This window comes from Xenopus laevis, chromosome 6L (assembly GCF_017654675.1).
Source record: "Xenopus laevis strain J_2021 chromosome 6L, Xenopus_laevis_v10.1, whole genome shotgun sequence".
Classification (NCBI taxonomy): Eukaryota; Metazoa; Chordata; class Amphibia; order Anura; family Pipidae; genus Xenopus; species Xenopus laevis.
This window is the reverse complement of record NC_054381.1, coordinates 161,356,457-161,478,081: the sequence shown is the minus strand read 5'-3', so window position 1 is coordinate 161,478,081 and position 121,625 is coordinate 161,356,457. Positions and strand designations below refer to the sequence as shown.

At 42.7% G+C, this 121,625-nt stretch overlaps 1 protein-coding gene across 2 annotated transcripts; it reads left to right on the top strand.

The window, feature by feature from the left end:
• Positions 1-22,983: 22,983 nt before the first annotated feature.
• Positions 22,984-104,972, top strand: zc3h3.L (zinc finger CCCH-type containing 3 L homeolog). Of its 2 annotated transcripts, XR_001936229.2 has the most exons (10): positions 22,984-23,221; positions 54,442-54,620; positions 57,840-57,918; positions 58,305-58,460; positions 59,705-59,774; positions 68,810-68,941; positions 84,345-84,520; positions 85,196-85,368; positions 104,090-104,341; positions 104,467-104,972. XR_001936229.2 is itself a non-coding variant. In XM_018268317.2 (9 exons), exons 1-9 carry the CDS (start codon positions 23,034-23,036, stop codon positions 104,119-104,121), a joined length of 1,185 nt encoding a protein of 394 aa, XP_018123806.1. In that variant the 5' UTR covers positions 22,984-23,033; the 3' UTR covers positions 104,122-104,972. The 2 variants fall into 2 exon arrangements, 1 of the variants encoding a protein (XP_018123806.1); XM_018268317.2 differs by having other exon boundaries at positions 104,090-104,972.
• Positions 104,973-121,625: the final 16,653 nt, after the last annotated feature.

Sequence of the window (121,625 nt, the reverse complement as noted above, 5' to 3'; positions counted from 1 at the left end):
AAAGTAATGAAAATATCATTTAATATTGTCCTGCACTAGTAAATTGATGCGTTTGCTTCAGAAACACTACTATAGTTTATATAAACAAGCTGCTGTGTAGCCATGGGGGCAGCCATTCAAGCACAGGATACACAGTAGATACACAGCAGCTTGTTTATATAAACTATAGTAGTACTTATCTGTTATCTACTGTGTATCCTGTGCTTGAATGGCTGCCCCCATGGCTACACAGCAGCTTGTTTATATAAACTATAGTAGTCCTTATCTGTTATCTACTGTGTATCCTGTGCTTGAATGGCTGCCCCCATGGCTACACAGCAGCTTGTTTACATAAACTATAGTAGTACTTATCTGTTATCTACTGTGTATCCTGTGCTTGAATGGCTGCCCCCATGGCTACACAGCAGCTTATTTATATAAACTATAGTAGTACTTATCTGTTATCTACTGTGTATCCTGTGCTTGAATGGCTGCCCCATGGCTACATAGCAGCTTGTTTATATAAACTATAGTAGTACTTATCTGTTATCTACTGTGTATCCTGTGCTTGAATGGCTGCCCCCATGGCTACACATCAGCTTATTTATATAAACTATAGTAGTACTTATCTGTTATCTACTGTGTATCCTGTGCTTGAATGGCTGCCCCATGGCTACACAGCAGCTTGTTTATATAAACTATAGTAGTACTTATCTGTTATCTACTGTGTATCCTGTGCTTGAATGGCTGCCCCCGTGGCTACACAGCAGCTTGTTTATATAAACTATAGTAGTACTTATATGTTATCTACTGTGTATCCTGTGCTTGAATGGCTGCCCCCATGGCTACACAGCAGCTTGTTTATATAAACTATAGTAGTACTTATCTGTTATCTACTGTGTATTCTGTGCTTGAATGGCTGCCCCCGTAGCTACACAGCAGCTTGTTTATATAAACTATAGTAGTACTTATCTGTTATCTACTGTGTATCCTGTGCTTGAATGGCTGCCCCCATGGCTACACAGCAGCTTGTTTATATAAACTATAGTAGTGTTTCTGAAGCAAACACAGCAGTTTTACTAGTGCAGGTATGGAGATCCAAATTAAGGAAAGATCCATTATCCAGAAAACCCCAATATTCTGGATAACAGGTCCGATACCTGGATAACAGGTCCGTATATCCATATTCTGTGCTGCTCTGATAGTTGCCCAATGTGATGCGGTGTCAGGGCTAGGAATGAATGAGGCTGCACTGCTGTCAGTCTCAGTACAAGTAATAGGAGGACTATGAGAGCTACAATAGTCACATACTACATGGAAGTACTGGGATCATTAGCATTACTGTCTCAGATGCCTCAGCTTTCTCTCTAATTTATTATAGACTCAGGCAATAGCCACCTCTTTGTTCTACTGACTATTAGAGGGGTCACCTGTCAATTAACTTTTAGTATCTTATAGAATGGCTAATTCTTAGCAACTTTTCAATTGGTCTTCATTATTTATTTTCTATACTTTTTTTTAATTGTCTTCTTCTTTTCTTCTGACAAATGCTCTGTAAGGCTACACATGTATTGTTATTGCTACTTTTTATTCCTCATCTTTCTATTCAGGCCTCTCCTATTCATATTCCAGTCTCTTATTCAAATCAATGCATGGTTGCTAGGGGAATGTGGACCATAGCAGCCAGACTTCTGACATTGCAAACGGGAGAGCTGCTGAATAAAAAGCTAAATAACTCAAAAAACACAATTAATAACAAATGAAAACCAATTGCAAGTTATCTCAGAATATCCCTCTCTACATCATACTAACAGTTAATATAAAGGTGAACCACCCCTCTAAAGGCTAGAGCGCCATCCAGTGGGTGTGAGGGTGCACTGCTGTTGGTAGTCCTGCCAGGCAGATAGGTGTTAGAGCTCCACCTGCTGGTGGTGAGGATGAATTTGTCTTGGTGTTTGTGCCCGGGTCCATGTGACAGGGGTACCCAGCACTAACACTTCTCAGTGACACGGCTCTGGTCTCAGTATGACAGACACAGACAATACAAGGAGACGTGTGAGGTCTAAATGAGGATTTTTATGGTGCCCCATGTGGGTAAGAGCGGTGTAATGAGCAGGGCAACTGTCACCACTTTGTTTATGAGCCTGACCTCATCTTTGCCACCGACACTGGACCTTGTATAAACAGGCACTTGCCACGAGAGCACCCCCATATTACACCCATCACTTCTCAACTCTTTCACCTATATATATATATGTATATAAATAATAACTGCTGTAGTTCAGTGACTTTCACTTTATATACATATTTATACACCTTTATATAATTTTCTGCCTCACCCCACCACTAGGGTTGCCATGTGGCCGGTAAAAATGTTGCTTGATGCCAATGTTATTTATAGGGGAAAAAAGGCAGGTATTCTTTCCAGAAAGGTGGCAACCCTACTCACTACCAGTCAAAACGCTCCCAAAGTGCCTCCGGCCTCGGAGACTATTTGTGTTTCAGCCCATGATCTTAGAGCTGCAGTATTTCTGGTCAGGTGATCTCTTCCAGTTACATTTAGAGCTGCAGTATTTCTGGTCAGGTGATCTCTTCCAGTTACATTTAGAGCTGCAGTATTTCTGGTCAGGTGATCTCTTCCTGTTACAGTTAGAGCTGCAGTATTTCTGGTCAGGTGATCTCTTCCTGTTACAGTTAGAGCTGCAGTATTTCTGGTCAGGTGATCTCTTCCTGTAACAGTTAGAGCTGCAGTATTTCTGGTCAGGTGATCTCTTCCTGTTACAGTTAGAGCTGCAGTATTTCTGGTCAGCTGATCTCTTCCTGTTACAGTTAGAGCTGCAGTATTTCTGGTCAGCTGATCTCTTCCTGTTACAGTTAGAGCTGCTGTATTTCTGGTCAGGTGATCTCTTCCTGTTACAGTTAGAGCTGCTGTATTTCTGGTCAGGTGATCTCTTCCTGTTATTTGGAGCTGCAGTATTTCTGGTCAGCTGATCTCTTACTGTTACAGTAAGAGCTGTAGTATTTCTGGTCAGGTGATCTCTTACTGTTACAGTTAGAGCTGCAGTATTTCTGGTCAGGGGATCTCTACAAGTTACAGTTAGAGCTGCTTGATTTCTGGTCAGGTGATCTCTTCCTGTTACAGTTAGAGCTGCAGTATTTCTGGTCAGGTGATCTCTTCCTGTTACAGTTAGAGCTGCAGTATTTCTGGTCAGGTGATCTCTGAGGCAAGACACAGACCATCACCAAATGGTGGTTCAAGGCAAGAGATGTAAAAGGGCAATATTTACTTAAATATATATATTCCAGTTTGGTACGATTCTTAACTATGCCACTTAATATGATGTAAACTATCTGTTGCTTAAGTATTAATTTTGGGGTTTATAGTTTTCCTTTAACACAAATAAATGCCCCTAAGCAGATAATTACCCCTTGTTGCAGAGCGAAGCTCACAGGGGCCTCTTCAGCGTTTCGGTAATTTTCGTCACTTTTGGCGCATGCACAGTAGTAACGAACTGGGAAATGCTCCAGCTGCACATGCCATAATACGGCGCTTACTTACTGAATATTACCGAAGCAACAAAGATGGCCCCCGTGAGCTTCGATGCACTTGTGTTAATACCTGAGCAGGGATGGGGGACTATGGAGGGTAGGGGTTTTTATTAGCAAAGGGGATTAGTTCTCCTTTAAATTGACATTTGGCCTGTTCGCAGCTCTCGCCCCGCAGCTCACACTCTTGTGCCAGGGTATAAATGACCTGTCTGCAGCCGGGGCTGTTTTTCTTCTGGGGATGCCAGTGTATATTTATCTCGGGGGTAATTAAAGCCCCAGCGTGGAATTCTGGGCTCCTCTTACACACGATGGTTTCACTCACTGGGATGTCTGACAGGTGGATGAGGAAATCACTGCAATAACTTACAGTCTGGACTAGAAACCACCCCTCGTGTTCCCAGTAGGGGGCACCCAATCACTGCTAATATGGGGGGACGAGAGGTCGGTCTAAACTGACTATTTACACAATGTGTGTGTCACAACAACGACCCTGCAATGACAAGTTATTATCATAAATAGACCCTGTGTAAGATATAAACCAAAGTGCCCTCCCCCATATCCCAAGACCCACTGGATCACACTTATACAATCAAAATCCAGATACTAAAGACACACCCCTCAGTGGTGCTCAGTGGTGGGATGATCTGTGCAGCCACTGGGACAGAATGCTCTGTTATACAGATAGCTAGAATCTCAGCTGCCATAAAGCAGGACAGGACTGCTGCTTACAATGGGGATCAGATAGGATCTGTGCAGCCACTGGGACAGAATGTTCTGTTATACAGATAGCTAGAATCTCAGCTGCCATAAAGCAGGACAGGACTGCTGCTTACAATGGGGATCAGATAGGATCTGTGCAGCCACTGGGACAGAATGTTCTGTTATACAGATAGCTAGAATCTCAGCTGCCATAAAGCAGGGCAGGACTGCTGCTTACAATGGGGATCAGATAGGATCTGTGCAGCCACTGGGACAGAATGTTCTGTTATACAGATAGCTAGAATCTCAGCTGCCATAAAGCAGGACAGGACTGCTGCTTACAATGGGGATCAGATAGGATCTGTGCAGCCACTGGGACAGAATGTTCTGTTATACAGATAGCTAGAATCTCAGCTGCCATAAAGCAGGGCAGGACTGCTGCTTACAATGGGGATCAGATAGGATCTGTGCAGCCACTGGGACAGAATGTTCTGTTATACAGATAGCTAGAATCTCAGCTGCCATAAAGCAGGACAGGACTGCTGCTTACAGTGGGGATCAGATAGGATCTGTGCAGCCACTGGGACAGAATGTTCTGTTATACAGATAGCTAGAATCTCAGCTGCCATAAAGCAGGACAGGACTGCTGCTTACAATGGGGATCAGATAGGATCTGGAGAGAATGCTCTGTTAACTTGAAAACCACAAATAATAAAAAATGAAAAGTAATTGCAAATTGCCTCAGATTATCCCTCTCTACAACAACAACCCATTTAATAACATGTTATTCATTAGCCTCAGAGCTGGGTGGCATCGCAGGGTTAATAACAAAAAGCCTTACAGTAACAAACATTACGTTCAGTTTCTTTTCAACGTATAATGGTCGCGCTGATGATGAGAGTAGCGAATATCACTGGTCACATCATGTAATAATTCCTGTCGCATTTCTGGGATGGGATTTAACCCTTTGTCACATCGGATTGTCATGTGGGAATCTCTGTGTTCATTTCTGATCCAGACTGGTAGCAGATTCTCCTTAGTGTCTTTGCTGGGGGGCACGGCCTGCGCCCAGATTCTGCTCATTCCTCATTATATTCTCATGCCCCGGAGCATGACAGGTGGTGGGACCCTTTACTGGAAAGCGGAGGCATTCAAGCAGTTAATCATTCAGTGCCGCTTTATAGGAACAGATTATTTTTTCCCTAATACAACTTTATTGGCTGTTTTTTGTTTTTTTCTGTAAAGGGGAAGAAAACCCTCTCCCAGAACTTAATAATAATATATATATATATATATTATATATGGGGTCTTGCAGCAGACAATGCGTTGTGCTCAGGCTGCATTAAGTAGCTGCAGATTTCATATAAAGACTTTAAGTGAACCCTGTACTGTCTCTTTAATGGCTTCATCGTGCAGGGGAGGGTGCTGGGTGTAATGATGGCACCCAGTGAGTCTGGTTCAGTAGGTGCATCTGCTAATTCTATACTGTAATGTTGGGTGACAGCGTAATTCTCATTCTCACCTCCTAGGGCTTAGTCTCTGGCAGGTGTGAGCAGTGCAAAGGTGAGTGCTACAGGCTGTGTGTGTATTTGCACACTTACACTCTCACACACACCTGTCACCCTCAGCTCAACACTCAGGATACAGTTACCTGCAAGTGCAAAGTGGAGGTAATATTTTATATTTTATTCTCTTTTTTCTCAAAGAGATATAGTAACACCTGACTGCTCTGTCTTTGTATAATCACAGAACCCTCCAGTAACTTCTACTTTCCATCTAATATCCTTATCTACAGTAGGGGGTACATTATCCCTTATAATACATGAGTGATACTCAGAGTTCCCTGTATAACTCAGCCTGCAGCCTTGTGCCTTTATATGGTCACAGAACAACCCCCCAGTGACTTCTAATATCCTTATCATTTACAGTAGGGTGTACATTATCCCTTATAATACATGAGTGATACTCAGAGTTCCCTGTATAACTCAGCCTGCAGCCTTGTGCCTTTATATGGTCACAGACCCCTCAGTGACTTCTAATATCCTTATCATTTACAGTAGGGAGTACATTATCCCTTATAATACATGAGTGATACTCAGAGTTCCCTGTATAACTCAGCCTGCAGCCTTGTGCCTTTATATGGTCACAGAACAACCCCTCAGTGACCCCTCTAATATCCTAAATAAAAGTAGCAAGGGGTAACCCTGCTTTTTCAATTGCCCTGTGTGCCAGTGTACCTTTTTGGAACCCTCTAATATCCTTATCATTTACAGTAGGGGGTACATTATCCCTTATAATACATGAGTGATACTTAGAGTTCCCTGTATAACTCAGCCTGCAGCCTTGTGTCTTTATTTGGTCACAGAACAACCCCTCAGTGACTTCTAATATCCTTATCATTTACAGTAGGGGGTACATTATCCCTTATAATACATGAGTGATACTCAGAGTTCCCTGTATAACTCAGCCTGCAGCCTTGTGCCTTTATATGGTCACAGAACAACCCCTCAGTGACTTCTAATATCCTTATCATTTACAGTAGGGGGTACATTATCCCTTATAATACATGAGTGATACTCAGAGTTCCCTGTATAACTCAGCCTGCAGCCTTGTGTCTTTATATGGTCACAGAACAACCCCTCAGTGACTTCTAATATCCTTATCATTTACAGTAGGGGGTACATTATCCCTTATAATACATGAGTGATACTCAGAGTTCCCTGTATAACTCAGCCTGCAGCCTTGTGCCTTTATATGGTCACAGAACAACCCCTCAGTGACTTCTAATATCCTTATCATTTACAGTAGGGGGTACATTATCCCTTATAATACATGAGTGATACTCAGAGTTCTCTGTATAATTCAGCCTGCAGCCTTGTGCCTTTATATGGTCACAGAACCACCCCTCAGTGACTTCTAATATCCTTATCATTTACAGTAGGGGGTACATTATCCCTTATAATACATGAGTGATACTCAGAGTTCCCTGTATAACTCAGCCTGCAGCCTTGTGCCTTTATATGGTCACAGAATAACCCCTCAGTGCCTTCTAATATCCTTATCATTTACAGTAGGGGGTACATTATCCCTTATAATACATGAGTGATACTCAGAGTTCCCTGTATAACTCAGCCTGCAGCCTTGTGCCTTTATATGGTCACAGAACAACCCCTCAGTGACTTCTAATATCCTTATCATTTACAGTAGGGGGTACATTATCCCTTATAATACATGAGTGATACTCAGAGTTCCCTGTATAACTCAGTCTGCAGCTTTGTGCCTTTATATGGTCACAGAACAACCCCTCGGTGACTAATATCCTGATATCTCTCTAATTATCCTTATTTCTGCTCAGTGGAATTGAATTCAGGAGTCGTGTGTCTGTATAAACGGGTGGGAGGTTGAGGGTCGGACATGTCTCTGGATTAGGATAAACTGTATGGCTGCTGTATCAGCTCAGTCACTCTATTAAATTTGCTGTGAGCTTACATAGCAAAGGGTCTTCAAATGCTACAATGACGGAGAGTCGTAAATCAGCAAGTGAGATGGCGCGTTTCATGCCGTCAGTTGGCATCTGCTGCCCCCTCCGTGCTGCTCAGTGTATGTGGGACATTCTTTATAGGGTGGACTGTGCAAGTAACCCCACCAGCTTGAGTTACCAGTCTCCTGGACTGACCAAGTTACAGTATAAGCAGAGAAGGGCCCAGTTTAACCACCCAGAGGAGAGGGGGTCTCCTGTATTTGAGAAAGTTATCAGTGGGGGGCTGGTTCTGAGCAGAACTGTCCGGCTTCAGCTTCTAGAAAAGTACTTTGTGTGTTTAGAGTTGGGAAGTGCCACTTTGTGTTTATGTATTTGGGAAGCGCCACTTTGTGTTTATGTATTTGGGAAGCGCCACTTTGTGTTTATGTATTTGGGAAGCGCCACTTTGTGTTTATGTAGTTGGGAAGCGCCACTTTGTGTTTATGTATTTGGGAAGCGCCACTTTGTGTTTATGTAGTTGGGAAGCGCCACTTTGTGTTTATGTAGTTGGGAAGCGCCACTTTGTGTTTATGTATTTGGGATGCGCCACTTTGTGTTTATGTAGTTGGGAAGCGCCACTTTGTGTTTATGTATTTGGGATGCGCCACTTTGTGTTTATGTAGTTGGGAAGCGCCACTTTGTGTTTATGTAGTTGGGAAGCGCCACTTTGTGTTTATGTAGTTGGGAAGCGCCACTTTGTGTTTATGTAGTTGGGAAGCGCCACTTTGTGTTTATGTAGTTGGGAAGCGCCACTTTGTGTTTATGTAGTTGGGAAGCGCCACTTTGTGTTTATGTAGTTGGGAAGCGCCACTTTGTTTGTATGTATTTGGGAAGCGCCACTTTGTGTTTATGTAGTTGGGAAGCGCCACTTTGAGTTTATGTAGTTGGGAAGCGCCACTTTGAGTTTATGTAGTTGGGAAGCGCCACTTTGAGTTTATGTAGTTGGGAAGCGCCACTTTGTGTTTATGTAGTTGGGAAGCGCCACTTTGAGTTTATGTAGTTGGGAAGCGCCACTTTGTGTTTATGTAGTTGGGAAGCGCCACTTTGAGTTTATGTAGTTGGGAAGCGCCACTTTGAGTTTATGTAGTTGGGAAGCGCCACTTTGAGTTTATGTAGTTGGGAAGCGCCACTTTGTGTTTATGTAGTTGGGAAGCGCCACTTTGTGTTTATGTAGTTGGGAAGCGCCACTTTGAGTTTATGTAGTTGGGAAGCGCCACTTTGTGTTTATGTAGTTGGGAAACGCCACTTTGAGTTTATGTAGTTGGGAAGCGCCACTTTGTGTTTATGTAGTTGGGAAGCGCCACTTTGTGTTTATGTAGTTGGGAAACGCCACTTTGAGTTTATGTAGTTGGGAAGCGCCACTTTGAGTTTATGTAGTTGGGAAGCGCCACTTTGAGTTTATGTAGTTGGGAAGCGCCACTTTGTGTTTATGTAGTTGGGAAGCGCCACTTTGAGTTTATGTAGTTGGGAAGCGCCACTTTGTGTTTATGTAGTTGGGAAGCGCCACTTTGAGTTTATGTAGTTGGGAAGCGCCACTTTGAGTTTATGTAGTTGGGAAGCGCCACTTTGAGTTTATGTAGTTGGGAAGCGCCACTTTGAGTTTATGTAGTTGGGAAGCGCCACTTTGAGTGTGTATAGAGTTGGGTAGCGCCACTTATTTTAGCACTGGAATGTGATCTCTCCCCATTGGTAGAAATATAAATATATATAATAACGTCCCTGTGAAACTGTGGAGTCTTCCCGAGAGTGTCAATCATACTGTCTCTCCCGGACGCTCTCTCATTCCTTCTTCCCATTTATGTTGCTATCAAGTGTGAGTGATGAAAATGCCCAATTAACCCCCAGTGTGAGGAGATGGGAGAGGCAGCTGCAGTGGCCCCGGGTGCTGAGATGTAAGTCAATCCCTGTGCAGCGAGGAGGCCGGGCCCCTGTATTTTAGGAAACAGCAGCACAATAAACAGAGAGGAAGGTGACAGTTGTCTGTAGTGACGTGCGCTAATGCTCGGCCATCTCTCAGCCGGCGGGATAAGTGTGACAGACACATACTCAGTACTAGTGTTTATCTAAACAGCCGCAGCTTCCGAGCTCTGCAGTGACGGGAACATCTAGTTCTAGCAGTGCTTCTTACTGGAACAGCATGGGGCCCCTCAGCTCTACCCACCTGCAGCCCTCCATCTACCTGGGCCATCTTAATCCCTTGTGCAATATGCCAGGGTTATTAGTATTTATGTTTTACTTTACCTTTAACTCGCCACATTTACTGCACCTTAGTTCCTTTGCACAATTCCATTCGGCTGCTGCACCATTAACCCCCGGAAAGTGGTAGGACACGGGCCAGTCCCATGTCTTGGATTCCGTGCATCTATTGACTAGATATCCGGGAATACGTTTCTCTGGCTGAAGAGAAAGATTGCACAGAGATTGCACAGAGATTGCACAGAGATTGCACAGAGATTGCACAGAGATTGCACAGAGATTGCACAGAGATTGCCGTACGCTGGCATTTCTAGTAATGACCTGCAGGGGGAGCTCCTCACTCATGTATGTGATGGTTAATTGGGGAAGAATAAGTAGTTGGAGTCATTTGAGGGTGAGGCTGCTCATATGGAATATTGAGGTTTCTTAGTTGGGGTTTTATCATTTGAGGCAGGGCAAAGGCATATTGAAATTAGAGCACCTTCACTATATAAATATATTTATATATAGTGCCCCTTGGGGTACAGTTACCCAATTATTAAGCAATGGGAAGAGACTGACACACTGCTCCTAATTGCAGCTACTTGTCACTGCTACACAATAGACAATAGTGATAACTGGCTTCGCTAATGCACTACGTGTGTTTTAGTAAAGGCAATCCTCAGTATTGTCTATGTCTATGTGTATTTTATTTGTAGCCACAACAAGTAGCTGCTACTAGTATTTCTGTTTGTCTTTACCCCAACTGTGGAAACTAGCGAGTGTGCAAGATAGAGACTAGTGAGAGAGGCCACTAAAAGTGAGTGTGCAAGGAGGAGACTAGTGAGAGAGGCCACTAATAGTGAATGCGTGTGCAAGGAGACTAGTGAGAAAGGCCACTAATAGTGAGTGAGTGTGCAAGAAGGAGGCTAGTGAGAGAGGCTACTAATAGTGAGTGAATGTGTAAGTAGGAAACTAGTGAGAGAGGACACAAATAGTGATTGTGCAAGAAGGAGGCTAGTGAAAGAGGCCACTAATAGTGAGTGAGTGTGCAAGAAGGGGATTAGTGAGAGATGCTACTAATAGTGAGTGGGTGTGAAAATAGGAGACTAGTGAGAGAGGCCACTAATAGTGAGTGTTCAAGAAGGAGGCTAGTGAGAGAGGCCACTAACAGTGCGTGAGTTACCTTGGTTGGAGGCGAACCCAAAAACACAAATTGACTAATCATTCATAAGAGAAATATCCCCCCTTAGCATTGACACAAGCCGACCCCAACCCAGTTAGTCAAAACAGTCACAAACACTGAGCTTTGCTTAACAGATGTCCATATGGAATGTTTAATGTGGATCATTTTCTAATAACTGGTTAATGTAAAACATGATGGTTCACTTTTGTTGTTTCTATCAACTATTGTACGGTTAAAAGCATAAATAAAAAAAATAGTGAGTGAGTCTGTAAGTTGGAGACTAGTAAGAGAGGCCGCTAATAGTGAGTGAGTGTGCAAGGAGTATACTATTGAGAGAGGTCAGTAATAGTGAGTGTGCAAGGAGTATACTAGTGAGAGAGGTCAGTAATAGTGAGTGAGTGTGCAAGAGGGATACTAGTGAGAGAGGACAGTGATAGTGAGTGAGTGTGCAAGGAGGATACTAGTGAGAGAGGTCAGTAATAGTGAGTGAGTGTGCAAGGAGGATACTAGTGAGAGAGGTCAGTAATAGTGAGTGAGTGTGCAAGGAGGATACTAGTGAGAGAGGTCAGTAATAGTGAGTGTGCAAGGAGTATACTAGTGAGAGAGGTCAGTAATAGTGAGTGAGTGTGCAAGGAGGATACTAGTGAGAGAGGTCAGTAATAGTGAGTGAGTGTGCAAGGAGGATACTAGTGAGAGAGGTCAGTAATAGTGAGTGAGTGTGCAAGGAGGATACTAGTGAGAGAGGTCAGTAATAGTGAGTGTGCAAGGAGGATACTAGTGAGAGAGGCCACTAATAGTGAATGAATGTGCAGGAAGAAGACTAGTTAGAGAGGACACCAAGGGACCTTTGACCAAACTGAAGGCACCTGGGAGAAGGTTCTGTGGCTGCACTTCTGGTTTTATTTCTGTACTTCTCTCTTTTGCTCAGACCTTTAATTTCTCCCCTTCCTTTTCATTTCACCATTTTGTGTTTTTATTCCAGTTCCATGTTCCCTCTCCTGTGATTCCTCATCTGCTTCTTTCTCCTCTTCTGCCCTCTCTGCTTTCATTTCCTTCCATGTTCTCCTTCTCACCTTCTTCTCTCTTTCTCTCCATGACCCCTCTCTTCTGTTTCCTTCCTCTTCATTGCCCCGAAATATCTCCTTTCCAAACTCCTCTGCTTCTTCTCATCTCCTCGTTTCTCCAGCTGTCTTGCTAAGGTGAGATCCCTCAGTCACACGGACGGACAGAGCGTAGATTGAGGAGTTGTAGAACTTTGTTCTGGTGCTTCTCACCTCTCATGTGCCCCATTGTTTGCAGACCTCCAGCTGCTATTTAAGGGGTTGTTAGGGCAGGGCTTGTGGGGGTTGATGGCCGTAATGGAACATGAAGTATATTGGGGGGATTTTCTAGTTTTTTCTTTCCTGTTGCTACTGGTGAAAACACTAGAATTGTGCACATTTGATTCTAATTGCACTTGTATAGAGAAAGTATCACTGTGACTGGTGATATTACATGAGATTTACAGAAAGTGTTGGAATCAGTCCCCCGTGTGTCCAGCCTCATAGACTTCACTCATTGCTTTTTGGAAGCGGCTGCACATGTCCAGCACAGTCTGTAGTCTGAATAATAAGCGCAGGGAAAACAAATGCTACACTTGTAGGGATGGGGTTCAATAAGAACGCAGTGGGGTGCCATGTGTCTCTCACACCTCCATATACACCCTCAGTCTGGACCAATCAGATGTGAGAGCTGGTCGGGACTAGATTCCTGATTGGTGGCACATTAACACCCCGACACTTGGAGACACAGTCCTGACGTAGCCGGGAATACTGGGAACACTGGGCCGCACGTCTCTGCTGGGAATATTATCTCTGCTTCTTCTTGCCACCGGCTTGGGTTGCACTCGGCACAATTCCCTGGTGTTGCTAAAACTGGGTCTTTGCTGAAAGAGTGTCCCTGGTCTTACGTAAGCCCCCAACTGCCACTTCAACTGACTGCCCACGTCTTTCTTCAGGCTCAGCCCTTCCCTAGCGCTGGGGTGAAACACTCGGATCATTACCATTCTCTTTCCTTGGGACATATTGGTCATCTCCACAATCACTTATCTGTAGCACCTTCAACTATAACTCCCAGTCCTGTCCCAGTGCATCACAGCAACAGTACTGGAGTCAACTCATTTACTACTTACACCTATAGTGTCATTTCATCTGTTTCATCCTATCTGATCCCCATTGTAAGCAGCAGTCCTGCCCTGCTTTATGGCAGCTGAGATTCTAGCTATCTGTATAACAGAACATTCTGTCCCAGTGGCTGCACAGATCCTATCTGATCCCCATTGTAAGCAACAGTCCTGTCCTGCTTTATGGCAGCTGAGATTCTAGCTATCTGTATAACAGAACATTCTGTCCCAGTGGCTGCACAGATCCTATCTGATCCCCATTGTAAGCAACAGTCCTGTCCTGCTTTATGGCAGCTGAGATTCTAGCTATCTGTATAACAGAACATTCTGTCCCAGTGGCTGCACAGATCCTATCTGATCCCCATTGTAAGCAGCAGTCCTGTCCTGCTTTATGGCAGCTGAGATTCTAGCTATCTGTATAACGGAACATTCTGTCCCAGTGGCTGCACAGATCCTATCTGATCCCCATTGTAAGCAGCAGTCCTGTCCTGCTTTATGGCAGCTGAGATTCTAGCTATCTGTATAACAGAACATTCTGTCCCAGTGGCTGCACAGATCCTATCTGATCCCCATTGTAAGCAGCAGTCCTGTCCTGCTTTATGGCAGCTGAGATTCTAGCTATCTGTATAACAGAACATTCTGTCCCAGTGGCTGCACAGATCCTATCTGATCCCCATTGTAAGCAGCAGTCCTGTCCTGCTTTATGGCAGCTGAGATTCTAGCTATCTGTATAACAGAGCATTCTGTCCCAGTGGCTGCACAGATCCTATCTGATCCCCATTGTAAGCAGCAGTCCTGTCCTGCTTTATGGCAGCTGAGATTCTAGCTATCTGTATAACAGAACATTCTGTCCCAGTGGCTGCACAGATCCTATCTGATCCCCATTGTAAGCAGCAGTCCTGTCCCGCTTTATATTAATGGATAATGGATAATGTCACAGCACTCAGATTATTTCTTAAAGGGAAAGTCCACCCCAAAATAAAAATGTGCCTAATAAAAGAAAACCTAATTCTAAGCAATATATATATATATGTGTGTGTATATGTATTGCTATTGAAAACAGAGTTTCCCTGTCACTTTCCATTCCCTGCACTGCTGGTTCAGACTGTTGATACAATGTAAGACAAGGCAGCCGATTAACAGACCCGTCATTGCTGGGGAACCAAGACTTTTGCAACATTGTTTAAAAAGTAACAACCAGGAGTTAAGCAGATGCTGCTTTTAATAGCAAACGTTTTTATAAATAACTTTCAAAGCACTGACAATTTTCAATAAGCGTATTTTGGAAATAGTTTTCTTTTATTAGGGAATTTTTTTGTATTGGGTTTGACTTGACCTTTAACCCCATTCTATTTACATTCTCCTCGGTGCATTAAGGGTTAAGCCCACTATATCCAATTCCAAAACCAGTTGCATCGTTTCCCAAAGGCCCGAGGTTTCCCGAGGTCACCTCCGACCCCCTCTTTCTTGCCCAAACTCCTGCACATGAGAAATCAGAAGCCGAAATCGTGTTCCCGTGTGTCTCATTGAGATTCCAGTGTTTCTGCTCCGGAGCTTGTAGTTCCGGCACCCCCCCCCCCCCCCGTGCTGTCAATACAGAGATTTATTACCTGGCGCCAGCGCATGGGGGAATGAGAAATATCAAACACTGGCAGACTCTCAATTACTTGTCACACCGGGGGGCAAGTTCTCCCTCGGTCGCCCCACTGCCTGACGGCGTTTGCTAATTGGTGGATAGATGCGCCGTGCGTTACGTGGAGCTGTCAGTCAGACATTAACCAGCTGCTTATTGGAAACAAATTGTGACTCCTCATTCATATTCATGGGGGTCCCCCATCTATATATCTGTCTGTAGCGCTCAGTCTGTGTCTGACCATCGGCCCTTTATCCAGTCCAATGTTACCCCAGTGCAGGACAATCACATGATGCTGGAGACCTGGGAGTCAGTGGCGTGCAGCCCTCCCTCCTCACAATCCTCTTTTCACCTTTGGTCCATTTTTGGAATCATTTTATGGATCTTATTGGAGTGATATTGAGCTGCAATTCTTACATGTTGCCCCTGGCATTTTCCTTCATTACCAAACTGTCGTTACACAGGGAGTCTATATTTCCAGATAGAGGCCTGAGCAGAACCAATTTGATTTCAAAGACCCACAGCCCGATCCACAACCTGCTGACAACCATTAAACAGGAAGTGACATCATCAGAAGTGGGCGGGGATAGAAACAAATGTAAATAAAATATGTAAAGGAGTAAAATTTGTTATAAAGAAGACCCGCCCCCCAGACCCGCCAACTCACATCTTCTCCAGCACCCAAAATTTATATGCGGAGGTTGCCTGATTTTTTGTGGGTGCCTGACCCCCTGCAGGACTCTATTTCCAGCCATACGGCAGCTGCTAACAATTATTAGGGGAACATAACAGCCAATCAACAACGGGTCAAAATTACCGGGATATTACCCCCGTTCCCAGGGCACAAATTGCCATTTTTAAAGAAAAATATTTTTCTTTAAAAATGGCAGTGCAACAGCTGTATCCATAATGTGCAGCCATTGCTTCCATGTCAGGCCCCCAGGTAGGAGATAGACTTTTATTCTATATCTGCCATTGGAGGGATGGGGCTGCTGTGCAGTTGGGGGGATACGTCAGTCCTGTTTTGTGACTGCTTTGGTGCCCCTTTAATTTAAACAGAGCCATTTCTCTCTACACTGCGTTATGCCAAGCCATGAATGGGCCCTTCCAGATCTGACATTCCAGGTGGTTACTGTGATCAGTGACTCTAGCAACTAGAGGGCCCAATGGTTTATGAAGCTAGATTGTTATTCTTTATTCATGTATTTTCTGTTTAAACGAGAAGGAAAGCTACCGAAGCAGTTTATTGCTAATAGATTAGCCACAATAGTACAAGCTATACGACTATATTTATTCTGTAGAATGCTTTACCATATCTGAGTAACCAGCTCTAGAAGCGCTGTCTGTTTGTTTAGGATTTCAGCTGCCATATTAGCTTGGTGTGACATCACTTCCGCCCTGAGTCTCCCCCTGTTCCCTTATAGCTCTGGGCTCAGATTACAGCATGGAGGGGAGAGGAGCAAACTGAGCATGCTCAAGCCCTAGCCCTGGAGGTTTAAGTTAAAAACAGTTAGTCTGATACAGAAGCCCATGAGTACACAATAGAAGGAAAGAAATGTGCTGTTTCTTTTGACAGAGGACTCAGAGCAGCATTATTTTGAGGGTTTATTGGTGTATTTATATAGACCTTTCTGATAAAGCTTACTTAATTTTAGCCTTTACTTCTCCTTTAAGCCACTTGCTGGTTACAGTGAAAGTTTCTGACCCGGAAGAGGAAAACAGAATTTCTCTGCTGTCAGTGACGGGCGAGTTGGGGAGAGACAGGTTAAGCGTCGGGGGGATAGATGTCCCTTGTACAATAATTATAAATCCCGTGTGTTGCTTGAGTGAGTTTCCAGCGACTGGGATCTCAATCTTCCCCCTAATAGGCCTGTGACAGTCTGCGGCAGCAGCACAGGGGCGACACATTGTCATTAAACAGCAGGTAGCGGGGAACGCCGGGAGTGGGGGGCCTTCAAGCCCAGAGAACAGCGACTTTTTGACAGCAGTTATTTGTCACTGGCGGCTACCCAGACGTGTCACACGGCAATCCGGACGGCTGCTTAAAGTGACTTATTGCCCCTGTCTGAGGCTCGCCATTGTGATTTGATAATCACTAAATGTTTGTCAAAGATGAATTCGCTCCCCGATTCACTGCCGAGAGCCGGGACACCAAATGAAAAGCCCATTTGGATTAAAGGACTCGTGGGGAAAAAAGGAGTGAAATATGGAAGAAAGGAGTGAAATATGGAAGAAAGGAGTGAAATATGGAATAAAGGAGTGATAAATGGAAGAAAGGAGTGAAATATGGAAGAAAGGAGTGGAATATGGAAGAAAGGAGTGATAAATGGAAGAAAGGAGTGATAATTGAAAGAAAGGAGTGATAATTGAAAGAAAGGAGTGAAATATGGAAGAAAGGAGTGAAATATGGAAGAAAGGAGTGATAAATGGAAGAAAGGAGTGATAATTGAAAGAAAGGAGTGATAAATGGAAGAAAGGAGTGATAATTGAAAGAAAGGAGTGAAATATGGAAGAAAGGAGTGAAATATGGAAGAAAGGAGTGATAAATGGAAGAAAGGAGTGAAATATGGAAGAAAGGAGTGATAAATGGAAGAAAGGAGTGAAATATGGAAGAAAGGAGTGATAAATGGAAGAAAGGAGTGATAAATGGAAGAAAGGAGGGAAATATGGAAGAAAGGAGTGATAAATGGAAAAAAGGAGTGATAAATGGAAGAAAGGAGTGATAATTGGAAGAAAGGAGTGATAATTGAAAGAAAGGAGTGATAAATGGAAGAAAGGAGTGATAAATGGAAGAAAGGAGTGATAATTGAAAGAAAGGAGTGAAATATGGAAGAAAGGAGTGATAAATGGATGAAAGGAGGGAAATATGGAAGAAAGGAGGGAAATATGGAAGAAAAGAGTGAAATATGGAAGAAAGGAGTGAAATATGGAAGAAAGGAGTGATAAATGGAAGAAAGGAGTGAAATATGGAAGAAAGGAGTGATAAATGGAAGAAAGGAGTGAAATATGGAAGAAAGGAGTGAAATATGGAAGAAAGGAGTGAAATATGGAAGAAAGGAGTGAAATATGGAAGAAAGGAATGAAATATGGAAGAAAGGAATGAAATATGGAAGAAAGGAGTGAAATATGGAAGAAAGGAGTGAAATATGGAAGAAAGGAGTGATAAATGGAAGAAAGGAGTGAAATATGGAAGAAAGGAGTGAAATATGGAAGAAAGGAGTGAAATATGGAAGAAAGGAGTGAAATATGGAAGAAAGGAGTGAAATATGGAAGAAAGGAGTGATAAATGGAAGAAAGGAGTGATAATTGAAAGAAAGGAGTGATAATTGAAAGAAAGGAGTGAAATATGGAAGAAAGGAGTGATAAATGGAAGAAAGGAGTGAAATATGGAAGAAAGGAATGAAATATGGAAGAAAGGAGTGAAATATGGAAGAAAGGAGTGAAATATGAAAGAAAGGAGTGAAATATGAAAGAAAGGAGTGATAAATGGAAGAAAGGAGTGATAAATGGAAGAAAGGAGTGATAAATGGAAGAAAGGAGTGATAAATGGAAGAAAGGAGTGATAATTGAAAGAAAGGAGTGATAATTGAAAGAAAGGAGTGATAATTGAAAGAAAGGAGTGATAATTGAAAGAAAGGAGTGATAATTGAAAGAAAGGAGTGATAATTGAAAGAAAGGAGTGATAATTGAAAGAAAGGAGTGATAATTGAAAGAAAGGAGTGATAATTGAAAGAAAGGAGTGATAATTGAAAGAAAGGAGTGATAAATGGAAGAAAGGAGTGATAAATGGAAGAAAGGAGTGAAATATGAAAGAAAGGAGTGCAATATGGAAGAAAGGAGTGATAAATGGAAGAAAGGAGTGATAATTGAAAGAAAGGAGTGATAATTGAAAGAAAGGAGTGATAAATGGAAGAAAGGAGTGATAAATGGAAGAAAGGAGTGATAAATGGAAGAAAGGAGTGATAAATGGAAGAAAGGAGTGATAATTGAAAGAAAGGAGTGATAATTGAAAGAAAGGAGTGATAATTGAAAGAAAGGAGTGATAATTGAAAGAAAGGAGTGATAATTGAAAGAAAGGAGTGATAATTGAAAGAAAGGAGTGATAATTGAAAGAAAGGAGTGATAATTGAAAGAAAGGAGTGAAATATGAAAGAAAGGAGTGAAATATGGAAGAAAGGAGTGATAAATGGAAGAAAGGAGTGAAATATGGAAGAAAGGAGTGAAATATGGAAGAAAGGAGTGAAATATGAAAGAAAGGAGTGAAATATGAAAGAAAGGAGTGAAATATGAAAGAAAGGAGTGATAAATGGAAGAAAGGAGTGATAAATGGAAGAAAGGAGTGATAAATGGAAGAAAGGAGTGATAATTGAAAGAAAGGAGTGATAATTGAAAGAAAGGAGTGATAATTGAAAGAAAGGAGTGATAATTGAAAGAAAGGAGTGATAATTGAAAGAAAGGAGTGATAAATGGAAGAAAGGAGTGATAAATGGAAGAAAGGAGTGAAAAATGGAAGAAAGGAGTGAAATATGAAAGAAAGGAGTGAAATATGGAAGAAAGGAGTGATAATTGAAAGAAAGGAGTGATAATTGAAAGAAAGGAGTGATAATTGAAAGAAAGGAGTGATAATTGAAAGAAAGGAATGAAATATGGAAGAAAGGAGTGAAATATGGAAGAAAGGAGTGATAAATGGAAGAAAGGAGTGATAATTGAAAGAAAGGAGTGATAATTGAAAGAAAGGAGTGAAATATGGAAGAAAGGAGTGAAATATGGAAGAAAGGAGTGAAATATGGAAGAAAGGAGTGAAATATGGAAGAAAGGAGTGAAATATGGAATACGTCTGGAAGACAAGTGTTATGGAGACCGGGCTCAGTAATCCTGCTGTGTGTGTGGCTCCCGGGCATCTGGCCCAGGCTTGTAAAGCTTTGCTAACTGCATCCATACCTCCCAACTGTCCAGTTTTTCACGGGACAGTCCTGATTTTGACAGCTCAGCCCGCAGTCCTGGATTGTTACTGAAATGTCCCAAATTTCTCTTTGATCTCCTGCACTGAACAGCCAGAAAAAGATACAAAGTTTCTAAGTTAATTGGCTTTAGGCAGAGAGCCCAGAATACATGGCAAGTGCACTTGTAACAATTTAAGATAAGCAAAGAAACATTTGTAACAATTTGAGATAATCAGGTCTCTTGGGGTAACTTTAACTTGCAGTTTGAAGGGAAATTAACCTTCATTCGTAATACTGTAATAACACATAAAAACTACAGAAATGTGTTCAAACTTTCATAACTTGCCAAATTTTGTAAAATGAACATGGTAATTATGTCCCTCTTTCTATTTACAAAATGTTGGTAGGTATGAGGTGTAAAGCATGGAGTAATCCAGGGGTGCACGAGTTATTGGGATGAGAAATAATGGCACATGGGGGGATTGCCAGCAGGTCGGTATCATTTTGCCCAACTAAATCCGTGCTCTCCTGGGCACTCCAGTGTCATTGATCATGGACTGAAATAAGAGCCGGTGGAAATAGGTTTTGAACAACAAAATGTAACAAAATAACTGCCTTTTGCACAAATCCTGCATGTAGTGAGACATGATGTCTGGTGAGTTTAATAGAGTGAGCTCTAATACATCTTCTAGGAAAGGATCTAACTGTCAATGATTATCTGACACCCAACTGCTGCATGAAGACACAATGAGGAGGAATAGTGAAGATAAACTTGAATATTTCAGAAGTGGTGCAGAATATTTAATAAATTGATTGTGTTCAGAAAGTTTCATATTTGAGTATGCCGACGTTTATATTAAATTGTAATTTTCGCTATAGTTCCCCTTTAAGGGGTTAAGGCACAGTTGGAAGTTTCATGTTTTGATTGGTCCAGCTGAGCGTCGCAGGGGTGGGTAGTGATACAGGTATGTGTCTGTATAATGATACTCATGCCTCCAATCCCTTCCTGTAACTGGCCTGGCTGAGCATTCTGGGAGTTTAGCAGCAGCAGGAGAGACCTCATTGCTGGATAGTGATTCTCAGCCTAAAAGCAGCAACTGTCAGTATTGGCTGGCAGGGAATGCTGGGATCTGTAGCCTCTACTATATCATGTATTCCTTATGTTCCCTTTCAGCCTCCCTCCATTCATTCCACCTCTACTGGGAGGCTGTTCCATGTATCTTTCCCCCTTTAGCACTTGTTATCATGTACTGTACTCATCCCAATACCCCTGCTGGGAGGCTGTTCCCTGTATTTACCCCTATCTATAAAGCAGCTTCCCCCTCCAATTCATTTACTGTAGTGTCTGTCCAGTCCAAGCCTTTAACCCTTTGTAGCAGCTCCAGATCAGTCAGTCTTGCTGGCAGTATGAGCTGGCAGTTGCACTTGTACCAGGCTCTGCTTCCCTGATTGGTTGTGCCCCTCATACAGAGTAAAGTGCCCACTCAGCACTGCAGGGACCATGGGGCTCTGATAAATTCCTGCCTATACCCCCCCAGATATCACGCAAGCAGTTTTCTCTCCGCCCGATCCCTCTGTCCTCCTTCCACAGCGGCAGTAAAGTTTTTAATTAGGAAAGCTAATGAGATCGATTAGTCATTAGCGCTGACCCCTGGCCTTGCGCTCCAACACTCTGAATAACCCGAGTGTGTGTGTAATAAGCACAAAGTGTTTGGTCTGAGGGAGAAACTCCACCAGGAATTCACATGGACAACGAAATATCACAACTCCCGGGAGGAATAATGAAAGGGATTTATGCAGCTTCCTACCTTAATAATATCACTATCTGCCCACAACCTTCCAGCCAGCAGTGCTGTAAGGAAACCTCCCTGTCCTAATAATACCTGTATATGTAGTCAGAGTGCTGCCATATTGATTCCCTTAGACAGTACAGTATGAGGGTATAGCTTATTGTGTGCCCAGAACATTCCTTCTCTGTATATTTGTATTTATACATATGGGAGGAGGGAGGTGCCATATTGATTCCCTTAGTCAGTACAGTATGAGGGTATAGCTTATTGTGTGCCCAGAACATTCCTTCTCTGTATATTTGTATTTATACATATGGGAGGAGGAGGTGCCATATTGGTTCCCTTAGACAGTACAGTATGAGGGTATAGCTTATTGTGTGCCCAGAACATTACTTCTCTGTATATTTGTATTTATACATATGGGAGGAGGAGGTGCCATATTGATTCCCTTAGACAGTACAGTATGAGGGTATAGCTTATTGTGTGCCCAGAACATTCCTTCTCTGTATATTTGTATTTATACATATGGGAGGAGGAGGTGCCATATTGATTCCCTTAGACAGTACAGAATGAGGGTATAGCTTATTGTGTGCCCAGAACATTCCTTCTCTGTATATTTGTATTTATACATATGGGAGGAGGAGGTGCCATATTGATTCCCTTAGACAGTACAGTATGAGGGTATAGCTTATTGTGTGCCCAGAACATTCCTTCTCTGTATATTTGTATTTATACATATGGGAGGAGGGAGGTGCCATATTGATTCCCTTCGACAGTACAGTATGAGGGTATAGCTTATTGTGTGCCCAGAACATTCCTTCTCTGTATATTTGTATTTATACATATGGGAGGAGGAGGTGCCATATTGGTTCCCTTAGACAGTACAGTATGAGGGTATAGCTTATTGTGTGCCCAGAACATTCCTTCTCTGTATATTTGTATTTATACATATGGGAGGAGGGAGGTGCCATATTGATTCCCTTAGACAGTACAGTATGAGGGTATAGCTTATTGTGTGCCCAGAACATTCCTTCTCTGTATATTTGTATTTATACATATGGGAGGAGGAGGTGCCATATTGATTCCCTTAGACAGTACAGTATGAGGGTATAGCTTATTGTGTGCCCAGAACATTCCTTCTCTGTATATTTGTATTTATACATATGGGAGGAGGAGGTGCCATATTGATTCCCTTAGACAGTACAGAATGAGGGTATAGCTTATTGTGTGCCCAGAACATTCCTTCTCTGTATATTTGTATTTATACATATGGGAGGAGGGAGGTGCCATATTGATTCCCTTCGACAGTACAGTATGAGGGTATAGCTTATTGTGTGCCCAGAACATTCCTTCTCTGTATATTTGTATTTATACATATGGGTAGGGGGTGCCCAGAACATGATACCTGCTTGTGAGTGTTCATTGTGTTTCCTTGCTTACCCAGGGACCCCCTCCCCAGTCCTGAGGAGCCCGCCTTCCAGCCGAGTAATAAAGACCAGATACAGGATTGTGAAGAAAAATGCTTCTGCTCTGCATCCGGTGTCACCATTTTCCCCATTCAGCCCTTCCCTCTCCTGGAGGAGTCGGTAAGTCCTTTATTATCCACAAGCCATTGCAGTGTGACCAAATGCAAGTCAGGATTTTGTTTGTTCCGTTGTTCATGATAAGCTGTTAAACTACAACTCTCAGTACCAGGAGGGGAGTGTACAACCCAAGCAGTGGGCTATAATGGAATAGTCAGTTGGCAGTTCCATGTACAGGACCAGCAAGTCTGATACTCAAGCAATGGAGCCGACTAGAACTGAAATTACGAAAAGTAATAATGGCCACACCCATATCTCTTGTACTGAAAGGCAATAGGGTAATGGCCTCTCTCTCCCCCTGTGTTGGTCAGCCCAGATGACAGTTGCAGAGCCCTTGTACAAGACTAAATGCATTTCAGTACCATGGACAAGGGTCCCTGGTGCTGAAATGCATTAGGGGTAATGGCCTCACCACTGTCCCTGGTGCTGAAATGCATTAGGGGTAATGGCCTGTCCCTGGTGCTGAAATGCATTAGGGGTAATGGCCTCACCCTTGTCCCTGGTGCTGAAATGCATTAGGGGTAATGGCCTCACCCCTGTCCCTGGTGCTGAAATACATTAGGGGTAATGGCCTCACCCCTGTCCCTGGTGCTGAAATGCATTAGGGGTAATGGCCTCACCCCTGTCCCTGGTGCTGAAATGCATTAGGGGTAATGGCCTCACCCCTGTCCCTGGTGCTGAAATGCATTAGGGGTAAAGGCCTCACCCCTGTCCCTGGTGCTGAAATGTATTAGGGGTAATGGCCTCACCCCTGTCCCTGGTGCTGAAATGTATTAGGGGTAATGGCCTCACCCCTGTCCCTGGAGCATTGGGGGTAATGGCCTCACCCCTGTCCCTGGAGCATTAGGGGTAATGGCCTGTCCCTGGTGCTGAAGTCAATAAAAAGTCTTTTTGTACAAAATAGTGGAATAAAGTACAAAACATTGCCCTTTGGGCTGTATACTTGAAGTGTATAAAGACACAATGAAAATTATTTTATGAAACCCAAAACATTTGTCCCCTGAAATATCTCTTATTTATGTTTTAACCTACGCTGGAGGGAAGACATTTGTGTTGTTTTCCCTATTTGTGTTCATATCAATATAAGGACATGCGACCCCTGCACAGCTGGACCCAAATCAACTGATACCAGAGACTGGGCTCATAAAATTCATCAGGACCTGCCTCAGCCCTAAACAGACTGTTTTCTATCTGAGCCCTGGAGTGATGAAATCTATCCCACAGACACGGGTAGTTCTAGTAGTAGGGATGCACCGAATCCACTATTTGAGATTCGGCCGAATCCTTCGCGAAAGATTCGACCGAATACCAAACCAAATCCGTGCCCTAATTTGCATATGCAAATTAGGGGCAGGAAAGGGAAAAAGTGGGAAAAAAATCTTTGTTTGTGACGAAAAGTCACATGATTCCCTACCTGCCCCTAATTTACATATGCAAATTAGGATTCGGATTCGGCCGAATCCTTGTCAGGCCGAACCGAATCCTAATTTGCATATGTAAATTAGGGTCTGAAAAAGGCCGAATCCTGGCAGAATCCCGAACTGAATCCTGGATTCGGTGCTTTCCTATCTAGTAGTGGTTCATGCCGACTTGTATTTATCCCCTGACGCAACCCAAAAACACTGCTCATGTGACTGAACTGGATTTCCCAGCTGTCTCTTTGGGGAAACATAACATATACATATGTATACCACTAATGCAGTGCTCTCTATTCATTCCTGTGTGTGTATGTATATATATATATATATATATATATATATATATATATATATATATATATATATATATATATATATATATATATATATATATATATATATATATATATATATATATATATATAAAGCCCAGGGTCTGCTTGTGCATGAAGCACGGCTGTCCAACTAGGGGCCCGCTGGCTGCATGTGGCCCTCCGCAGGATTTTTATGGCCCTCTGCCTGCTTAAACGATAAGTAAACTTTAAAATAAGTGAATGTAAAATTGATGAGGGGGCTATTCTAACCACTTTTGTATTTTACATTCATTATTTATTTTCTTTTTATTCCAAGATATTAAGGGATACATGTACTGTTAATATGAATGAATTTTGTTACAACAGCGCCACCTGCTGGTCAGTTTCCCACCAGTCTGACCAGCAAGTAGTCAAGGAAGTTGTCAGGAGAAAGAAAGAGACTGATGTTCTTCTGCTTAGGAAAGATGTGAGAAAGGTTTCTAATTTTATTCCTAAGCAGAAGAACATCAGCCTCTTTCTTTCTCCTGACAACTTCCTTGACTACTTGCTGGTCAGACTGGTGGGAAACTGACCACAGACTTCACTGTGGAACATCATTTTAAATGTTTTCATTTTAAGATTTTTTTAATTTAAAGGGGAAACAGTATGTCTGTATTTCCAGCTCCTCTTCGCTGGTTCCCTGTGACCAGTATGGAGGTCTGACTCCGCCCATAACTGTTAAGCAGTAACTTGGGGGAAAACAACCAACCAGCAGTTCCCTTTAATGTCCATGTGCTGCTCGAGTATAAGCGCTATCTGATTGGTTGCTATGGGCTATTGCTACATACTGTACTCACTGTCCATATTACTTAGTAGCATACTCATAGTAAGGCCACTATCACCCCGTGTTGCACCTTCCATTAAACCCCCTCTCAGTTAATTCCCTGTGTCCTTTCCCATCAGATCTGCCAGAGCTTTTGAATATATTCCCTCCGTTTCTCTCCCAAACGAGCCCATGGGTTTCAGCCTATTCCCTCGCAGGAAATAGATAAAAGTATATTTTAAATTAATTTTACGGCGCTTTTTTGTAATATTTTTGTTTTAAATAGATTTACAAGCAGCCCGGGAGCCATTCCTGCAAATTTATGAAGATAATTTTCACTCTGTGGATAAGGTTGAATTTACACCTGCTATTTCCATATTAATTCAGCAGCCTAAGTGGATGTAATTTTCTTCCGTTCTCCTATCTAGCGAGCTCGGCCTTTCCTAATGCAATTTCCCCCTCCGTAAATCACCATGATCAGGAGTCATGATCAAGTTAAATTAACTTAAATTAATTTACTTAATAAGAGTTCCAGATCATTGTGAACGAGCTGAAGATTTATTGATACTCGTCCCTCTCCGCCCTGCTAGTCTGTGCTAAGCTGCATGAACTGCTGTCTGTGACTTCTGAATGCCTTTGCGCTATGGAGATGATGCTTCTTCTTGCATAAACACTACATTCTCATGTCTGGTAAAGGCTCTTGTACTGTGCCTGAAGTAGACCATGTTCTATGTTTCTCTTATTAATATGATAGAATAGGGCAGTAGTTGTTGGACTTTTATTGGTTCAAACTCCCCTCTGGGGACCAACTTTAGTTCAGGGCCCTCTCCACACCAGATTTCAGATACAGTAAAGCTTACTGTACTAGCCATTGATCAGTAAATGAAAATCATTTGAACTCCTGGAAGTCCAGCTTCATCAATGAAGCTGGACTTTCAGGAGTTATACCCAAATCTCACATCTCTTCCAAATAGTTGACTTGAACACCTTCTTGGTATTATGGTGTCCTCCCACAAACAAGGGAAGAGGGTGGTTCTGTTTCCAAGGATTCCAAAAGGTTGACACCTTCTTAATATTATGGTGATTCCATAACCAAGAGCTCCCTTTATGTGATTCCTACAAGTTAACTTGGATGACCTTCTTCGTATAAAGGTGGCATCAAATAACCAAGGAAAGACGGACTTCTCTTATGTGATTCCTACCGGTTGACTTGGTGACTGATCTTCTAAGTATTGACGTGTCATCAAATAACTATGGAAATAGCGGGCTTCCCTTATGAGATTTCTGCAGGTTGACTTTATGACCTCCTTAGTATTAAGGTGCGGTCAAGGAAAGAGAGGGGTTCCCTTTGCGATTACTCCTACAGGTTGACTTGGCGATCTTAGTACGATTGGTCATCACATAACCACGGAAAGACAATTCAGTGCCATACTGTAACCAAGGAAAGAGAGGGGGTCCCTTATGTGATTTCTACAGGTAGATTTGATGGCCTTCTTAGTATAAAGGTTTCATCAAAACACCAAGGAAAGTGTGGGCTTCCCTTATGAGATTTCTGCAGGTTGACTTGATGACCTTCTCTGTATTAAGTTGTGATCCCATAACCAAGGAAAGAAAAAAATTCAAAAAAAAATTTTTTTTTTTGAATTTTTTTTTTTTTTTGAATGACCTTCTCTGTATTAAGTTGTGATCCCATAACCAAGGAAAGAGAGTGGTTCTCTTTGCAATGACTCTTAAGCTGGCCATAGATGTTGAGATTTTTAAAAGATCAGATCCTGATCGTGAGACCACGATCTTCTCAGAACGATCGTACGATCGTACGAATCTACCATCAACTAAAAAGACCAATTTACCAGGAAAACAAAGGGGAGCTGCCTGCTTGGCCCTGCAAACATAGAGAGATTGCACTGGGACCGACAAAGATTTTTTGACCTGGCCGATCAATTTCCCGACAGATGTCGGACGAAAAATCGTAAGATGTACGATCGTTCGAATACCACTAACCGCACGATAATTTCGAAGGATCGGTCGGGCTTCCCTAAAATCGGTCGTTCGGCAAGAAGAATCGTCGCGTCTATGGGGACCATTAGAGGTTGACTTGGTGACCTTCTTAGTATTAAGGTGTTATCCAATAACCAAGGGCTTCCTTTATGTGATTCCTACAGGTTGACTTTGTCAAGTAACCATGGAAAGAGTGGGCTTATTATAAGATTTCTGCAGGTTGACTTGATGACCTTCTTAGTGTTAAGGTTGGATCAAGGAAAGAGAGGGGTTCCCTTTGCGATGACTCCTACAGGTTGATTAGGCAACCTTAGTATTGAGGTGTTATCACATAACCATGAAAGACAGGGGTTCCCTTTGATATGATTCCTACAGGTTGACTTGATGACCATTTAAGTATTCAGGTGTGATCCCATAAGCAAGGGCTACCCTTATGTGATTCCTACAGGTTGACTTGTTGACTGACCTTAGTATTGATGTGTCCTCAAATTACCAAGGAAATTGCTGGCTTCCCTTATGAGATTTCTGCAGGTTGACTTGATGACCTTCTTGGTATTAAGGTGTGATCCCATAACCAAGGAAAGTGAGGGGTTCTCTTTGTGATAGGGATGCACCGAATCCACTATTTTGGATTCGGCCAAACCCCCGAATCCTTCACCAAAGATTCGCCCTGAATACCGAACTGAAAAAAAAGTCATGCGATTTCCCTCCCTGCCCCTAATTTGCATATGCAAATTAGGATTCGGTTCAGACAGCCAGAAAGATTCGGCCGAATCCTGCTGAGAAAGGCAGAATCCTGGCCGAATACCGAACCGAATCCTGGATTCGGTGCATCCCTACTTTGTGATGACTCCTACAGGTTGACTTGGTGATCTTAGTACTTAGGTGTCATCACATAACCATGGAAAGACAGAGGTTCCCTTTGAGATGATTCCTACAGGTTGTCTTGGTGACCTTCTTAGTATTCAGTGTCATTCTGTAAACAAGGAAAGAGAGGGGTTCCCTTATGTAATTCCTACAGTTTGACTGGACCTTCTTAGTATAAAGGTGTTCATCAAGTCACCAAGGAAATAGTTTGCTTCCCTTATGTGATTCCTGCAGGTTGACTTGAATGGCCTTCTTAGTATAAAGGTGTCATCAAATAACCAAGGAAAGAGTGGGCTTCCTTCCCTTATGACATATCTACAGGTTGACTTGATGACCTTCTTTGGTCCAATAACCAAGAAAAGAGAGGGGTTCCCTCATGTGATTCTTACAGATTGACTTGGTGACCTTCTTAGTATTGAGGTGTCATCACATAACCATGCAAAGACAGGGGGTTCGCTTTGTGATGATTCTTAGAGGTTGATTTGATCACCTTCTTAGTATTGAGTGCAATTCTGTATCCCAGGAAAGAGAAGGTCCCCCTTTTACCATGGATTCCTACTATTGCCCCTTGGGCATCATATACCCTTCTACCCTACTACTTCTTTGAGAGCTAGAGCAATGGAACGGGGTTCATCTCATGCACTTTATATCTGGGAAGGGAACATTTGATACATGGCCAACATCATGTTTTACCATGTCCACTGCTGAATTGGGGCCCATGGATCTGCACCCCGGGTCCCAAGATATATTTTATGTAGTATATGAAACCCCTTTTGATAGTGATAAGTTCCTTTGATAGCTGGTTTGCCACCGTATCAAGCTAAATTGGGGTATGACGTCTCTTCTTCCGAATGTCTCTTTCTTCGCTCTCTCCCCGTCGGTGCTTAAACTTTTCCATCTCTCTAATATCCTCATATTCTCGATTACGGCTTCTTCTCTTTTTCTTACATTTTTTTTTTTTTGCTAAATCCGTTTCTGACATGAAAGTCGCTCGTCTTCACGAGATAAGTCCGTGTTCCTTTTCTCTCCGCCTCCCTGTTTAGACCAAGTTGTCACCGGGTTTCTTTATTTTTGCGAGCTGGTGGGGTAATTTGCTCTCTAATAATCTCTGCTCCGCCGTTTGACTGGATGGAAATGTTTAAGCCGTCTTCACGCGCTGACATCTCATTAGGCTGAATGGGAAACATTTCCAGCGAGCAAATGCAGCCGGCACTTACTGACTGCGCTCTATAAGAGGCACATACTAATCTTTTTAATGAGGATATGGTAGATACACAAGTCGTCATTGTTTCACGGGAGCCACTGACATCTGGCTCACTTAATCCGTTTTCTCTTGGCTCACGGCTTGGGGAGTTTGATACAATGTGCTGTCTCTTGTTTGGAATAAACCCACAGATTAATCTCTCCCCGAGTGGCAGCCGCATTCTCGTCCTGTCAACCGGCAAAGAGCAAAATATACTTTTCTTAGCTCCTTCCCTGCTAAAAGCCTAATTGTACATTTAACCCTTTCACTGAGCTCCCTGCTCTTCATTGGTTCCACCACGTCTCAGGGTATAACGTAAAGGTTTGCTGTGTATCATATATAAGGTGCTCTTGCTCAGCGGTATCATATATCCCTTTACTGCCCTTCAGGGGTATCATATATCCCTTGACTGCCCATCAGGGTTATCATATATCCCTTTACTGCCCTTCAGCTGTATCATATATCCCACTACTGTCCATCAGGGGTATCATATATCCCTTTACTGCCCTTCAGGGGTATCATATATCCCTTTACTGCCCTTCAGGGGTATCATATATCCCTTTACTGCCCTTCAAGGGTATCATATATCCCTTTACTGCCCTTCAGAGGTATCATATATCCCTTTACTGCCCTTCAGCTGTATCATATATCCCACTACTGCCCTTCAGGGGTATCATATATCCCTTTACTGCCCTTCAGGGGTATCATATATCCCTTTACTGCCCTTCAGGGGTATCATATATCCCTTTACTGCCCTTCAGGGGTATCATATATCCCTTTACTGCCTTTGGGTGAATTGAGTAACAATATGTGGATCAGTTTATTTCTCCCACAGGTGTATGATATTTCCCTTTACTGACCCTCAGGTGAATCTTGTATCGTTTTTCTGCTCGGAGGTTTATCATTTATCCTTTTACTGCCTGTGTGTGTACTTTTCCTGGGTGGGGGTTTATGTGTTGTTGTGCTGTGGGATAAGAGAGGGTGGGTGGGGGTATATGGAGTGGGATGGGATAGAGAAAGTGCAGTTGGAGTGTGTTGTTGGGGGTCCATGTGTATTTTTGGTATGTTCACTTGTGTTTATGGAATCTGGGGAATGTAGGTCCGTGTTTTCCTCCCCTCGGTTGCTGGCCCCCCGTTTGGGTTTCCCATCCTAACAATGACAAAGTGTTTATTAGTGGACGTGTAACATCTGGTGCAGAAGAAGTGGAGCATTGTGCACTTTGCACGTCTCCAGCTGGTGCACGTCACACGCCGGTTATCGGATCACATGATCACGTCACGCTAATTTGGGCGCATTTCACAGCCAATGTTCATCTCTATCCAGTTATCCACAGCCATTCCTTGTGCCGACTGCGGCAGCTGGATGTGTTTGTGGTTAAAAATATGAAGGAATTGTCTTATTATAGGAGTGCAGAGGAATTAGCAGGTAGGAGGAGCCCATGCTGACCTCAATTGGCCAGTCACTAACTTAAAGGGGATGTTCACCTTAAATTGAAATTGTATGATGTAGAGTGGGATACCCTGAGACAATTATTTTGATTTTTTATTTTGAAAATATTTTGAAAATATTTTATTTGATTTTCATATTTTGATTTTTTATTCAGCAGTTCTCCACTTTGCAGATTCAGCATCTGGTTGCTGGGGTCCAAATTCCCCTAGCAACCATGCATTGATTTGAATAAGAGACTGGAATATGAATAGGAGAGGCCTGAATAGAAAGAGGAGGAATAAAAAGTAGCAACAACAATAAATCTGTATTCTTACAGAGCATTTGTTTGTAGATGGGGTCAGTGACCCCCATTTGAAAGCTGGAAAGAGTCCAAAGACCAAGGAAAATAAATAATGAAGACCAAATGAAAAGTTTCTTAGAATGAGCCATTCTACAACATACTAAAAGTTAACTTAAAGTTGAACCACCCATTTAAGTTTTGTCCAAAAGTCCAGGTTTTCTTAATTGTACCCCACCCTGTCCTTATAAGAGGAGGGGTGCACCCTAAAATAATCATCTTGGCTAAACAGGTTGCTAATATGCCAGTCCCTAGCAACATGTCCACTGACAGATCCCAAACTGACAATTCACAGAACTAACAATAAGTCAATAATTAAAACCCAGCACTAAATGAAATAATCAGCACGTTGCCCTGGAATATGGAAGCGGCCCAGCGACTGTTTCACGGAGTCGCCCCCTGCGTTTCTTCTGCTCGTTTGCACTTCCCCTGACCTTAATTTGACTTGACTAATTTAATTATTGCGGAAGAGGCTAAAAGGTAAAACAAGTGATAATGAGAAGAAGATGTTATACAATAATAATCGCACCCAGAGGTGTTGGCGAGAAATGTTGTCAGCTAAAGGGAGCGGCGTAATTATGATTTGCCCCTTGACTTGCGACCCGTGGGGGGGGGGGGGGGAGTTGAGCTGAAATTTGCATATTGGCATGGGGGCAATTCAGTCTCTGCTGCAACTTGGGTAATGCCCTTGTAGCTTCTTCTATACAGATTGTCATTGTGCTGCAACTTATTAAACCCTTGGGAGTTTATTTCCCAGACTTTGGTCTAAGTCCTAAAGCCGAGACTGCAGCGGCATCACCAGTGGCATTTCTGCTTGGAACATTAATGCTTTATAGCAGTGTGCCCAAACTCACAGCTCTGTCCCCTATATATATATACATATATACTTATATATATATATATATATATATATATATATATATATATATATATATATATATATATATATATATATATATATATATAAGCTTCAGCATACTGAACTAAGAAACTTTCTAAATACAATCAATTAAATATTCTGTACTGTTTCTGAATAATCAAGTTTATCTTCTCTATTCCTCTCTCAGCATCTGTTTCTCTTCATTCTGTCTTCATGCAGCAGTTGGGTGTCAGATATTCACTGACAGTTAGATCCAATATATCTTATAGGGGGGCTCCTTTTGTCTAGAAGATGTATTAGAGGTCACTCTATTAAACTCACCAGACATCATGTCTCTCTACATGCAGGATTTGTGCAAAAGGCAGTTATTTTGTTACATTTTGTTTGTACTGGAATCAGTTATTTGAGTGAGCTCTATTACATCTGCTAGGAAAGGAGCCCCCCTATAAGATATATTGGATCAGTGAATATCTGACACCCAACTGCTGCATGAAGACAGAATGAAGAGAAACAGATGCTGAGAGAGGAATAGTGAAGATAAACTTGATTATTTCAAAAACAATGCAGAGTATTTAATTGATTTTATTTACAAAGTTTCTTACTTCAGTATGATGAAGCTTATATTACATTTTCCTTTTTGCGATAGTTCCCCTTTAAAGCCGAGACTGCAACGGGCATAACCAGTGGCATTTCTGCTTGTAACATTAATACTGACAGTTGGATGTATTAGAGGTCACTCTATTAAATCACCAGTCATCATGTCTCTCTACATGCAGAATTTGTGCAGTCATTTTGTTAGATTTTGTTTGTACTGGAATCAGTTATTTGAGTGAACTCTAATACATTTGCTAGGAAAGGAGCCCCCCTATAAGATATATTGGATCTGTCAGTGAATATCTGACACCCAACTGCTGCATGAAGAGAGAATGAAGAGAAACAGATGCTGAGAGAGGAATAGCGAAGATAAACTTGATTATTTCAGAAACAATGCAGAATATTTAATTGATTGTATTTACAAAGTGTCTTATTTCAGTATGATGAGGCTTATATTACATTTTCCTTTTTGCGATCGTTCCCCTTTAAAGCAGAGACTGCCGCGGGCATTATCAGTGTCATTAATGCTTTATAGCAGTGTAGATTATTAACAGAGTGGGAACTAGGGGAGCAGAATGAGCAGCCAAACAACACAAGGGGGTAAGTTAATTGAGCTTTTTTTTATTTAGTTCCCCTTTAAGACGAATAGCCCCTGTTGTGGCTTGTGTGGAAGTGGTGCCCTGTAGTATTATTAGTATTATTATTATTTTTTATGACTTAAATACTGTTTCCATTATTTTTCTTTCAAATCTATAATAGACCCAAACAAAGAGCCTTGTGCCGGGTGCTACTTGGGTGCCGTGCGGGTGAAACAAACAGACGGGGCCCTGCGAGTAACAATGAGACACTTTATATTTGGTGCATGTGCCAAGCCCAGTGACCTTCCCTGCCCAGGAAACCAGAGACCTGTGTGACGGGGGGGGGCAGTGTTTTTTCCCCTATTTGCCCGTTTTGGAGAGGGTGAGTCCAGATGTGTGCAGCAGTTGCCTGGGGCTGAAAGTGGTCAGTCTCTCTCTGGGAGGCACCCGAATATTCTGAGGTCAAATGAGGTGCCATGTGCCAATCTCACTGCTGGGAGCCAGTGTCATCCTATAGGCACAACTAGACTCACACATCCATCAAGTGCAACATTATATAACTTGTCTAACTGTCAGTTGATCCAGAGGAAGGCGAAAACCCCTCTGAACCCTCCTGGATCAACTTGTACTATGAGCTCTCTCCCATATCCCTGTATTCCCTCACTTGCTAAACACCATCCAACCCCTTCTTATACCTATCTAATGTATCAGCCTGTACCCCTGATTCACTTCCCAGCTCTCCCTTTAACACCCCTTTCCCTCCTCTAATCTCATTGGCTCCCTCCTGTCTGCTGGGAGGAGCTACTGGTGAATAAAGCAGCGTACCCTTCCTTGTACCTATCTAATGTATCAGCCTGTACCCCTGATTCACTTCCCAGCTCTCCCTGTAACACCCCTTTCCCTCCTCTAATCTCATTGGCTCCCTCCTGTCTGCTGGGAGGAGCTACTGGTGAATAAAGCAGCGTACCCTTCCTTGTACCTATCTAATGTATCAGCCTGTACCACTGATTCACTTCCCAGCTCTCCCTGTAACACCCCTTTCCCTCCTCTAATCTCATTGGCTCCCTCCTGTCTGCTGGGAGGAGCTACTGGTGAATAAAGCATCCGACCCTTCCTTGTACCTATCTAATGTATCAGCCTGTACCCCTGATTCACTTCCCAGCTCTCCCTGTAACACCCCTTTCCCTCCTCTAATCTCATTGGCTCCCTCCTGTCTGCTGGGAGGAGCTACTGGTGAATAAAGCATCTGACCCTTCCTTGTACCTATCTAATGTATCAGCCTGTACCCCTGATTCACTTCTCAGCTCTCCCTGTAACACCCCTTTCCCTCCTCTAATCTCATTGGCTCCCTCCTGTCTCCTGGGAGGAGCTACTGGTGAATAAAGCATCCGACCCTTCCTTGTACCTATCTAATGTATCAGCCTGTACCCCTGATTCACTTCCCAGCTCTCCCTGTAACATCCCTTTCCCTCCTCTAATCTCATTGGCTCCCTCCTGTCTGCTGGGAGGAGCTACTGGTGAATAAAGCATCCGACCCTTCCTTGTACCTATCTAATGTATCAGCCTGTACCACTGATTCACTTCCCAGCTCTCCCTGTAACACCCCTTTCCCTCCTCTAATCTCATTGGCTCCCTCCTGTCTGCTGGGAGGAGCTACTGGTGAATAAAGCATCCAACCCTTCCTTGTACCTATCTAATGTATCAGCCTGTACAACTGATTCACTTCCCAGCTCTCCCTGTAACACCCCTTTTCCTCCTCTAATCTCATTGGCTCCCTCCTGTCTGCTGGGAGGAGCTACTGGTGAATAAAGCATCCGACCCTTCCTTGTACCTATCTAATGTATCAGCCTGTACCACTGATTCACTTCCCAGCTCTCCCTGTAACACCCCTTTTTCTCCTGTAATCTCATTGGCTCCCTCCTGTCTGCTGGGAGGAGCTACTGGTGAATAAAGCATCCGACCCTTCCTTGTACCTATCTAATGTATCAGCCTGTACCCCTGATTCACTTCCCAGCTCTCCCTGAAACCCCCCTTTCCCTCCTCTAATCTCATTGGCTCCCTCCTGTCTGCTGGGAGGAGCTACTGGTGAATAAAGCATCCGACCCTTCCTTGTACCTATCTAATGTATCAGCCTGTACCCCTGATTCACTTCCCAGCTCTCCCTGTAACACCCCTTTCCCTCCTCTAATCTCATTGGCTCCCTCCTGTCTGCTAGGAGGAGCTACTGGTGAATAAAGCATCCGACCCTTCCTTGTACCTATCTAATGTATCAGCCTGTACCACTGATTCACTTCCCAGCTCTCCCTGTAACACCCCTTTCCCTCCTCAAATCTCATTGGCTTCCTCCTGTCTGCTGGGAGGAGCTACTGGTGAATAAAGCATCCGACCCTTCCTTGTACCTATCTAATGTATCCGCCTGTACCACTGATTCAGGGAGACAATTCCACATCTTCACAGCTCTCACTGTAACAAACCCCTTCCCAATATTTAGCCGGAACCTCCTTCCTTCTAATGGGAATGGGTGGAGAATGCCTGGTGGAGTCCTAGTAGCAAGTGCTGGATTGTGCCCTCTCAGATCAGTAGTTGTGCTCCTTGTCTTTGCACTGACTTGTCCTCTTTGTCTGTTATCCATGTGCTCCACAGTCTTATGTGCAGGTGTTTATGGGAAATCCTGTAGTAATTGTGCAGCAGTGATAGTAAGTGTATACCCTATACGCAGCTTGTTAGCCCCAGGCCCTTCTTTGCTCTTTCTTCCCATCCTCCCTGCTGCCCAGGCTTCATTCATCTCTGTCTGCTGCTGAGTCTATAGCCTGGTGTTGGCTGCTCATGAGCTCCTGTTGTTGGCCTCCTTGGCTATTTCATCCTAGTTGACATCATTTTTTTCTTTTATAGGCCCAAAATAAGATGATATTTACAGTGCAATCTGCTGGGGATCTGATAAATCTGTACTCTGCACCTTGTGCTCGGGACATCTCTTGTGCTCGGGACATCTCTTGCACCAGATCTCTAGTGCTCGGTGAAAAGCGCAAGAGATGTCCCGAGCACAAGAGATGTTTTTCCAGAACTGTTCTGGCTTTTTTAGATGTTTTTTAGCAAAGTCCAATGTAGCCTTTGTATTGTTGGTGCTTATGAGTGGCTTGTACCTTGCAGTGCCCCCTCTGTATTTACTTTCATTCAGTCTTCTCTTTATGGTAGACTTGGATATGGAGACTCTTCCTCCTGGAGACTGTTCTTCACTTGTTTGGCTCTTGTGAAGGGCTTTCTCTTCCCCATGGAAATGATTCTGAGATCATCCACCACTGTTGTCTTCCGTGGACGTCCAGGTCTTTTTGTGTTGCTGAATTCACCAGTGATTTCTTTCTTTCTCACCATGTACCAAACTGGAGATTTTTCTCAGATATTTTTTTTAATGTTTTTGCAGCTTAAGAAGGACTTGTTTCACCTGCATGGAGAGCTCCTTTGTCCTCATGTCTGTTCCACATACACCCCCCCCCCTCAAATCAACTCCAGGGCTTTTATCTGCTTCATTGATAATAACCAAGGAATTGCCTCACCTGCCCATGAAATAGACTTTGACTCAATTGTACAATTACTTGTGAGCCCCTGAAATGAAGTGATTGTGTTAAAAAAAGGCTTTATTTCCTCACATTTTTATGAATCTTTTTGTTCAACCCACTGAATTAAAGCTGAAAGTCTGCAGTTCAACTGCATCTGAGTTGTTTCATTTAATATTCATTGTGGTCATGTACAGAACCAAAATTAGAAATAAGATGTCTCTGTCCAAATATTTATGGACATAACTGTGTGTGTGTATATATATATATTATACAGGAAATAGTATACAGGAAATAGTATACAGGAAACAGTATACAGGAAACAGTATACAGGAAACAGTATACAGGAAACAGTATACAGGAAACAGTATACAGGAAACAGTATATAGTATACAATATGTAGGAAAAAGTATACAGTAAACAGTATATAGTATACAGTATACAACAAATAGTATATAGTGTACAGTGTACAGTAAATAGTGTACATTATATAGTGTACAGTATATAGTATACAGTAAATAGTATACAGTAACTAGTGTACAGTAACTAGTGTACAGTAACTAGTGTACAGTATATAGTGTACAGTATATAGTGTACAGTATATAGTGTACAGTATATAGTGTACAGTATATAGTGTACAGTATATAGTGTACAGTATATAGTGTACAGTATATAGTGTACAGTATATAGTGTACAGTATACAGTGTATAGTATACAGTAAATAGTATACAGTAAATAGTATACAGTAAATAGTATACAGTAAATAGTATACAGTAAATAGTATACAGTAAATAGTATACAGTAAATAGTATACAGTAAATAGTATACAGTATATAGTATACAGTATACAGTAAATAGTATACAGTAAATAGTATACAGTAAATAGTGTACAGTATATAGTGTACAGTATACAGTAAATAGTGTACAGTAAATAGTGTACAGTAAATAGTGTACAGTAAATAGTGTACAGTAAATAGTGTACAGTAAATAGTGTACAGTAAATAGTGTACAGTAAATAGTATACAGTAAATAGTATACAGTAAATAGTATACAGTAAATAGTATACAGTAAATAGTATACAGTAAATAGTATACAGTAAATAGTATACAGTAAATAGTATACAGTAAATAGTATACAGTATATAGTATACAGTATACAGTAAATAGTATACAGTAAATAGTATACAGTAAATAGTATACAGTAAATAGTATACAGTAAATAGTGTACAGTAAATAGTGTACAGTAAATAGTGTACAGTAAATAGTGTACAGTAAATAGTGTACAGTAAATAGTGTACAGTAAATAGTGTACAGTAAATAGTGTACAGTATATAGTATACAGTATATAGTATACAGTATACAGTAAATAGTATACAGTAAATAGTATACAGTAAATAGTATACAGTAAATAGTATACAGTAAATAGTATACAGTAAATAGTATACAGTAAATAGTATACAGTAAATAGTATACAGTAAATAGTATACAGCTGCTGGGCTGCATCTCCCTCATTTCCAGTGACAGGCGCAGGCTGCTCGGCCATTATTCTTCCTCTCTATTTAATGTTCCCTGAATCATTTACCTTTGGATTTGTATCATTGTAAAATGCTGTTTGTTTGTTTTTTGGGGGATCAGTGACCCCATTAAACAGAAATCAGTGACTGGGCGGCAATATATTTCATAGTTATCGTCATTTATATTTATTTTCTAGCCCTCTCCTGTTCTTTCTGTTCTGCACTACTCAAGCTGCAGCGAGGTTGCTAGGATCTTTAACCATAGCAACCAGGCAGCTGATAGCTTCTCCTGTTGTCAACTGTTCCCCAAAATGAATCAAGGTGCACCTTTTCCCTTTATTTTGTGTGTAGAGTAAACACATGAGAAGATTAACCTTGAGCTGGGGCAGCACCTGTCATCAGCCCCACACCAGCCGCCTGCATATCCGTTCTCAGCCCCAACCCCCCGGTATCATTTTATTGGAGATAAAAATACTCGGAGTCCTCATTGTCCTTCGGGGAGGAAAGAATATGTCATCACCCTGTAGGAGCCATGCTTGCCATTTGCTAAGGACATTGGCTGGATTCCATGTACCTCCATAAAGCCCCTCGCTGATACCCCAACTTGCCCCGGGGGTTAATAATTGCTGTAAAATCTCTTCTCTACTTCTCATAAACTGATGCGAAGACGCAAGATTTCTATCTTATCCACAACTCCCTGTGACTTTCACTTACAATGCACCACCTGATAGGGGCCCCATGTTAACTCCGATTGGCTGGGCCCCACTCTCCTGCACTTTTATAACTTACTTTTACTACTTCAGTCTTATTAGAGTTTTCTCTTTTTTCCCTTTCAAACCTTCCACCACTTTTCTCCCATCTATTCGTGTGTTATAAGGGATAATGTACCCCCTACTGTAAATGATAAGGATATTAGAAGTCACTGAGGGGTTGTTCTGTGACCATATAAAGGCACAAGGCTGCAGGCTGAGTTATACAGGGAACTCTGAGTATCACTCATGTATTATAAGGGATAATGTACCCCCTACTGTAAATGATAAGGATATTAGAAGTCACTGAGGGGTTGTTCTGTGACCATATAAAGGCACAAGGCTGCAGGCTGAGTTATACAGGGAACTCTGAGTATCACTCATGTATTATAAGGGATAATGTACCCCCTACTGTAAATGATAAGGATATTAGATGTCACTGAGGGGTTGTTCTGTGACCATATAAAGGCACAAGGCACAAGGCTGAGTTATACAGGGAGCTCTGAGTATCACTCATGTATTATAAGGGATAATGTACCCCCTACTGTAAATGATAAGGATATTAGAAGTCACTGAGGGGTTGTTCTGTGACCATATAAAGGCACAAGGCTGCAGGCTGAGTTATACAGGGAACTCTGAGTATCACTCATGTATTATAAGGGATAATGTACCCCCTACTGTAAATGATAAGGATATTAGAAGTCACTGAGGGGTTGTTCTGTGACCATATAAAGGCACAAGGCTGCAGGCTGAGTTATACAGGGAGCTCTGAGTATCACTCATGTATTATAAGGGATAATGTACCCCCTACTGTAAATGATAAGGATATTAGAAGTCACTGAGGGGTTGTTCTGTGACCATATAAAGGCACAAGGCTGCAGGCTGAGTTATACAGGGAACTCTGAGTATCACTCATGTATTATAAGGGATAATGTACCCCCTACTGTAAATGATAAGGATATTAGAAGTCACTGAGGGGTTGTTCTGTGACCATATAAAGACACAAGGCTGCAGGCTGAGTTATACAGGGAACTCTGAGTATCACTCATGTATTATAAGGGATAATGTACCCCCTACTGTAAATGATAAGGATATTAGAAGTCTCTGAGGGGTCTGTGACCATATAAAGGCACAGGTCTATGAGTCAGTGAAATCAGATCATTTGGTCAGTAGGTAAATGTACATATATATGTTTTCATGATTAGTTTGAAACATCATTTTTATTTGTGACGTGAGCAGATGAAAGCAATAGAAGCAAAGTCTTCCCAACATAAAGAATACAGCCTGAATATAGATAATCACTAATTATGGGATAGGGTTTTTTTGACATTTATTTCAGTGATTGGCTGTGTATAAGAGTCTCCCATTATGTTCAGATGAAGGTGCACATGTGTCGGCTGGGGGAAGGTGCAGCCTCTATTGCAGATGGGACCTTGTCCTTCCTGATATTTGGGTCTCGTGGGATATATACTCTGTATATGTGATTTTCATGTGAATCACTGGACTTGCTCCCAGTGGATGTCTGAGCCCCATGTGAAACTTACAGTAGCTTGGGTGCCTGGTGAAGCATAATGCCACCTATTATACACCCATTATACACCCATTATACACCCATTATACACAGGTCTGTCCCTCTCTGAGATCTTATTTATAAAATGATAATACAGGTTTCGTCTGTGGAATTCGGCTTCATCTTCTAAATAAGCCAGTAGTGCTCAGAGCCATAGGAGTGTGTTATGAAGCTGCCAGATCTCTTATTATTATTATTATCATTATGTAATTAGTAATTAGAGTAGTTCCACCATGTGTTACTTGCTACACAAGCCCTGTATTTCTCTTCCATATGTCATGGCCAGTCTGTGAGTTCATAACATACGACAACGTGAGTCGTGAGCTCTTGTGGCTCCTCCTACATGATTGTGAGTGTGTAACTATTAGCCAGTAGTGCAGGTCAGTGCTATTACTCCATAGACTCTATACACTCCTTTACTACTGGAACACTCCTCAAAGAAAGACATATTTCATGCTTATGTGTTACCTCTCTCCTACAAAACATCACTATTCTCTTCCTATGGTAAAACTAAATTTCCTCTTTTTATTTCCTGATCTACTTCTTTCCCTTCTACTTTCCCTTCTACTTTACTTCATATGGTCTCCCTCCTGCACCTCTTCCTATTCTCTTCCTCCTGCAACATTTCCCATTTCTTTGCCATTTCCCATTCCCTTTCCTCCTCTGCCAGTTCCCATTTCCCTTCTTCCTTCACCAGTTCCCTTTTTCCTGTACCATTTCCCATTCCCCTTTTTCCTGCGAGCATTTCCCAATTATTCCTGTGGTCATTTTTCATGTGGCCATTTCCCGTTTATTTATGTGCCATCTTCCATGCCCCTTTTTCCGGCAGCTATTTTGCATTTTCCTTCCTCCTTTGCCATTTTAATTTCCCCTTCCTCCTGCTCCATTTCCCCTTCCTCTTTCCCCACCCTGGGTGCCCTGAGCTTGAGTTTGATGGTGGACTAAGGTTCATTTGAGAATATGGGAAAAATTCCAGGTAGCGGGAATGGGATTATCACACAGGATAAAGGTGAGAATTACAGTATAAATACTGGGTTTCGTTAGGGAGACAATTAAAGGAAAACTATACCCCCCAAATTAACATTTAGGCAACAGATAGTTTACATCATATTAAGTTGCATATTAAAGAATCTTACCAAATTGGAATATATACAGGTATTTAAGTAAATTTTGCCCTTTTAAATCTCTTGCTTTGAACCACCATTTGGTGATGGTCTGTGTGCTGCCTCAGAAATCACCTGACCAGAAATACTGCAGCTCTAACTGTAACAGGAAGAGACCACCTGACCAGAAATACTGCAGCTCTAACTGTAACAGGAAGAGATCACCTGACCAGAAATACTGCAGCTCTAACTGTAACAGGAAGAGATCAGCTGACCAGAAATACTGCAGCTCTAACTGTAACAGGAAGAGATCACCTGACCAGAAATACTGCAGCTCTAACTGTAACAGGAATAAGTGTGGATTTAAAAGACACAACTCTGTCTGTTAATTGGCTCATGTGACCTAACATGTTTGCCATGTTTGTGTGCACAGTGAGTCATGCGATCCCAGGGGGCAGCCCTTATTTTTTAAAATGGCAATTTTCTATTTATGATTACCCAATGGCACATACTACTAAAAAAGTATATTATTATGAAAATGGTTTATTTACATGAAGCAGAATTTTACATATGAGCTGTTTTATGCAATATCTTTTTATAGAGACCTACATTCTTTGGGGGGTAGTTTTCCTTTAAGGTGTCAGACCAGTATTGTTCCCTTTGCCCTGTGTGTGTTTAATATATTTGCTGTAACGGGTCCCTAAGGAGTTCTCATTGGGGTGCCTGCACCCACCTTTTTATCCCATTTGCAGGAATGATGAATTCACACGCAGCTCGGAATCGCTGTCCCCCTTAATGAGCATGCGAGGGGCTGAGCGAGCGCCACACTCGTATTTTATGGAATCCCGAGCGCTTGAAATTGAAAACGAGCAGCACAATCAATATTTACTGCATTGAGACACAATGAATAGTCATAAGTCACTGAGCTGTGGCTCGTGCATATAAAATATATATATATATATATATATATATATATATAATATACTGGCCAACATTATGTGCATTAAGCCTGACATCACACGTGTGAGTATATACAGACTATTGCCCCTCTGCCAGTGTCACTGCTCATTTACTAACCTTATACTGCTCCCATATTCACCGACTGGTGACACGTCTAGTGAACAGTATACAAAGTATCTCAGGCTATTAGTTGAGGTGTAAACGGAAATGCCTCCAGCATAAATACAATGGATGTGATTGGATGGCTGTCCCTGTGGCCCCTCGTCTCCAGTCCATGACTATATACTGTGTGTGTGTGTATATATATATATATCTATATATATATATATATATCTATATATATATATATATATATATATATATATATATATATATATATATATGTGTGTGTGTGTGTGTTTGTCAAAGTGAATGGTATACAAAGTACATATTTTGCCTAGTTTTCTCTAATTCTCTAGGTGCTTGCCATATGGATATCTATCACTTTACTACTCCAGTCACATGACAAGGTTCCTCTGTGTGGCCCCTGGGCTGCTACTAACTCCTTTACATTGATCAGAATCAATCTATTCTCTATGGGCCCCTTAAAGGGGTTGATCACCTTTGATATAACTTCATATGATGTAGAGAGGGATATTCTGAGACAATTTGCAATTGGTTTTCATTTATTATTATTGAAGGTTTTTGACTTATTTAGCTTTTTATTCTGCAGCTCTTCAATTTGCATTTTAAGCTATCTGGTTGTTAGGGTCCAAATTACCCTAGCAACCATGCATTGATTAAAAGCACTTTTCTTTGCACTACAGTTTTCTTGGACTTCTCTGATATGAATAAGAGACTGGAATATGAATAGGAGAGGCCTGAATAGAAAGATGAGGAATAAAAAGTAGCAATAACAATACATGTGTAGCCTTACAGACCATTTGTTCTTTTTGAAAGCTGCAAAGAGTCAGAAGAAAGTAGAGATGCACCGAATCCGGCATTCGGCCAGGATTCGGCCTTTTTCAGCAGGATTCAGATTCGGCTGAATCCTTCTGCCCAGCTTAATCGAAACCGAATCCTAATTTGCATATGCAAATTAGGGTCGTGGAGGGAAATCGCGTGACTTTTTGTCACAAAACAAGGAAGTAAAAAATGTTTGCCCCCTTCCCACCCCTAATTTGCATATGCAAATTAGGATTCGGTTTGGTATTCGGCTGAAGGATTCAGGTGTTCAGCCGACTCCAAAATAGTGGATTCAGTGCATCCCTAGAAGAAAGAGGCAAATAATTATAAAACTATAAAAAATAAATAATGAAGACCAATTGAAAAGTTGCGTAGACAGGTTGGGAGCAGCAGAACATGGCTCCTACAGGGAAACTGTCACAATTGGGCCACACTCTCCTGCCACGTGTGATTTATACGGGTGTAATTGTACAAGACTTTTAGCCCCCTGTGTGTTTGGCCGCAGGCTGATAAACCCCCCTTCTCAGGTTTAATTTGCCCTTAGATATCAGTTAAGATTTCATCCCCTTCCCCACTCAGCACTTAATTGGCAAGTCTCTTGATTTAACAGCGTGGGAGCCCGGCGCAGAAAAATGGCCGCCATAAATCACTGTCTGACGCCAGAAAATAGATATAATCTCAACATTAAGTACATTAATAGTAGCAGGAGCCGAATTAGGAAAGCCATAAAGCAAAGGCAGAGAAGTATAAATTATGGTAATCTCCCCCCAGCCCCTCCATCCCTCTCACTTACACTCATGCTTAACCCTTTCAGCCACTCGCTCCTCAGGGACTGGCTTATTATGGCCACAAGCTCCTGCTCTTTTACCCTTTGTGGCCTACAATTCACTTTTATATTCTCTTTCTTATAAAGAGTTAACTTACATACAGTAGATCAACATGGGTTAATTGTGCATGCTGGGAGATGTAGGCACAAACTCTCCAATTCTTCCTTAAGGAAGGGGCTGTGGGGTGACAATATTTAGATTGGGGCATTTTTCCCACCCCTGAGCTGTCTGGGTAATAAGGATAATGTCCCCCTGTCCTGTTTACAGAAGCTGCCGCGTCAGCATTTCCAGAGCCGGAGCTGTTGCTGCCAGTGCCTTCCCTTCCCCGTTATTAGTATAATTTAAAATTAATGAAGTATAAAAGGAATACGTCACGTGCTGCTGGTGTTACAAATAAAATAATGTTAAATACAAGTGACTGTTTATCGTTCAGACACCCCATATTCCTCTTAACCCACTGAGTGCCATCCGGCAGTTACCCCTCTCCATGCCATCAGGTGGTCTCGTGCCAGAGCGGTGGTGACAGATGAAGGATAGGGAAGGTCGTTAGCAGAAGATGAATCCATAAAAATAATAGCGATGCACTGAATCCATTTTTTTGGCTTCGGCCGAACCCCGAATCCTTTGTGAAAGATTTGGCTGAATACCGAACCAAATCCGAACCCTAATTTGCATATGCAAATCAGTGAGGGGGAGGGAAAAATAAAGCCCCGCACGAAGAAATGTTTTTACTTCCTTGTTTTGTGACGAAAAGTCACATGATTTTAAGGATTCGGGTTGGCCAGGCACAAAGATTCAGCCGAATTCGAATCCTGCTGAAAATGGCCGAATACTGAACCGAATCCTGGATTCGGTACATCCCTAAAAAATAATAAAACATTTCTAACATTGGACTGAAGGGCACGGCTGCCATTGGCTGTATGGAACTCACTGCCCCAATTGGATGAGGCCAATGGGAAGTTTGGCATTGAGTGCCCCCTGCTGTGTGGGTTGGCAAATGGCTGGTGTAAGTGACCCCACTTGGAATGTTAAAGTACCTTGTATTGTAAGGCACCCCCAATCCCTACCTGAAGAGGATAAACCCAATAATGACAGTTGGAATCGGTGGCGCGGCTGTGAGTAGATATTGTGCAATACTTGTGTTTCCTTTCTCTGCCCCTTGTGCAAAGAGAAACGTTGAGAAGTGCAATTGATGCAGTGTTTTGTCTGGGGGATTCAGTGCCAAAACCAATGATACCTTCTCTTTCCTCCGGGCTGATCTAAATTGCGTTTCTTCTTCATTCTGGGCTGAACCAAGCTCCCTGCAGTACTTATACCGTATAAAACAAAACTGTAAGTGCTTCTGCGCCGCTGGACCTCAGTTGAAGCAGCAACACCGTTTATATAAGTTTATTTAGTCCATCAAAAACAGACCACTACTACACCAACGGCTGACGCGTTTCGGGGAACGATCGCGAAAATTAAAATTTAATAGAAGCTTCAGCATACTGTAATGAGAAACTTTGTAAATACAATAAATTAAATATTCTGCATCATTTCTGAAATAATCAGGTTTATCTTCACTATCCCTCTCTCAGCATCTGTTTCTCTTCATTCTCTCTTCATGCAGCAGTTGGGTGTCCGATATTCACTGATAGTTACATCCAATATATCTTATAGGGGGGCTCCTTTCCTAGCAGATGTATTAGAGTTCACTCAAATAACTGATTCCAGTACAAACACAATCTAACAAAATAACTGCCTTTTGCACAAATCCTGCATGTAGAGAGACATGATGTCTGGTGAGTTTAATAGAGTGAGCTCTAATACATCTTCTAGGCAAAAGGAGCCCCCCTATAAGATATATTGTATTTAACTGTCAATGAGTATCTGCCACAGAAGACAGAATGGAGAAAAAAAAGATACAGAGAGAGGAATAATGAAGATTAACGTGATTATTTCAGAAACAGTACAGAATATTTAATTGATTGTATTTAGAAAGGTTCTTATTTTAATATGCTGAAGCTTATATTAAATTTTCATTTTCACAATAGTTCCCCTTTAATCACCAATACCTTACCCATTTGGGCATTGCCGCCATTAATCGTAGGCATTTTGCCTATGCTTCAGGTTGGTAATGCGGGAAACGCGTAAGGCCTTGGTATAGTGGTGGTCTGTTTTTAACGGACTAAATAAACTATTTTTATGGAGCACGGTTCCTGCAGTACTTAACTGCTTTCTGCCTATAAAAGTGAATTTGTGAACCAAATGTGACCAATGGGCTGCCAGTTGGACAGCTGTAGGTTAAACTACTTGGGTGGAAGGTGCTGGTGAGCCCAGGACATTGCGGCTAAATGTAACAAGCATTATGGCAGCTTCAATCACCATAAAATGACTGCCGTTTTAATCCCTACTCCATGTCTGCTTCATTGGATCACACCCCACTGTTCAAAAATAAAGTGTGGAAAAGAACTTTGTGCAGAAATGCAAAGGGAGGGGCAGGTACATTGTAAGCCAGCCGCTGGCAACTGGGCCAGTAACACTGTGTCCCTGTAAGTCCAGTGGCGAGAGGTACCTGTAGTTAAACGAATTCGGATTTCTTAATGCCAGTAATGTGCCTGAGCTGTCAATGCCCATTTAATACCCACCAGCAAGTGTTCTGGAACATGCCTTGGCAGTACTGTGTGTGACCCACCGGCCAGTGTGAATTCTGCTGCAGGGTTGGTAGAGCTGTAGTTGTACAACAGCACTGGTCTGTCAGTTGTATTGATATAAATGATAGCCCCCCCTCCCTCGGCTCATTGTGTTCTGCTGGGAGTCTGGGCTAGTAGCGAGTGCTGAGTGCAAGCCAAATGCCAGGGAGGTTTAGCCGCTCGGGGCACGTTCTCTATTCATGCGCGGAACGATTTAGGATTAGAAGTGAGAAATTCTGTTCCAGGAGACAAATTGTTTCCATGATTATAAGAGACAAAGTCCGAATAGACTTGGAGGCCGTGCCTGGGATGGAACAGGGAGCGCAACTATTTCTGCCTCTGGTTTCCAATATCCAAAAAGCTTAGAATTACGGGAAAGGCATCTCACACAGTTCATTTAAGATAATAATTCTGATTTTTGCCAATTATTTCCCTCTGATAAAAAGTCTGATGGCAACTAAACTGCATCAGTCTGTGTTGGGGCATAACCATCCTGTTAGGTGGGGTTCATGTTTAAATCTCCAAGTATCCCATACCTTCCCAGTATCTGGGGATGATATCCCAGTACTGAGTGCTGTCCCAGTATCCTATGATTTACAAGTATTGATTGTTGCCTCAGTATCTCATGATTTCCCATTATTGAGTTCTCCCAGTATCCGAGGAACCCATGATACCCCAGTATCCCATGCTGTCCCAATATCCCACGATATGCCAATGTCCCATGCATTCCCAGTGTTCTGTGGTGTCCCATGATATCCCAGTATAGAGTTCTTTTCCAGTATCCCATGATATCCCAGTACTGAGTGCTGCCCCAGTATCCCATGTTCCCGTGGGCGCCTTGTATTTAGGAGAATTTTAGCGTCAGTCATTTTTAGGTTTTGGGGTTTGTTTGTTTTTTGGTCTCTCTCAGTAGATACGGTTTAGGGAGTATTTTTTCCCGATAGTAGGGATGCACCGAATCCAGGATTCGGTTTTGGATTCGGCCAGGATTTGCCTTTTTCAGCAGGATTCGGATTTAGACGAATCCTTCTGCCCGGCCGAACCAAATCTTAATTTGTATATGCAAATTAGGGGCAGGGAGGAAAATTGCATGACTTTTTGTCACAAAACAAGGAAGTAAAAAATGTTTTCCCCTTCCCACCCCTAATTTGCATATGCGAATTCGGATTTGGTTCGGTATTCGGCCAAATCTTTAGCAAAGGATTCGTGGGTTCGGCCAAATCCAAAATAATGGATTCAGTGCATCCCTACCCGATAGTCATTCATGAGACATTTCTCAGTAGTAAATGTAATTGCTATTGATAGCAGTATTTTTCTATTCTCGACATTTTTGTCCTCCTTCCCCTTTAACCGCTTCTTGCGCTGAATCTGGGTGATTGGTTGGTGACTTACCTTTTTACCCACCTGTAACGCTATTCCCTTATTAAAGTGCTGCACTTCCACTTTCATGAGAGAAGTATTTGCAGCGAGGCAGCAGCTCGTGTGGATGAAATAACCGAGACAACGGTGAGAATTGCGACTCACAAACAAGCCATTTGCCAGCCGTGCGAGAGGCATAACTATCGACTCACTTAACAACACAAGGAAAATATTATCTCAGCATTTCAGAAACACTGCCTTTTATTGCTTGCAACGGATTGCTGGCTGATTTTTAGAGCGCGCGTCTGACAGATATATATATACATGCCACATTTTCTGCAATTTCCGCTAAAAGATTATACGGAGTCACACGTTCAGCTCCACTATTAAAGCTCCTCTAGAGAGGAAAGAATGTGACATGAGGGATCTACAGCCTCATGGGATAAGGTGCTGGTCAGGGTCACTAACCCCTGGCACTTCAGTTTTATTCTTATTTTGTATTTCGAGTCAAGTCTGACTTCCAAGCTTCTGCCTGGTTGCTACAATGGTAAGGGAAACCTTATCCGAAAACCCTTTATCCAGAAAGAGGGCCCAGTTCCTCTGCAAATATCTAGTTACGCCACTGATGTATTTACTTTGCACCCCAATTCTATCCTTGTGACCCTGATAGCTTTCACATAGAACTCCGTAGCTGTGAAACGAGCCAGTCTATGCCATGCTGATAATGCCCTGTCCGTTGTGCCACCGTCGTACTTGAGCTGGCGGAAGATTTGGTCGGCACTCTGTGAAGACCTTATCTTCTTAGTGATTCTTTGAAGGAAAGATTCACCATCAATAGCAAACAATATATGAGGAGACTTTGTCGAGTAGGTGGCAAGATCTCTCGTATATTAACTGATGGCTGTCTGTCCCTTTGTTTACTTCCACGAAAGATTGATTGAACGACGATTATCTGATTGTCCCGAGTGACTGATTTCATCATCTCGTGACAAAATGTTTTAAACCGGTCCCAACGACTGTAGGGGCGATTTTGTAGGCACACACCCCATCAGCGTAACAAGTAGATGGTTTTATCAGTTCCTGCTAAAATCATTTTTAAACGTTGAAATCTGCCCATGTTCCACCACCTTTTGGCCTTTGTGCATCAGTGCCCACAGGCAAAGAAGATGTTTTTGGCCAATGAATTTGTACTCAAAATGTTATTGTGTTAGTGTTGTAATGTTAGTGTGTTGTGTGAGACAGTGTGTGTTGTGTGTGTTGTGTGTGAGACAGTGAGACTGTGTGTGTTGTGTGACTGTGTGTGTTGTGTGTGAGACAGTGAGACTGTGTATGTTGTGACTGTGAGACCGCAAGACTGTGTTGACACAGTGTGACTGTGTGTTGTGTGACAGTGAGACTGTGTTGTGTGACTGTGAGACTGTGTTGTGTGAAACTGTGTTTGTGTCTGTGTGTGAGACAGTGTGTGTTGTGTGACTGTGTGTGTGTTGTGTTAAACTGTGTGAGACAGTGAGACTGTGTGTGACTGTGTTGTGTGACTGTGAGAGACTGTGTTGTGTGAAACAGTGTGTGTGTCTGTGTGTGTGACTGTGTGAGACAGTGAGACTGTTGTGTGAAACTGTGTGTGTTATGTGACTGTGTGTGAGACAGTGTGACTGTGTGTGTTGTGTGAAACTGGGTGTGTTGTGTGACTGTGTGAGACTGTTTTGTGACTGTGTGTGTTTTGTGAGACTGTGAGACTGTGTGTTGTGTGAGACAGTGAGACTGTGTGATGTGTGACTGTGTGTGTTGTGTAAAACTGTGTGTGTAGGTACAGGGGAGATGAAGGGAGAAGGCGCACACAATATTCAGTCAAGGTTATGGCGGGAAATTGGATGAAACTGGTTGCGGCCAAATTGGGGCTAAGAGGGGGATAATTTGCTGCTCACATTCAGAAGGATTAGAAATGAGATTGAGCGGATAGTTCATGGCTCCTATTACCCGGGCCCGAGGGGACACTGTCTCTCCCACTCCCCCCCCTGCTTGTGTTAATGGTATTCTCCCGACTGAGCGGCCGCGCGGGGCACCCTGGGGCGGAGGAGATTTTCGCGGGAAGGTTTATGTGGCAGCAGAGAATGACAAGGCGCCCGTGTAGCCCCGACTCCCTGGCCTCTCTGGCCTCACTATCAGCCCATTAATTGTATCCGTGCCACGGGCCGACCTATTGCAGTCGGGGAGCAGCTGAGGAGAGCGGGAATGAGGCGCCTCAGGCAGTCCGAGGCCACAGGCCGCCAGTTCTTTCCTTGCTGCCGCCTGCCCTTGTCACTCTCAGCCTTGTTAGGCCAATTGTCCCTTCTCCTGCCTCACCGGCTGCAGCGTGACTGGATTCCCTGACAAATTGCTCATTCACTAGTACAATCCCCCCTGCTACTGTGTGACTTACATTATTATATCTTATTATTAGTATATACAGCCATTATATAACGCCATCAGCCTGTACAGCCTTTACATTACATGATAAGCACAGTCGTGTGTATAAGCTGTGACTAGAATTGTGTGTATTTATATCACATTCAGTATCATACAATCCCACTGTGTTTCACTCAGCAGCGTCACACTGGGGCCCACCTGCAGCCTCAGGGACCACTACACCATCCCCCTGTTTTACTGAACCTTTATGGAATAATGAAGCCGGGGAAATGTCTCCTTTTAGATTGTAAGCTCCGTTGACCAGGACCCACGTTACCTCATGTGTCAGCATTTGTTTATTTGATGTAAACAACCCCTGTGTTGTGTAGCGCTGCTGAGTATGTCAGCCCTTTATTGGTGCTTATCAAAGCTCATTGTTACATAGTTATATAGTTATATAGTTTACATAGTTAAATTGGGTTGAAAAAAGACAAAGTCCATCAAGTTCAACCCCTCCAAATGAAAACCCAGCCCCATACACACACCCCTCCCTACTGTCACATAAATGATATATACCCATATCTATACTAACTATAGAGTTTAGTATCACAATAGCCTTTGTATTATGTCTGTCCAAGAAATCATCCAAGTCCCTCTTATAGTCATTAACTGAATCATCACCCGGCAGTGCATTCCCCAACCTCACTGTCCTCACTGTGATGAACCCCCTACTCTGTTCCTTTAAATGAAACTTCTTTTCCTCTAGTCTGAAGGGGAGGCCTCTGGTACGTGATTCTCTTTATGGGTAAAAAGGTCCCCTACTATTTGTCTATAATGTCCTCTAATGTACTTGTAAAGTCTAATCATGTCCCCTCACAAGCGCCTTTTTTCCCCCAGAGAAAACAACCCCAACCTTGTCAGTCTCCCCTCATAATTTAACTCTTCCCTCCCTCTAACCAGTTTAGTTGCACTTAGTCTCTGCACTCTCTCCAGCTCATTTATATCCCTCTTAAGGACTGGAGTCCAAAACTGCCCCCATACTCCAGATGAGGCCTCACCAGGGACCTATAAAGAGACACAATTATGTTTCATCCCTTGAGTTAATGCCCTTTTTTATACAAGAACTTTATTTGCTTTAGTAGCCACAGAATGACACTGCCCAGAATTAGACAACTTGTTATCTACAAAGACCCCAAGATCCTTCTCATTTAAGGAAACTCCCAACACACTGCCATTTAGTGTAAAACTTACATTTATATTATTTTTGCCAAAGTGATGATAAAGGACCAGTTAGTCTTTATTATTTAGCATTTTCCTTTTGTTTCTATACATTGTTACTATGCGTGGGAGCAGCCGTGGTTGCTGAGAAAACTGCTGCCCTAATGACTGTGTCAAAGACACGGTGCTCAGCTTGGAACATAAAAACTTTTTTTTGCAGGTACAAGGTGCTGACTGTCTGACTCCAACTTCTTTGGGTTAATCATACTTACAGTCCATTATAATTAGCCACACACTGGGGTTGTGTGAATACTTTATTAGGTCACTCTGAGATGTTTATGGGGCTGGCCTCTTCCTCATACATTGGGGCAAATTTACTGAAGGGTGAAGTGACTAACGCTGTAAATTCACTGGCGAAGGAGATAGACTCTAGCGCTACTTCGCATTCTAACGCCAGGCAAATGGACGTAACTACGCAAATTCACTAAGATGCGGATTTTACTGAATGTTGCCTCTTGCGCCAGACTTGTCTTCACCACCTCAGACCAGGCGAAGTGCAATAGAGTAGATAGGACTTCCTCAAAAATTTTAAAAATGTTTCTAACTCCCAAAAAATGTTGGCGACTTTTCAGTTTTTCAGGGTGATTTTTCAGGGTGATTGGCTGCTAAAGATAGTAAATTTTTTTTAGGGTACCCGGCTTCCCCCCTACATTTCCTAACACATGGAACATGAACTGTACAAGTGGGCTCATGTGTAGGGCAATATAACAACTCTATTGTCTTTATGTATTTTATGTATTTGCTGCAACATAAAAACATTGAAATTTAACTTCCCGGCGTATGCAAATTAGCCAGCGCTAGCAGAACTTCGCATTGCTTGCCGAATTAACGCTAGCGAAACTTTGCCATCGTTCGGCACCCTGGACCCAACTTCGCGTTTTAGTGAATTAGCGTTGTCCTGTTGAAGTGTGGCGATGTGAGCGAAGCCGTCGCTGGCGAATTTCCAGAGATTAATTAATTTGCCCCATTGTGTCTGACAAAGGGACCAGCCCCCAAAACATTACAGAATGACCTAATAAACATGCAGGAGATCCCCCAGCTACATGGCCTCTTGTATTGCTCTATATTGTGGGATGGTACATAGTGCCATACAGGGATTTATTGGCTCCCAGTGGCATTGAGACAACATTTCTGGCCACACTGGGCTCTTTATCAAGTCTAAGTAATTCTGTTCACGTGTAGAATATATCCTGTTCTCAAAACATTGTCTATATGCCAATGTGAGCCAAAACTTTCTGGCTCTATTAACACAAATGTAGTATAACGGACCGTATAAATGATTGTCAAATGATGCACCGCTTGCCTGGTTTGGCCCAGCAATAACTTAGCATCTCTGATATGAAGGTGAGGGAGGCCATTCACATAATGTGTTGTTTTCTGGTCTTGCCATTGGTCATTAGGTTGTTGCTTTAAAGCAAGAAGTAGCCATGCCACTTTTAAATTGCCAGAATTAGGGTGAAACAGTGAGTCCAAGGGCTAGTGTAGCTGTGACATGCCATTTGCCTAGTGATAACTGATAGGATTGTACTACATTACTAAGCCATAGTTACAGGGGCAGATGCACTAAGGTCCATCAGTTACAGGTGGGTGGGACTGAGAGTGCTTTTATAGGGCTGGAGTTTATATTTGTACCATGGCCTATAGAAGAATCTCCCAATCTCCAGCACAACATGACTCTCAGAAATGGCTCTACTGGTTATTATAGATGTAGTATCATTTTTAGGATAAATTAAAGTGAAATAGTGGCGCCAACTGTATGTATGAGCATTCTAGAAGATTCCCTTCTCGTGCCTCCATTCCTAAACATTTGCCTATTTTCTCCATCAGGCTCCTGTTGGTCCACCAGATCCGCCAGCAGTCGCAGAGCTCACGTTTCCTCCACCCACAGCAGAGATGGAAGAGCCGGGGGATTCGATGTATCGGAGGAGTCATGTACCGGGTGTCTGCTAACAAGCTTTCCAAAACGTCAAGCCCCGGCCCTGTCTCCAAACAGAGCCCCAGAGCAGGTTGGTGATTAAGTGTAATGCTGTGGTGCCAGGGCCACTGTGGCTTCATTTTTTTCGTTTGTTCTATAGAAATATTCAAGGGAACTGTATGATTATTGTCCTTTTGCATTTACCTTAGCGTCTGTGATGGCGTTACAGTTGCAGCTTCCACTTTTAGCCTTGCTCAAGTTTCCATTGTCGTAGGCCCTATTGCCCCCTGTAGCCCTCCTGTTGTGTTATAGTTCCTTTGGAAGAAGCCATAAGGGGACATAAACTGTCACTAGACGTTGTGACGACTTTATTCTGTTCACTACTGAACAGATATTTTTTCTGAAGTCCATTCTGTTGTAGGTCACAGAATCCAAACTAGAGTAAAAATCTGGAATGCTTGATGATGAAATACATTCTCTCCATAAAGTTAAACTGTTACGGGAAATCCCATGGAATTGCCATGCAACCGTCTTTGTATTTATTTATTTTCTTATTGCAGGTCACAGAACAGTTTTTTTTTTACTGTGCATTCGATCTGCTGTTAGAATTGCAGTTTTATTTTTAAAGCCTGAATGTGAACACTCTGCTTTGCGTGTGTCGGTTGAAGTGTATGGAAATGGCAACAGACTGGAGCCAGATAATCTCACACTCAGGGGCTCATTTTGCTTTTGACATCCCTCTGTGTTAAAACCAGCGTCAGTTAATGAGACCACAGATAAGGAGAAGCTTGAGAAGACGAGATGCTCGCTGTACAGAGCACGGAACAGGCGGCTCTTGCTGAATGATTAGAGAACATTACATGAGATCGGTTTTCTGATCCCCCATTAATCAGAGCACTTGGTTCAACTCTCAGGTAGTTTGTCCCGGGGGATTATGGTGTGGTTACATGCTTTCAGTGGGTGATGAGAGATATCAAATCAACATATACTGGCATGGGCCTGTCTCTCTCCCTGCCAACCAGCATTTGGCTACTTGCACCATCCTCTGTCTTGCCTCCCCTGCCAGGGTTAGTGTAGGAAAGCCACATTAACTGACGCTGGTTTTAACACAATGGGATGTCAAAAGCAAAATGAGCCCCTGAGTGAGAGGTTATCTGGCTCCAGTCTGTTGCCATTTCCACACACTTCAACCGACACACGCAAAGCAGAGTGTTCACATTCAGGCTTTAAAAATAAAACTGCAATTCTAACAGCAGATCAAATGCACAGTAAGAAACTGTTCAGTGACCTGCAATAAGAAAAAATAAATACAAAGACTGTTGCACTGCAATTCCATGGGATTTCCCGTAACAGCTTAAAGGACCAGTAACACAAAAAAATTGTTTTAAAGTAATGAAATATATAAGTGTTGCCCTGTACTGGTACAACTGATGTGTTTGCTTCAGAAACACAACTATAGTTCATATAAACAGCAATGGCGGAAATTGAAAAAAGGCTATATGGCACAGTATAAGTAGTGGATAAAGATAACATTATGTTCTACAGAGCTTATCTGCTATCTGCTGTGTAACCTGAGCCTTTTCTACTTTGAATAGCTGCCCCCATGGCTACACAGCAGCTTATTTATATAAACTATAGTAGTGTTTCTGAAGCAAAAAACACCAGTTATACTAGTGCAGGGCAACACTTCATTATATTTTTATTACTTTAAAACAATTTCATTTTTTGATGTTACTGGTCCTTTAACTTCAGTGTCGGACTGGCCCACCGGGATACCTGTAAAACTCCCGGTGGGCTCAGCTGTCAGTGGGCCCTCCTGCTGCTAAACATTTAGCATATTTCATGTTCATTCTTTATTTCTATGAGAACAAAGGCTAAGTAGATGGAATAATAAATTATAGTATGTTAAGAAAAGAGACTAGGAGAATAGCGATTGAGTGAGGAGGAGAAGAACTCAGAGTGGGCCCCTGCTCTAAGATTTTTGGTGGCCCCCTGGTGTCCCAGTCCAACACTGCTTAACTTTATGGAGAGAATGAATCTCATCATCAAGCATTCCAGATTATTACTCCAGTTTGGATTCTGTGACCTACTACAGAATGAACTTCAGAAACAACCGCACGTATGTTATCAGTAGTGAACAGAATACAGTCGTCATAACGTCTAGTGACAGGTTTCGTGACTTCAGGCCTTTTTGCTGCCTTGGGACTTCAAGTTCGACTCCTTTCGTGACTTCGGCTTCTTTCATGGCTTCGAGACTTCAGCTTTTCGGGACTTAGGAATTTCGGCTGTTCGAGACTTCGGCTTTTCCAGATTTCGGCTTTTCCAGACTTTGGCTCTACTTTGGCGGTTCTGGACTACGGCAGATGCGGCATGGCTTCATCGCTGCAAAGTGGGGCCCGGTTCAGCAGTACCCCCTGCACCCCCATTGATGGCGGCCCTGCACACATTTATTGGCTTGTGCCAGAGACTCTTTACAGCCAAGAAGGATAGTTGCTGAGACAACACTTAGTATCGATATTTTTCCATCAGTCATAGGTTTAGTTAGAGCTGTCGGCTCAGCCTGCCATTGCCGTGCTACAGTGATCATTGTAATGGGGAATGTACGGTGCCCACACGGAGTATGCTTGTCAGTGCACAGATGTTGCCATGGCTCGCTGCTCTCCTGGTACTGATGACATTTGACAGGCAAGACAGGTAACGTCCGTTCCCGAGTTCCTTCCTGCTCTGCCTGCGCGCCATTGACTTAACCAAACATAGAGCAGATGGGCCAGCCTCGTCACCAACCGGGCGAGTGACAGCTCCACCGAAGGGGAGAGGCCAGAGACACACTATCAAATATAACTCAGTCAGTCTCTGACACACCAAACCTGGCAGGTGAGTGACTGCGACACATTTGTACCACCTGGAGCTCACGTTATGCTGTCACCTCTACCGCAAGCGCAATTTGATTTATTGTTCTGTTTGTGGCTTTCTATACATACCCAGCTTTGACTAGCAATTTCATAACCTTTTCCATTCCACACACACACACACACACACACACACACACACACACTATACTCGGCTCCTATTGGTAGATGTCAACAGACAACCCAGTTATGTGAGCAAAGGGAGTTGTGTCTTATCAAGTGATCTTGCTATCTCTCAGTTACTGTCCCAGAGGGCTCCGTGACCTATACTACTGCCTGTCAGTGGCATTAACAGCCCATTATTGCCCTCAGGAATCTGCTATCTATAGTAATGCCCAAAGATTCTGGTGCCACTCTTGTCTTTGTGTTGCACTTCACCCTCTCTCTGTCTCTCTGCACAGGAAGCCTGGAATTGGGTGGAACAAGCCCTGGATCCTTATACCCCAGCAGAACAACAACTCCGAGCCGATACATTGCAAGGTTTGTAATCACACCATTGTATGTGCAGATGAAGAGTAATGATAACATCTGGCACACACAACAACTCACTATGTGTGCACCAAATGCATCAATAAAACATCCCAATAATTTAGAACAGGAATTTTGGTCTGGTAAGGAGTGGCCTTGCTCCTTTATATGTCCATGTAGTCCTTGGTAACTTTTAATATTCAATAATATTACAATTTGGGTTATAGCACTCCATGTCTGCCGTCTCCTAATAGGCTGAAGTATGAGATCGACTGGTGCCATATTTAGTCTTTGAATCTGCTATGCCTGGTACCCAACTGTTCTGCCCATTTTGAGTATAAACACCCAGAAATGAAACCCTGCAAGAAATTAACCTTTCCATTCTCTGTACACTGCAGTCGTGCTGTCCACCGAAGTCTCGCCATCATCCGCCAGGCCAAACAGAAGAAGGAGAAGAAGGAATATTGCATGTATTACAACCGTTTCGGGAAGTGCAACCGCGGCCAAAACTGCCAGTTCATACATGATCCTGAGAAGGTAGCCGTGTGCACCAGGTACCTGTCATCATATACATACTTACACACACATATATATATATATAGATAAATACAGGGCTGCCATCAGGGGGGTACTGTTGTACCGGGCCTGAACGAGGGCCCGGCTGTGCTCCACTTTTCGAAATAGCTGGCCCCCCTTGACAGAGTGCTGAAACGCTGAAGTCCCGAAGAACTGAAGCCATGAAAGGAGCCAAATTTGAAGTCCTGAAGTCGCGACCTTCAAACAACTATTTGCTTTTAGATAGATCAGCAGAAATAACGACTTTTTCCAATTACTTACTATTTTCTATGTGTCACCGTTTTTATAATATGAAAGTATAAAGTGTAATTTTTCACCTTCTAAAGCAGCTTGGGGGGGGTCGCCGACCCTGTAAATTGTTCTAAATTGATACATTTCATGGATACATTTCTTATGTTTGTCCCTGCTGACCAGAATCCCTGGGTTTCATTAAAGGCAGCTGTTAGAATTGATACAATAGTTACTGATACTCCAGAGATGCTGCTGAGAAATGTATCAACTAAATGTTGTAAATTGTAACAGTTCAGAGTCTGCGCCTGAATTACTGAGCTATCTGGTTGCTAGGGTCCAAATTCCCCTAGCAACCATGCATTGATGTGAATAAGAGACTGGGAAATAAATAGGAGAGGCCTGAATAGAAAGATGAGCAATAACAAGTAGCAATAACAATACATTTGTAGCCTTACAGAGCATTTGCTGTTTAAAAGGGGTCAGCGACGCCCATTTGAAAGATGCAAAGAGTCAGAAGAAAGAGGCAAATAATTATAAAGTTATAAAAAATAACTGACTTTGAGCAAACCAGAAATTGTAGCTTGACTCTCCAGTTCCTAGTTGGTGATTTACACTAATTACATGGGCCTGGTGGTGTTAACTACTAGTGTTAACTACTAGTGTTTGCTACTCAATTGCCGGTGTTTTCAAGTAGATGAATACAGGGAATGTTAGTATGATGGCCAATGGATGCTAGTAATAATACACAAGGTATTTTGGAATGTTTTGCATTCATCGACTCATTGTGACACATTTGTATAGAATCATATCAAATATCATATCTGGGCTTTGCTTGTTTGGCATCCCTTGTGTGACCATCATTCGTTAATGAAAGGAAAGTTACTAGTGAAATTGTAATGTATAATCCCAGAAAAACCTTCTTTTAAAATGTTCCCTTTGCAACCGCAAATCCCTGAAATCCTTTAAAATTCTGAAATATTTTGCTAAATAGGTTTCTCCGTGGGACATGTAAGAAGACGGATGGGACTTGCCCTTTTTCTCACAAAGTTTCGAAAGACAAGGTAACCCAGTGCTAGTAAATTTTTACTATTTTCCTACTCTGAATGCCTGCTTGCTCTACCCCTGCGGGTTCTTCTTATTGGCTGCTTGATTTAGCTATTGGAAGAGTTCTAGTGTTTGATTGGTTACTCAGTGAGTTATGTTTTTTGTTCTCCAGTAACTCAGTCACCACCCTGTGACTTTTTTTATCCTTGAGGAACATCACAAATAGTGTCCAATGTAGAACTCTTATTCACTTTTCACTACTTTTGTTGCTTTAAAGGGGGTCTGAATCCAAATAGAAAATGAATGCATATTTTCCAGTTTAAGTTAGGATTCTATATTTATAGTTTTTTTTTTTTTTTTTTAGATTTTTGCTGCTTGAGACTGCTAATACAAGGGTTTAAGCTCTATATCTGTTTGAGAATCGAAGTGACCCTAGGTTTAACAGATACGTGGCACACACTCTAACTTTCGGCTCAGCAAAAGAGCACTCAACCAAAGGCCTTATATTAACAATCTTAAACTGCTAATCTCTTCTAAACCAGTAATTACAGAAAATTAATATAAATTGCAAAAGTGCTCAGAGGAACAATCTGAGTAATTTTCAGTTTTCTAATTGGTTTTAGTTCCCCTTTGAACACCTAGTCAATTGAGTTTCAATTTGTTATCCTCTATTTGTAGTTCAAATTTCAGTACCCTTTCTTTGCTGGTGATTTTGCATTCATTTCCTGGTAATCTTTTTTTTTTTATACTTCTTCTTTGGTGAGAAATAGAATGAAGTCCCATTACACCCCAGGCATTTGATCCACTGGTGTATTTCTGCCACAAGTGTGATGCTCATGCGTCCAGCTGGGCTGCCATAGACTGGAATGGCAACTGCTTCTCATCTTCTCAAATTAAGTTTTTGGGCCAAAGTTGCTGCTATAAACTGGATTTCAGCTAAAAAAAAATTTGACTGTTATTGACTTCATTGACCATTGTTTTTTAATGGCAGAGCCAAAGTCATGTCCCCAAAGCCTTAAAGGAGAAGCAAACCCCTTGTTAAAAAAAAAACCCGACCCCATATAGACCCTCCTCACCTCCAGCCTAGCTGCTACCCCTGCTAAACGCCCCTAACTTTTTACTTACCCCCCGGTGCAAATTCAGAGATCGGTGGTCGCGGCAGATATCCCCTCCATTTCGGCGCATGCACAGATGTCGCAAATGGGGAAATTGCTCCAACTACGCATGCGCCACTCCGCCGGTCTCATTCTCAGATTACCGAAGACCTGGAAGATGGCTGCCGTGAACAGTATTATGTTAACACCATTATTTTCTACAGAGTTTATCTGCTGTGTAATCTGAGCCTTTTCTCCTTTAAATGGCTGCCCCCATTGCTACACAGCAGCTTATTAATATAAACAATAGTAGTGTTTCTGACGCAACACCAGTGCAGGGCAACACTTCATTATATTTTTAGTACTTTAAAACAATTACATTTTTTGATTTTACTGTTCCTTTAAATTAGCCAGTTGGTATTTGTAATTAACAGTGAGACAGTTACAATGAGCCTTCACCTCTTAGCTAACAATTTTTTTACACCCAGGTGTAAATGGTGCAGCACTGCTCTTTGCAGAATCTCTGGTCAGATCTAACTTTACCTTAATACAGAATGCCAGCTAAATGCCCTTCTTTCCAGCAATAGAAGTATTTCCCTTAGAAATTGCTGTACTTACAAATACAGTGTTTGTACATGGCTACATGCATGCCTAATCCTTCTTTAACAAGATGTCACGGGCGATTCATTGGTTGAATAAATGACTCCCGTAACTCCCCTTGTCCCTGGAAGGGGCTCCGCTTTCTAAATCGCTGCCTGTCATGATTTATTGCTGCGGGGAGTTGAGAGCAGAGCCGACGGAGGTGTCCCGCACTGGCTGCTCTAACTTAACCCGCTTGATTACCAGTTGAAGTAATCAAAATCTCATTTATCACCGTGATGACAAGGAAAGGGAAGGAGACAAGAGAGCAGCCAACAGAGCAGACTTGGGAGAGCGTTTGTGAAACGGGATCCTCTTGTTGTGTGTCCCGGGCCCTGCTGGAAAACAATATCTTTACTATAATACTGTATTTATGGAAATGTCAAGCCTCCCCATGTGACTTTCAGTATAAATGGGTTGGAACGGCATGTGAGGCATCTTCTCAACCAAACTGTTGAAGGTTTTATTTCATTTCATCGTATCAAGCGGCAACAAGTTACACAGTGCTGTACAGCCGGCACACAAAGCACAGCAACAGTGATCACCGACGAGATGCCTAGCGGGGTTAGCTTAATATATTCTAACACTGGGGTGGGAAATATCACATTCAAAGAAGGCTGCTCTCGATGTTAAACTACAACCCCCAACTATGAAGATCTCTACAAAGCAAACAGATGCAGCCCACTCTAATATACGGTATATAGACCCCAAACCCAATGCTAGTTCAAATTTCTTAAAACCGGGCTTCTACACTAAAGGTGCCCATACACTGAGAGATCCGCTCATTTGGCAATGTCGCCAAACGAGCGGATCTCCCTCCGATATGCCCACCTTGAGGTGGGCAATATCGGGCTGATCCGATCGTGGGCCCTAGGGCCCAATGATCGGATCCTAACGAGGCCTTAACGGGCGGTCGGATCGCGGGACTGCAGCAACGAATTGATGCAGCCGCGATCCAACGGGATTTTCTGTCCCATCCGATCGAGATCTGGCCGACTTTCGGCCAGATCTCGATCGGTGAAGCCCGTCGGGGGGCCCCATACACGGGCCAATAAGCTGCCGACGCGGTCTGTCGGCAGCTTTTATCGGCCCGTGTATGGCCACTTTAACTCACTCAACCCTCAGTCTAAATGACCCAAGTATACAAAACCCAGATGAGAAGCAACAACAACAAATCAAGTGCATGTGAAGATAGTTAAATCACCTCCCTGGTTAATAAAAGGTCCCAAAAACCTTTGTATTGCAGACAATGTGAATTTCCACTTGCAAGCAAGCCCAGTCACATACACGTGATTACACAGTTGGACTGAGCAGCACAGTTATTCACTTTTATCTGGAATATAAAGGTATTTTCAGGTGGTTTGTATCCCATGCAGGAGATGTTTTCTTTATGTCCCCTGTGCTATGACCCTTATTGTTAGGGTGTTTGCTCCATGGGTTTGGGACAAACTAGTATAATTGCTCCCCATTGAATTAGGCAGGAACTCCACGGTGCAGCTTGAGCCGACACGTCGATGCGATTTCATCTGACAGTCGTATAAATGTAGTTCTTACCTGCGATTTCTCCTTCACTTCCTGTATCTTCAGGACATCCGACACGTCGCATGCGTTTCATCGCATGGCAACATGACGGCTCGAGCCGCACCGTGGAGTTCCTCCCTTAAAAGACATATCCAAGTGACACTCACCTGGCACCCGCAATACCGGAAGATTGTAGTTCAAAGAGTGGGGTGTAATTGAGCATTTTGTCACCAGCCCTCAGAGCTATTAATGAACGGGTCAACATAAAATGCCCAATCACTACTTATACTGTCACCATGTTCTTATCCTGGGGTGCAGGATTAAATGGGCCAGACAGATGGCACACAGAATGCAGGTTGGGAGGAAAGGGTTGTAGGTGCAGAGCTACTTGGGAAATGGATGATCTTGACCCAATTGAAAGAGGTCCCACATTCCCTATATAAATCAGGCAGGGCTTCTGTTCACTGCGTACATCAAGCCTGAATTGTCAGCTCTTGAGGCCCCAAGCCTTCTGGATGATCTTGAACCAGGGATCCCCAACCTTTTGAACCCATGAGCAACATTCAGACGTAAAATGAGATGGGGAGCAACACTAGCATGAAAAATGTTTTTGGGGTGCCAAAAAAGTGCTGTGATTGGCCATTTAGTAGCCCCTATGTGGATTGTCACCCTACATTGAGACTCTGTTTGGCAGGACACCTGGTTTTTATACAACCAAATCTTGCCTCCAAGCCTGGAATTCAAAAATAAGCTCCTGCTTTGAGGCCACTGGGAGCAACATCCAAGGGGTTACTCACAAGCTACTGGTTGGGGATGACTGATCTTGACCAAATTGAAAGAGGTCCCACATTCCCTATCTAAATCAAGCAGGACTTCTGTTCACTGCTTATGTCAAGCCTGGATTGTCAGCTCTTGAGGCCCCAAGCCTTCTGCATGTGTTTGTGTAAAACTGCCACATTCAGCGCTGCTTTCCCCTTCGCCGGAATAAAGGATTATTACTGAGTTCCTCTTTCCCCCAGGAGATAATTTGATATAATAGAGACATCCTTTACAGCTGTGAAATAGATAAGGCTCATTTGTGCTGCAGCTAACTTCAGATGGTGCTATTAATTTTAATGTGGGAGAGTTTAGTCTGAGGCCGGGCTGAACTTGCTGTATGGGAAAATTTACTGAGCACTGTAAATGGGAATGGATGTCTTCTGCACGGCGAGGTTAAGGCGAGATCCAGCTCTCCAGGGCTGCCTCCACCTCTCCCGCTGCTGTTACAACAGCTTTTCCCCTTGAGGGACTTTTAAAGAATCAGCATTTTCTTCCCTAATAAAAACAAGCAAAGAGAGAAGTCTGCGCTGTGCAATTTGGAAATGCTCGTCGACTTTTGGGTTCATTAGTTGGCCGCCTGCACTGCCTAAACACCCTCCATGCTATCTGATGTCTGTATAACATGATACTGCATCCTAGCAGCACTACTCTGTGTCCCTTTGTTGGTGGCGTCTCTTCATTAGACTGCCTACAGAGAGTGACCATGTGTCCCTTATTGATGGTGTCTGTTTATTAGACTAACGACAGATGGATTCATCAGGAGACACTTTTTCTAAAATAATGTAGCCAGGCCCGGGAGGTACAACTGTATGAAAAATTTAACCAGAGGTAAAAAGTCAGTCCCACCATATGAGGTGTTACCCTTATGTGGTTTTGGTGGCTTAGCAGTTTTATTATTTTAAGCAACACTATGCCTTTTCGTTAACTTGCCTGTCCCTTTTGTAAACTAAAGATTTTGCTACATGCAGACCTTGTGTATCTTATGTGTAACCTAGTGGGTATGCTTCTTTCACAAAATATCTATCCCAACAATAAAATAGAGGCTATTTTTCCTACCCAACATGTCTATTGTATCTGTAAACTTAAATTGCTCTCCTTACCAGAAATGGCCATGCCATCTGTAAACTTGAATCACCCTCCTTTTCCAGCATGTCTATGCCATCTGTAACTAGAATCACTCTCCTTACCCAACATGACTATGCCATCTGTAAACTAGAATGGTTCTTCTTACTCAACATGGCTATCCATCTGTAAACTAGAATGATTCTTCTTACTCAACATGGCTATGCCATCTGTAAACTAAAATGACTCTTCTTACTCAACATGGCTATGCCATCTGTAAACTAAAATGACTCTTCTTACTCAACATGGCTATCCATCTGTAAACTAGAATGACTCTTCTTACTCAACATGACTATACATCTGTAAACTAGAATGACTCTTCTTACTCAACATGGCTATCCATCTGTAAACTAGAATGATTCTTCTTACTCAACATGGCTATCCATCTGTAAACTAGAATGACTCTTCTTACTCAACATGACTATACATCTGTAAACTAGAATGACTCTTCTTACTCAACATGACTATACATCTGTAAACTAGAATGACTCTTCTTATTCAACACGGCTATGTCATCTGTTAACTAGAATGACTCTTCTTACTCAACATGACTATACGTCTGTAAACAAGAATTACTTTCCTTATCCAACATGGCCATCCACCTGTAAACTAGAATTAGTACACCTACCCAACAGAGCTATGCATATATAAACAGAAATTACTTTCCTTTCCCAAGATGGTCATCCATCAGTAAACTAGAATCACTCTTCTTACCCAATATGGCCATCCATCTGTAAATGAGAATGATTCTTCTTACTCAACATGGCTATGCCATCTTATTAACTAGTATGACTCTTCTTACTCAACATGACTATCTGACTGTAAATAAGAATTACTTTCCTTACCCAACATGGCCATCCACCTGTAAACTAGAATTAGTACGCCTACCCAACAGAGCTATGCCATCTGTAAACAGAGATTACTTTCCTTTCCCAATATGGCAATCCATCTGTACCCTGGAATTACTCTCCTGACCCAATATGTTTTATCTCATCTGTAACCCAGTGGGTACTCTTGTTAACTAATATATCACATCTAAATCTATAAGTTACTTTCCTTACTTAACATGTCCGTTCCATCTATACAATAGAGATGGTAAGTGTGATAGAATTGTCCGTTACCCCTCTACAGTAATAGAGCTGTATCTCACACAGCACATCTGGAAGATGCAACAAACTATGTTTATTTTTATAAAACAATAGTTACACATGGTTAAGCCAATACTACATGATTATATCTATGAAATTGGCAGTGAAGAGGCGCATCTCATAGAGGCCTAAGAGTATACCCACCTGAATGAGTATTCCTGCACATACTATATATACATTGGTCATGTCGGACATTATACACGGATCAGGCTGATTAGTTGCACAGCTCTCTGGGAGAAGTCGTACAGGAGGGTGATTATCTCCCCTACAAGGTGAAAGTCACGGGAGTGTCAGGTTTACAACTCCAGAGAAAGATGTGTCCGCTCTAAATTCATTCAGGTTCTTTTTATGAGTTTATTAGCGATTTCTGATCACATTGTTACACCAGACAGAGGCAGTTTGAGAGATGATTGCATCCTCATCAATTTCTCTCTCTCATCTACAGACACCTTTATTGCACTGGGAATGAGAGGGGTGTATAGGGCTATAAACCTGAGTGCCGTGTGCCGTATGAATTTGAGCAGAAAATGTATATGTATGTATATATATATATATATATATATATATATATATATATATGTGTCACTAATGGTGCAAAGAGCTTACAATTGAAAGGGATTATTCACTTTGTGTTAACTGTTAGTATGGTATAGATTGATAGTCTGAGGCAATTTGCAATTGGTTTTCATTTGTTATTATTTGTGGTTTTTGAATTATTTTAGCTTTTTATTCGGCAGCTCTCTGCAATTTCAGCAGTTGGGTTGCTAGGGTCCAAATTACCCTAGCAACCATGCATTTATTAGATTAAGAGACTGGAATATGATAGGATCAGTGACCCCCATTTGAAAGCTGGAAAGAGTCTGGAGAAAAAAGGCAAATAATTAAAAAACTAGTTAGTTAAAGGTGAACCGCCCCTTTAATTATAGTTTGCTCCCACCCACAACTTGTGTTGATTACCATTACTTGATTTGTGTTAATTATTAATGAGCAAGTGATTAGCCCAATAGCTGGTTTCCAGTCATTTGACAATATGTCCACATGTATGGCCAGCCTGAGAGATTGTTTATTATTTTTTTTATTATTTGTGGTTTTTGACTTATTTAGCTTTTTATTCAGCAGCTCTCCAGTTTGTAATTTCAGCAATCTGGTTGCTAGGGTCCAAATTCCCCTAGCAACCATGCACTGATTTGAATAAGAGACTGGAATATGAATAGGAGAGGCCTGAATAGAAACATAAGTAAAGCTGGCCATAAATGTTGAGATTTTTAAAAGATCAGATCCTGATCGTGAGACCACAATCTTCTCAGAACGATCGTACGAATTTACCATCAAATAAAAAGACCAATTTACCAGGAAAACAAAGGGGAGCTGCCTGCTTGGCCCTGGAAACATAGATATATTGCACTGGGACCGACAAAGACAAAGTAGCAATAACAATACAGATGTAGCCTTGCAGAGCATTTGTTATTTAGATGGGGTCAGTGACCCCCATTTGAAAGCTGAAAAGAGTCATAAGAAGGCGAATAAGTCAAAAACTATAAAAAATAAATGCTTAAACCCATTGAAAAGCTGTTTAGAATTGGACATTCTATAACATACTAAAAGTTAACTTACAGGTAAAGCAACCCTGTGAATGAAGGTAGTAACCCAAAGTGTGACTCTATTTCCAGTATCACCATATGTGCTGCACTTACTGGGGGAGAGGTGACAAAGGTGGGTTCATTTCCCGTCTCTCAAAGAAGCTGATTCAGTATCACACAGATCACTTAATTACCCTCATGATTGGATTGCTGATCTTTGCTTTATTATGGTGTGAGGAGCACATTATCATATTCACTAATACACTGTTATTCATTGGTGGCCCACGGAACTTGCTCATCATGGGACTGGTGCATCGTGGGGCTGGTGCATCGTGGGGCTGGTGCATCGTGGGGCTGGTGCATCGTGGGGCTGGTGCATCGTGGGACTTTTGCATCGTGGGACTTTTGCATCGTGGGACTTTGGAAGAGTTGGGGGTTCCAACCAAGAGAGATGTGTTATTGCAGGGGGAAGAATGGATTTTTTTTTACATAAAAAATGTTAAATTTTATTTGTCCTTTAATCATTGAGATTATTACTTGTATAAGTAGCTATGTGTCTAGGCAATGAGTTACAGTCCAGGGCTGTTGGATGGCACTGCTTAGGGCCTTGACGTGTGTGTGTGTGTGTGTTTATGTGTCTTCTGCATAGATACAAACCTGTGTGTAACTTATACCCAAAATATTACGTACACCTTATGTGCAGGGCTGATGTGTGTTTAATGCTTGTGTGTTTAATGCTTGTGTGTAGGGCTTGTGTGTTTGTGTAATGCTTGTGTGTAGGGCTGCTTTGTTTGTTTGTGTGTAATGTTTGTGTGTAGGGCTGCTTTGTTTGTTTGTGTGTAATGTTTGTGTGTAGGGCTGCTTTGTTTGTTTGTGTGTAATGCTTGTGTGTAGGGCTGCTTTGTTTGTTTGTGTGTAATGCGTGTATGTAGGGCTTGTGTGTGATGCTTATTACTGTGCAAAGTGCTAGAGGTTTTAGAGCAGAACATTTTCAGATTGAGGGTCTGTGTAACCAAACTACCCCTGACTGATGCATTTAGTGGTAAAGGGGAAGTTATTTCAGTTTGCTAAACACAAGTTTTTTCCTATTCTCATTAATCAGGTTGTTGGTTTGTTACTTTCCCTGCAGATGCCCGTGTGCTCGTTCTTCCTGAAAGGAATCTGCCACAATAACGACTGCCCTTACAGCCACGTCTATGTGTCGAGAAAAGCCGAAATCTGCAAGGACTTCCTCAAGGGCTACTGTCCACTGGGAGCCAAGGTGAGTGTTCTGAGTGCCTTATCCCTGACACACTCTGTCCCCACGTACCCCCGGCTGTTACACCAGCAATCATTGGGTGGGCTATGGAACACTTGGTACAGTTCAAATAAAAGGGGGTGATTCTGCCTGACACAAGTGACCCCTAGACTGCCGGCAAATCCTGGTCAAATAAATAGGGAGTGATTACAAGCAAGTGCCCACATTAATCACTAGTCACTGTGTGTGCCAGAGAGTCATGTTCTTAACAGTGAGATCTGCAACTTCTGTTCATCAGAGCATCATGGGAAATGTAGTTTACCAGTTTCTGGACTGCTATGGATCCCAGGTCATTGTAATAAGGACATTTATAAGGTATACTATGCCAAGGTATATTGGGCCAAATCTACCCTATCTTTGTAGAAGGAAATATTTCAAAGTAAAGCTGTACTGCTCACTGTAACAGCCAATAGAAAGGCAGGATCACACTGCCCACTGTAACAGCCAATAGAAAGGCAGGGTCAAACTTCCCACTTTAACAACCAATAGAAAGGCAGGATCACACTGCTCACGGTAACAGCCAATAGAAAGTAAGGTTCAAACTGCCCACTGTAACAACCAATAGAAAGGCAGGATCTCACTGCCCACTGTAACAGCCAATAGAAAGGCAGGGTCACACTTCCCACTGTAACAACCAGTTGAAAGACAGGATCACACTGCCCACTGTAACAGCCAATAGAAAGGCAGGATCACACTGCCCACTGTAACAGCCAATAGAAAGGCAGGGTCACACTTCCCACTGTAACAGCCAATAGAAAGGAAGGGTCACAATTCCCATTGTAACAGCCAATAGAAAGGCAGGGTCACACTTCCCACTGTAACAGCCAATAGAAAGGCAGGGTCATACTTCCCATTGTAACAGCCAATAGAAAGGCAGTCAGGGTTGCTCTACCCACCGAGTGGGTTATTCTGGTTTCCCTGTATACAAACAGCCAATTGAAAGCCGGGGTTACAAGGAGCATACCAATTTTCCCACCTGGAAATATTATTCCTGCTTGTGATTAGCACCAAAGGGCAATGGCATCTGTACAACATGACATTATTTTTAGATGAGGAGGGGGCACCACCTGATTGGTCCTTCCCAGGAGGTTGGTACAATTATTTTCTTTTCGTCCTTTTTTGACGAATATATATATATATGTTACCTGGAAGCTGCCATGTTGCTTATTAATAGCCTTTAGTGAACGGTTATCCCCATGGGCATGTGATTAGCCAGTGAGTCAGTTAAATCTTACTCCCGACTGTGCCAGGGCTGACCTGCAGTCTGACTCCAGAGAAGAAGCCCAGGTCACTGTATTGCACCTTTATGTGCCCAGTGCTGAGCCCCCTGCAGGGAGTTGCTGCGTGATTACTGTGTGATACTGACAAGCATCCCAGGCAGGGCCCAGCATCACACGCTGTTACTTGAGAATATTTCAATTTAAATGAAAATATAAAAGAGATATTTAGAATATTTATTCTATTAGGGAAAGTGCTTAGCGAGTGGCTTTTCCGACGTGTCACAGAAGCTTTCTTGTTGGCGTGATGGATTGCAGCATGTAATTGTGTGTGCGGCCAGACTGCTGACAGAGACACATTCACCAGCACAGAGGAGTGGAAAGGGAAAGGGTTAACCCTGTTCTCCCAAATAATTGGCAAAAGCGCTGAGGTCAGGCCTTTCCTGGGTGGCTTTTTCATTATTTATTTCCGAGGCAGCTCCGAAACGGGCCCCGGAGAATAGGCAGCATCTCGGCGAGTACCTTGCTTCATAAAGCAGCGGCTTGTTAGAGATCTGCCGACCCCCTCCTTGTGCCTTATTCAGGGAGCCCGTCCAAGTCTCTTTATTTGGCCTTTAATTCGGCACATTATGTAGCCTTATTGCCTGGACTCGTTAGGGGCATAGTTATTCATTGTAATCACTTAATATGTAATTAAATAACCTGCAGCACTTATACTTGCACATGTTTTACCTTTGCAGTAAGTTGCATGTGTAAGGGCTGTGGGTATGCTATTTATTATCCAGGGCCTTCTGTAATACAGGTATGGCATCCGTTATCTGGAAACCTCCAGAAATCTCCAAATTACGAAAAGGCCGTCTCCCATAGACTCTCTTTTATCCAAATAATTAAAATTGTCAAAAGTGATTTAATTGTTCTGTGTAATAATAAAACAGTCGCTTTTACTTGATCCCAACTAAGATATAATTAATCCCTATTTTAGGCAAAACCAGCCTATTGGGTTTATTTAATGTTTATATGATTTTCTACTTAAGGGTAAGGCCACACTAAGCGATAGCGCGGCGATTTGACTCGCCGCGACTATTCGCCGCGACTTTTAATCCTCAATCGCTGGCGAAACTTTGGCGCTGGCGTCTATGGGGAATCGCTGCGTAAAAACACACGCGGCGATCTTTTTTCTATTGTCGCTCGAAATCGCCTAGCGTGTCGCTCGAAATCGCCTAGCGAGGCGATTTCGAGCGACAATAGAAAAAAGATCGCCGCGTGTGTTTTTACGCTGGCGATTTTGCGCGATTTCCCATAGACGCCAGCGCCAAAGTTTCGCCAGCGATTGAGGATTAAAAGTCGCGGCGAATAGTCGCGGCGAGTCAAATCGCCGCGCTATCGCTTAGTGTGGCCTTACCCTAAGGTATGAAGATCCAATTACAGAAAGATTCTTTATCAGGAAAACCCCACGTCCCGAGTATTTGGATCCAAGATCCTTTAGCTGTATTTGATCTCAACTATAATGTCAATAATCCTTATTGGAGGCAAAACCAGCCTATTCGGTTTATTTCATGTTTACATTCTTTTCTAGTAGACTTAAGGTATTAAGATCCAAATTATGGAAAGATCCCTTATCTGGAAAACCCCAGGTCCAGAGCATTTTGGATCCTGTACCTGTATTTGATCCCAACTAAGATATAATTAATCCTTATTGGAGGCAAAACCAGCCTATTGGCTTTATTTCATGTTTATATGATTTTATAATAGACTTAAGGTATGAAGATCCAAATTACAGAAAGATACGTTATCTGGAAACCCCAGGTCCCAAGCATTCTGAAAAACAGATACCATACCTGTACTACAGTACATTAACATGATTGAAAAGTAATTTTAAACATATAAGAATGGAAGCCAGTGGCAAGTCTGATCACATGCCCTTTAACTGTCATCATCATCATCATTTCACAGGGAAATGTGCTGCTTCCATGTCACTATTGACAAGCCACGCCCCCTGTGCTCCTCAGAGCAATGGAGTTCTAAATTCATACCGTGTCCTAGACTGTTACAAGGTCCCGCCACTGCTGTTATTAAAAGGCCGCTATGGGCATACACCACAAGGGGGCAGCAGTGAGACATTCAGAGAAACAAAACAAGGATTTATCCAAGATGGCGGCTCTGATGGAGACACAGGACTGGAAGGCAGATAGGGTTATTAATTATAAAGAAAGCAAGCCCTGTGTTGGTGATTGTTGGGGGCTTTACAAGTAATGCCCCTTGAAACCATTATCTGTGGCAGGGTTTACAAGTCCTTTAAAGGAGAAGGAAAGGCTAAAATTAAGTAAGCTTTATCAGAAAGTTCTATATAAATACACCAGTAAACGCTCAAAGTAGAATCCTGCAGCAGGTTGGGTTACCCGCAAAAAAAAACAAAAAACGGGCACCCTGCGAAATGAGGGGAGGATTTTCAGGTGCGGTTTTAGATGCGGGTCGGGTTGCATGTCTAGTCTGAATTTCTTATCTTATGTACTATTGTCCATATTTTATTCCTTTTAAAGTTTTACTAAACTTGTCTGTCCCGCCCACTTTTGATGATGTCACTTCCTGTTCGCAGCAACATCACTTCCTATTTGGTGGTCAGCAGGTTGCGGATTAGGCAGTTGCAGGTCTGAGCAGGTAGTGGGTAAATATGTGGGTTCGGGTCCAGTTCTTAGAAATTGGTTCCGCGCAGGACCCTATCTCAAAGTAATGCTGCTCTGAGTCCTCTGTCAAAAGAAACAGCACATTTCTTTCCTTCTATTGTGTACTCATGGGCTTCTGTATCACACTTCCTGTTTTCAGCTTAAACCTCCAGGGCTAGGGCTTGAGCATGCTCAGTTTGCTCCTCTCCCCCTCCCTCCTCCCATCCCTGCTGTAATCTGAGCTCAGAGCTATAAGTGAACAGGGAGAGACTCAGGCAGGAAGTGATGTCACACCAAGCTAATATGGCAGCTGCTATCCTAAACAAACAGAGAGAGTTTCTAGAGCTGTTCCTCAGGTATGGTAAAGCATTCTGCAGAATAAATATAGTGTTATAGCTTGTACTATTGTGGCTAATCTATTGACAATAAACTTTTTACTTAGACTCTCGCCTACTTCTATTCTACTCTGATATTTTAGGCAGTGCCGTGTTGCTGGAAATAGGGACTCTAGCAACCACATGGAAGTTTCAATAACAAATCAACTTAAATTATTCAAAAAGGCTAAATGTTATATTTAGAGTCTGATGCGGTGTGCTGGGGTATATAAATAACAATTTGCTGTATCCGGTGACACAGAGGTAATCAATCTGTATTTGTAAAGTCAGAATATAGTGCAGAGGGATGTCTGTCCTTTCACAGCATAACAGTATATGTGCCATTCATTCCTGGGGCCCTTGGGCAGATACAGGGGATCCTGCAACCAAATGTTCCTCTCCTGCTTGTTTAGCAATAGTGGGACCCTCCTGCACCCATAAGGCAGTCAGTGTATCTTTGTAACACAACAAAGTGTTAATAGGAACATTTCTCACAGGTTCTCAACACTCAGAAATTATTAATGTGTCTGTCAATCTCAGAGAAAAGTATTATTTGTATATTTGCCCCTGGGTAACCAGCACTTAAACATAATTAATGTGATAACTGGTCTGTTCTGGACCCGCATATAAAGGATTTCCCCCTGGTCTGCCCAGAACCACAATGATTAATGTGAGTTTTTCTTGTGACATTCCCACCATACAGATCTCCTTAGTGTTTGCCTATAGCATGGCTTCTAGTACCCAGAATGCATTAGTGTTTTCCTATAGGTTGGCTTCCAGGACCCAGAATGCATTAGTGTTTCCTATAGGTTGGCTTCCAGGACCCAGAATGCATTAGTGTTTCCTATAGGTTGGCTTCCAGGACCCAGAATGCATTAGTGTTTCCTATAGGTTGGCTTCCAGGACCTAGAATCCTTGTGTTTCCTATAGGTTGGCTTCCAGGACCCAGAATGCATTAGTGTTTCCTATAGATTGGCTTCCAGGACCCAGAATGCATTAGTGTTTCCTATAGATTGGCTTCCAGGACCCAGAATGCATTAGTGTTTCCTATAGGTTGGCTTCCAGGACCCAGAATGCATTAGTGTTTCCTATAGTTTGGCTTCCAGGCAGGACCCAGCATGCATTAGTGTTTTCCCTATTAGGGATGCACCGAATCCACTATTTTGGATTTGTCCGAACCCCCGAATCCTTCACAAAACATTCCGAATACCGAACCAAATCCGAATCCTGATTTGCATAAGGGGAAAACATTCTTTACTTCCTTGTTTTGTGGCTAAAAGTCACACAAATTCCCTCCCCCGCCCCTAATTTGCATATGCAAATTGCAAATTAGGATTCAGTTTGGCTGGGTAGAAGGATTCGGCCGAATCCAAATCCTGCTGAAAAATGGCCGAATTCTGGATTCGGTGCATCCTAGTGATGTGCGGGCCGGCCCAATACCCACGGGTCGGGTGTGTTTGGGCCGACCCCGCACTCTTCTATGCGGGTGGGTGCAGGTTGAGCTCTTCTGCTGCTCTCCCCACCAGCCACTGTCAAATGCCGGCTTCCGACTTCAGGATTCGTCTTTTATAGTCGATGCGCCTGCTCGCCCTGCCCCTTTTGTGACGTCATCGGCTGGGCGGGTCAGCGCAGGTCTATAAAAGCAACCTGGAAGTCTGATGCGGGCGAGCGCAGGCCAAAGTAGGGTGGGTCAGGATCGGGTGCGGTTTGGGGAAATCCCGACCCACACATCACTAGTGCATTCCTATAGGTTGGCTTCCAGTACCCAGAATGCATTAGTGTTTTCCTATAGGTTGGCTTCCAGTACCCAGAATGCATTAGTGTTTTCCTATAGGTTGGCTTCCAGTACCCAGAATGCATTAGTGTTTGCATTGATTCCAGTACCCAGAATGCTTTAGCGTTTGCCTATAGCACGGCTGCTAGTTCCCAGAATCCTCTAGTTGCTCCATCAGAGAGAACTACATACTAAACATCAATCCTATTCCAGTAAATGTGAGTCCGCCATGCTCTGATAAAGTCTGCTCCATCCCCATAAGTTAAATGTGAATAAGTGGGTGACCTTCCATTCATTACAGCAGGATTCTAAAACCTATTAGTGACACTGATGCCTCTGTGTCTCTATTTGCTTCTGCCTGGCTGAGCATGCTGGGACTTGTGGCTTGCCCATTTAATAGATCAGTCCATGTAGAGGCTTATCTTTCCCAGAATCCTCAGTGAGAGCTCAATCTGTATGAAATACAAATGGTTTGTGAGATAATGGTTATTTTCTGTGCGGTGACACCGTCCCCCCCGTGAGTGCACTCCTAATAGGAGATTGGTAACCTTAGCCCAAATATTCAGCTGCCTGTAATGACTGATGGGAGGCCTCTGACTCGCTGCCTGGCAGCTGCTCACAATCCATGTTGTGCCCCGGCAGAATGTCATGTTAATTGTGTTCCTTATACCACTGGCATCCGCAGGAGGGGCCCAGACAGGGGCTACTAAATATCTGCCTCTATCAAATCATTGGCTAGTAGCCATCAGTCTGTGTATGGGGCCCCAAATGAGCCATTGGCTTCTCTGCGCCCAACGTTGATATTTTTTCCTCTGAACTGAGTATTTATACAGCATGGCTACCATTTGTAGGAGAGTTACTGCAGATAGAATGTTTATTAGTTGTAGTACCACTTCTCACCTCTTTCAGCCTGCAGCCATTTTTCCTATAGGGCTGCAATTCAACAGCGCCACCATCAGATCTGTGCTATGGATTCACTGCAATGGACAACTATGAGAAAATTATTTAAATGGGAAGTGAAGTTGGAATCAAGCCTTTAATTCAAACAAATATATTTGGCTGCTAAGCTACCTGACCCTAGCAACCACATGAGCAATTCCCGAAACAATTACATGACAAGATTGGATTCCGATTGTCTTCTGGTGCCTTTGTTCGGATTAGAATAGCCAACCTGCTTCTCCCTAGCTGTATTTGTACTGCAACTCCCAGCATTCCCTGAAAGGCAGCTGCTGGGTTTTGTGCAACACTCGCTGCAGGGCGTTAAGTTGGATATCAGCGCTATATCAGTGCCTGTCTCTAGATTAACTTTGCTTGGGTTGCTCTGGTGTGTGTATGTGTTTGTATAGGGCCCCAATGTGGTGCTCCAAGTGTTCGTACCCTGAATCTGCCATTTACAGGCAGAACCAAGGCAAAGTATACATCTGGTTACTATTTTAAACCTCTTTATTTCACAAATAATAACATTCACGTTCTCTATAAACATCAGGACAAAATTGTGATGTAAATCCAGGAAAACACAACTTAAAATCAGGAAAATGCACCCATTGAAATGCATTATAAATTACACACAAATAAAAAATGTAAAATGCAGGGGAACTCAAAATCAGGGTACTTAAAATCGAGGTTTCACTGTATATATATATACATGTATATATATATATAATACACAAGAACCACAAATATGCTGTAAATTAATTATATCCTTATAAATGGGGCTTAGTGATGTCATCTGTTATAATCGGAGCTTAGTGATGTCATCTCTGTCACATGACTCACTGAAACATGTATTATAATAAATAAAGTTCCCCCTTGTTGACCTGTATAATAACAATCGGCCTTAGGCCTCTTTTTTTATATGGTCATGAAACTCCTCGGTGACTTGTAATATCCTTATATTTTACAAGAGGGGGGTCCTTCATTCACTTTATATTTGCACATGGCCGTTTTGTGTGCAGCGAGGGTTAATGGTTTCCTCCATTCTCCCCTCTCAGGGGCCCTTGGGAAGATTCCATCTTGCACTTGTCTCTTGGCCAAACCCTTCTCCTTTTCTTACAGTTCAACCTGCCCATTGGCCGGGCTCCCACCGTGGGTATAATTAGTCGCCCCTGACAGGTGGGAGGCATCGGGTGACCCTTGGGAATGACACCCTCCTCACTTACACAGCCCCCCAACTAGTAAGCTTGGACCCCTCCTGCTTTCACCTTAACTGACATGTGCAGGGCAGTAGGAACAGGTTGAGTCAGTAACCCTATTCTGCCAGGCCGGGGCTGCCGTACACCGCTCTGATATCAACACAAACACATCCTCCCATAACATGTAACAGCACCCAGTGACTCCTATTAACCTCTTGAGTGCCTCGGGGGCTTTTCCCCTCTGTTAGAGACAGGTTAATAATAATCCATTTGCTTGGGAGGTGGCATGGTACATTAGCTAGATCAAGAATGAAATATGAGTAATGGCCCTTTCCTGCACAACTGTCAGCCTGTGGCCCTGCTCTGACCCACGTTGATTAGTCTTAGAAAGATCTGTCATTTTCATGAAATCTTTTTGTGTGGTTTTGGCCGAGTGATGTGGAGAGTAGGCTGCTTCCGCACCTCCAGTGTTTATACATAGACGCAGCCCAGCTGCAAGGTTACGGATTCTCAGTGCCAACGCTTCTGCCCCCAACGCTTGGGGTTAAACTGAATTATACAAAATACTAACAGGCACATTTATCAAAGGTCAATTTTCGAATTCATGTCAGTTTTTAGAAGCTCCCCTAAACTCCCATAAATACGAAATTCAATGGATCAGAATTTATTAAAAGAAAATCGAATTTTTAAAACTCGGATGAATGGAGTCGACCCGAAAACTTAAAGGAAATCTATACCCCCCAAACAATGTAGGTCTCTATAAAAAGATATTGCATGAAACAGCTCATATGTAAAACTCTGCTTCATGTAAATAAACCATTTTCATAATAATATACTTTTTTATTAGTATGTGCCATTGGGTAATCGTAAATAGAAAATTGCCATTTTAAAAAAAAAAAAAAGGGCCGTCCCCTTGGATCGTAGGATTCACAGTGCACACAAACAAATCAAACAAACTATACTTTTTAGGTCACATGAGCCAATTAACAGACAGAGTTGTGTCTTTTGCTTCCGCACTTCTACTGTTACAGTTAGAGCTGCAGTATTTCTGGTCAGGTGATCTCTTCCTGTTACAGTTAGAGCTGCAGTATTTCTGGTCAGGTGATCTCTTCCTGTTACAGTTAGAGCTGCAGTATTTCTGGTCAGGTGATCTCTTCCTGTTACAGTTAGAGCTGCAGTATTTCTGGTCAGGTGATCTCTTCCTGTTACAGTTAGAGCTGCAGTATTTCTGGCCAGGTGATCTCTTCCTGTCACAGTTAGAGCTGCAGTATTTCTGGTCAGGTGATCTCTTCCTGTTACAGTTAGAGCTGCAGTATTTCTAGTCAAGTGATCTCTTCCTGTTACAGTTAAAGCTGCAGTATTTCTGGTCAGGTGATCTCTTCCTGTTACAGTTAGAGCTGCAGTATTTCTGGTCAGTTGATCTCTTCCTGTTACAGTTAGAGCTGCAGTATTTCTGGTCAGGTGATCTCTTCCTGTTACAGTTAGAGCTGCAGTATTTCTGGTCAGGTGATCTCTTCCTGTTACAGTTAGAGCTGCAGTATTTCTGGTCAGGTGATCTCTTCCTGTTACAGTTAGAGCTGCAGTATTTCTGGTCGGGTGATCTCTGAGGCAGCACACAGACCATCACGAAATGGTGGCTCAAGGCAAGAGATGTAAAAGGGCAATATTTACTTACTTATTTTCCAGTTTGGTAAGATTCTTTAATATGCCACTTAATATGATATAAACTATCTGTTGCTTAAGTATTCATTTTGGGGGTATCGTTTTCCTTTAAATCGTATTGAATTCGATTTCAATTTTGAAAACTGGATTAGAGGTTTTTTTTCTCCGGAAAAAAAAACTCGAATGTCAGGAATGCTGCAAACTAAAAATTGATCCCTGGACCTCTCCCATTGACTTAAACAGCAATTGGCAGGTTTTAGGTGGCGAATAGTTGAGTTCTTAAAGTATAATAAATCTCGAAAATGTAATTAATTTTTTTTAAAAAAACTCGAATCGAATTTGAATAACTCACTAGTCGAATTATATGATAGTTTTGACCATGAAAAAACTTGAAAATTTAAATTTCGAATTTACATTTCAACCCTTGATATATCTGCCCCCAAATGTTGCAGAGCACTGGGCACTGTTAATACACACCTAGTTGTAAAGAGTTATTTGTCCTTGTTTATACTTCAGTATAACTCACCTACCTGTTAGGGAACGAAATCTAACCCCACCTGCTCCTCTCATGTCTGCAAAATTAGCATAAAAAGCGGTTTGCCTTAGTCTTGTAACCCATAGCAACCAGGACACCAGTCATCCAGCTGTACTTGTTCATTAGCCCAGAGAGACCGGTCAGTTGTTTGCTTTCATTATACTAATTGCACGAAACCAGCAACTCAGAATAACCAATCAGAGGTTTACTTTCATAATTGCATGTGCATTGGATGCCTAAACCTGGCCATACACGGCCCAATAGAAACTGCAGACTGGATCTCTTCAGAGTCAGCAGCATATTGGGCCGTTTATGGGACCTTTCCAACAGCCTAGCCAAAAATCAAGATGAGAATCGGCATCTAGTTATGGTCCTCTCCCGACTAGTCACCGTATGCCTTCTTTTGATCTGGCCCAATCTGCTGGTGGTCAAAGTGCATTAAGATCTTAAAGCTTTATCTAGGGGCAGTGGTGTAAGGTATTGTTATGGATTTTGGTTGCCTGCCCTGCTCCCTGTTACTGGCCACTGTGATCACATGTGACTTCATCTTCATTTTAAAGTGAGTGGACAGGGCAAGGCTAAGGCCACGGAGTGTCTCCCAAGGCATCATCACATCCATCACTCTACCAACAGGAACTGGATATTTTTGTCTGTTTCTTTAACCCCACTTCAGTTGAGAAAGACAGATGAACCCTGGTGCCCTTTCTTGTAGTAATATGGGCACCATGGGAGGTCTCAGGAGGCTGCGGAAGAGCAGGGGATACTCTTTACTTTACCTTCCAAGTAATGGGATGCCACCACAAGCAGTGAGTGTGTCCTAAGGAGAAAGGCCTGAACTAAAGGTCACACTTTCAAGTTTAACACAGGAATTTGCAACCAGTTGGTGCAGATTTACAACCCCCATTTAAGGTGGCCATCGCCAAACGAGCGGATCTCTCCCCGATATGCCCACATTGAGGTGGTAGATATCGGGCTGATCCAATTGTGGGCCCTAGGGCCCAGCGATTGGATCATAATGCATTTGACATGGGCGGTCAAACGCAGGACCGCATAAACGTACAGATGCGGCCGCGATCCAACGGGATTTTTTAACATGCCCAATTGATATCTGCCGGACTTTCAGACAGATTTCGATCGGATATTGGGATTGCTGGGCTCCTGTGCTGATATTGGGATTGCTGGGCTCCTGTGCTGATATTGGGATTGCTGGGCTCCTGTGCTGATATTGGGATTGCTGGGCTCCTGTGCTGATATTGTGATTGCTGGGCTCCTGTGCTGATATTGGGATTGCTGGGCTCCTGTGCTGATATTGGGATTGCTGGGCTCCTGTGCTGATATTGGGATTGCTGGGCTCCTGTGCTGATATTGGGATTGCTGGGCTCCTGTGCTGCTATTGGGATTGCTGGGCTCCGCTGCTGATATTGGGATTGCTGGGCTCCTGTGCTGATATTGGGATTGCTGGGCTCCTGTGCTGATATTGTGATTGCTGTGTTCCTGTGCTGATATTGGGATTGCTGGGCTCCTGTGCTGATATTGGGATTGCTGGGCTCCTGTGCTGATATTGGGATTGCTGGGCTCCTGTGCTGATATTGTGATTGCTGTGTTCCTGTGCTGATATTGGGATTGCTGGGCTCCTGTGCTGATATTGGGATTGCTGGGCTCCTGTGCTGATATTGGGATTGCTGGGCTCCTGTGCTGATATTGGGATTGCTGGGCTCCTGTGCTGATATTGGGATTGCTGGGCTCCGCTGCTGATATTGGGATTGCTGGGCTCCGCTGCTGATATTGGGATTGCTGGGCTCCTGTGCTGATACTGGGATTGCTGGGCTCCTGTGCTGATATTAGGATTGCTGGGCTCCGCTGCTGATATTGGGATTGCTGGGCTCCTGTGCTGATATTAGGATTGCTGGGCTCCTGTGCTGATATTAGGATTGCTGGGCTCCGCTGCTGATATTGGGATTGCTGGGCTCCTGTGCTGATATTGGGATTGCTGGGCTCCTGTGCTTGATATTGGGATTGCTGGGCTCCTGTGCTTGATATTGGGATTGCTGGGCTCCTGTGCTGATATTGGGATTGCTGGGCTCCTGTGCTGATATTGGGATTGCTGGGCTCCTGTGCTGATATTGGGATTGCTGGGCTCCGCTGCTGATACTGGGATTGCTGGGCCCCTATACAGTTAAGATGGGCCACTGCAGTTGCGCCTGTGCCCATCATGCCTAGCTGCAGGATGACTCCTCATTGGTCGGGCCCAGCAGAAGACGTGAGGGTGCTGTTGTTAAAGGGATGTTCTGTCAAGTGTACATTGAAGGTAGCAGGTTTGTTAGGCTGGTGTGAGTGGCACCCGCAATTCTGTTTGAGACTGGCTGTTATTGCCTATTTCTTGCTCTCTGTGGACTTGCTGTTGGCTGAGATATGAGGAGTCGCTGCGGATATTAATAAGGGGAATCTGCCAGCTCCTCTTTACATTTTGGCATGTGTACCCGTTGACTAAGCTGAAAGATATCTCACTCTAATTAAAATGTTATTAATCAAAGTTGAAACCTACTGATTGCTGGACACAAGTCTGGGAATTGCCCTGTTTCACATCACTGGTTACACTTCTCTGGGACGCAAATATCACGTAGTAAGTGTGTGGCCAGCGAGATCTTATACAGGATGAGATTACATTGCAGGATCTTTCCCTTTAACTGTTCATTGCTAATTATTATAGAGTTGCTAATTAATATAGACTTATAATAAGCAAGAGCCATGAATATCCTGTAAATTATATCTTTATATGTCACTGGTTGTATTCGGAGCTCAGCGATGTCATTTCTGTCTGTGTATTATAATAAATAAAGTACCTCCTGTTGCAAAATTTGAAGATATTAGAAGTTACCTTGGTGTTCCATATGGTCATGGAACTGCTTGTTAACTTATAATATCCTTATATTTTAAAATATGGGGTTCTTTATTCACTATGTACAGACCAGTGCTGCCCAACCAGTGGCTCCATGTCACTAAATGCTGCTCACCCTGTGGCTCCTTATCACTAAATGCCACTCAGCCTGTTACTCCATGTCACTAAATGCTGCTCACCCTGTGGCTCCTTATCACTAAATGCCACTCAGCCTGTTACTCCATGTCACTAAATGCCACTCAGCCTGGTACTCCATGTCACTAAATGCCACTCAGCCTGGTACTCCATGTCACTAAATGCCACTCAGCCTGTTACTCCATGTCACTAAATGCCACTCAGCCTGTTACTCCATGTCACTAAATGCCACTCAGCCTGTTACTCCATGTCACTAAATGCCACTCAGCCTGTTACTCCATGTCACTAAATGCCACTCAGCCTGTTACTCCATGTCACTAAATGCCACTCATCCTGGTACTCCATGTCACTAAATGCCACTCAGCCTGGTACTCCATGTCACTAAATGCCACTCAGCCTGGTACTCCATGTCACTAAATGCCACTCAGCCTGGTACTCCATGTCACTAAATGCCACTCAGCCTGTTACTCCATGTCACTAAATGCCACTCAGCCTGTTACTCCATGTCACTAAATGCCACTCAGCCTGTTACTCCAGGTCACTAAATGCCACTCAGCCTGTTGCTCCAGGTCACTAAATGCCACTCAGCCTGTTGCTCCATGTCACTAAATGCCACTCAGCCTGTTGCTCCATGTCACTAAATGCCACTCAGCCTGTTACTCCATGTCACTAAATGCCACTCAGCCTGTTGCTCCATGTCACTAAATGCCACTCAGCCTGTTGCTCCATGTCACTAAATGCCACTCAGCCTGTTACTCCATGTCACTAAATGCCACTCAGCCTGTTACTCCATGTCACTAAATGCCACTCAACCTGTTACTCCATGTCACTAAATGCCACTCAGCCTGTTACTCCATGTCACTAAATGCCACTCAACCTGTGGCTCCATGTTACTTGGTGCAACTCTGTTAATAACTCCACGTTACGGCTCAATTTGTGGCCTCATGCGGCCTCTTAGTAAAATATACTTGTTAACCCCTACATGACTTTTTTCCTGAGAGAGTCTTGAGTACATGTGCACAGCAGTGAATGAAGCGAGTCAGTGAGTATGTGAAATGGATATTAGGGGATATAATAGGTCATGAGAGCAGAAATAGCAATGAGCACACAAATGTTGCTTGGGGCAGAGGTAAATATCCAAGGCAATAAAAACAAATGGTGTGGAGCAGTCGTAGGTGATTCCCTAAATAAGGACTATCGCCATGGATTAAATATGTTCTGCTGCTCAGGCCTGGCACACTCTTGTAATATCCTCACTATGTGACAACTTCCTTCAGAGTGATGTCATGGGCCTGCGGGGGGCACAGAGGGGCAAGCGTGTGACTGTACAAACCATTAGGAACCTGACACACTCCATTGGAGTTCATTGGGGCCAGCTGTTTGCTCTCATGTTACACCCTCGCTGGAAGGAGGGCCAAGGCACGCACGTAAAGAGAGGTGAGTAAGAGGAGAAGCATTGATACCCACCAGATTTAGGCTGCTCCCCTGACATTCACTGCAAGGCCCCCAGTTACCTGGGTCATCTCCTGCACATGGTGGTGTGAAGAACAATCTAATAATGTACTGTGGGAAAATAAAATAATCTGGGGGGCGAGCCTTTCATAGTGACAAGGGATGCACCAAATCTGGGATTCGACCAGGATTTGGATCATTCTCCCCGTCAAAACCGAATCCTAATTTGCATATGCAAATCAGGGACAGGGAGGGAAACCACGTGACTTTTTGTCGCAAAACGAGGAAGTAAAAAATGTTTTTCCCTTCCCACTCCTAATTTAGCGATTTGGTTCGGTATTCAACCAAATCTTTAGCAAAGGATTCGATGGTTTCGGCCAAATCCAAAATGTGGAAGTGGATTTGGGGCTTCCCTAATAGTGACACATATTACAGGCAGCCTAGAAGCCATTGTTTGGGCCGTTTCCATTCACGTTATGACCTACTACAGTACTGTTCACGTACGTTTTATTTCTCACCCACAGTGCAAGAAGAAACACACCCTGCTGTGCCCAGATTATTCCAAAAATGGCAAGTGCCCAAACGGCTCCAAGTGCAAACTGCAGCATCGCCAGAGGAAGAAACACTCGGAGAATGTGGCCCAGTCGGAGCAAGCTGGGCCAGGCTCAAGGCAAAGACAATCTGAGGAGGAGAGTTTGGGGTAAGAGAGGGGTCCAGCAATCCAATATGTTTATTTCTGTTTCCGTAAAGGGATACTGTCAAGGGAAGGGTTTTTTTCAAAACACATCACTTAATAGTGTTGCTCCAGCAGAATTCTGCACTGAAATCCGTTCCTCAAAAGAGTAAACTGATTTTTTTATATTTAATTTTGAAATCTGACATGGGGCTAGACATATTGTCAGTTTCCCAGCTGCCCCCAGTCATGTGACTTGCACTCTGATAAACTTCAGTCACTCACTCACCCCGCCCCTTCCCCCCAGCAGCCTAACAACAGAACAATGGGAAGTTAACCAGATAGCAGCTCCCTAACACAAGATAACAGCTGTCTGGTAGATCTACGAACAGCACTCAATAGTAAAATCCAGGTCCCACTGAGACACATTCAGTTACATTGAGTAGGAGAAACAACAGGCTGCCAGAGAGCAGTTCCATCCTAAAGTGCTGGCTCTTTCTGAAATCACATGACCAGGCAAAATGAGCTGAGATGCACCTACACACCAATATTACAACTAAATACACTTGCTGCTTCAGGAATGACATTTTATATTGTACAGTGAATTATTTGCAGTGTAAACAGTGTCATTTAGAAATAAAAAATACACCATAAAAATCATCACTTCTGTCAATTAATGATTAATTATCCCATTACCTGCAGAGCAAGCGCTGATATATCAGGTGTTGGTTCCTGTGACATCCCAAGTGATGGTGAATTGTCAGGCAGAAGCACAATACACACCCTTCCCTCCTTCATCTCTCTGGACTGCTCCCTTATTCCCACCAGCAACACCTCACAGGGACCGGCCAATGGGAGAGCAGCAGAGGACTCCGGTAAGTGGCTTGGAACATATGGCTTCTAACAGTATTGCCCCCATCCCATTCTAATTTACCATTTATATTTAGCTTTTCCCAAAAGAAGGAACTAAAGCCTCCCAAAATAATAATTTTTTTAATAATGTAAATGTGATGGAGCTGCTGTATCTCTAGGTTGCTACAGCAACACAAACATGCTTGTGTTTTTAATAGAGAACGTATCTTATAGTATAAGGGTTAATTTACCCCCTGAGTATCACTCATGTATTATAAGGGATAATGTACCCCCTACTGTAAATGATAAGGATATTAGAAGTCACTGAGGGGTTGTTCTGTGACCATATAAAGGCACAAGGCTGCAGGCTGAGTTATACAGGGAACTCTGAGTATCACTCATGTATTATAAGGGATAATGTACCCCCTACTGTAAATGATAAGGATATTAGAAGTCACTGAGGGGTTGTTCTGTGACCATATAAAGGCACAAGGCTGCAGGCTGAGTTATACAGGGAACTCTGAGTATCACTCATGTATTATAAGGGATAATGTACCCCTACTGTAAATGAGTTATACAGGGAACTCTGAGTATCACTCATGTATTATAAGGGATAATGTACCCCTACTGTAAATGATAAGGATATTAGAAGTCACTGAGGGGTTGTTCTGTGACCATATAAAGGCACAAGGCTGCAGGCTGAGTTATACAGGGAACTCTGAGTATCACTCATGTATAATAAGGGATAATGTACCCCCTACTGTAAATGATAAGGATATTAGAAGTCACTGAGGGGTTGTTCTGTGACCATATAAAGGCACAAGGCTGCAGGCTGAGTTATACAGGGAACTCTGAGTATCACTCATGTATTATAAGGGATAATGTACCCCCTACGGTTAATGATAAGGATATTAGAAGTCAGTGAGGGGTTGTTCTGTGACCATATAAAGGCACAAGGCTGCAGGCTGAGTTATACAGGGAACTCTGAGTATCACTCATGTATTATAAGGGATAATGTACCCCCTACTGTAAATGATAAGGATATTAGAAGTCACTGAGGGGTTCTATGACCATATAAAGGCACAAGGCTGCAGGCTGAGTTATACAGGGAACTCTGAGTATCACTCATGTATTATAAGGGATAATGTACCCCCTACTGTAAATGATAAGGATATTAGAAGTCACTGAGGGGTTGTTCTGTGACCATATAAAGGCACAAGGCTGCAGGCTGAGTTATACAGGGAACTCTGAGTATCACTCATGTATTATAAGGGATAATGTACCCCCTACTGTAAATGATAAGGATATTAGAAGTCACTGAGGGGTTGTTCTGTGACCATATAAAGACACAAGGCTGCAGGCTGAGTTATACAGGGAACTCTGAGTATCACTCATGTATTATAAGGGATAATGTACCCCCTACTGTAAATGATAAGGATATTACAAGTCACTGAGGGGTTGTTCTGTGACCATATAAAGGCACAAGGCTGCAGGCTGAGTTATACAGGGAACTCTGAGTATCACTCATGTATTATAAGGGATAATGTACCCCCTACTGTAAATGATAAGGATATTAGAAGTCACTGAGGGGTTGTTCTGTGACCATATAAAGACACAAGGCTGCAGGCTGAGTTATACAGGGAACTCTGAGTATCACTCATGTATTATAAGGGATAATGTACCCCCTACTGTAAATGATAAGGATATTAGAAGTCACTGAGGGGTTGTTCTGTGACCATATAAAGACACAAGGCTGCAGGCTGAGTTATACAGGGAACTCTGAGTATCACTCATGTATTATAAGGGATAATGTACCCCCTACTGTAAATGATAAGGATATTAGAAGTCACTGAGGGGTTCTATGACCATATAAAGGCACAAGGCTGCAGGCTGAGTTATACAGGGAACTCTGAGTATCACTCATGTATTATAAGGGATAATGTACCCCCTACTGTAAATGATAAGGATATTAGAAGTCACTGAGGGGTTGTTCTGTGACCATATAAAGGCACAAGGCTGCAGGCTGAGTTATACAGGGAACTCTGAGTATCACTCATGTATTATAAGGGATAATGTACCCCCTACTGTAAATGATAAGGATATTAGAAGTCACTGAGGGGTTGTTCTGTGACCATATAAAGGCACAAGGCTGCAGGCTGAGTTATACAGGGAACTCTGAGTATCACTCATGTATTATAAGGGATAATGTACCCCCTACTGTAAATGATAAGGATATTAGAAGTCACTGAGGGGTTGTTCTGTGACCATATAAAGACACAAGGCTGCAGGCTGAGTTATACAGGGAACTCTGAGTATCACTCATGTATTATAAGGGATAATGTACCCCCTACTGTAAATGATAAGGATATTAGAAGTCACTGAAGGGTTGTTCTGTGACCATATAAAGGCACAAGGCTGCAGGCTGAGTTATACAGGGAACTCTGAGTATCACTCATGTATTATAAGGGATAATGTACCCCCTACTGTAAATGATAAGGATATTAGAAGTCAGTGAGGGGTTGTTCTGTGACCATATAAAGACACAAGGCTGCAGGCTGAGTTATACAGGGAACTCTGAGTATCACTCATGTATTATAAGGGATAATGTACCCCCTACTGTAAATGATAAGGATATTAGAAGTCACTGAGGGGTTGTTCTGTGACCATATAAAGGCACAAGGCTGCAGGCTGAGTTATACAGGGAACTCTGAGTATCACTCATGTATTATAAGGGATAATGTACCCCCTACTGTAAATGATAAGGATATTAGAAGTCACTGAGGGGTTGTTCTGTGACCATATAAAGGCACAAGGCTGCAGGCTGAGTTATACAGGGAACTCTGAGTATCACTCATGTATTATAAGGGATAATGTACCCCCTACTGTAAATGATAAGGATATTAGAAGTCACTGAGGGGTTGTTCTGTGACCATATAAAGACACAAGGCTGCAGGCTGAGTTATACAGGGAACTCTGAGTATCACTCATGTATTATAAGGGATAATGTACCCCCTACTGTAAATGATAAGGATATTAGAAGTCACTGAAGGGTTGTTCTGTGACCATATAAAGGCACAAGGCTGCAGGCTGAGTTATACAGGGAACTCTGAGTATCACTCATGTATTATAAGGGATAATGTACCCCCTACTGTAAATGATAAGGATATTAGAAGTCAGTGAGGGGTTGTTCTGTGACCATATAAAGACACAAGGCTGCAGGCTGAGTTATACAGGGAACTCTGAGTATCACTCATGTATTATAAGGGATAATGTACCCCCTACTGTAAATGATAAGGATATTAGAAGTCACTGAGGGGTTGTTCTGTGACCATATAAAGGCACAAGGCTGCAGGCTGAGTTATACAGGGAACTCTGAGTATCACTCATGTATTATAAGGGATAATGTACCCCCTACTGTAAATGATAAGGATATTACAAGTCACTGAGGGGTTGTTCTGTGACCATATAAAGGCACAAGGCTGCAGGCTGAGATACAGGGAACTCTGAGTATCACTCATGTATTATAAGGGATAATGTACCCCCTACTGTAAATGATAAGGATATTAGAAGTCAGTGAGGGGTTGTTCTGTGACCATATAAAGACACAAGGCTGCAGGCTGAGTTATACAGGGAACTCTGAGTATCACTCATGTATTATAGGATAATGTACCCCCTACTGTAAATGATAAGGATATTAGAAGTCACTGAGGGGTTGTTCTGTGACCATATAAAGGCACAAGGCTGCAGGCTGAGTTATACAGGGAACTCTGAGTATCACTCATGTATTATAAGGGATAATGTACCCCCTACTGTAAATGATAAGGATATTAGAAGTCACTGAGGGGTTGTTCTGTGACCATATAAAGACACAAGGCTGCAGGCTGAGTTATACAGGGAACTCTGAGTATCACTCGTATTATAAGGGATAATGTACCCCCTACTGTAAATGATAAGGATATTAGAAGTTACTGAGGGGTTGTTCTGTGACCATATAAAGGCACAAGGCTGCAGGCTGAGTTATACAGGGAACTCTGAGTATCACTCATGTATTATAAGGGATAATGTACCCCCTACTGTAAATGATAAGGATATTAGAAGTCACTGAGGGGTTGTTCTGTGACCATATAAAGGCACAAGGCTGCAGGCTGAGTTATACAGGGAACTCTGAGTATCACTCATGTATTATAAGGGATAATGTACCCCCTACTGTAAATGATAAGGATATTAGAAGTCACTGAGGGGTTGTTCTGTGACCATATAAAGGCACAAGGCTGCAGGCTGAGTTATACAGGGAACTCTGAGTATCACTCATGTATTATAAGGGATAATGTACCCCCTACTGTAAATGATAAGGATATTAGAAGTCACTGAGGGGTTGTTCTGTGACCATATAAAGGCACAAGGCTGCAGGCTGAGTTATACAGGGAACTCTGAGTATCACTCATGTATTATAAGGGATAATGTACCCCCTATTAGAAATTATACAGGTCAGGAAACTCCTCTGTGACTCTTGTGACTTATTATATATATTATTATATACTCTTATATACTATTGTTAAAGGAGTGATTCATTCTTTATAAAGCACAAGTGACAAGTGTAACACAAATGACATGAGTAAAGAATGTAGATAAGAATATATTGTGCAGGTTATGTGTAGTTCTTGTGTATTACAGCTGAAGAATGAAGCTCCTTTATAAGAGTCAGACATAGAGGGAGGTGGGGCATATTGTGAGCCTAGAACTACACACAGCGCTGGGTTATCTTTATAGGCCTGACTGCTTTGTGCTGACACGAATAAAACAAAAGACTTTGGAGTTCACCTCTAAGTGTAACTTCTTTTCCCTCACTTTACCTCGAGAGAGAGGACGCGCGGCTCCCAATCGGGGGCTCAGCGGAGGAGCCAGACTCTCTGTTTTGTTGCTGCCATATGTCTGACTTATAAATTATTGACAGTTGCTTGCTGTGGAACCTACATGCCAGGTCGAGTATCTCCTAGTAAACTCGATGCTGCCCCAGAAGGGAAGGTGAGCGCTGCCCCAGACAAGAGCCTGGCAAAAGCCTGTCTAGTGGAGACTCCTAAATTCCATGGGAAGGAACACAAACCAGGAACGGAGCATTTTTCTTGTTGGGGGGGGGTGTTGTTTACTCTGAGCCGACAGATGTGTCCGGTCCCGCGGGTGAATTTTCTGGCACTGCTTGGCCCAACTAATGAACATTTTGTAGCTCTTGTAGTGTAACGTGACACAGAAGCAAATCTTCAGCTACACATACGTATGAGAATTTCATTTAGTTACACGCAGGGCCCGTGTGTGTCTGACTTTCATTCTTTGTACCCCCTATACGTCCTCAACTATTACCCCAAATCTACTGATAGAAGATAATTTTATTTGCTTAGTGAGCACTTACTCTTGGGAACTTACTGTTGCTCTGCAGATATAGGGAACAAAGCTGTGCAGAAATAATGTGTAGCATGAGAATATGGGGCCCTCCTGTCTCCAGAGAGAGTATATATATATATATACACACACACACAAAAGCCATGAATATCTTGTAAATGATATAGTGAATAAAGTACCCCCTCTTGTAAATTATAAGGATATTATAAGTTAACAAGGAATTTCATGACCATATAAAAGTACGAGGCCGAATGCCGAGTGTTTGTATACAGGTCATGGAACTCCGAGGTAACTTATAATATCCTCATATTTTGCAACTGGGGGTACTTTATTTATTATAATACACAAGTTTCAGTGAGTCATGTGACAGAAATGACATCAGAACTCACCATTTATCAGGATATAATTTACAAGATATTCATGGCTTTTGTGTATGATATCCTTATAAACGGTGAGTTCTGATGTCATTAGTTATAAACGGTGAGTAGTGATGTAATTTCTGTCACATGACTCACTGAAACTTGTGTATTATAATAAATAAAGTATCCCCTGTTGCAAAATATGAGGATATCTCGTGTTTTGATATGGTCATGAAACTCCTCGGTAACTTATAATATCCTTATATTTTACAAGAGGGGGTACTTTATTCACTATATATTAGTGTCCTGTATGGATGGGGTGTGTGCCAGTCTTTATTAGCCGCCCACTAAGCCCGGACATTATAATTACACAGAACCCACATCACTTTATTTCCATTGCTCTTATCCATATTCTATAGCTGCATTAATACCACTTTGCAATGTAAAACCCCCAGCTTGCTAATGCAGAATTAGCCATGTTAATCCAGGTAAGAGTTCCTTATCCACATATATACTGTATATATATATATATCTATCCCTTCCCCAACACACGCAAAAGTGCCCTCGTCCCTGTGTGTAATGACTTGTATTTGCATCCCATCCGAGGGAATCCTATTAGTGGGGTGAAGGGTCAGCTGCAATAGCAATGAATAAGGAGGATTTTTAATGCAATGAAAAGGACCTTTAGATTTGTTATTCATTTGCTATTGAACACTTGATTGGAATGTTGGCATTTCCCTGTATTTGCAATAATATATGTATAATAAGCTTCCAACATGTGCTACTCACATACAGACTGCAGAACTGTTGCACCAGCAGCCTCTCTCCTCTTATACATTACTCTTATATCTGCAATATTACTTCTATTCATGTCACTCATCTGCCTATGCCTCTTTCCATATGGGAGAGCCACTTCTGTATTATAAGGCTGAGTTATACAGGGAACTCTGAGTATCACTCATGTATTATAAGGGATAATGTACCCCCTACTGTAAATGATAAGGATATTAGAAGTGACTGAGGGGTTGTTCTGTGACCATATAAAGGCACAAGGCTGCAGGCTGAGTTATACAGGGAACTCTGAGTATCACTCATGTATTATAAGGGATAATGTACCCCCTACTGTAAATGATAAGGATATTAGAAGTCACTGAGGGATTGTTCTGTGACCATATAAAGGCACAAGGCTGCAGGCTGAGTTATACAGGGAACTCTGAGTATCACTCATGTATTATAAGGGTAATGTACCCCCTACTGTAAATGATAAGGATATTAGAAGTCACTGAGGGGTTGTTCTGTGACCATATAAAGACACAAGGCTGCAGGCTGAGTTATACAGGGAACTCTGAGTATCACTCATGTATTATAAGGGATAATGTACCCCCTACTGTAAATGATAAGGATATTAGAAGTCACTGAGGGGTTGTTCTGTGACCATATAAAGGCACAAGGCTGCAGGCTGAGTTATACAGGGAATGTTGAGTATCACTCATGTATTATAAGGGATAATGTACCCCCTACTGTAAATGATAAGGATATTAGAAGTCACTGAGGGGTTGTTCTGTGACCATATAAAGGCACAAGGCTGCAGGCTGAGTTATACAGGGAACTCTGAGTATCACTCATGTATTATAAGGGATAATGTACCCCCTACTGTAATTGATAAGGATATTAGAAGTCACTGAGGGGTTGTTCTGTGACCATATAAAGGCACAAGGCTGCAGGCTGAGTTATACAGGGAATGTTGAGTATCACTCATGTATTATAAGGGATAATGTACCCCCTACTGTAAATTATAAGGATATTAGAAGTCACTGAGGGGTTGTTCTGTGACCATATAAAGGCACAAGGCTGCAGGCTGAGTTATACAGGGAACTCTGAGTATCACTCATGTATTATAAGGGATAATGTACCCCCTACTGTAAATGATAAGGATATTAGAAGTCACTGAGGGGTTGTTCTGTGACCATATAAAGGCACAAGGCTGCAGGCTGAGTTATACAGGGAACTCTGAGTATCACTCATGTATTATAAGGGATAATGTACCCCCTACTGTAAATGATAAGGATATTAAAAGTCACTGAGGGGTGTATAACATTTTAGTCAAATCTCTTTGCAATGTGGAAGCATCCTGCATGGGACTTATAGTTGTACATGCACCCGAGTCTGTAATTTGGGCCTGCTCCTTGTTTCTCTTACCTTGTTGGTATTAGGAAGTAATGTTTAACCCTTAACCAGCCAATTTCTTTCTGATACCAGGTGCAGAGCCCCCATCCCATGGCTTTAATTAGCCGGGCGTATTTCCATTCATCAGTGATGGTTCAGCAGAGCGAGGGCAGCACCACAGGAAACCCTATTAGACTGATTCCTAATTAGCTTACATCTTACCAGCCTGGCTGGATATCTCTGGCACTGCTAGGGTCTTGCTTTGGCTATACATTAATGGGGATATTGTCATGGGAAAACTTGTTTTTTTTTTTGTTTTTTTTTAATCATTTAATAGTGCTCTTCCAGGTGAATACTGCATTGAAATCCAAAAGAGCAAACAGATTTTTTTATACCTAACATGGAGCTAGCCATGTTGTTAATATCCCAGGTGCACTCAGTCATGTGACATGTGCTCTGGAAAAACTTCTGTCTCAATTTACTGCTGCACTACAATTTGGGGTGATATTTCCTCCCTTCCCAGCAGCACATCAGCAGAACAATGGGAAGGTAACCAGATAACAGCTCCCTTACACCTGTATTGCTAAAAATGCTCCCATGCCCACCTAGTGGTAGATATGAAAACAGCACTCAATAGTAAAAATCCAAGTCCGGCTGACCAAAGTCACGACTCCTTCAGTTACATTGAGTAGGAGAATCAATAGCGGATCTGAAAGCAGTTCCATTGTGAAGTGCTGCTTTTTCTGAAAGCACATGATGGCGCACAATGCACTGAGGTGACTGCCTACACGCCAATATTACAACTAAAAAAATTAATTTATTAGGTCAAGAATAGCATTCAAATGGTAGAATGATTTACATGCAATACACACAGTGTAATTCAATAATAAAAACAATATCATAAAAATCACAACAGAATTGCTTTAATGGTATAAATATTGTTCTGCCAGTGGGCACAGCGCTGTGTCAGAGATAAACTGCTTTACCCCAGAGAAGGGACTTACTGTCTCAGGTATTTCTGGGGATTCTGGGATTGTTGCTTCACTATAAGCTGAATGGACTCTATTGTGTAATTGAGCTCTGACACATCTGAACTGTAACGCTCTGCAGTTTCACACCGACAAGCTGGGGTTAAATGTAGTGATGAACTATAGCAGGGTGACACCCCAATGTTTCTATATATCTGTAACCTTGTTATGAGCTAAGGGGGCCCAGTCTGAAGGTCAGTTAGGGGGAGATTTGGGGTGAGTGTTTATTTGTACCCTGGGTACCCCTGGAACTATAGCAGGGTGATACCCCAATGTTTCTATATATCTGTAACCTTGTTATGAGCTAAGGGGGTCCAGTCTGAAGGTCAGTTAGGGGGAGATTTGGGGTGAGTGTTTATTTGTACCCTGGGTACCCCTGGAACTATAGCAGGGTGACACCCCAATGTTTCTATATATCTGTAACCTTGTTATGAGCTAAGGGGGCCCAGTCTGAAGGTCAGTTAGGGGGAGATTTGGGGTGAGTGTTTATTTGTGCCCTGGGTACCCCTGGAACTATAGCAGGGTGACTGTTACCCCAATGTTTCTATATATCTGTAACCTTGTTATGAGCTAAGGGAGCCCAGTCTGAAGGTCAGTTAGGGGGAGATTTGGGGTGAGTGTTTATTTGTGCCCTGGGTACCCCTGGAACTATAGCAGGGTGACTGTTACCCCAATGTTTCTATATATCTGTAACCTTGTTATGAGCTAAGGGGCCCAGTCTGAAGGTCAGTTAGGGGGAGAATTGGGGTGAGTGCTTATTTGTACCCTGGGTACCCCTGGAACTATAGCAGGGTGACTGTTACCCCAATGTTTCTATATGTCTGTAACCTTGTTATGAGCTAAGGGGGCCCAGTCTGAAGGTCAGTTAGGGGGAGAATTGGGGTGAGTGCTTATTTGTACCCTGGGTACCCCTGGAACTATAGCAGGGTGACACCCAATGTTTCTATATATCTGTAACCTTGTTATGAGCTAAGGGGACCCAGTCTGAAGGTCAGTTAGGGGGAGATTTGGGGTGAGGGCTTATTTGTACCCTGGGTACCCCTGGAACTATAGCAGGGTGACTGTTACCCCAATGTTTCTATATATCTGTAACCTTGTTATGAGCTAAGGGGGCCCAGTCTGAAGGTCAGTTAGGGGGAGATTTGGGGTGAGTGTTTATTTGTGTCCTGGGTACCCCTGGAACTATAGCAGGGTGACACCCCAATGTTTCTATATATCTGTAACCTTGTCATGCGATAAAGAGGTCCCTGACCAAATGTTGAACCTCAAAGTGTGTTTAATTGAAAAGCACCTTTATTCTAAGTATGTTTTACAGAATGAGGACCATTCCCAGTAACCAGCGTAACTCTTGGCATTGTCCAATACTGAACATATTGTTATAAAGTCAAACCAAATAATAATACCCCCCCCCAGCCCTGGTATCAGGTTGTGTTCCATATATTACCTTGCAGTTAAATATCCTGGGAGTGCTCAGTGCAGTGTAATTGTAGGCAAGTGCACCAATGCAGAGCATTTCATTCGAGTGCTAATTTAATTAGGAAGCCCCCATTTCAGTTAATTTGCTCGGGAAGACGGTTACAGACTCACGGCGTGAACAGCTGTTCCTCTCTCGTCCGATGAGCGTTGTGGGCCCTGCAAATGGCTCCGCTCAGCCTTGTTTGGGAGGAAGAAGAGGATTTTATTGCCTCTCAGTAAACACTTTACAGCTCTCTGCACAACGGAGTGTGTATTAAACCCCAGCAACGCGGCCGGCTGCAAATCTGCCACCATACGGCCGTCATTTTATCGCCATATTTCACAGCCGTAACGTTAATGGAACACGCGTCTTTAACGGCTCCACTGAGCACGCTCAAATCATTGCCTTTTGGTGGGGCAGCACTTCTTGCTTTTTGTTCTTAAGTCTGCACTTGAGCAGGGAACTACTTGTTTAACTCCTCGGGAGCTGGGCTGGAAGTAGCACATCAGAGGAAGTTGCTGTGGCCAATCAAAAGCCCTGCCCAGGCCCAGAATCTGTAGATTATATCAAATGCCATAGACACTCACTATTTACTGTATATTAAAATGATGTATTGAATCTCAGTCTGGACTGAACCCTAGCCATCAAAGTTCTGCCTTTCCATCAGCAGCAAGGTGGGTGCAGTTCCACTGAAACTTCATTTTAGTGCGATGTAGACAATTTGCAATTGGTCTTTGCTTTTCATATTTTATGCATTTATTGACATGGTTCTGTTGTGTGGCCTACGGGATGAGCTGTTTGGTTGCTACAGCTTCATTGATATAGCAAATAAGTTAGGAGACAGATTTAAAATGAACAGGGAAAAGATAGACAGAGGGGCAGTATAAATTAAAGGAGAAGGAAAACTACCAAAGCATGTTATTGCCAATAGATTAGCCACAATAGTGCAAGCTATAACACTTATTTATTCAGTAGAATGCTTTACCATACCTGAGTAATCAGCTCTAGAAGCTGAATTTGTTTAGGATAGTAGCTGCCATATTAGCTTGGTGTGACATCACTCCCTGCCTGAGTCTCTCCCTGCTCACTCATAGCTCTGGGCTCAGATTACAGCAGGGAGGGGAGGAGGGAGAGAGGAACAAACTGAGCATGCTCAAGCCCTAGCCCTGGAGGTTTAAGCTGAAAACAGTTAGTCTGATACAGAAGCCCATGAGTACACAATAGAAGGAAAGAAATGTACTGTTTCTTTTGACAGAGGACTCAGAGCAGCATTACTTTGAGGGGTTACTGGTGTATTTATATATAGACCTTTCTGATAAACCACATACTTACTTCCAAAATCCAGGCGACTAAATTGGAAAGTTGCTTAGAATAGTATTTGCTTTTAATCTGCAAAAAATGGTTTATTGGTGGAATTGCCCTTTAAATTAACTTTTAGTATGTAAATATGTATATGTGCTATTCAGAGGCAATTTCCAGTTGGTCTTCATTTTTACATGTTTGCGGTTTTTCGTATACAGGTATGGGATCCGTTATTCGGAAAGCTGTTGTCCAAAAAGCTCTGAATTACAGAAGGGCCGTCTCCCATAGTCTCCATTTTATCCAAATAATCCATAAAATAATTTCCTTTTTCTGTGTAATAATAAAACAGTCGCTTGTACTTGATCCCAACTAAGATATAATTCATCCTTATTGGAGGCAAAACCAGCATTTTGGGTGTATTCAATGTGTATAAGATTTTCTAATTCTTAAGATATTACAATCAAAATTACAGAAATATTTGGAAAACCCAAGGTTCCGAGCATTCTGGATAACAGGTCACTTACCTGTATTTAGCTTTCTGTTCAGCAGCTCCCAGTTTGGTTTTTGAATAGCTATCTGGTAGCTAGGGTCTTATTTACCCTATCAACCAAGCAGTGGTTTTAATAAGAGACTGGAATAGGAGAGGTGCTGAACAGGAAGTTAAAGGGTTACTGTCATGGGACAAAATGTTTATTTATTTTTTTAAACACATCAGTTAATAGTGCTGCTCCCGCAGAATTCAGCACTGAAATCCATTTCTCAAAAGAGAAAACAGAGTTTTTTGCATTTAATTTTGAAAGCTGACATGGGGCTAGACATATTGTCAGTTTCCCAGCTGCCCCTAGTCACGTGACTTGTGCTCTGATAAACTTCAGTCACTCTTTACTGCTGTACTGCAAGTTGGAGTGATATTACCCCCCCCAGCAGCCAAACAACAGAACAATGGGAAGGTAACCAGCTAGCAGCTCCCTAACACAAGATAACAGCTGCCTGGTAGATCTAAGAACAGCACTCAATAGTAAAATCCAGGTCTCACTGAGACACATTCAGTTACATTGAGTAGGAGAAACAACAGCCTGCCAGAAAGCATTTCTCTCCTAAAGTGCTGGCTCTTTCTGAAATCACATGACCAGGCAAAATGAGCTGAGATGCACCTACACACCAATATTACAACTAAATACACTTGCTGGTTCAGGAATGACATTTTATATTGTACAGTGAATTATTTGCAGTGTAAACAGTGTCATTTAGAAATAAAAAATACACCATAAAAATCATGACAGAATCCCTTTAAGTAATAAAAAAGCAAGAATAAAATTGTTGCCTCACAGAGGCACACACTGACTACCGGGGTCAGTGACCCCCCATTTGAAAGTTTGAAAGAGTCAGAAGAAGAGGAAAAATAATTCTAAAGTCTAAAAAATAAATAATGAAGACCGATTGCAAAGCTGCTGAGAATAGAACAGAATTTAAAGGCTTGAGGCTCATGGGTTGGTTGTTCCGGTCCCAAACCTTGTCTGATGTTGAGGTTCTTTCTAGTGGGGCTGAAAGTTTAGAGAATTAGGAGAAGCAGTGGAAGTGTTTAGTGAGAGTTATTGAGAGTTAGAAGCTAGAGGCGCTCCGTGCAGCCCATCCACTCACAGGGTGTTGCTGAGGCAGCTCCAGGGTGCAGAGAACTTGTGAAAAGGCTGTGAATAGTCAGAGGGTGGTCTGACAGGGTGCAAAGAGTGAGAGGAGGGGGCTCAGCACACAGGAGAGGGGACACAGCTGCTGTTGTATGAGAAATAGGTCAGACTGTGGCACCTCAGCACCCAACCCTCCAACCTCTGTGTCTCACCCAATGGCAGCCACTCATTCCCCCCCACTAGCCACATTGTGCGGTGTTATAGCCACTCTCTCTGCCCTTCCCATTAGTCAATGGTCTGCTCCTTTATTTCCTCTTAAAGGGATTGTTCACCTTCAAACACTTTTTCCAGTTTAGTTGCTTTCAGATAGACCACCAAAAATAAAGTCTTTTTCCAATGACTTTTTATTTGGGATTATTTAGTGTAGTGTCGTTTTTCACCTTCTAAAGCAGCTCTGGGAGGAGGGGGTCGCCGACCCTGTAAACTGCTCTAAATTGATACATTTCATTGATCCATTTCTTCATCCCTGCTGAGCAGAATCCCTGAGTTTCATTAAAGGCAGCTGTTAGAATTGATACAATAGTTACTGATACTCCATCTGCCCCCAGTCATGTGACTTGTGCTCTGATAAACTTCAGTCACTCTTTACTGCTGTACTGCAAGTTGGAGTGATATCACCCCCTCCCTTTCCCCCCAGCAGCCTAACAACAGAACAATGGGAAAGTAACCAGATCGCAGCTCCCTAACACATGATAACAGCTGCCTGGTAGATCTAAGAACAGCACTTAATAGTAAAATCCAGGTCCCACTGAGACACATTCAGTTACATTGAGTAGGAGAAACAACAGCCTGTCAGAAAGCAGTTCCATCCTAAAGTGCTGGCTCTTTCTGAAATCACATGACCAGGCAAAATGAGCTGAGATGCACCTACACACCAATATTACAACTAAATGCACTTGCTGCTTCAGGAATGACATTTTATATTGTACAGTGAATTATTTGCAGTGTAAACAGTGTCATTTAGAAATAAAAACTACATCATAAAAATCATGACAGAATCCCTTTTAAATGAAAACTGCCAGGCCAGGGTACATAGATGTGGCAAGTGCCCTACAGCCTGGCGTTGGCCATCTTGTTCTTGGGCAGATGTGTGGGAATAAATTCTTCCCTCAGACTGAGGGGTTTAATGGGTCTGTAGCTTTAATCAGTTCCTGTAATTAGCTCTGTGAGTTACAGCGGAGCCCCCCGACTGTGTTACCCAAGCACTGATGGGGCTCCCCACTGTTTGTAACTTGAGGGCTGTGCCAGTTATTAGCTGGAGCGGGCCCCGTGCCAGGGGGAGACTGTGCCACTCAATAGGCCTCATTTTAACCCCGGGAAACAAACCCAAAGTCCCGTGTTTTGGGCCGTGGCTGTTGCTCTCCCGCCTGGTAGTGATCCATACTGCAACGGATATGACATTTTATTTGTTACTATTAACGTGACTAGTAAATGTTATTTGTAAGAAAGCCGTACATATAAACTGCCATTTGTTGGACACTGTTATATTAGATTTAATGCTCACAAACCCCTTTCATTGCTTGTTACTGATGCTCTGTTATTGCTTGGCACTACTATATCAGACATATCAGAATTTATTGGGCAGGAGGAAAGGGTCCAATGGCCTCTCTGGGAATGAGAACCAGAATATCCAGTTAAAAATAAGACTTTAACATACATGAAGTACATTTAGCCCAGTGCCCTATTCATATCCACAGCTAGGGTTGCCACCCGCCCGGTATTTTACCGGCCTAGCCGGTGAAATACCTGCCAAGGCCGGGGCAGGTATTTTTAAGGCAATGTAGCTGCCGTTAAATTTGTAATACGATCAAAAGGAGCCCTCGGCCTGCCCCCAATCCCCTGCAACTTACCTTTTCTTTTGCATCTTCTAGCGTCCGCGGGTCTCCGTCGCGTGGCCCCGCCCCTTTTGATGTCACGCCCCGCCCTTTTGATGTCACACCCCGCCCATTTGAGGCCCTGCCCCCCAGCAGCCGGTAAAAAAAATTTATAAAAGGTGGCAACCCTATCCACAGCTTAAAGGGATCCTGTTATCGGAAAACATGTTTTTTTCAAAACCCATCAGTTAATAGTGCTACTCCAGCAGAATTCTGCACTGAAATACATTTCTCAAAAGAGCAAACAGATTTTTTTATATTCAATTTTGAAATCTGACATGGGGCTAGACATATTGTCAATTTCCCAGCTGCCCCTGGTCATGTGACTTGTGCCTGCACTTTAGGAGAGAAATGCTTTCTGGCAGGCTGCTGTTTTTCCTTCTCAATGTAACTGAATGTGTCTCAGTGGGACCTGGATTTTACTATTGAGTGCTGTTCTTAGATCTACCAGGCAGCTGTTATCTTGTGTTAGGGAGCTGCTATCTGGTTACCTTCCCATTGTTCTTTTGTTTGGCTGCTGGGGGGGGAGGGGGGTGATATCATTCCAACTTGCAGTACAGCAGTAAAGAGAGATTGAAGTTTATCAGAGCACAAGTCACAGGACTTGGGGCAGCTGGGAAATTGACAAAATGTCTAGCCCCGTGTCAGATTTCAAAATTGAATATAAAAAAATCTGTTTGCTCTTTTGAGAAATTGATTTCAGTGCAGTTAATTAATTAATTAACTGATTCATTTTGAAAAAGAAATTTTTTCCCATGACAGTATCCCTTTAACATAAGCTTCAGAGTGAAGGAGGGCTGGCATTCTCTCCTAATCATCCTCACGGACGCTGAACTCCACATCCCATCATCCTCAGCAAACCATAAAGCATTAAAGGGGTGGTTCGCTTTTAATTTAACTTTTAGGATGCCAATTCTAAGCACCTTTTTCATTGGTATTTATTATATATTTTTTATAGTTTTTAAATTATTTGCCTTTTTCTTCTGACTATTTCCAGCTTTCAAATGAGGGTCACTGACCCCATCTAAAAACAAATGCTCTGTAAGGCTACAAATGTATTGTTATTGCTGCTTTGTATTCCTCATCTTTCTATTCGGGTCTCTCCTATTCATATTCACTGTGCACACAAACATACCAACAAACCATACATGTTAGGTCACATGAGCCAATTAACAGACAGAGTTGTGTCTTTTGCTTCAACACTTATTTCTGTTACAGTTAGAGCTGCAGTATTTCTGGTCAGGTGATCTTCCTGTTACAGTTAGAGCTGCAGTATTTCTGGTCAGGTGATCTCTTCCTGTTACATTTAGAGCTGCAGTATTTCTGGTCAGGTGATCTCTTCCTGTTACAGTTAGAGCTGCAGTATTTCTGGACAGGTGATCTCTTCCTGTTACAGTTAGAGCTGCAGTATTTCTGGTCAGGTGATCTCTTCCTGTTACAGTTAGAGCTGCAGTATTTCTGGTCAGGTGATCTCTTCCTGTTACAGTTAGAGCTGCAGTATTTCTGGTCAGGTGATCTCTTTCTGTTACAGTTAGAGCTGCAGTATTTCTGGTCAGGTGATCTCTTCCTTTTACAGTTAGAGCTGCAGTATTTCTGGTCAGGTGATCTCTGAGGCAGCACAGACCATCACTAAATGGTGGTTCAAGGCAAGAGATGTAAAATGACAATATTAACTTAAATATATATTCCAGTTTGGTAAGATTCTTTAATATGCCACTTAATATGATATAAATCTGTTGCTTCAGTGTTCATTTTGGGGGTATAGTTTTCGTTTAAGGCCCCCCATACACGGGCCGATAAAAGCTGCTGACAGACAGCTTATTGGCCCGTGTGTGGGGCCCTCCGACGGTCTTCCCCAATCGTTATCTGGCTGAAAGTTGGCCAGATGTCGATCGGGCAGGTTAAAAAAGTTGGGACACGATTGGATCAGCATGATATCGGCCACCTCAATGTGGATATATAGGGGACAGAGCCTCTCTTTTGGCAACATCACCAAACAAGCGGATCTCTACGTCTATGGCCACCTTGGCCTTACATAACCGGGGGGGGGGGTTCATATAGGGTCACTTTAACTTCATAGTGTACAAGGCCAAAAGTTAATGGGGTGTTGTGGGAGTTTGTAAATCACAGCAGTCTCACAGTGACATATGTCCCTCATCCAATAGACACTGCTGTGCTTTAGTAAATATGAAATAACTGTAGAGACCTGCGCGGGTCTGATCTGTAGCACCAGGCCCAACATTTTACTCACTTGGACCCAATACTTCCTTGACTCCAACACTTCTATCCACAGCCGGATGCTCTATACTGACATGTGCCATTAGCTAAGGGTGGGCTGTGGGTGCAAAGTTTGCAACTACCTGCTCAGTTCCCAAAAGTGAATATCTCTCACTGTGGTGAACCCCCATAAAACATCATTTGGCCTTATGGGCAGTTCTTACTGTGTAACCAACACAGAACCCCCCGTGGGGCAACACACAATTCAGGGGACAACGGACAACTGTTTGTAAGTGGCACCCCTATAGCCGCAGTCTGACTGATCCTGCATGATACAGGGTGTGAGTACAGAGACTGAGTAAGCGACTAAGTAAGGCTGCTAAGTATTTTTAAGAGGGGCTATATTTAAGGTGACAATCCGTGATATGACGGCAGTTACACGGGTTTAAATCAGGCCCTTCTCAATACGTGATCTTTGTGCAAGTTGTGTATTTAGTCCCATACCTAGCGGCTCACAAACACTGTAACTATATCTGCCGCCTTCCAGTACAGAGTAACTGCCGCCTTCCAGTACAGAGTAACTGCCGATGTCTAGTACAGAGTAACTGCCGCCTTCCAGTACAGAGTAACTGCCGATGTCTAGTACAGAGTAACTGCCGCCTTCCAATACAGAGTAACTGCCGATGTCTAGTACAGAGTAACTGCCGATGTCTAGTACAGAGTAACTGCCAATGTCTAGTACAGAGTAACTGCCACCTTCCAGTACAGAGTAACTGCCACCTTCCAGTACAGAGCAACTGCCACCTTCCAGTACAGAGCAACTGCCGATGTCTAGTACAGAGTAACTGCCGCCTTCCAGTACAGAGTAACTGCCACCTTCCAGTACAGAGTAACTGCCGCCTTCCAGTACAGAGTAACTGCCGCCTTCCAGTACAGAGTAACTGCCGCCTTCCAGTACAGAGTAACTGCCAATGTCTAGTACAGAGTAACTGCCGCCTTCTGTGTTATTCTAACCCTGCCCGGCACCAATTTGGGCAGAAGGCATGGCAGCCTGTACCTGCTGGAGGATCTATGTTAGTGAATAGTCAGGGATCTTCTAATGCTGCTACTCCAGCATTTGAACTACCAGTCCCAGCATCCCCTTAAAGACATGCAAAACCCTGGGCAGATCCCTGCACCCATTAGTCACCAAAGGCTCTCGTTTCATTCAGATATTATTTCAGAAATGTAAATTTAATCTTCTATGTTTCCTTCTCACAGGCAAACCCCTGCAGATCAAACCTCGACTGTGAACCACTGCGTGGCCACCTCAATCAGTTCTCCTCCAATCAAAATGGGAAATACCGGCGTGGCAAACTATCAGGAAACCAAAAGGCACCGCATGAGGAACCCGCGTGATGGAAGTGCTCTAACCAAGGAATAAACAGATTTCTCTGTGTTGGTTTTAGTATAGGGCCTGCTCCCCAGCAGATATGTGAATGTTAGCCTATTGGATCACATGGTCTTTGCTAGGCAAAGCAGTTCATCACATGGTCTGTGCCAGGCAAAGCAGTTCATCACATGGTCTGTGCCAGGCAAAGCAGTTCATTACATGGTTTCTGTCAGGCAAAGCAGGTTCATCACATGGTCTGTGCCAGGCAAAGCAGTTCATTACATGACCTTATGCTTCTTTGTTAGCAGAGAGTTCCATGTTGCCTTTCAGATGTCTATTTAACAATTTAGATTTATTATTTAATGCATTTAATTTAAGGTTTCAGTTTGTGTATATGAGTAGTTAGGAGTTTGCTGTCAGGGTGCATTTTATTTGCTTGAACACATAAAATCAAAGGGTCCGGGAATGGTGGAAGTTGCAGCAGCTGGAGGCCAAAGGTTAGAAAACAGGAAGTTAAGGGGAAGTTAATGTCCCTTTTTGCTGCCACCACTTCTGAGCCCCCCATTATATTACATCCCTATCAGAACAACTGGAGTCGGCCAGTCACCCAGAAATTGAGGCCTAGTATAGAACAATAAATTCGGTGTTTTTATAACTCCCTGAAGCTTTTATTTGCTGCTTTATACGTTCCATTTATTTGCCCCAATGACACTTTTTAAATCCCACAATAAAATGAAAATGTTCCCAAAGTGATTTTAACTTTAAGAACCATTTCACTGTGTATTTTGCATTATTTCTTCCCTTTCTCCACCCCTTAAAGCTTGAACTCTGGCTACTTTTTCTCAGGTGGGAGCTGCCATGTTGTTTACCATAAAGTTGCAGGGAGTCACAGAGCCCTCTGGCATGTAAGGGGTTAAGATAGCTCGTTGGTGGGGAGTGCAGGCCTATTGTGGGCCTGTTGGGAGGCTACTGGCAGGGCCGGGCTCAGGGATTAGGGAGCCTAATGAAAGAGAAGCAGAAAAACTGCAAATTGCTGCAAATTAAAGAGGGAAATGCGTCCAATACCCAGTGTATTAATCCCCTCAGCTGCGTGTTTATTGGCTGCTTTAGTGCAGAGCGAGCAGGGGCTGTCTGGGCTCTTTAATAGGGGATGAGGCCAAATTGTTCTCACGGGGCCAATTGTCGGGTCTTCAGTAGCCTTTATGTGCCCGTAAAGCAGCAGTGGGGGGGGGGGGCAATCCTACGCTACGGTGCCAAGGCAAGTGGAATCTTTACTTGGAATTGTTCACTTACCCACCCACTCCAGCTGCCTGAGGAGCAACTTAGTCCTGTCTAGTCTTGTGACATAAGTTCTCTGATCCTGACATTAGATCTGTGCCGTAAAGCAAGGCAGCAATGACGTTTCACCAGAACGTAAGTAAACGCAATCACCTAATTACCAGGAAGTCCAACGCCAGACCCACACATTAGTCCTATTTATTTGTTTGTACTTATTTACCATTTCCATCCAGGAGCCGATGTGACAGAGTGGTGAGCGTCAGGGACCGATGAGAAGGTTAATCTCCTTACAAATGGCCTGAAAGGCAACTGTCATAAATAGACCCCGAGGGTGCCAAACTGAGGTGGGTGTCTAATAAATCAGTCTCACAAATACTCTGTCCTTCTCCGTTTGTAGTTTGGCCGGGAGCCAACCAGTGATGCATGCCGTCTGTCAGGGTTAGGCATTTGGATGCACCGGGGAAGCTGTTGGGTTAAAGGAGTTTATTAAAGGGGAAAAAAATTCAAAATGCTTCAGTTAATAGTGCTGCTCCAGCAGAATTCTGCACTGAAATCCATTTCTCAAAAGAGCAAACAGATTTTATTTTCAATTTTGAAATCTGACATGGGACTAGACATATTGTCAGTTTCCCAGCTGCCCCCAGTCATGTGACTCTGATAAACTTCAGTCACTCTTTACTGCTGTACTGCAAGTTGGAGTGATATCACCCCCTCCCTTTCCCCCCCAGCAGCCAAACAACAGAACAATGGGAAGGTAACCAGATAACAGCTCCCTAACACAAGATAACAGCTCCATGGTAGATCTAAGAACAGCACTCAATAGTAAAATCCAGGTCCCACCGAGACACATTCAGTTACATTGAGTAGGAGAAACAACAGGCTGCCAGAGAGCAGTTCCATCCTAAAGTGCTGGCTCTTTCTGAAATCACATGACCAGGCAAAATGAGCTGAGATGCACCTACACACCAATATTACAACTAAATACACTTGTTGCTTCAGGAATGACATTTTATATTGTACAGTGAATTATTTGCAGTGTAAACAGTGTCATTAAGAAATAAAAACGACGTCATAAAAATCATGACAGAATCCCTTTAATAAATAGTTGGGTGGATCTGCCTATAGAGGGAGTGCGGCTCAGGGGTGTCCTGCAACGTCACCTTAGGGTTAAAACAAGAGAAGGGAAACGCACAAGGCAAAAGTGCACTCCTTCTTGGTAATGCCCATCCCCCAGGTTTCCCTTATCCCAATACAATTCCCACCCCCGGGGTGGGTAATTATTGGTGCACTTCCTGTTAACCACTTCCTGCACTAATTACTGGATGACACCTGATAAGCAGGCCCTCCAGTCTCTGCGGATATTTCTGAAGCCACGGGCAAAGGGTTAATCCAAGCGATGATGCCCAGCTAGATTTACTCACTAAGAGCCCCTCGAAATCAATATGAGTACGGACCATTGATTGTCTGAAAGAGTTGTAAATGGTGCAGTTCAGCATCTCATTCTGCCATGGTCCAAAGGATCCCCATGATGGATCTGCTCATCCTCTGGCAACTCATCTGTTCTGGGCTTAATGTACATGTAACACAGGGGCTTGCACTTTATTTGCACTGCTGGACATAACTCGCGCTATAGACACGGCTTGTTCTATGGCCTCATGTGCAACCAAGACCTGGGGACTGGGCACTTCTGTGTATTTATTATTCATACCTTTCTGTAGGGAAATGAGAGAGAGCAGACAGTAACCCTTCCAACACTTTCCTCTTGTCTCTATATATTAGGTACCTATCTAGTGCTACCAATCCCTATTTCTGTAGGGAAAAGAGAGAGAGCAGACAGTAACCCTTCCAACACTTTCCTCTTGTCTCTATATATTAGGTGCCTATCTAGTGCTACCAATCCCTATTTCTGTAGGGAAATGAGAGAGAGCAGACAGTAACCCTTCCAACACTTTCCTCTTGTCTCTATATATTAGGTACCTATCTAGTGCTACCAATCCCTATTTCTGTAGGGAAATGAGAGAGAGCAGACAGTAACCCTTCCAACACTTTCCTCTTGTCTCTATATATTAGTTACCTATCTAGTGCTACCAATCCCTATTTCTGTAGGGAAATGAGAGAGAGCAGACAGTAACCCTTCCAACACTTTCCTCTTGTCTCTATATATTAGGTACCTATCTAGTGTTACCAATCCCTATTTCTGTAGGGAAATGAGAGAGAACAGACAGTAACCCTTCCAACACTTTCCTCTTGTCTCTATATATTAGGTACCTATCTAGTGCTACCAATCCCTATTTCTGTAGGGAAATGAGAGAGAGCAGACAGTAACCCTTCCAACACTTTCCTCTTGTCTCTATATATTAGGTACCTATCTAGTGTTACCAATCCCTATTTCTGTAGGGAAATGAGAGAGAGCAGACAGTAACCCTTCCAACACTTTCCTCTTGTCTCTATATATTAGGTACCTATCTAGTGTTACCAATCCCTATTTCTGTAGGGAAATGAGAGAGAGCAGACAGTAACCCTTCCAACACTTTCCTCTTGTCTCTATATATTAGGTACCTATCTAGTGCTACCAGAATGAAAGCAGAGAATACAGTAACCCTAGAGTTGCTGCAATTTTGTGTTTCTCCAGTCAATCAGGCACAAGGCAGCAATTAGAATAGTGGGGTAAAGGCAACCACCCGCTTCACATGGAAGATCCTGGCATTTCTCAGGACAAATGTGTAAGGTCATTCCTACAAAGGTGTTTATGGAGCATTCCATTCTTCCCATTTCTGTAGGGGTGATGCAGTTCCCCTGGGCTAATACAACAAACTCAAAGCAAGTTGGCACCTTGGGATAATAAAGACAAACAGACACGAGCACCTACTCTGGCACAATGCATGTATCACAGACTGTGAGATGACCGTAGTCTCATACCTCACAAAAATGGGGTAATTTGATAGGCTCCAGTCATGCCCTAATTTCCCCAGTCTGTCCAAATCCCCACTTTCTTGCAAGCAATGCCTGTTTAGGGGTTCACATTAAATTTTTAGCACCAAAATTATCTAAACACAAGTTGATTAGAGTGGGAAGAGCCTAATTTCTGGGTGGGGTTAATTGAGAAAATGCTACTCTCAGCAATATAGGGGGGTCTCTGCGCAGACCAAGTCCCCTTACTGCTTCTGTTTTGTACTGTCTTTGGCTATAATAGCTGCAATGAGTACTGCATAACATCATTGATAAAATGGGTTTAGAGCATTGCATTTACCCCTGATATACCATTAAGATAATTGCAGAAATGGATTCAGAGTATTGCGTTAATCCCAGATATGCAGAAAGATCATTGCAGAAAATGAATTCAGAACATTGCATTAAACCCCACATATGCCAGTGAGATCATTGAAAAAATGGATTTAGAGCATTACATTTCCCCCTTACATTTCAGTATGATCACTACAGAAAATGGATTCAGGACATGGCAATAACCCTAGATATACCGATAAGATCATTACAGAAAATGGATTCAGAGGATTGCATTAATTCCACAAATACCAGCAAGATCATTGAAAAATGCATTTAGAGCATTGCATTTACCTCGGATATACCAGTAAGATCCCTACAGAAAATAAATTCAGGGCACTGCATTAATGCCAGATATCCCAGTAAAATATTGCAAAAATTGGATTCAGAAGATTGCATTAACCCCACATATGCCAGTAAGATCATTGGAAAATGGATTTAGAGCATTACATTTACCCCATACATGCCACTATGATCATTACAGAAAATGGATTCAGTATGGCAGTAAGATCATCAGGGATTGAGCATTGCATCTATCTCGATAAAATGACAACAAAATAGATTCAGAGCATTGCAATAACTCCAGACATGCTGATAAGATCATTGCAGAAAAGGTATTTAGAGCATTGCATTTTCCTCAGATGTGTTGGTAAGATCACTACAAAAATGGACTCATTGCATTTCAATAACCCACATGTCAATAGGATCATTGCAGAAAATGGCAACAGAGAATTGCAATGACCCCAGAAATAAAAATAATACCATTGCAGAAAATTGATTCAGAGCATTGCATTTATCCCAGATTTGCTAGTAAAATCATTGCAGAAAATGAATTCAGGGCATAGCAATAGCCCCAGATATGCTGATAAGATTACAGAAAAGGGATTCTGAGAATTGCATTAATTCCACATATGCCAGCAAGATCATTGGGGAAAAAATGGATTTAGAGCATTGCATTCATTTGGATATCCCAGTAAGATCATTACATAAAATGGATTCAGAGCATTGCATTAATCCCAGATATGCCTTATAAGATCATTGCAGAAAATGAATTTAGAGCACTGCATTTACCCCAAACATGCCAGTATGATCTCTTCAGGAAATGGATTCAGGGCATAGAAATAACCCCAGATATGCTGATAAAATCATTACAGAAAATGGATTTAGAGCATTGCATTTACCCCATACATGCCAGTATGATTTCTACAGAAAATGGATTCAGGACATAGCAATAACCCCAGATATGCTGATAAGATAATAACAGAAAATTGATTGAGCATTTCATTAATTTCACATATGCCAACAAGATCACAACATAAATGGATTCAGGGCATTGCATTAATCCCAGCTATGATAGTACGGTCATTGCATTAACCCTAGATATATCATCAAGATCACTACAGAAAATGTATTCAGGGCATTGCATTAACCCCACATATACCAGTAAGATCACAGCCTTTTTAAAGTGGGAACTGCATTACTACTCTTGGACAGTACCATGTCTTCATAGTGAGATCACTGGTCTCCCCGTGGTCTGGGCACTTGGACAGCAGTGCTCCTTCAGGCAGCCTATTGGCTCAGATTGCCCCTAAATTCCAAACCCCATTCTCTCTGAACAGACCAACTGCAATATGTAGGGATCATGGAAGAACCCATTGGAATGGATCGAGATTAACTGTTGGACATCCAGCAGCTGTATCAGGCATATCAGTCAGTGTGTCACTAGTGGTAAAGGGAAGGTTCAGAGTAAGTCTCCTAGACTGACATTAATCAGCTTTGCAATTGGTCCTTGTTCTTTTTTCAAAAATGTATCTCATAATTCTGTCACTGGTGTTTTCTTCTGGATAGAGTCAGATGGTGACGATAGAGATTTATTATGATTGGATTTTTTTTACTTTATTCCTCCTTCTGTACATTTTGTCATCTTCCTTAAACTAGCTGCATTGTTGCTAGGGTAAGTGGGACCCTAACGACCAGGTGACAGTCTCAATTTCAAACTGGAGAACAAAATGTCATGATTTCAAGAAATCTAAAGACCAAATGTAAAGTGTGCATCATACTATTGTGAAGGTAAATTCTCCCTTTAACTGCCAGTCCCTAGAGCTAGACTAATCTTTACAGAATAACATGGAACTCACCAACAGAATCAGGTGCCTGTACCTTTATTATCAGATGTCTCTCCCTGCCCAGAGATCACGGTGCTGCCCCCCAGCCTCAGATCCAAATTGGGGGGTTAGTCCTTCAATTTATTACTAATTAGAGGTGGGAATTCTACGGGAAGGGAGTGGAACCAGCAGTGAATTTGTCATTATCAGGTGGATCGACACTGAAACCAATTACCCACACGGCTGCACCGGAAAATATAAATAGGGGACCCTGAGCTCAGCACAGGGAGAGGGGATTTACCTTGGGACCCCCTGATATACTTCACTCTGGGACCCCAAATACCCCTGAGAATAAAGGGTTTTAATCACTAAAAACTGAAGTGGCTTCCACTTGCTCCTATTCACTGGATCCATATCTTAATAATAACCAGAATCCTGGCCCTAGTTCAACTACAACTCTCTGCATCTGCTGGATGGGACGGGGGGTGCTGCAGACTGCACTGGGAATCATTAAGTTACTAAGGGCAAAGCCAGGAGCCTGTCAATAATTTTGGCAGCTGCATTTGGCTAGTAAAACTAAAGTCAGTTTAACCCTATCCTTGCTGAGTCAACGTTGCTGGTTCCAGGGTTATAGTAAAGGGGAACCAACATTTGATAATAAGGCCCCACTTAACAAAGAAACCCCTAATATACCCATCACAGGTACCTGTTTCTTCAAAAAGTCTGAATAAATGGCGTTTTCTATGCTGAAATCCAGATGAGTAACAGTTCTTCTCTTTCTGCATCATTTGAAATCCAATAACTTCCCCACAGCTTACAGACAGCATGCTGGAACTACATAACCCACAATGCATTGCACTGGGATGTTCCTTTCCTTATTGAAATCACATGTGCAGGGAATTGTGGGTTTGGAGGATACAGGCTGAGGACAGATGTCTGTTGATACAAAGTAACAGTAGTCAGACAGCTCAGCAAAGTAGTCAGACAGATCAGCAGGAGAAGCAGGGGGCTGGGCTTAGGGAACTGTCAGAAACCATTAAAAATCATGAAAGGTCTGTATATTATTTAATTAATGTATATTGCAAAGTTGCATGTAATTATGTTTCAATAAGCTCAAGTTATGTTATTATGTTGTTCCCCATTACCAAATTTGCGCAGCAAATTGATGTCCCGGCAGGTTCCCGGTGGCTGGCAGGAAAAGGGTTAATAAAACCTGTGCATTGTATTTCTGTCAGGCTGGAGGGAATAAATAAAAAGCCACTCCCCGGTTACCGTTACACCCCCCCCCCCCTTCACTAATAGAAGCCATTTGTTTTTTTCGCCTTGGAACCTGCGTCATTGATCTGCAGAAGTAAATCAGTTCATGTCCCTATTGATTGGGGCTCAACAGCTAAAGCCTCATTATCTTATTAACTGCTGCGCAATTGTAACAGCATCAAATACAGTAAGTTCCATCCGTTCCCTCATCCCAACATGACTTGTGTCTAGTGATCAGCCAATCTGTCCCGTTGAGCTTTGACAAAAAATGTTCTAAACTGCAAAAAAATTCAGGAAACTGCAAAAAAATGCGAAACGCATTGAAGTCAATGGGCATTTTTATTTCTGTGACAGTTTATTTGCGCGACAATTTTTCTCGCTCCAAATGCATTAAAGCCAATGAGCATTTGTTCTTATTGCCATTTTTTGTCTCTCCAACAAATTTTTGTCACAGTTTTGTGAAAAAAATTTAGAGATGGCAAAATGCAGAATTTTGCCGCGAATCCATGGCATCCCGAAAACTTTCGCTCATCACTACTTATGTGGTTTTGCCCATTCCTTGCTGAGGAGGTTGTGCCCATCCCTGGCCAATAAGGTTGTGCCCATCTCTGGCTGAGGAGGAGAGTGAGTTTGAGCAGCTAATGGAAATGTTCCATGTAATTGAGATAAAGGAATGGACTTTTCTGGGCTCAGCAGACACCCCCTGTAACAGGGCGACTACAGGGCACCCCCTCTCCCCAGCACCCCCTGACTGCCCCGGGCATGGAGATGAGACTTTAATGGATCAGATGAGGGAGTGAGACGCTGCGGGAGATCTACGACGGGGGCTGCAAGTTAAATTTAGGCGCATTCCCCGGGTGCCTGTGACTGGGACCTGCTGGAGACTGAAGTGAAATGAAGGAGGAGGAGGAGGATCCATAAAACTGTGGCCCCCCAGCTCCTTCACTTTCACTCTCTGTGGGAGGCTGAGAGATGCTACAGCACTCACATCATTCACTCAAATCATTCACTCACACTCATATCATTCACTTACATCATTCACTCACACACATCATTCACTCACACCATTCACAAACAATGTACTCACGTCACTCACACTCACATCATTCACTCACATCATTCACAAACAATTTACTCACATCACTCACACTCACATCATTCACTCACATATAGATGAACCGGGGGCAGATAACTTGGAGATGAACATCCTGAAGCCTCCGCACTGCAGCACCTGCGAATGTCATTGGTCAGTCCTCTGTTCCCCCAGGCAGATCCCTATAATCAAACCCCTCAGGCTCATTACAAGTCTAATAAATAGTCTAATAAATAGTCTAATAAATAGTCTAATAAAAAGGGCTTCTGCTAAAATGCTGCTTAACCATTTTTTAATAAAAAGGGGAACTCCACAAAAACATAACTTAAGCTTATTGAAAAGTAAACATAATTTCAAGCAACTTTGCAATATACATTAATTAATAAATATACAGACTTTTCATGATTTTTAATGGATTCTGACAGTTCCCTAAGCCCTGCTCTCCTGCTGATCTGTCTGACTACTTTGCTGAGCTGTCTGACTACTGTTACTTTGTATCAACAGCATCTGTCCTCAGCCTGCATCCTCCAAACCCCACAATTCCCTGCACATGTGATTTCAATAAGGAACATCCCAGTGCAATGCATTGTGGGTTATGTAGTTCCAGCATGCTGTCTGTAAGCTGTGGGGAAGTTGTTGGATTTCAAATGATGCAGAAAGAGAAGAAATGTTAAACAACTGGATTTCAGCATAGAAAATGCCTTTTTGAAGAAACAGGTAACTGTGATGGGTATATCACGGAGTTCCCCTTTAAGGAAAATCTTAATTTTTTGTCAGTTAAATAGCAAAATTTAAACTACTTTAGGTTTCCAACTTTCTGGCTCTTTTGATGTGTTTTATCCTCAGTGCTGTAAGTCAAAACTGTAACAATAAAAGGTTACGTTTGGAGTTTGTTTATACAGAGCTCATATATTACTAAAATCAAAACGGGCCATACACCGGCTGATAAAAGCTTTCACTCCATGTGTGGGGCCCTTGGGGAGCCCTACCCCATCTATCCCTACTATACCTGCTATCTCACAGCCACTGTCCTCAAGTCTTCACATCAACCTTAAAGGGATACTGTCATGGGAAAACATTTTTTTCCAAAACACATCAGTTAATAGTGCTACTGTAGCAGAATTCTGCACTGAAATCCATTTCTCAAAAGAGCACATAGATATTTTAATATTTAATTTTGAATCTGACATGGGGCTAGACGTATTGTCAGTTTCCCAGCTGCCCCCAGTCATGTGACTTGTGCTCTGATAAGCTTCAATCACTCTTTACTGCTGTACTGCAAGTTGGAGTGATATCACCCCCCCCTTTCCCCCCAGCAGCCTAACAACAAAACAATGGGAAGGTAACCAGATAGCAGCTCCCTAACACAAGATAACAGCTGTAGATCTAAGAACAGCACTCAATAGTAAAATCCAGGTCCCACTGAGACACATTCAGTTACATTGAGTAGGAGAAACAACAGCCTGTCAGAAAGCAGTTCCATCCTAAAGTGCTGGCTCTTTCTGAAATCACATGACCAGGCAAAATGAGCTGAGATGCACCTACACACCAATATTACAACTAAATACACTTGCTGGTTCATCAGAATTCATGTTCCCGTATTTATACAAATAATCCTCTGTTCCCATATTTAATTTCCTAGAGGGAAGTGAAGCGAAGAGACTCAATAATGTTAGTGCCAAATGGAAGGAAAACAAACTCATCATCATGTTCATCTGGGTTCTATCAAGTTCCGAAGATCTAAATCTGTAAAGGTTACAGCACATTGTTTCATGAAAGAGCTGTTTGCAGTTACTATCAGTTGCTCTGTAACCTTCTTGCCTGAAGAGCTGACACCTTGTTGTCATCCAGATCTGCTCAGTCTCATCCAAGTTCTAAACTCTTCTTATACCCACAGGTTCCATCAGGGAAAGAACATCAGCAGCAGCATCCGGGGCTCAGGGACCATCAAAAATCATGTGATTAAATGGATATTGAGATACAGGGGAATTATGGGGAATTAAAGTGTATGATACGTGTGTAACTGATCATATGTGACCATATAAAGGCACAAGGCTGCAGGCTGAGTTATACAGGGAACTCTGAGTATCACTCATGTATTATAAGGGATAATGTACCCCCTACTGTAAATGATAAGGATATTAGAAGTCACTGAGGGGTTGTTCTGTGACCATATAAAGACACAAGGCTGCAGGCTGAGTTATACAGGGAACTCTGAGTATCACTCATGTATTATAAGGAATAATGTACCCCCTACTGTAAATGATAAGGATATTAGAAGTCACTGAGGGGTTGTTCTGTGACCATATAAAGGCACAAGGCTGCAGGCTGAGTTATACAGGGAACTCTGAGTATCACTCATGTATTATAAGGGATAATGTACCCCCTACTGTAAATGATAAGGATATTAGAAGTCACTGAGGGGTTGTTCTGTGACCATATAAAGGCACAAGGCTGCAGGCTGAGTTATACAGGGAACTCTGAGTATCACTCATGTATTATAAGGGATAATGTACCCCCTACTGTAAATGATAAGGATATTAGAAGTCACTGAGGGGTTGTTCTGTGACCATATAAAGGCACAAGGCTGCAGGCTGAGTTATACAGGGAACTCTGAGTATCACTCATGTATTATAAGGGATAATGTACCCCCTACTGTAAATGATAAGGATATTAGAAGTCACTGAGGGGTTGTTCTGTGACCATATAAAGGCACAAGGCTGCAGGCTGAGTTATACAGGGAACTCTGAGTATCACTCATGTATTATAAGGGATAATGTACCCCCTACTGTAATTGATAAGGATATTAGAAGTCACTGAGGGGTTGTTCTGTGACCATATAAAGGCACAAGGCTGCAGGCTGAGTTATACAGGGAACTCTGAGTATCACTCATGTATTATAAGGGATAATGTACCCCCTACTGTGAATGATAAGGATATTAGAAGTCACTGAGGGGTTGTTCTGTGACCATATAAAGGCACAGGGAACTCTGAGTATCACTATGAATATTATTTCTAACAACTGGTCGGAATCAGGGGTACGCTAACATTTGGGACCCCCCATGGATTGGACCTTTCTCTTTTTAAACACTTTGTTATACTAAAATCTCTCCATTTCGGGGGTTACAGCAGCCCACCAATGGAGGCCACAGTCAGCACCCAGTACATAGAGGAGCAGAGGATGCTGGGATTGTTCTCTATGGGAGCACCCAGTAATGTGACTTAGGGGAGCAGGTTACTACTAATATTACTGCTAATCTTTCCCCACTCACAATATTATGACTTGCCCCTGGCAGGGGTCGGTTAATACAGAACCTGCAGGAATATTTACTGACTGTAAGAGAGAGAGAGAAGAAGTGAGTCCAGGTGGTAAATAAATCAGTTCAATCCTCTGCTTCTTCCTTGCAAGGCTCCATCCCTGACCCAACGCAGCTTCCCCTCTGGCCCCTATTTCTAGGCCGAAGGTAATTAATTACCCTCCCAGCAGCTGTGACTCTGAACTGTGTGTTATTAAAAGTTCCCTCCACCAGGCTGGTTCCTCTGTATCCCCCTCGCCCCGGGGCTCCGGATCCTCTTACACCACATAACAATTCACACTCACTTTACTTACCCTTATAAGTGCTTCTCACTGCTTCTCCTTGTGGGACACTCACACGGACACATTTCCTCCATTTGATTGCTAGCCTTGCTGCTCAGATTCCTTTATTCCTGCCCAAGTCTTGCTGTGGCCTTGGATCTTCTTGTGGCGCAGACCCTGGAGTTGGGGAAAAGGGGAGAAACACCCCAATAGTTCACTGGGGATCAGCTCCCTCCCAGCCCTGGGGATAAAGGGAAAGTTAAACGTCACCTATTAGTCTGATAAAGTCATAATAAATCTGCTTGTCCTCTCATGACTTCTCCAAACAAAAGAAATGAGTTGAAAAGCTGCATTTTTGTTATTATTGTACTTTTAGTTATTACTTCCACATAGAGATAGTGGGCAAGCATTGGGGGAGGGGGCAATTTAATCTCTTCCCCCTCACCATATAAATCTTAAAGGGCCCCTAAGCCATTGTGACATTCACAAATATGTATGAGAACCTAGTAGAAGTAAATCTAGAGCCACTGGACTCTCATTGAATGATTTGATTAATATTTACTTCTACTAGATATACCATAACCTGAGAACCTTCATAGACTTAGAGTATGAGAACATTGCTGAACATGACTGAAAGGTTCCATATCTGCCATTTGCTTCTTATCTCACCAAGATCTCATGGGTTAAATCTCATCCAGTTCATCTCTCCATTATTCCACTTTCCCATTCTCACCCACTTTTACTTATTCCTCATTCCTCGGCCTCACTGGCTCTTTGAAGATGATGCTACGCTCAAACAAATGGGTGGGTTCAGGCCCGGATTTGTGGAAAGGCCACCTAGGCCCGGGCCTAGGGCGGCAGGATTTTAGGGGGGCGGCATGCTGCCCAACCACACCCACATTGGTTCAAAAACACTGAGGATGTGCTGGAGATACAATAATTTTTTAAATTTACTATGCGCCAATCCCCATTGATGATGAAAATTTGCACGAATAAAGGGGAGGGGACAGGAGCGGCGAACGGCAGTGGGCCTAGGGTCACCCACTATTTAAATCCGGCCCTGGGTGGGTTCCACTGGTGTGTGGTTGATGTGAAGTTCATCATTTTCCAATATTTGGAAGGTCCGCCATGGAAACTGTAGCCTCACCAAGAACCATAGGTGGAGACCCATCTAAGCATTTTAGGCAGGGGGCTTCAACACAAACCCTGATGGACATTACAATTTATAGGACCTAGGACTGTCCAAAATGTGGCTCAAATTTTGGGCACCATATCTCTATACTGACCTACTGTTTCTATCTTACCCTGAAGGTGAGGCCCCAGATATATTGTCCCTATTTATCCCTCAAATATTGTCCATGTGTCAGTTTTAGAACTTCTTGAAGCAGTTCTCCTGGCATCCTGATGAGTAGCTACAATTAAATAGTTGGGTTGATGTTATTCTCCTAAATCCAAACATGTAAGGAATCTAGTAGACCATAACACATGAAATAAGTGCAACAAAAGGCCACATCTGTACTGTAGTTGTACCCAACCAATATCAGAAGGGGGTGGTGCTATAACAATACACATGTGTAAATGGAAGGGTTTGAAGTTGGAGGTCCTTAAAAGGATTTCTTGTTTATAATCTAGCAATCCATTCCTCCTACTCTGGGGACACTCTCCATTGTGGAAGGGCTGAGGTTGGGATCATGGGCAGATTGGGAGAAGTTAAGACAAATTCATTCCTTGTTGATAACCAACCAGAAGCACAGAGACTGATGCTGGGTGCCCCCCACTAACGCACCTCTGTTCCTATGGCGATATTGTGATTGGGGCCTTCCACATAAGAATGAATGATCTTTTGGTGACGAGGGTGCACTTTGCCGAGTGTCAGAGTTCCTACAGATGGTGAACTCTTCATGAACCGTCTCTTCACTCATTTACATGTTTGGCCGGTCTCCAACCTTCTAAAATACCAGCCTCACAACTTTGTTTCTGTAACGCACCCCCCTCCTCCCCTTGTCTGTATGGAGTGTTGGGTCTAATTCTGGAAGGGTCTAATGCTAATGAGCAGCTTTACATGCAAATAAAACCCAATTACCAGCTCATGTTACCTACTGCCTACCTGACGGCAAGAGGAGAAGTCCTTCTAGTGCTTTTCGTACAGCCAGTTCTCTCCAGACCCGTCATGTCCCATTATACACAGCTTGGATCTTAGTTAGAGGGCGAGAAAGACATTAGAGATGATTTATGAGATGTTTTAGAATAGGAAATGATAGTGGGTTGGAGGAACTGGTATGAAGTTGACTTGGAGCTGGATACACCAAATAAATAGGACTTACATGAAAGGACATTATACCCTAAATATAGGGATTTTAATGATGTCTACTGTCTATTTAACATACCAACTCTGCTAATGGGTCACTAAGAGCAACAGAACAAACCGGCCCTTTGTTCCACAAACTGGCACATTTTACCCTAAAAACCATGTCTTCTAATAGCCCATGACTAAGTACCCTAGTGGTACGAAACGCGTAGGGTCCTAGGAGATGTACATTTTTAACATTGGCCAATAAAATTTATTTTTTTAACTGACTTTTTGGCCCTGTGGATTCCTCTGACTGCCAGATAGCCCCACTTTTTTAATTTGGTTTTCCGCTCCCCGTGGCTGAGGGTCTGGGGCTTGTGCACCTGGACCACCTGATCAACTTGGTGAACTATTCATAATTGAGATTTATACTATTATTCTGAAGCTTCTTCCTTTCTGTTATGTTCTTATAGGTTCACCCATTGCTGTCAATGACCTGCATCCATCCAGTTGTAGGTATCACCAGAACATCATAACCCAAGACGGGGCCATAATACTAGAATATTAACATTCCTAGGACTGATTAACTAAAGTTCCACACAGGATTTGAATGTACTACACAGAGACTAGATGTCTTTATGATATATATTTACATTTATGGGTGAATCCAAGAGATAACAAAGGTGCATTATGGATCCCTCAGGGACTCTCCTCTCACCCTATGTACAAAAAGTAGAGCCTTACTGAGCAAAGGTCTCCCCTGTAACTATTCTTTCACCTTAGATGTAGGCAATCAACCTAAATGAACAAGGTGCCCCCAGAACACCCTATCTCACCCTATGTTTCATGGACCCTGTCACCCTGTGGAGCCTTATTGTGGGGCTTTATGTGAAATTATGTTCAGATGGTGGAACTATCACATGCAATTTGTTGAGGTGGACCCTTACTGAACAAGGAAACTTCTGGGGACTCTTCTCTCAACATATGTCCAGTAGATGAAGTCTTATTGAAGAGGAGGCCTATTTGTGGACACTTCTCCCACCCTCTGTTTGTGTGAGATGGAGCTTAAATGAATGAAGCCCACTTCAAACATCCTATATGTAGCAGTGGAGAATTACTGAGCAACGAAGCTCCTCGTGTCAGGACTGCCGGAAGCACCCGACGGCGCTGCATACCTTCCCGGCGAACGCAATGAAAATCCAAGATGGCGGCGCCCATGCTGAACACAAATCGGTGTGGCGTTGCTGCATGATGACGTCATCGCTGGTGCCGGGATTTTGTAATAAAAGGGCGTCCTGGACGCTGAAACCCTGCCCCATTATAGGTCTTCAAACCTGTGAGTACCTGGGTGTATTATTGTCTGTCTGATTCCTGGTTTTGATTCCTGCAGTAATCCTGACTCTGATCCTTATCTGCCTGTTGGAACTCTTGCCTGGACTTTTACTAACGATTGTGCCTGATTCCTATTTGTACTGCATACTCAGACTTTAACCCTTGTTGGGCTTCCTCCTCGGTCCTGACTACTCCCGCTGGGAGCCGATAGGCCCCCTGACATCAGGAAACCACATTTACCTGGAGCCTGAGGAATCTTCTCTAATCCTACCTGCAGAAGGTGGGAACTCCTTTCTCATCCTTTGATCAGGGCATTGAGCCTAACTGAAGATAGAGCCTCCTTGGGATTCTTCTGTCTTGCAACAAGGGGCCTCCTCTTGGACTCTTTTTCTCATCCTATGTGAATGAAGTGCAGTTTTATTAAACGAGGAAAGCTCCACTGGAATTATTATTTCACTATAAGCTCAGTAAGTTCTTTGGAGACTTGTCTTTTATCTGTCGGCTTGAGCTTAATGAAGCAAAAACCTCCTCTAAAGCTCTTTTTAATCATCAATTGAGTCTTACTGAACAAGGGAGCTCCTCAGTGACCCACTTCTACCTTATTGGCGGCAGGACATGAAACCTATTTGAGCAAGGTGCCTCCTCAAGAAATCTTCTCTCTCCCTCTCTGTAGTAGGTAAATCTGGGGGTATCTGTGGACTTTTCTCATATGTTGATGAGTAACAGTCTCTCTAAAAATATGTACCCCCTTGGGAATTCTTCATTTACCAAATGTGCACTAGGTGGCCTCATGTCCATCCTATGTTGGAACCTTACAGGAGATGGTCTCTTACTCTGCCAGCCTTACTGGTGAACTAAAGAGTAGGCTCAAAGGTAAAATGACGAATAGCACCAGCAGAACAGCATTTTGTGTATACAAGAACCAACATGCAAAACATCTCTGTGGTGAACCTCATGTCTGGTCCCCCATATCTGCCTCAGAGTGTCTACATGTTGAACTATACTAACCTACTAGGCATTGAAATGGCTCATTCTCAATCACCATGTAAAGGTTAACACTTCTCTCGTGTGTTGTTTGGGTTCAATTGTCTGTCCATCTTCGTGGAGTCTGAATGTTTCCACCATGTTCCTTCCTCAAGCCAAAAGCCTATTGCTGAATTAATTGGTAGAACTGACCCTAATGAGGATGTGATAGGAAAAAATGATTTAT

What these genes read in the sequence shown, in the direction of transcription:
- zc3h3.L (XM_018268317.2), top strand. Translation starts at nt 23,034, where the DNA reads ATGATACCTGCTTGTGAGTGTTCATTGTGTTTCCTTGCTTACCCAGGG. An exon ending in CAAACAGAGCCCCAGAGCAG is followed by an intron (nt 54,621 to 57,839) that starts GTTGGTGATTAA and finishes CTCTCTGCACAG; the next exon opens with GAAGCCTGGAATTGGGTGGA. An exon ending in CCGAGCCGATACATTGCAAG is followed by an intron (nt 57,919 to 58,304) that starts GTTTGTAATCAC and finishes TGTACACTGCAG; the next exon opens with TCGTGCTGTCCACCGAAGTC.